Here is a 144179-nt window from a genome sequence, read left to right as displayed (position 1 = left end):
ATGCAGGAGGCACAAAAGAGGTATGTTCGATACCTGGGTGGGGAAGATCCCCTGGAAGAGGGCATGGCAACCCACTCCAGTATTCTTACCTGGAGAACATATTAAAAGATATTCTTGTCTGGATGTAAGTAATTCAAGATTTCCAAGACTGCCAGCTGGCTGAATCTGTGGATGTGAAGTAGATGATATGAAAGAACATATATCTAAGAGTATAAATTGTATTTGGATTTTTGACTATGCAGAGGGTCAGCACCTCAACCCCTGTGTTGTTAAAGGATCAGCTATGATTTACTTTAATATATTTTTATAATAAGATTTTTCTTTTTAAGGAAAATCTTCATCGATGATAGTAGATACTTAATATATTTTAATTCTCTATTCCTCACCATTCTGCCTCTTGACTTTCCTGAGGATATTGCCCAAATAATAAATGAGGGGTGATAGTCAAATGTTGTACATAGATATTAATATACTTAAAGATAATTTGATAGAAAACACTTTCAAAGAACCAGAGATTCTTCAAAGAAACTAAAATGTTTACTTAAAAAATGTTAAACATCTTCAATATCTGTATCTTATTTTATGATATTGCTATATCATAAAATAGAAAAATATATCTTTGTGACTAAATAACAATGAAACACATGTGCTATATTTTCAGATAATGTAAGTTTTATTTTATCTCTTTGATTAGTTAAGTAAGTATGTCTATGCTAAATCTGGTAGATCTAACAATAGGGCTCTAGCTCAAGTGTGTTATAAAATAAAATACAATGCTATGTGTGTTAGACTACCAGGGCTGCTGTAATATTATACCATAGACTGAGTGGCTTAAACTATAGTAATTTATTTTCTCACAGTTCTGGAGCTTAGAAGCCCAAGACCAAGGTGCTGGAAAAGTCTGTTTCCGGTGAGACCTCTCCTCCTGACTTGCAGAGCGCTGCCTTCTCTCTCTGTCCTCACATGGCCTTTTCTCTGTGCACCTGTGTGTGGGAAGAGTGAGTAATCTCCAGTGCTTCTTCCTCTTCTTATCAGTTTTCTTCTTCCTTCTTCTATCTTATCAGTTTCATGGGCCTCTGGCCCCACCTTTATGACCTCATGTAAGTTTAATTACCTCCTTGAAGGCCCTATCTCCAAAAACAGTCACATTGAGGTGTAAGGCTTCAGCATAATAGATTTGGTGTACACAATTCAATCCATAAGAGTATAGAGTTGACCCCTGAACAAGGCAGGAGTTAGGGACATCAACCCCCGCAAAGGAAAAATATCCAAGTATAAGTCTGCAGTTGAATATTGTAAAGCAATTATCCTCCAATTAAAAACAAATAAACTTTAAAAACTTTACAGTTGGTTTTTCATACCACAGCTCCACATTCTCAGATTCAACCAACTTCAGATAGATCACGCGGTACTATAGTACATTTTTATGGAAAAAAAACTCCACGAAGGAGTGGAAACTTGCAATTCAAACTGACATCGTGGGTCAACTGTATGTAATTTTCTGATAAAGATAAGTGAGGCCTGAATATTAAGTATCTCAGGCAAAAAAAAAAAAATCATAAACAAGAACAGAAAACACTGGGAACTTTAAATACATTCAAATTGCAAGAAATTTAATTATTACATGTATTAATATAATGTATATATAAACAATATCTAATGACTACATTTAAAGGAAAATGATGAGGTTAATTTAGCTTACTATATGAAGTATTTGGTTTATAATTCTGTGTCTGAATTAAGATTATACATTTTAAATTTTAAAAGGCTGAGGTTGTTAAAACTTTTAAAAAACTTGCACGTTTGTAATATACTGAGTTATATATTCTGTGAAGATCATACAAATCTTTAAACCACTTGATCCTTGAATAACTGGAATTTTGTCATTAATTTTATACTTGAGAGAGGAGTAGACTGATTTAATCAAGACATAATTATAGTACTTGGAAATATAATTTTATTCTTTTACTGAAGAAATGTGCTCACATATTTATTTTTTAAATTTGACATGAACTCTCTTCAGGACATGAAAGTTTCTCTTTTTCTTATCTTCCTCGAATTACAGGATTTTTCCCCATCCATTTCCTCTATTTCCCACTATTCTCTCTTTTTCTTTATTCATTAAATTTTCCTTTTATACATCCAACAAATTTTTTTATATCTGAATATAATTTTGATTTTTTAAGGGTGTGTTTTTGCTTCTGTAATTTATAAGATTACTAACATGTACCTTAGAGATAGATCTGCTTGGTATTTTCAGTTATCTTACTGAAAATACAATATTCATAATCTCCTGAAACTGTTGCAGTCCTTGGCAACAAAGTCTGCATGTTATCTACATGCTCACCATTATCAACTTTGAAACAGCTGTTTACCTGACTTTGATAGCTACTTTAAAAACCATTCTCAGGAAATATTTCCTAACCATGGTAACCATAATGGACAAACACCCACAGATACTCTTGTATCTCTTGTATAGAAATGTGGTATATGAAGACTGTCAGCAATATTAAGACCCACACAGTTTGGGGTGGATCTGGAGAAAATGTCATGGGTCACCCAGAAAGTTAAGGATTAATTAAAGTGAAAATGAGTGAATTAGAAAGAAAATTTGTTATTTTACCGCAGAATATAACAGGAACCATTCTGGATGGTTAACATTCTCTTTAAGCTGCAGGTGGCCACTGTTACTTATTCTGTGTGTCTGACACCTTTGGAATTTTACATTTAGCAGCACATTATTTTCTCATCATTTCATCTCTAGACTCAAAAGGGAAAAATATTCCAGTTTCTCTAGGCAACCAGCACAGCCTAAACTCTCCCTTCTGTATAAAACATGTGAAGCTGAGGTTTTTCATGCATTCACTCAACTAATGCTTACTGAGCCAGGCATTGCACTAGCTCCAAAAGCCAGTACCACATTTGCTTCCTTGTAATCTTCTCTACACGACTTCCCTGGTGGTCCAATGGCTGAGACTCCATGCTCCCAGTGTTGGCACAGGTTCTATCTCTGATCAGAGAACTAAATTGCACATGCCACAGCTAAAGATCCTGCATGCCGCAACAAATATGGAAGATCCTGCATGCATCAACCAAGTTTTTCCAGGAGTCACGTACGGATGTGAAAACTGGACTATAAAGAAAGCTGAGTGCCGAAGAATTGATGCTTTGGAACTGTGGTGGTGTAGAAGACTCTTGAGAGTCCCTTGGACTGCAAGGAGATCCAACCAGTCCATCCTAAAGGAGATCAGTCCTGATTACTCATTTTAAAGATTGATGCTGAAGCTGAAACTCCAATACTTGGACCACCTGATGTGAAGAACCAACTTATTGAAAAGACCCTGATGCTGAGAAAGATTGAAGGCAGGAGGAGAAAGAGACAACAGAGGATGAGATGGTTGGATGGTATCACCTACTCGGATATGAGTTTGAGCAAGCTCCGGGAGTTGGTGATGGACAGGGAAGCCTCATGTCCTGCAGTCCATGGGGTCGCAGAGAGCTGGACACGACTGAGCGACTGAACTGAACTGAATTGAGTCTTCGGTACTGGAGGGAACAGATTTAAATACAATAATCACAGAAAATAATGGTGAATTTCAACTTCCACAAATGTTGTAGAAGAGGTACACAGTGCTGGAAAACTGAGAAACTGACCTCACACCAAAGGTCAGTGAAGTCTTCCCTGTGGAAGTACCACCTGAACTGAGATCTGAAGGATGAGCAGCAGATTAGCAGGGGAAAGAAGGAGAGAAAAGCTATACTGGTAAAGGTTACCTTTTGGTATCTTGATGCATCATGGCAAATATAAAGGAATAAAATCTCTCATGTGGCTACAGTACAAGTTTGAAGAAGAACAGGGTGTGAAACCAGATTGAAGAGAGAGCTGGAAGCCAGTTTTCACTTTATGAAGGGAAGATACAGAGTAAGAGTTGCTGTTTGTAAAGCTAACTCTGAAAGACTGTGGCATATTTTATAATTATTTTTTCTTGAATTACATTTCTTTAGATGATTGATTAATTGGAAGGGAGGCTTCCTTTGTTATCTCATGTAAATACTTCACAATCATCCTAGTTTATCCCAGTGTGTATACTAAGCCTCAATGCCTTGAATAATCCAAAAAAGGAAATGGAAGAACGCTGGAAATCTTTGTTCCACCATTAACTTCAACTGTTTGATAATTTCAGTTTGGAGCTTTGAATATCTCTAGGCCTCTGTGAAGAGCTGGTCTGCACAGATTGACAATGTAGTAGAGTGTCACATAGTATAAGCCAGAGTTGCAGCTTGTTTTAAAAAAAGTCAACAAATATATATCTAATCTGTAATGTGAGAGAAATTAAAGATCCAAAACTTTAAATGAGCCTAATAGCTGGAAGACAGAGAGCTTTTAAAACAAAGACATCTCAAAAAAGATGTAATACAGATATACAATGGAATACTACTCAGCCCACCAGAAGAATGCGATAATGCCATTTACCAGCAAGACGGATGCAATTAGAAAATATCATACTAAGTGAAGTGAGTCAGACAGAGAAAGAGAAATATTTATTTGGATAAAAAAAAAACTGACTATTTGGAAAGAATAGAAATATTGACCAACCCATATCTTTCTATACTGAAGACGAAACTCCCCCTATACATATCTCTGCAAATATTCAGTGTATGATGCTTATTAGATAGTGCAAAAAGTTCCTCCTAAAATGTTCCAGATCAGCACATGTGCCATCATAGAGTAACCTCACGATTCATTGTCCAAACCCTGAGTATTGGGAAAGTGAAATGAAGAGACATTAGTAATTAAATACAAGAATCATAAATTGGTCTATCTTGGTCACAAATGGATATTTACTCACTCAGTTCAGTTCAGTTCAGTCACTCAGTCGTGTCCGACTCTTTGCGACCCCATGAATCACAGCACGCCAGGCCTCCCTGTCCATCACCAAATCCTGGAGTTCACTCAGACTCATGTCCATCATGTCAGTGATGCCATCCAGCCATCTCATCCTCTGTCGTCCCCTTCTTTTTCTGCCTCCAATCCGTCCCAGCATCAAAGTCTTTTCCAATGAGTCAACTCTTCGCATGAGGTGGCCAAAGTACTGGAGTTTCAGCTTTAGCATCATTCCTTCCAAAGGTATCTCAGGGTTGATCTCCTTCAGAATGGACTGGTTGGATCTCCTTGCAGTCCAAGGGACTCTCAAGAGTCCTCTCCAACACCACAGTTCAAATGCATCAATTCTTCAGTGCTCAGCCTTCTTCACAGTCCAGCTTTCACATCTATACATGACTACTGGAAAAACCATAGCCTTGACTACATGGACCTTAGTTGGCAAAGTAATGTCTCTGCTTTTGAATATGCTATCTAGGTTGGTCATAACTTTTCTTTCAAGGAGTAAGCATCTTTTAATTTCATGGCTGCAATCGCCATCGGCAGTGATTTTGGAGCCCCAAAAATAAAGTCTGATACTGTTTCCACTGTTTCCCCATCTATTTTCCATGGAGTGACGGGACCAGATGCCATGATCTTTGTTTTCTGAATGTTGAGCTTCAAGCCAACTTTTTCACTTTCCTCTTTTACTTTCATCAAGAGGCTTTTTAGCTCCTCTTCACTTTCTGCCATAAGGGTGGTGTCATCTGCACATCTGAGGTTATTGATATTTCTCCCAGTAATCTTGATTCCAGCCTGTGTTTCTTCCAGTCCAGCGTTTCTCATGATGTACTCTGCATATAAGTTAAATAAGCAGGGTGACAATATACAGCCTTGACGTACTCCTTTTCCTATTTGGAACCAGTCTGTTGTTCCATGTCCAGTTCTAATTGTTGCTTCCTGGCCTGCATACAGGTTTCTCAAGAGGCAGGTTAGGAGGTCTGGTATTCCCATCTCTTTCAGAATTTTCCACAGTTTCTTGTGATCCACACAGTCAAAGGCTTTGGCATAGTCAATAAAGCAGAAATAGATGTTTTTCTGGAACTCTCTTGCTTTTTCCATGATCCAGCGGATGTTGGCAATTTGATCTCTGGTTCCTCTGCCTTTTCTAAAACCAGCTTGAACATCAGGAAGTTCACGGTTCACATATTGCTGAAGCCTGGCTTGGAGAATTTTGAGCATTACTTTACTAGCATGTGAGATGACTGCAATTGTGCAGTAGTTTGAGCATTCTTTGGCATTGCCTTTCTTTGAGATTGGAATGAAAACTGACCTTTTCCAGTCCTGTGGCCACTGCTGAGTTTTCCAAATTTGTTGGCATATTGAGTGCAGCATTTTCACAGCATCATCTTTCAGGATTTGAACTAGCTCTACTGGAATTCCATCACCTCCACTAGCTTTGTTCATAGTGATACTTTCTAAGGCCCACTTGACTTCACATTCCAGGATGTCTGGCTCTAGATGAGTGATCTCACCATTGTGATTATCCGGGTCATGAAGATCTTTTTTGTACAGTCTTCTGTGTATTCTTGCCACCTCTTCTTAATATCTTCTGCTTCTGTTAGGTCCAGACCGTTTCTGTCCTTTATTGAGCCCATCTTTGCATGAAATATCCCCTTGCTATCTCTAATTTTCTTGAAGAGATCTCTAGTCTTTCCCAATCTGTTGTTTTCCTCTATTTCTTTGCATTGATCGCTGAAGAAGGCATTCTTATCTCTCCTTGCTATTCTTTGGAACTCTGCATTCAGATGCTTATATCTTTCCTTTTCTCCTTTGCTTTTCACTTCTCTTCTTTTCACAGCTATTTATAAGGCCTCCCCAGACAGCCATTTTGCTTATTTGCATTTGTTTTCCATGGGGATGGTCTTGATCCCTGTCTCCTGTACAATGTAACGAACCTCAGTCCATAGTTCATCAGGCACTCTATCTATCAGATCTAGGCCCTTAAATCTATTTCTCACTTCCATTGTATAATCATAAGGAATTTGATTTAGGTCATACCTGAATGGTCTAGCGGTTTTCCCTGCTTTCTTCAATTTGAGTCTGAATTTGGTAATAAGGAGTTCATGATCTGAGCCACAGTCAGCTCCTGGTCTTGTTTTTGTTGACTGTATAGAGCTTCTCCATCTTTGGCTGCAGAGAATATAATCAATCTGATTTTGGTGTTGACCATCTGGTGATGTCAACGTGTAGAGTCTTCTCTTGTGTTGTTGGAAGAGGTTGTTTGCTATGACCAGTGGATTTTCTTGGCAAAACTCTATTAGTCTTTGCCCTGCTTCATTCTGCATTCCAAGGCCAAATTTGCTTGTTACTCCAGGTGTTTCTTGACTTCCTACTTTTGCATTCTAGTCCCCTATAATGAAAAGGACATCTTTTTTGGGTGTTAGTTCTAAAAGGTCTTGTAGGTCTTCATAGAACCATTCAGCTTCAGCTTCTTCAGCGTTACTGGCTAGGGCATAGAGTTGGATTACTGTGATATTGAATGGTTTGCCTTGGAGACGAACAGAGATCATTCTGTCATTTTTGAAATTGCATCCAAGTACTGCATTTCCATTCTTTTGTTGACCATGATGGCTACTCCATTTCTTCTGAGGGATTCCTGCCTGCAGTAGTAGATATAATGGTCATCTGAGTTAAATTCACTCATTCCAGTCCATTTTAGTTCGCTAATTCCTAGAATGTTGACATTCACCCTTGCCATCTCTTGTTCGACCACTTCCAGTTTGCCTTGATTCATGAACCTGACATTCCAGGTTCCTGTGCAATATTGCTCTTACAGCATCAGATCTTGTTTCTATCACCAGTTTCATCCACAGCTGGGTATTGTTTTTGCTTTGGCTCCAACCCTTCATTCTTTCTGGAGTTATTTCTCCACTGATCTCCAGTAGCATATTGGGCACCTACTGACCTGGGGAGTACCTCTTTCAGTATCCTATCATTAATGTGGTCCACTGGAGAAGGGAATGGCAAACCACTTCAGTATTCTTGCCTTGAGAACCCCATGAACAGTCTCAACAGTATTTACTCACTAGGGCCACAGTTATTTTTGCCGATATGTTTACCCCATTACAAAATTACCTCCTACTGTCTTTAACTCCAGGAGTTATGTTAATACACTCTGTCATAGGGACTCCCATGGGTCTTTTTTGTGCGTTTATTTTATATTTTTAATCTGATTTATTATTATTGCTTAAAAGTCTTAATGTCCATATTTAAAATATATATGAGATTATTATGTTTAATATATGCTAAGGATTGATTCAAATTTATTTCACAGCAATATTATGAAATAGGCATTAGCCAAAACAGAGGCTGTGAAAAAAATTAGGTCCACTTCCTAAGGATACCCTATCAACAAGAGGATCCATATTCTAATCTGAGTTGTTGTTTGTTTATTTTTTTGACACAAAAAGACTATACATTTAGCCACTAGGCCACCTGTCTCATTCCTTCGATACATCTGGAATTGTAGATTTAGTTCTGCTGAGGGATCTTCTATATCAATAACCTTAATGTCTGTTTCTGATTTATAGTAATTGTTGTTGCTTTAATTATTAAGTCCTGTCCAGCTCTTTTGTGACCCCCTGGACTATAGCTCACCAGGATCCTCTGTCCATGGGATTTCCCGGCAAAATTACTGGATTGAGTTGCCATTTCCTTCTCAGGCAATCTTCCAAAGCCAGGGATCAAACCTGGGTTTCCTGTGTCTCCGGCATTGGCAGGTGGATTCTTTACCACTAAGCCATCTGGGAAGCCCACCTCAAATTTATATTATCTGTTAAATAATCAGGCTAGAAAACAAAACCACCTTGGAAACAGTAGAATGAAAACCATCCTCGAGAGTTGACTGGGTTATCTGAAGGAAAAAACTACCCAGCTGAAATAGTGACCATCTCATTCATTCACCTACTCAATTCATTCGAGCAACATTCCATAGCATAGAGATATATTAATTAACTCAAACTGTTAAATACTAGATTAAAACTTTACAAAAAACAAAACATACTCCCTGCCCTCAAAGAGTTCATTGTCTCTGTGGAGCAATAATTCACCATTACAAACCACCTGTTAAATGAAAGAATATTAAGGGAAGATAGAGAAGAGGTACAGTCTAAAGATCTCCAGGGGATCTTCCACAAAGAGTTGGACATGACTGAGCATGCGCAGGTACAGGTACAGCTTAAGAGGAGGAGAGAGTGTGAGCAGTGCGGCCAGTGGGAAAGAGAGGTCAGGGAATAACACCTGGAGGAATCTCAGATGCACTTATTTTAGCTTTCATATGTGTGGAACTGGCAACTCTTCACTCTGATTTGTTAAGTGATTGCCTTGAGTTCACCTGAAGGCACAACCCTATTTGCATCTCCCCAAGATTTAGTTACACAGTTAACACCAAATAATTCAGAAGTAGTTAAGTATGAATTCTTTAACTACTATTATACTTCCTTTATGTTGGATTCTCTCATTTTATCTTTATTTTTTAATTGAAGTCTAACTGATTTACAATATTGTGTTAGGTTCACATGTACAGTGAGGTGATTTAGTTATACATACATATATTTTATATATTAATATATATGTATATTTTATTTTAAAATGATTTTCTATCATGGATTATTATAAGATATTGAATATTGTTCCCTATGCTATACAGTAAAATCTTGTTGCTTTTTTATGTAGTTTGCAGCTGTTAAACCCATACTCCTAATTTATTCTTCCCATCCTCAATTTGCCCTTTAGTAATCTAAGTGTGCTTTCTATGTCTGTGAGACTGTGTCCATTTTGTATATATATATATATATATATATATATATATATATATATATATATATAAATTTGCATTAACGTTTAGATTCTATTTTTAATGACATCATATTATTTGTCTTTCTCTGGTTAACTTACTTAAGTATGATATTCTCTAGGTCCATACATGTTGCTACAAATGGCAATATTTCACTTTTTTATGGTTAAGTAATGTTCCATTACACACACACACACACACACACACATATATATATAAAACATCTTCTTAAACCATTTGCTTGTTAATGGACACTTAGTTTATTTCCATATATTGACTATTGTAAATAGTACTACTATGACTATCTCAAAGATCACAGAATGATCTCTGTTCATTTCCAAGGCAAACCATTCAATATCACCGTAATCCAAGTCTATGCCCCAACGACTAAAGTGGAAGAATTAGAAGTTCAATGGTTCTATGAAGGCCTACAGGACCTTCTGCTGCTGCTGCTGCTAAGTCACTTCAGTCGTGTCCGACTCTGTGCAACCCCTTAGACAGAAACCCACCAGGCTCCCTTGTCCCTGGGATTCTCCAGGAAAGAGCACTGGAGTGGGTTGCCATTTCCTTCTCCAATGCATGAAAGTAAAAAGTCAAAGTGAAGTCGCTCAGTCATGTCTGACTCTTTGCGACCCCATGGACTGCATGTATATGCATGCTAACTTGTTTCAGTCGTGTTCAACTCTTTGCAACCCTATGGACTGTAGCCGGCCAGGCTTCTCTGTCCAATAACACCTCTTTTTTGGATTGCCTTCCCATTTAGGTCACCACAGAGCATTGAGTAGAATTCCCTGAGGCATGCAGTTTGTTCTCATCACTTATCTATTTCATACATAGTATCAATAGTGTATATGTGTCAATCACAATCTCTCAGTTCCTTCCACTCCCCCTTCCCCTTCATAATATAGACATTATGACTATTATACAGTCATAATGTCTATATTTTTTTCTCTGCATCTATGTCTTTCTTTCTGCTTTGCTAATAAGATCATCAGTACCAGTTTCCTAGATTCTACATATATGTGTTAATCTACCATATTTGATTTTCTCTTTTTGACTTACTTCACTCTGCATGACAATTTCTAGATCAATCCATGTGGATCTCTACAAATGATCCAAGCTTTGTAGTAATGTCCAAAATCTGGAAGGGTTATACCTCCAGCTTTGTTCTTTTTCTTCAGAATTGCTTTGGCAATTCTGGGTCTTTTGTGATTCCATATAAATTTAAAGTGATGAATAAAGTATGCTCTTTGACTTTAGGATAATTCTAACTAAAAAAAGTACAAAAATGAGTTAGAAGGTAAAGAATGTATATGCAAGCTATGCAGTTCATTGTAAGTGTGTGAACTAAACATGCTGCAAAAAAATAAAGATGGTGCCATGATCCTTGAAAATTAATCTGGCACTGTCTTTGGGGAGTCATAATAGTATTTCAGGTCAATAGAAAAATAAGAACTATTTTACACATACCTGAGTTTTATATTTGTTCACAGGTTATGGGGATTGTACATGTATTCTGCACTGACCTTGAAACAGACTGTCAAAGAGGAATGGGAATGAGAATAATAAGTTCTGTGAATTGTAAAGTGCATATTCCATGTTTTGTCTACATAATGAAAAAAGAGTCATCTTCAGAAAAAAGATCGTATGTTTGCTTTCAAACAATTTTAAAAGATCAATTCAATGTATAGGGAGGGATAAGCATTGCACTAACCACTTTGAGTAAAAGTCCAAGGTACAGAGGAAATCAATACATTTCCATAACAGTGGACACTTGCCATTTAATTATAACCACTGCCCTAAGTCATCTGAGGGCAGGAAGTTTCTTCCATTTTATCGTGTTTTCTAGATGCAAAGTCAGCACCCAATCAAGACTCATTGAATGAAGTAAGTAACAATATGTTTATAAAGGGCCCCAGATTGCTTTGTGTTTTTTAAGAAAACAAGATTTTACAATGAAAGATACCACTGACAAAGTACATCTAAACTTCAGAATTTTGAATCCAGCCTAATGCAATATGTACCAGTAATTACATATTACTGTAATTACAATTACAATATGTATCAGTAATTGCCCAAAATTAAGTACCAAATACCTTACAAGTGCATAGAGATAAGAATTTTAGTAAGACTATATGAATACTTAAGAATATAAATCTTATAAATAAGAATACTGTAAGAATATAAATCTTCTATATAAAACAGCTATATCACCTTATTTTGTGAAGGAAAAAAATAATATATGAAACAGTTTGTTCAAATGTTTCTAAGATATTCTTATTTGATTTTTATAAGTTAAAATATTTATATTATTAACTATAAAATTAAGTTAGCCCCTTTTATAGGCATGTAAACAGAAAAGTAATTACTAAGAGAAGTACACAGCTGGAAGATATAGACTAAGATGTATTTATGTCTGAAAAAACATTTTTGTAAAAACAAGAATTAATATCAAGGTAAATTTTAAGTACTTTGTCTTATAATGTGTGATACTTAAACATATAATTTGCCTTTTTTTTTTAATTTAATACTATCTATTTGGAAAAGCAGAATGGTGTATATTTTCCTATTCCAAGGTAGACAGAATTTTGACAGGGGCAGGAAATGTGTTTGCACTCCCTATTGTGTAGAAATAATCCTCTCTTTAAGGAACAGTCTTGGCAGCTGTGTTCAGGTGGCCGTGTAGACTGATCTGTGCTTCCTCACCAGATCAGAACAAAAGAGAAGAAAACACATTTTAGCCATCATGCTGCAGATAACTGAAATGAAAAATTACAAAGTAAATTGTTTTTGGCCAAACTGTTTCCTCCCCAGAACTGAATATCTAAATGTGGTTTCCATTTTTCCACTGACAGGTCACAAGTTCCATTCTGGGTGACGTCTGAGATCCTGACTCAGGATGTAAACTAGGAGGGTCCAGGTCACGGTGACAGTAACCAAAGTTATTAGATTTATTAATATATTAGTCATCCTGCTAAAAAGGTTGATATGAAATGGGTGTACAGCATTGCCTTAACTTCTGTTTTATTATTCTGATTTTCGTTCAATTATATAATCTAATTTGATTTAATCCAAGAGAATAAATTATAGTTAAATAGTAGTTATAATTTACACTTAAGTATATAAAGAATATATATATATATATATATATACACACACACACACCTGAAAGGACAATGGAAACTATGTTCTATTAAAAATTCAACTTTCAAAATTTAACAATCATGTATTTAAATTTAGCTCTAAATTTAGCTGTATGAACAAAAGAAATTACTACATGATAATTAGGGCTGTCCTCAAGTTTTTAGCATCTCTGCCTCATGCACTTTGCATTAAAATTTACTTATATCCAAGCATATTTGGATGATATTTAAACATACGATTTGGTTTCTTTAAAAAATTTTAATACTGAGAAATCTGTATGCAGATCGAGAAGCAACAGAACTGGACATGGAACAACAGACTTGAAAGGAGTACATCAAGGCTGTATATTGTCACCCTGCTTATTTAACTTCTATGCAGAGTACATCATGAGAAATGCTTGACTGGATGAAGCACAAGCTGGAATCAAGAATGCCAGGAGAAATATCAATAACCTCAGATATGCAGATGACACCACCCTTATGGGAGAAAGAGAAGAACTAAAGAGCCCCTTGATGAAAGTGAAAGAGGAGAGTGAAAAAGTTGGCTTAAAGCTCAACATTGAGAAAACTAAGATCATGGCATCTGGTCCCAGCTCTTCATGGCATATAGATGGGGAAACAGTGGAAACAGTGAGAGACTTTATATTTTGGGGCTCCAAAATGACTACACCTGGTGATTACAGCCATGAAATTAAAATAGACTTACTCCTTGAAAGAAAAGTTATGACCAAACTAGTTAGTTAGTTAGTTAGTTCAGTTGCTCAGTCATGTCCGACTCTTTGCGACCCCATGAATTGCAGCAAGCCAGGGCTCCCTGTCCATCACCAACTCCCGGAGTTCACTCAGACTCACATCCATCAAGTCAGTGATGTCATCCAGCCATCTCATTCTCTGTCGTCCCCTTCTCCTCCTGTCCCCAATCCCTCCCAGCATCAGAGTCTTTGCCAATGAGTCAACTCATCACATGAGGTGGCCAAAGTACTGGAGTTTAGTTTTAGCATCATTCCTTCCAAACTAGACAGCATATTAAAAAGCAGAGACATTACTTTGCCAACAAAGGTCCATCTAGTTAAAGCTATGGTTTTTCCAGTAGTCATGTGTGGATGTGAGAGTTGGACTAAAAAGAAAGCTGAGTGCTGAGGAATTGATGCTTTTGAACTGTGGTGTTGGCAAAGACTCTTTGGAGTTCCTTGGACTGCAAGGAGATCCAGTCAATCCTAAAGTTAATCAGTCCTGAATATTCATTGGGAGGACAAATGCTGAAGCTGAAACTCCAATACTTTGGCCACCTGATGTGAAGAACTGATCCATTTGAAAAGATCCTGATGCTGGGAAAGATTGAAGGCAGGAGGAGAAGGGGGTGACAGAGAATGTAATTGTTGGATGGCATCAACTGACTCAATGGACATAAGTTTGAGTAAACTCTGGGAGTTGGTGATGGACAGGGAGGCCTGGCATGCTGTAGTCCATCGGGTCACAAAGAGTCAGACACAACTAAGTGACTGAACTGAACTGAAGCTTATTTATCTTTCAACTATCATTAGATTTAAATAGATTAGTAAAAGAGACAACTAGAGTCCAATGGGAGATTTATTTAATCATGAAATGTTACACAAAAACAAACAGCAAGAAAAAAATTATGGCTAACTTAGTCCTATATATCAAAGTTTATTTATCTTTAGACTATCAGTAGATTCAATTAAGTTCAGTCCAGTTCAGTTAAGTGGCTCAGTCATGTCCAACTCTTTGCAATCTCACGGACTGCAACACTCCAGGCCTTCCTTTCCATCACCAACTCCTAGAGTTTACTCAAACTCATGTCCATTGAGTCGGTGATGCTATCCAACCATCTCATTCTCTGTCGTCCCCTTCTCCTCGTGCCCACAATCCCTCCCAGCATCAGGGCCTTTTCAAATGAATCAGTTCTTTGCATCACGTGGCCAAATATTGGAGTTTCAGCTTCAGCATCAGTCCTTCCAATGAACACCCAGGACTGATCTCCTTTAGGATGGACTGGTTGGATCTCCTTGCTGTCCAAGAGACGCTCAAGAGTCTTCTCCAACACCATAGTTCAAAAGAATCACTTCCTAGGCACTCAGCTTTCTTTATAGTCCAACCCTCACATCCATACATGACTACTGGAAAAACCATAGCTTTGACTAGATGGACCTTTGTCGGCAAAGTAATGTCTCTGATTTTTAATATGCTGTCTAGGTTGGTCATAACTTTTCTTTCAAGGAGTAAGTGTGTTTTAATTTCATGGCTGCAGTCACCATCTGCAGTGATTTTGGAGCCCCCTCAAAATAAAATCTCTCACTGTTTCCACTGTTTCTGCATCTATTTGCCTTGAAGTGATATGACCAGATGCCATGATCTTAGTTTTCTCAGTGTTGAGCTTTAAGCCAAATTCTTCACTCCCCTCTTTCACTTTCATCAAGAAGATCTTTAGTTCTTCTTCACTTTATGCCTTAAGGGTTGTATCATCTGCATATCTGAGGTCATATCATATATTTCTCCTGGCAATCTTGATTCCACCTTGTGGTTCTTCCAGCTGAGCATTTCTCATGATGCACTCTGCATATAAGTTAAATAAGCAGGGTGGCAGTATACAGCCTTGATGTACTCCTTTCCTGATTTGGAATCAGTCTGTTGTTTCATGTCCAGTTCTAACAGTTGTTTCCTGACCAGGATACAGATTTCTCAAGAGGCAGGTCAGGTAGTCTGGTATTCCCATCTCTTTAAGAATTTTCCACAGTTTGTTGTATCCACATAGTCAAAGGCTTTGGCATAGTCAATAAAGCAGAAATACATGTTTTCATGGAACTCTCTTGCTTTTTCAGTGATTCAACCGATGTTGGCATTTTGATCTCTAGTTTCTCTAGGAGATCACCTGGAAGTTCATGGTTCACATACTCTTGAAGCCTGGCTTGGAGAATTTTGAGCATTACTGTAGCGACTTCACTTTCACTTTTCACTTTCATACATTGGAGAAGGAAATGACAACCCACTTCAGTGTTCTTGCCTGGAGAATCCCAGGGATGGGGGAGCCAGGTAGGCTGTCGTCTATGGGGTCGCACAGAGTCGGACACAACTGAAGCGACTTAGCAGCAGCAGCAGCAGCAGTGCTAACGTGTGAGATGAGTGCAACATTGTCATAGTTTGAGCATTCTTTGGCATTGCCTTTCTTTGGGATTGGAATGAAAACTTACCTTTTCTAGTCCAGGGTTAGGGTTAGGGTTTAGGGTTAGGGTTCCAGTCCTGTGGCTACTGCTGTGTTTTCCAAATTTGCTGGTATATTGAGTATAGCACTTTCACAGCATCATCTTTTAGCATTTGAAATAGATCAACTGGAAATCCATCACCTTCACCAGCTTTGTTCATAGTGAATGCATCTTGTATTCCAGGATGTCTGGCTCCAGGTGAGTGATCACACCATCATCATTATCTTGGTCATGAAGATCTTTTTTGTATAGTTCTTCTGTGTATTCTTGCCATCTCTTCTTAATATCTTCTGCTTCTGTTAGGTCCATACCATTTCTGTCCTTTATTGTGCCCATCTTTGCAAAAAATGTCCCCTTGGTATCTCTAATTTAGTTGAAGACATCTCTAGTGTTTCCCATTCTATTGTGTCCTGTTTCTTTGCATTGCTCACCGAGAAAGGCTTTCTTACCTCTCCTGGCTATTCTTTGGAACTCTGCATTCAAATGAGTATATCTTTCCATTTCTCTTTGCTTTTCACTTTTCTTTTCACAGCTATTTGTAAGGCTTCCTCAGACAGCCATTTTGCCTTTTTGCATTTCTTTTCATTGGGGATGATCTTGATCCCTGTCTCCTGTACAATGCAACAAACCTCTGTCCATAGTTAATCAGGCACTCTATTAGAGCTAATCCCTTGAATCTATTTCTCACTTTCACTGTGTAATGGTAAGGTATTTGATTTAGGTCATACCTGAATGGTCTAGTGGTTTTCCTTACTTTCTTCAATTTAAGTCTGAATTTGGCAATAAGGAGTTCATGATCTGAGCCACAGTCAGCTTCCGGTCTTGTTTTTGCTGACTGTATAGAGCTTCTCCATCTTTGGCAGCAAAGAATATAATCAATCTGATTTTCGTGTTGACCATCTGGTGATGTCCATGTGTAGAGTCTTCTCTTGTGTTGTTGGAAGAGGGTGTTTGCTATGACCAGTGCGTTTTCTTGGCAAAACTCTTTTAGCCTTTGTCCTGCTTCATTCTGTACTCCACGGCCAAATTTGCCTGTTACTCCAGGTGTTTCTTGACTTCCTACTTTTGCATTCCAGTCCCCTATAATGAAAAGGACATATTTTGGGGATGTTAGTTCTAGAAGGTCTTGTAGGTCTTCATAGAATCACTCAGCTTCAGCTTCTTCAGCGCTCTGGTCGGGACATAGACTTAGATTACTCTGATATTGAATGGTTTGCCTTGGAGACAAACAGAGATCATTCTGTCGTTTTTGAGATTGTATTCAAGTACTGCATTGAGGATTCTTTTGTGGACTATGATGGCTACTCCATTTCTTCTAAGGGATTCTTGCCCACAGTGGTAGATTAAAATAGGTTAATAAAAAGACCATCTAATGTGCCATGAAAGAAACATTATATGAAAGAAAAATGATAAGAGAAATAAGATGAACTCATGCAAAAATAAATTTGTACTAGATGAAGATATTTTTTGTGTTGTTTGTTGCAATAGCAGTCAAAGCTCATTAACAAAATAAGATAATCTTCATTTATGATGACTGAACCCTAATTCTTCTACCAAAATTATGAGTTTAAAAAATAATTAAGTTTCCAGGAAATAGTTTTCATTGCAGTTTTAGCAGTGCCAAAATTTCTTGGCTCAATGTATGTATATTACAGGAAAATTAATACAGTTGACATCCTATGGCACATTACACTATAAAAATCTGGGTGAGATCAATTTTTTATTGTACAGATATAAAACTTGCTCTAAAGCCTTGACTTGGATTTTAAAGGTATAGGACATTATAAGCCATTTTAAAGACTTCTGCTTTGGCTCTGATTAGAAGGGTGAACGGAGAAGGCAATGGCACCCCACTCCAGTACTCTTGCTGTAAAATCCCATGCACAGAGGAGCCTGGTGAGCTGCAGTCCATAGGGTCGCTGAAAGTTGGACACAACTCAGTGACTTCACTTTCACTTTTCACTTTCCACTTTCATGCACTGGAGAAGGAAATGGCAACCCACTTCAGTGTTCTTGCCTGGACAATCCCAGGGATGGGGAAGCCAGGTGGGCTGCCATCTATGGGGTCACACAGAGTCGGACACGACTGAAGCAACTTAGCAGCAGCAGCAGGAGCAGCAGCAGCAGAAGGGTGAACTATTGTAAAATTGTGAACAGAAGAGAATCTGGTTGGATATATGTTTTAACAAAATCATCCTGATTCCTGTATTGGGGAAACAGAGACACAAGCAATTTAGTAAGAAGAGGGTAGTAAGCATGCGGCTGTCAATGTCATGAAAAATTATCAGATTCTGTATTTACCTGTATTTTAAAATAAGAGTGAAGAGTTCTTCACCAATCATATATAGGGTATGACAAAAAGAAAAAAGTCAATAATGTCGTGGCTCAGCACTAGAACCATGGAGTTGCCACCGACAGAGACAAGTAAGGCCAGGGTGGAGCAGAGTAGGGGGAAAAATGAAGGGTTCATTTTTAGGCTCATGAAGGTGTGATGATTCAGCATTCAGTGTATGCACTGCTGCCTAAGAGCATGTAGCAAGTTTCTGTTGTGAGTGCTGTTTACTGAAGTTGGTTATTTCTCTGGTTCTCTTGCTTCCTGCAACATTATCTATTTCTTCATTTGCCTGATTGTTCTTTCTGGGTTCAGTATCAGTTCATTCGCTCAGTCGTGTCTGACTCTTTGCAACCCCATGGATTGCAGCAGGCCAGGCACCCCCGTCCATCACCAAATCCCAGTTTACTCAAACTCATGCCCATTGTGTCTGACCATCTCATCCTCTGTTGTCTCCTTTCCCTCCCACCTTCAACCTTTACCTGCATCAGGGTCTTTTCAAATGAGTTGGTTCTTCACATCAGGGGGCCAAATATTGGAGTTTCAGCTTCAGCATCAGTCCTTCCAATGAATATTCAGGACTGATTTCCTTTAGGATGCACTGGTTGGATTTCCTTGCAGTCCAAGGGACTCTCAAGAGTCCTCTCCAACACCACAGTTCAAAAGCATCAATTTTTCAGCAATCAGCTTTCTTTATAGTCCAACTCTCACATCCATACATGACTACTGGAAAAACCGTAGCTTTGACTAGATGGACCTTTGCTGCCAAAGTAATGTCTCTGCTTTTTAATATGCTGTCTAGTTTGGTCACAGCTTTTCTTCCAGGGCCAAGCATCTTTTAATTTCATGGCTACAGTCACCAGCCGCAGTGACCTTGGAGCCAAAAAATATAAAGTCACTAAATGTTTCCATTGTTTCCTCATCTCTTAGCCAAGAAGTGATGGGACCAGATGCCATGACTCAGTTTTCTGAATGTTGAGTTTTAAACCAACTTTTTCACTCTCCTCTTTCACTTTCATCAACAGGCTCTTTAGTTCTTCTTTGCTTTCTGCCATAAGAGTGGTGTCATCTGCATATCTGAGGTTATTGATCTCTCTCCCAGAAATGTTGATTCCAGCTTGTGCTTCATTCAGCCCAGCATTTTGCATAATATACTCTGCATATAAGTTAAATAAGCAGGGTGACAATATATATCATTGACATATTCTTTTCCCGATTTGGAACCAGTCTGTTGTTCCATGTCCAGTTCTAACTGTTGCTTCTTGAATCTGCATATAGATTTCTCAGGAGGCAGGTAAGGTAGTCTGATATTTCCATCTCTTGAAAAATTTTCCAGTTTGTTGTGATCTACACAAGCTAAGGCTTTGGGTTAGTCAATAAAGCAGAAGTAAATGTTTTTCTGGAACTTTCTTGCTTTTTCAATGATCCAACAGATGTTGGCAATTTGATCTCTGGTTCCTCTGCCTTTTCTAAATACAGCTTGAACATCTGGAAGTTCATGGTTCACGTACTGTTGAAGCCTCACTTGGAGCATTTTGAGCATTACTGTGCTAGCATGTGAGATGAGAGCAATTGTGTGGTAGTTTGAGCATTCCTTGGCATTGCCTTTCTTTGGGATTAGAATCAAAACTAACCTTTTCCAGTTCTGTGGCCCCAGATGTGTTTTCCAAATTTGCTGGCATATTGAGTGCAGCACTTTCATAGCATCATCTTTTAGCATTTAAAATAGCCTAACTGGAGTTCCATCACCTCCACTAGCTTTGTTTGTGCTAATGCTTCCCAAGGCCTACTTGACTTCAAATTCCAGGATGTCTGGCTCTAGATGAGTGATCACACCATCATATTATCTGGGTCGTGAAGATCTTTTTTGTACAGTTCTTCTATGTATTCTTGCACCTCTTTGTAATATTTTCTGCTTCTATTAGGTCCATACCATTTCTTTATATTGTTCACTGAGGAAGGCTTTCTTATCTCCCCCTTGTTATTCTTTGGCACTATGCATTCAAACGGGTATATCTTTCCTTTTCTCCTTTGCCTTTTGCCTCTCTTCTTTTCTCAGCTACTTGTAAGGCCTCCTCAGACAACCATTTTTGCCTTTTTGCATTTCTCTTTTGGGGGGATGGTCTTGATCACTGCCTCCTATAGACTGTCACAAACCTGCATCCATAGTTCTTTAGGTATTCTGTCAGATCTAATCCCTTGAATTTGTTTGTCATTTCCAGTATATATTCATAAGGGATTTGACTTAGGTCATACCTGAATGTTCCAGTGGTTTTCCCTATTTTCTTCCATTTAAGTCTGATTTTGAAGTATACAGTATACTTCATACAGTATACAGAATATGATGTATACAGTATAGGGTTCATTATACAACTAAGCAAAGAGCATTTAAGGTCTAGGAAAGTTTTTCCCCCTCACTGAAGCAGATTATCATTTGCTTAGGAAAGTAGCTGGGGTCCTCAGCAAACTAGAGTTGCCTTAATACTACCAGTGATTGAATTAGAAGTCACACTTCTTCAATCCTTGCAAGGGCCTTTCACCCTTATTTGGGAGTGTAGACCATAAGGATCTTAATCAGAATCCTGTATGATTTACCAATGTCCCTGGCAAGCCTTGAATCCAACTTGAAATTTTCTATCTGTAAATCTTTCAAAAACTCTTCTTAGCAGGTTCTTGGCCTCATAATTGCCTCTTCCAGTATTGGCAGGTCCTCTAAAGGAAATGTACAGCTAAATAGTAAGTTCTCATCTCTAGGTTTTATTTCTTTTCTTTTGGAATTTGACCCTATAATTGCCTTGTTAGTATCTCATCATGATATTTACACACACATGCATATATACACACATACAAACACATACACATACCACATTTCTTAGTACAAGGATTAAACCAAGTTTTCATTGCCATTACCCAAAGCAAGACTCCTTGATCACTATATATTTAAAGCAATTTTAAATCAATGTTTTATACCTATTAGAGACAGTAGAAAGATAAAAGTTTAGAAAGTGTAAAAGCAGAGGTGTTTCTTTCATTCAAAAATATTGTTTTCAACCCTATTCTAGGTAGCAAGATACAGCAAGGAACAGATAGCCACGATGCCCACTCTCCAAGAACTTACATTCTACCAGAGGAAGATGAAATCAGATATCACCAGGGTGGTACTGGTGGTGGTGGTTTAGTTGCTAAGTTGTGTCTGACTCTTGCAAGCCCATGGACTGCAGCCCGCCAGGCTCCTCTATCCAGGGGATTCCCCAGCCATGGATACTGGAGTGGGTTGCCATTTCCTCCTCCAGCGGGGGTCTTCCCAACCCAGGAATTGAACCTGGGTCTCCCGCACTGCAGGCAGACTCTTTACTGACTGAGCTATAAGAGAAGCATCACCAGCGCTATGATGGCTTTTAAGAAGGGGCCTGTAATATAGAGTAGGCAGCAGCTTCTTTACACTGAAAGGTCAGTGAAGTATTGGCTTTGGAGAGGACACTTAGGTTAAGAAAAGAAAGACAAGAAGAAACAACTCATGCGACAATGTTCCTTGAAGTGTTGAGCAGAGCTATATGTGCCTGAGAAATAAGAAGGGCAAGTGCATCTGTGCTGTGCTAATTACCAGAGAGATTTGTAGAGAATCTGGGGAGTCAGGTAAGAGCCAAATCATACGGAGCCTTACAGGTCAAGATAAGAAATCTAATAAATAAAACTTGGCCTATCTAGGTTTATTTAAGACATCAAACTACCAGCAAAATAATGAAGAGAACAAGAAAGGTAAACTCTTACCTGCTGGAAACTCATCAAAAAGAATGAGAAAGGGTTTTATTTTTTTTAATATATCTTTCAACTCAAACATTTCTTTTCTTATCCTAGTAACTTCTAAATTGATGTGATATCAGGTTAAACCAGTGGGCTTGTGTTGTATAGTTATGTTTTTTTTTCTCTTAGATCCAAGCTAAAATGAGAGGAAATAAAAGAAGGAGCAAACTACCATTCTGCAATCTCCAGTGTGATACCAATATAGGCGAGATCATCACTGCATTCTAAAAGTTAAAAGTTCTGCAAAGAGAAAAATGTACTTTTACATTAGCCATATCTGACACCCATCCTCCTTTGACAATCCATGATAAAGCAAGGATTGAATTTTCCATATCCAGCAACTACCACCATGTTTGTGCTGTCAGTGATGACATCATGTTCCATCAGGATCCCTGAGGACATGAGAAACTACACTCAAAGCTTCCTTATGCTCTCCTTTCTTGTCTACCACTGTAATTTAAGATTTTATTTTTGAAAAATTGAACCAGGATATTTATTTCATCTTAAAGTAGTATGTGTATGTGAGTATTGTGTGTTCACTTCCTTCCAAGCAGTCATAGATATAGAACATCTCTCAAGTAATACCATTTTTGGAATTGGTGGTTTTGGAAACAAATGCTATTTCATTGTCATGATAGCAGATGGTGCGTAAGGAAAAAAAGTACATTAATATTAATTACCACAATAATGGGATCACTCACCTAGACCTGGACATCCTAGAGTATGAGGACAAGTGGGCCTTAGGAAGTATTACTACAAACAAAGCTAGTGGAGGTGATGGAATTCCAGCTGACCTATTTAAAATCCTAAAAGATGCTGCTGCTAAGGTGTTATATTCAATATGTCAGCAAATATGGAAAACCCAGCAGTGGCCACAGGCCTGGAAAATGTGAGTTTTCAGTCCAAAGAAAAGCAATGCCAAAGAATGTTCAAGCTATCATACAATTGCAATCATTTCACATGCTAGCAAGGTTATGCTCAAAAATCCTTCAAGCTAGGCTCAGCAGTACATGATCCAAGAACTTCCAGGTTCCAAACAAGCTGGGTTTCAAAGAGGCAGAGGAACCAGAGATCAAATTGCCAGGATTCGCTGGATCATAGCTAGGGAGTTCAACAAAAAAATTTACTGCTTCTTCATTGACTACATTAAAGCCTTTGACTGTGTGAATTACAACAAACTGTGGAAAAGTTCCTAAAGAGATGGGAATACCAGACTATCTTACCTGTCTCCAGAGAAACCTGTATGTGGGCCAAAAAGCAACAGTTTGAACCAGATGTGGAACAAAAGGGACTGGCTCAAAACTGGGAAAGGAGTACGTCAAGTCTGTATATTGTCACCCTGCTTACGTAACTTCTGTGCAGAGCACATCATGAGAAATGCTTGATTGGATGAAGCACAAGCTGGAATCAAGATTGCCAGGAGAAATATCAATAACCTCAGATATGCAGATGATACCACTCTAATGGCAGAAAGTGAAGAAGAACTAAAGAGCCTCTTGATGAGGGAGATAGAGGAGAGTGAAACAGCTGACTTGAAACTCAACATTCAAAAAACTAAGATCATAGCATTTGGTCCCATCACTTCATGACAAATAGAAGGGGAAAAAGTGGAAGTAGTGACAGATTTTATTTTCTAGGGCTCCAAAACCACTGCAGATGGTGACTGCAGCCATGAAATTAAAAGATGCCTGCTCTTTGGAAGGAAACTTAGACAGTACATTAGATAGCAGAGACATCACTTAACCGACAAATGCCCAAACACTCAAATCTATAATTTTTCCAGTAGTCATGTACGTATGTGAGAGTTGGACCTTAAGGAATGCTGAGCACTGAAGAACTGATGCTTTTGAATTGTGGGGCTGGAGAAGACTCTTCAGAGTCCCTTGAACTACAAGGAGATCAAGCCAGTCAGTCCTAAATAAACTCTTGAATAGGAAATCAGCATTGGAAGGACTGATGCTAAAGCGGAAGCTCCAATACTTTGGCCACCTGATACAAAGAGCTGACTCACTGGAAACGACTTTGATGCTGGTAAAGATTGAAGGCAAAAGGAGATGGGGATACCAAAGGATGAGATGGCTAGATAGCATCACCAACTCAATGGACATGAATTTGAGTAAACTCCAAGAGATAGTGGAGGATAGAGGAGTCTGGCGTGCTGCAGCCCATGGGGTCACACAGAGTAGGACACAAGTTAGCAACTGAACAACAACAACACAGTTGTAGCATGACAAGTTTTATGAAATAACTAGAGCCAAGCTGCAGGTCTAGAAAGATGGATCATCCAGGAGTCCAGCTGAAAAACCTTGACCTGTCAGGGCCTGCTTGAGATTTGCTGCCATCTACTGACAGCTTTCTGTTATGGTCTAAATATCAATGATGATTGGTGGGTTTTTGAATATTTCCTGCAAAGTGTGAGATCACTAAGCACAAGGAGACCCAACCAGTGCATCCTAAAGGAAATCAGTCCTGAATATTTATTGGAAGAACTGATGCTGAAGCTGAAACTCCAGTACTTTGGCCACTTGATGTGAAGAACCGACTCATTGGAAAAGACCCTGATGCTGGGAAAGATTGAAGGCAGGAGGAGAAGGGGACAACAGAGGAAGAGATGGTTGGTTGGCATCACCGACTCGATGGACATGAGTTTGAGAAAGCTCTGGGATTTGGTGAGGGACAGGGAAGCCTGGCGTGCAGCAGTCCATGGGGTTGCAAAGAGTCAGACACGACTGAGCTACTGAACTGGAACTGCTTGATGTGAAACTGAGAGTCCTAGAGGGCTCTCCTCCTCCCTTAACAAAGTAGATTTGCAAATCATATTAATCATATTGAACAATAATTATGTATCTATCAGTTTCAATTCTATAAATCCCTTGTAAACAGTGCATTTTTAAGTTCTCAGTGCCTCAGTTTAGTCCACTTCAGTCGCTCAGTCGTGTCCCATTCTTTGCGACCCCATGAACTGCAGCACGCAGGGCTTCCCTGTCCATCACCAATACCTGGAGCTTGTTCAAACCCATGTCCATCGAGTTGGTGCCTAGTGGCTTTATTTACTGTCTTGTAATAAGTTGCTCACATGCCTGTCTCTCTAACTAGACACCTCTGAGTGGTTGAACGAGTCTTCTGTTATAGTAATATAAAGAATAATAGAAGACATCTATTGAATGTTTTCTATGTAACAGACTGTTATAAACTCTTCATATACTTTTTCTCATTTAATATCATCACAAACTTACAAAGCAGGCATAATTCTAGTCTTTTACTTTAAAAAGCAGACACAAATATAGCAGGCAATGCTCTTGCTCTCAGAAGAGCCCAGAACTTGGTTTAAAGCTCTGCTGTCTCTACAGTGAAATTTGTATTTATATCTTGGAACACGAACTGAGATGAGGGTGCATGACAGTGAGCAGTGGGGACAGGTCTGGGGACACAAGTGCAAGTACAAGTTAGCTTAGGATCGTGGGCCTGACAGGCCTGGTCGCCCATCTCATAGGATCCAGACCCATGACACTTGGGGTACATAGGATCTAATGAATTGTGAGCCCCTTAAAACAGAATATTCCTTGAAAGAAGATACTTGAAACAGCAGAAATGATGACCTGCTGGCCTCGAAGAAGCAACAAGCACTTTTTGAGCCTCCAGTGGAGAGGACAGCATATAGAGGCTAAGGGCCTCAGTCGTAAAAACTGAATTCTGCCAATTACTTGAATGAACTTAGAAGAGGATACTGAGCTTCAGATGAGAATGCAATACTGGGCAAAATCTTCATTGCAGCCTTGCAATCATCTAAGAATTGCACACCCCTATCCCATGTGAACCATAAGATAATACATATGTGCTATTTTAAGCACAATTCAAGATAATTTGTTACATAGCAATAGGAAACTAATACTATAGTCGGGAAATATGCTAAAACATGACTATAGTGAGATCATTATAAAAATGTCATTGCCCACAGTTTTTATATAGAACCTAAAATCTAAATGTTTAAATATTTATTTTCAGTTACTTATGATGTTTACACAAATATAAACATACACTTATATACATATATTTGTATACCTGAGAAATCCTAAAGTGAAAGTTTGTTACCTTCAAATAACAGCTGTTAAGTCACAACATCCAACATAGCTTGGCTCCAGCTCAGGATTATCCCAGAATTCCTAAGTATCACAACTTGTAGGCGCTTGCCTATTTTAAAACCATGCCTGTAGCAGTATACCCCCTGTTCTATCTTAGGTCACATGGCAAGAATTCAAGATGAGATGTAACACCATGATTCTGTGTAAATAGCAGGTGAGCTGTTGAAGATTTTTGAATTTAGATGGATGAAAAGATTTCTGAAGTCTAGATGGATGAGAACAATAAAACTCAGGAATAATTTGATGCAGTATGCATGAGTAGAGAATAATTTACCATGACAGAAAGAATATAATTACTCACAGAAATTTTAAAAAATCATCAAGCAGGATGGATCAGAAAGTTTAATCTGTTATCTTAGGCTCCTCATCTGCTCTGAAGTGAGACGCCAGGTTCTGACAGTCACTGACTCAACAGAGAAGCCGGTGCATTGGAGCCAGAGTTCTCTCCACGTGGAGTGGGTCTAGTCAGGAGTCCTATGAAAATATGATACTCCTTTATGATGCTGCAAGCTGACTCACGGTGCTGTTACCATGTGGGGCCTTCACGAAGCATAAATACCACAGAAATCCCTGCATATACTCACAAGATATAACTGGATAAGGGATAATTTGGTTTTATGGAATGCCAAGCTCAGAAGAAATATAAATATATATTCAATAACAATAATGCTAACTATAGCTAACATTTATTAGACATAGAGTCTAATAAATGTCCTAGGTGATGTTCTTAATTGATCTCAATTCTTGTAGTACTCTTATACAATAGAGACATAGTATCTCCATTTTGCAGATGAGGAACTAAGGAGAGGTTAAATAACTTGCCGAATTAAGTCTCAGAGTTAGGATTTATCCCCCAAAAGATACTCTCTAGTCGCCCAAGATCTTACTTTTCAAGAATATATCTAAATATGATCAGAAATAACCAGGGCAAGTAGGACAACACCTAGCATAACCAATTGCAGTTCCCTGACTTTCAATCACATGTAGTTATTGACTCTTTTAAAAAATAAACTTTTAATACTGTAACAACTTTAGACTTATACATTATGTATAATAATTTTAGATTTATAGAAAAGTTGCAAACATAATACATGGAATTCACCAAGGCCCTTTACCCATTTCCCCTGATATTAACCTTGTTACCCTGCTTATTTAACTTATATGCAGAGTACATCATGAGAAACGCTGGGCTGGATAAAGCACAAACTGGAATCAAGATTTCTGGGAGAAATATCAATAACCTCAGAGATGTAGATGACACCACCCTCATGGCAGAAAGCAAAGAGGAACTAAGAGACTCTTGATGAAGGTGAAACAGAAGAGTGAAATAACTCAATATTAGAAATATTAGAAATTATTTGGCTTATAACTCAATATTAGAAAAAACTAAGATCATGGCATCCGGTCCCATCACGTCATGACAAATAGATGGGAAAATGATGGATACAGTGACAGATATTTTCTTGGGCTCCAAAATCACTGTAGATGGTGACTGCAGCCAAGAAATTAGAAGATGCTTGCTCTCTGGAAGAGAAGCTATGATAAACCTGGACAGCGTATTAAAAAGCAGAGACATTGCCGACAAAGGTCCATATAGTCAGAGCTATGGTTTTTCCAGCAGTCATGTAGAAATGTAAGTTCAACCATAAAGAAGGCTGAGTGACAAAGAATTGATGCTTTTGAACTGTGGTGTTGGAGAATACCCTTAAGAGTCCATTGAACGGCAATGAGATCAAGCCTGTCCATCCTAAAGTAAACCAGTCCAGAATATTCATTGGAAGTACTGATGCTGAAGCTGAAGCTCCAATACTTTGGCCACCTGAGGCGAAGAGCTGACTCATTAGAAAAGACCTTGATGCTGGGAAAGATTGAAGGCAGAAAGAGAAGGGGATGACAGAGGATGAGATGGTTGAATGGCATCACTGACTCAATGGACATGAGTTTGAGCAAGTTCAGGGATATGGTGAAGGACAGGGAAGTTTGGCATGCTGCAGTCCAGGGGGTCACAAAAAGTCTGACTCAACTGAGTGACTGAACAACCATCTAATATTAACATCTTGCCTTCCCTTGGTACAGGAAATGACCATTGAAACATCATTATTAACTAAATAGGCTGTATCAGATTTTTTTTAAACACTTTATATTTCAGAGAAGTTTTAGATTCACAGAAAAATGAAGCAGAAGGTATGAAGACTTCCCATATCCCCTGCACCTAAATAGGCACAGTCTTCCTGGCTATCAAGTGGCTTATTTGTAATAATTGATTAACCTACAATGACACTTCATTATCACTCCAAGTCCATAGTGTACACTGGGATCCACTTGGGGTGTCCATTCAATGGGTTTTGCAAATGTATGATAGCATGTATCTACCATACAGAGCATCCTACAGAGTTTCACTGTCCTAAACATCCTCTGTGCTCTGCCTCCCTCCCTCATCTTTCCCTCCTCAGTCTCACCTGGCAACCACAGATCTTTACCCTCTTCCCATAGTTTCTTCTTTTCCAGAATGCCATATAGCTGGAGTCATACAGTATATAGTATTTATAAATTGGCTTCTTTATCTTAGTAATAGGTATTTAAATTTTCTATGGGTCTTTTCTTGACTTCATAGCTCATTTCTTTTTACCACTAAGTACTATTCTATTATCTGGATGCACCTAGCATGCACCACAGTTAATTTTATTGAAGGGCATCTTGGTTACTTGCAAGTTTTGGCAATTATGAATGAAGCTGCTGGAAACATCTGTGTGAAGGTTTTTATGTCGACACATCTTTTCATATGCTTATTTGTCATCTGTATATCTTCTTTGGTGAAGTGTCTGTTCAGATCTCTTGCCCATTTTTAACTGGGTTATTTGTTCTCTTATAATTGAGTTTTAAGATTTCTTTGTACCCCGGTGGCTCAGATGGTAAAGCGTCTGCCTACAATGCGGGAGACCTGGGTTCAGTCCCTGGGTTGGGAAGATCTCCTGGAGAAGGAAATGGCACCCCACTCCAGTATTCTTGCCTGGAAAATCCCATGGACGGGGAGCCTGGTAGGCTACAGTCCATGGGATCGCAAAGAGTCAGACATGACTGAGCGACTTCACTCGCCCATTTGTATAGTTTGGATAACAGACATTTATCAGATATGTCTTTTTAAAATAATTTCTGTCTGTGGCATGTCTTCTGATTCTATTGACAGTGTCTTTCACAGAGAAAAAGTTTTTCCTTTTAATGAAGTCTGGCTTACTAATTCTTTTATATGTGATGCCTTTGGTGTTGTTTCTAAAGAATCCTTACCAAATTCAAAGTCATCTAGATTTTTCCCTGTTATCTTCTAAACATTTTACAGTTTTAAGATCCACTTTGACTTAATTTTTCTGAAGGCTGTAAAGTCTGTGTCTAAGTTCATTGTTTTTGCATGTGGATGTCCAGTTGTTCCAGCATCATTTGTTGAAAGGACAGTCTTATCCATTGTGTTGTCTCTGCTCCTTTATTAATTGGCTATATTTATATGAGTCTATTTCTAAGCTCTCTATTAAAGACAAAAGTATATACACACACACACACACACACACACACACACACACACACATGCCATTGGGCATTCTTCTATAAGAAAGATTTGTCCTTATCCCCATTCATGCATTTAATATTTCATTTATATAAATGTATATTCATATCTATTTATTTATCTAACACTGTTTGGCTGATTTTGTTGCTAAAACCAGCCTAGTTTTTGTGTTTTTTTCACATGTCACATCCTTTATTTATTTTTTTTTTATTTTTATTTTTACTTTATTTTACTTTACAATACTGTATTGGTTTTGCCATACATTGACATGAATCCACCACGGGTAACCAGCCTAGTTTTGATCACCCAGAGCATTTTTAATTTGGCTCCTGTGTTACATTATATACCTCACCCTTTTTTTATTTTTTAAGCTTTTCCTCACTCTCTGGCTCTGCATACATGATGTGCTTTAGTGCTACAAGCAGCCATTTCTTCAAGGAGCGCTGGTTTCTTTCACTGGAAAATGGTATTTATTGTCCTGTGGACATCGATAACTTATTTTTTCAGAGGTCATTCAAGCTCAACAACTCTGCAGCCAATTTAACTCCCAAACCCTGCCCCTGTAACATGGCTAGTAAAATCTGTTCCTTTCTATTCTGTCACAGTAAACAATATGCAGACCTTTCTGTTGCTCAAATTAAAAAAAAAATTTTTTTCCAGAGTGAAAAATACAGTAGTGCTCTTATGGCCCACCAACAGAAAACAATTTCTTGAGGACATGGGCTTGGAGCATGAGAGGACTGTATATGTGTGAGTGTGTGAATATGAGAGAGTGTGTATGTATGTGTATAAAACCTGTCACCAAAATGAAAGGTTAATAGCAGTAGATGAAATGGTTGGTCAACTCACCATGCTTAAGACAGTTTATGTCAGTAAATAAGTGATGGATGTAGTATTTTATCTTCAAGGTATCCAAACAGAACAACCAAAGACCAATATAAAATTGAGCATCTAAACATATATTATGCATCAAATTACGGAGAAACAATACTATGAACATATGTTTCCTTTTCTCAAATTACAATACAGTTTAAAGGTAAGAAAAATATACTTAAATTGACAGTAAATAACAGTATGCAATATAATTAGGTGCAAGCATAATGACTCTAAAAGCTCTAGGACGTGAGTGGAAAGATATTTCCAAGCTTTGCTCAAAAAATTTTATAGTGATCTTGCAACTTATGTGTGTCTGGAAGAAATATAGAGTGAAAGGGGGAAGGGAATATGTTTTATATGAAAAAAAAGCACACTGAAAGGTAGAGAGGGAAAGGTTTAAACACAGCAGGTTTATAAAATCATAAAATTTATCTGAAACAAACTTTATAAAGCTTGCTGAGATCAAAGTAACACTAATATCTGTATAAGTATAAATTTTAGTGTACTTTAAAGACATTGCTTACTTGCTTGGGATTCCAGTATCAAACTCTTCTAATTACTAACTCTACATGATCATTTAATATAGCTAAGCATGACATTTTACATCTGCAAGACTGCAATAAATTTTTTTCCTGTTATTCTTGCAAGGCCACCTGTAAGAGTTATATAAGACTTCATATAAAACTGTACTGTATGCCATAATTATAATTTGTTTAAGTATAAGCATAATTATAATTACACTACTAAGGTAAGCTATTGCTTACTAATTCTGACTTGTCTTTCCATATACACACATTCAATGCTTCAAATAGGGGAATCAAAGTAATGTACAAAGGTACAATTAAAAAGTAATAGAATATTTTATGAAAGTGCAAGTGCAGTAGTAATCAGTGTTCCTGGCTTCATATTTCTTGCTCATGGGATATTTTCCATCTCTAATTCTAAAGCTGGACTCACTGCAGCCTACAAAAGTGCTCTTGCAAGTGAATTTTAATAATAAAGATTAAATAATGCTCAGGTAAAAACTCTTTTGAGTTGCTCTAAAATCATCACAGAAAAATTTGTGAAAACATGTTTGAAATTAATATGCCTTTAAAAAGTAATTCAACATAATTATGAGTTATATTCACTGGATTTTAGTTCCCTGAAATGCAGAGATTTTCATTTGATAATTTAAAACTGTGACAGCAGCTTTAATTTGTCTGCGAAAAATTATGATTATATCATTCCAACTGCTCTTCCTCTTTCATCTCAAAAAACAGTTTATCCAGAATATGAATATGTTTGCTGCTGCTGCTGCTAAATCCCTTCAGTTGTGTTCAACTCTGTGCGACCCCATAGATGGCAGCCCACCAGGCTCTGCTGTCCCTGGGATTCTCCAGGCAAGAACACTGGAGTGGGTTGCCATTTCCTTCTCCAATGCATGAAAGTGAAAAGTGAAAGTAAAGTCGCCCAGGCGTGCTCGACTCTTAGCGACCCCATGGACTGTAGCCTACCAGGCTCCTCCGCCCATGGGATTTTCCAGGCAAGAGTACTGGAGTGGGTTGCCATTGCCTTCTCCGAATATGTTTAGCGGTAGTTTTTGTGTAGAGTTTTTAAATTAATGAATTAAAATTGTCTATCATGTTAGACAATTTCTCTTATCTTCATAAAACTTTGCTGCCGTTTACTCCAAGTAATCTTAAGTGCTCAACATGATTGTGTAATTTTCTTGTCTGATCCGGAGTAGAACAATCAATCTGCATGTATCAAAAATGGTCTATTCCATCATATATAACTTAAATTTCCTCTGAAGTGAGTTCATAGACTATTTTTTTTCCTCTGAAAAAGTGGTTTTGAGAGCTACTGTCTCCAACTTCCAATCATTTTTTCCTTATTCTTTGCAGTTATTCTTTCAAACATTCATTTCTCTGTTATCTTCATTATTCCCTCATTTTTTGTACATATATCATCTAACTTTATCTACCTGAAGGTAAATTTTTATACAGAAAGAAAAAATTCTCAAAAATTATTTTATTAAAGCACATGTCAGAATTTCATATGGTATGAGATTGGGGTATTGGAGGGAGGGATTCATGTCAATGTATGGCAAAACCAATACAGTATTGTAAAGTAAAATAAAGTAAAAATAAAAATTTAAAAAAAAGTGTCAAAAAAAAAAGAAGGGGATATATGTACTTGTATAGCTGATCCACTTAATCGTGCAGCAGAAACTAATACAGCATTGTAAGGCAATATGGTACATTCTAGTGTCTTAAGTAAACCTTATAGAGTTGGTATATCTTATATTCACTAAGCTCACTCTATTTAATGACAAACTATGTCCCATAAATATTCCATAGGTCCTTGACAACTGATTTGATAATGATATTAAATAAATGAGGCAAAAAATATAAGTAAATACATTATGGGTATTATCATAATTTAGGACATTTTAAGTCATAGTTGCCAGCCAGAAAAAATTTCATCCCTCAAGGGATGGATATTGGAGACATTTTTTCTTGTTACAACTGAAGCAGTATTACCAGCATCTAGGGAAGCTGCTAAACAGTCTGCAATGCAGAGGAGAATATTCTACCATGAAGAATTATCAGATCTAAAATATTGATAATAATATCAAAATTCCAAACCTTGATGTAAAAGGAAGATATGATTCTTATAATTTGCCAATTTGCTATTTTTCTCTTGATGGCAAGAGAGTCCTATAATTGAGTTTTAATTCCAATAGCTCATTTACACGTTAGCCCAAGTTGAGGCGTGAAGTTTTCCACTTAGTCACATCATCCACTCTGTGAAGCATATGTAACAAGAAAGCTGCCTATTACCAATGGCATGGATCACTCTAAAAGTGTCTACAGAGCAAAGAGGATGAGGAACAATTACACTCATCACAACTCTAATAACTGATGGTCATTATTGCTTTAAAAATCATGCTAGTGGACAGAAAATGGAGCTGAGAATAGTCTATATAATTTACACATAAATGTAGTACTTAGCACCCAATACATTCTGTTTCAATTTTAGTGGCCAAATATAAGAGGGATGATTATTTTCCTCTTACTATCTTTAAATAAACTTTCTTTTTTCTATTCCCATGGGAAAATGTTAGTGAAAACTGATCTGCCATACTAATCCAAGAGAATATCATTATTACAGATACTATATCATTATGTCATATACTTACTACCCTTACTTTATTAACTATAGACTTTGAATTAGATGTGCTCACAAATAGTATAAATAACCATCACCACTCATAGTTTGGATTGATAAAGTCTATTAGATGTATTAGCTAATTTGGACAAATTCATGGATAGTGTATGAAAGTATCCACAGCACAATAAGATTTCATCAAATCTAAATTGATAATATTTTGGTAGATTTACAACTATTCTACTCTTTGCTTCACTTACTAGAAATGCTTAAAAGTCTTGATAATCTGTATCACCATGAGCAAAACAATTAGAAAAATTGCTTTCCTGAAGTGAGAAGATCTTGCCTGACTTTTCTCCCCTAAATTATTTCCTTTAGCCTAGAAGGAAACAGTTTCTCATATTATGCTTGTTTGAATCAACATAATGATTAAGAGTGTTACTTCTGGAAACAAATATGATGCTTAAATCAAATCTTTGTCATTTATTTCTAAAGTCAATATTTTTGGTAAGTTACATAATGTATGTATCTTCGTTGTTGTTTGGTTTGCTAAGACCTGTCCTACTCTTTGCAGCTCCATGAATTGCAGCATGCCAGAGTTCCCTGTCCTTCACTATCTCCCAGAGTTTGCTCCAACTCATTGCACTGAGTCAGTGATGCCATTCAACCATCTTATCCTCTGTCAATCCCTTCACCTTCTGCCCTCAATCTTTCCTAGCATCAGGGTTTTTCCCAGTCTTTAGTATGTCACTAACAATGTAGCAACAACAGTAGTAACAGTAGTAATAATAGCAATACCACGGGGGTTTTGTGAAGATTAAAAAGCACACATTTTATTCCTGATACATATTATCTGTTTGATAAATGTAATTATAATTAATTTTGAAAATTCTGTGTCATACAGCAAATTTTGCCCAGATTTCTCTTCTAGTATAGCCAGTGAACTTACTTATTATCTTTAAGTGTAAGTCTAAAAGCAAACTAGACTCAGTATGTTAAATCAAACTCTTTCCCCTTCAAAACTTGCTTTTCTTCCTCTCGTGTTCCCTATGTAGTGAAGATGCCCATACAACTTGTTCCACTCAGAAATGTTGGAGTCATACTAGCCTCTATTTTCACACCTATTTTCCATATCCAGTGAATCACTAGGGGTTTTATAATCTATTGGGTTGATCAAAAAGATCTTGAACCACAATTTTGGCCAACTCAATACTTCTTTGTCCATTTCTTTATATTTCAACTGGAACATCTTTATTTTAGGCCATTATCATCTCTTTAAAGGAGAGTGATAGCAACAATCCCTAAGTCATATCTTGCTCCTCTTCATCTACTAATTTTCTCACTAATCTGTTTTTCCACGTGGAAACCAGAGTGGTTTCCCAAAATTAATATCACATCATATATTTTACCTGCTTAAAGGCTTTCAATGGCTCCCATTGATCTGAAGTTGAAATTCATAGTGAGTTCAGTTCAGTCGCTCAGTCATGTCTTGCTCTTTGTGACCCCATGGACTGCAGTACGCCAGGCTTCCCTGTCCATCCCAGAGCCTACTCAAAATCATGTCCATCGTATCGGTGATGTCATCCAACCGTCTCATCCTCTGTCGTCCCCTTTCCCTCCTGCCTTCAATCTTTCCCAGCATCAGGGTCTTTTCCAATGAGTCGGTTCTTTGCATCAGGTGGTGAAAGTATTGGAACTTCAGTTTCAGCATCAGTTCTTCCAGTGAACATTCAGAACTGATTTCCTTTATGACTGACTGGTTGGATCTCCTTGCAGTCCAAGGGACTCTCAAGAGTCTTCTCCAACACCACAGTTCAAAAGTATCCATTCTTTGGTGCTCAGCTTTCTTTATGGTCCAACTCTCACATCCATACATGACTTTTGGAAAAACCATAGCTCTTGTCTCTGCTTTTTAATATACTCTCTAGGTTGGTCATAGCTTTTCTTTCAAAGAGCAAGCATCTTTTAATTTCATGGCTGTAGTCACCATCTGTAGTGATTTTGGATCCCCCCAAAGTAAAATCTGTCACTGTTTCCATTGCTTCCCCATCTATTTGCCATGAAGTGATGGGACTGAATGCCATGATCTTAATTTTTTGGATGTTGAATTTTAAGCCAACTTTTTCACTCTTCTCTTTCACTTTCATCAAGAGGCTCTTTAGTTCTTCTTCAGAATACCAGATCACCTGACCTGTCTCCTGAGAAATCTGTATGCAGGTCAAGAAGCAACAGTTAGAACTGGACATGGAACAATAGACTGGATCCAAATCATGAAAGGAGTACGTCAAGGCTGTATATTGTCACCGTGAATATTTAACTTATATGCAGAGTACGTCATGAGAAATTTTGGGCTGGATGAAGCACAAGCTGGAATCAGGATTGCCAGGAGAAATTTCAGTAACCTCAGGTACACAGATGACACCACCTTTATGGCAGAAAGTGAAATCCATAATACTTAAATTACAAGTTGGTCTAAATTAAAATTTTAGAGGCACTAAAAATGTCTTATGTTCTTTCACATAACACTCTAAAATAAATAGAATACAAAGTGAAAATGTAAAAATGTTAGGAAATATAACAATATTCCTTTAATAGGTACTTTCAAAAGTATTCTTTCCCTACCCTTTGTTATGGAATTGCCTCTCCTTGCTGGTGCAATAAGCACATGAGTGTGCCTAAGGTAACTAAGCACCAAGGACATTCTTGAGACTCTAGTTCAACATTATAGTTTCAACTCTCTGTCTTTCCTATGGGCATTTATCATGGCTATTCCCTCTGATTTGGAAACTCTGTTATCGCCTCTTTTTTTGGCTTACTCCTGCCCTACTCTTAAGGAAGAGCTTAATGCAATTTCTCCAGAAAGGTTCCCCAATCCTTTCTTCCTTCATATACTGAGTTTGGGCCATACCTCTACAACTCCATTCTACCTTGTAAGTACTTCTAAGACAGCCCTCCTTACCCAACTTTTACTACTTAATTATATTGTGCTATGCTGTTCTTAGTTGCTCAGTTGTGTCCAACTCTTTGTGACCCCATGGACTGTAGCCCAACAGGCTCCTCTGTCTATGGGATTCTCCAGGCAAGAATACTGGAGTGGGTTGCCATGCCCTCCTTCAGGGGATCTTCCCAACCCAAGGATCGAACCCAGGTCTCCCACATTGCAGGCAGATTCTTTACCAGCTGAGCTACTGCTTATAAGTAAATGTCTTCTTTGCTGTCTATCTCAAGGATCAGCAAAATCTGGTCTGCTGCCTATTTTTCTATGGCTCAAAAGCTACTGTGTTTTTTAACTTTTTTTAATAGTTGGAAAAAAAAAACAAAAGAAAATTACTACCTCAAGATCTATAAAAATGTTATGAAACATACATTTCATTGTTTTTAAAGAAAGCTTTATTGTAATATATGCATTCTATTCATTTACACATTTCCTGCAGAATAGTTGCAACATTGATAATACAGCACACAAAGCCTAAAATATTTACTATCTGATACGTTACAAAAAGCTTTGCCAACTGCTGATCTATCTTATCAGATGTCAAATTCCTTAAGGGAGTCAGTATGCTGTCCCAATTGCATTTTGGACATCAGCTGCTCAACATATATTTATGAATTAATTAATTAATGAAAGAATGGTGAATGGGGTAGTAATAAATGAATGCAAGGAAGATGAAAGTGCTATTTCTCTAGTTGAAGGCAAAGGAAATTAAGCAAAAAGGGAATTTATTGCGAGGAAATAACTTATGTCACAAAATAAAAGAAACAGTTGAAGATTTAGGCCTTGGACAGGGTAAGAATTAGAATGATTCTTGAGATCCTAGTAGCAGGAAATACTGGAAAGTCTCACTGAAACAAAATGGTTGATCCTGAATCTACAATGATTGTAATTCCAGGAGACAGAATCTGACCACACCTTGGTTAGAGAAAGTGATCTTTGTTTGGCAGTGCCATTCAGCTACACAGTCTTGGAAAATATGTTCCATCAATACTGCATGTAAAGAAAAATCAGTCTTCTATTACTAGAATCAGGAGTAGTGTTAATACTAGGTAAAAAACAAAACGACAGGATATACCTTACAATAAAAAAAAGGGGGGGGGGGAGTCAGAAAGTCATTTTAAATGGAAAACTAATACCTAAAAATAGACTATAGCTACCTACAGAACATCTTTTTTTTTTTTAATCATATTGAAAAACAACTTAGCCATGATTGTCTTACTCAACTCTCCTGAGTTAATTAGCTTGGTTTCAATTTTATTTTTGAACATTAAATATAGATGGCATCTTTCATAGAGTATACTGAGTATAATATGCCCATCTCTCAGTTTAATAAGAAAAGTGAAAACTATTATATAATTTACCGGAGTTTTCTCAAAAACTAAAGAAGACAAGGACTGGATTGTTACTTATGTAATGATAAATACTAGCTAGACATGAAAAGTGAAATTATCCAAACCCCAAACATTTCTGTGATAAAGAGGTTAACATGGCACATTAGTGGCACAATGATAGATGAGGTGTCTCTAATGGTGAAAAAACACAAAGGAAAAGCACAAAGAAATGGGCATTAATAATCCCAATATTATGCATCATCTAGTATTTCTCTCTTTATTCACTAACTGAGCACTACTTGTGCTCCAAGCTATGACGCATCTCACATTAAGTGACTGTCCTATAAGCAGTTAAGCTTGAACTTTCTGCAAAATGTATATTCATCTCTGAGTGAGGATATGAGGCCACATTCTCAGATCACTTAGGCATTATCACAATTATCTGACCCCGTTGCCAATAGGGTATTACATATTTCAATCTTTGATTTAATTCATGTGTGCCCAGTTCCTGAAGCATCCCCAGAGAACTCACATGAAGCTCCAGCTGGGGTTTTCACTATTGTTGACCTTTCCCAGACAAATTACCCTATATTTTGTATTGTCTTATCACAATGATTTCACAAGAATGTCTTCTGTGCAAAAGTTTCCCTCCTTGGAGAAAAAGACAATCATTTAAAATATTTAGGTAAAAATCAAACATTTTGTAATGTTTCAAATCACCAAAATCACACTTATTAAAAAAAAAAAAAAACTAACAATATTGAATGACTTTCAGTTTCTAAGACTGAAAGAGTCAACTTACCTTTATATGTTTATTTAGCTCTGTTTTAAGGAAAATTAAATCATCTTTACAAAGCATAACACTGACACCTGTAGATTGTATACATACTATATTCACCCAATAAAAGATAAGAAACTGGTCATTTCACTGTGACTACCTCTTACCTGGTATTCACTGTCTACTTCTACAGCTTATAGTTCAGCTTACTTACTTCCAGTTAATTTACAGTTCAAATTCAGTAAATCACTGAACAATTGCTAACCATTTAAAGCAAACTAATCGGAGAAGGCGATGGCACCCCACTCCAGCACTCTTGCCTGGAAAATCCCACGGATGGAGGAGCCTGGTGGGCTGCAGTCCATGGGGTCGCGAAGAGTCGGACACGACTGAGCGACTTCACTTTCACTTTCATGCATTGGAGAAGGAAATGGCAACCCACTCCAATGTTCTTGCCTGGAGAATCTCAGGGACGGGGGAGCCTGGTGGGCTGCCGTCTATGGAGTTGCACAGAGTTGGACACGACTGAAGCGACTTAGCAGCAACATTATTATAATTTTCTATGTAGATTAGGATATACTTCAAACCACACTATATAAAATCACACTGTGTCTCCTAATGTCTTTGCCATCTATGTTGACTTTTCTGGTCCTTTATTTTTATTAGCATCTGCCAATAAAATCCAATCCAGTTTGATTTTTAGATTTTCACCCCAAAAATCAATATCTTATCCCAGTTATAAACATCATATACTTCTAAAAGTATTCTTTGAGGCTGTTTTTCTTTCCCTTGACTTAAGTACAATTATACTTTTGCTCAATAATTTTGATGACTTAAGTGTTATGGTGCAGAAATACCTCAATTGATGAAGGATCTTTCCTAAGTGTTATATTTGGGTAATTCCTTTATAATCCTTTGAATTTTATGTACCAGGTAGAATTTTCATATTTACTTCTGATGTGTTATTAATCATTCCTTGATATTTTTATATGACTCCAATACTCATTATGTATCTTACAAAGCCAAAAGTGAAAGAATGTCACTATGATCTTTCTTTAAATACTTTTCAGAATGCTTAAGGACATAGGGGATATATTACTATGGAACTTTGCTTATTTGGGGTCTTTCCTCAAAAGAAGTTTACATTCCACAAAAACCAAACATAAATTGTTTTCTCATGGAATTATTTTAATTAGTGACTTACAGTTATTTTATTTTCACAAACAGAAAATTATTCTTAAAATTAAAGAAAAATACTATGTCTCAAAATGTAAAATTAAATACTTATACTCACTAATGGGAATAATTTTTCTGGTTGCATATTTCATATGAAAAAATATTTATAATGAATATTGTTTCATGGTATATAAGAACAGCCTTTACTATAACACAACAGTTTCTGCTTCAGGATATTTTAAGATTACTTTCTCTGAGCTGTTTCCAAGGTTATTAGGAAAACTTTGATTATTCCAAATTGTTTTCATCTTATTCCAAAACATGTTTTAATTTCCTGACTTTCAGAGACCAATGCAAGAGATGTAAGAGACATGGGTTTGATCCCTGGGTTGGGAAGATTCCCTAGGGAAGAACACGGCAACTGACTCTAGTATTCTTGCCTGGAGAATCCCATGGATAGAGGAGGCTGGTAAGCTACAGTCCATAGGATCTCAAAGAGTCAGACACAACTGAAGCAACTAAATAAGAGCATATTAGAGAAGAAAGTCAATCAATCAAGTCTTCCATTTTCAATGAAATAATCAAACCTATTTAGAACTCAGTTTCCTTATTTCAAAAAATCAGGGGATTAAACTAGGTAACTCTGGTCACTTGCAGTTTTTAAACTATATAAAAGCTTAAAACCATAGCCCACAAAAATAAGAAAAAGGGGAAAAGGCAACATGTCTCAAAACTTCTTGGTATAGAATATATCTTGTGTATTTTTAAATGATAGCCTTGTCTTTCACATAATAGAGTTCTCTGTAAGAACAAAGATAAGTTATAACAAGAAATATTAATTATTTTGCCAAGTTATGCCTTGGCACGGGTCAAGACAGAAGAAACAGTAAAGCCAAGTTACAGAAAAGATATATTAAAAGAAGAGCCAGTTGTCAATCAAAGCTTATAAGTTATTTTCATTCTCTAATACATATAATCATGTGATGAAGTATTTTTTAAAACTTGTAATAAAGATGTTTCTAAAAATTTTTTGAGACATTAAAAAATTTGTGAGGTACAAGGTCTCAAAATTTCCAACTATAGATACTTTATTGCTTTACTCATTTAAAGTAAACACTTTTATGAATTTCAATATTTATTGATAATGCAATAAAGTGTATGTCCTCAAGATTTTAAAGTAATAAAATTAGGCTTGTAAAACATGGTATAATACCTTAGCGATCAATAATATGAAATGTGAAAGATATTTGAAAGTATCATGTAAGTATGCTTACCTACCATTTTTCAAGCCTGACTTACTACTTTGTATTAAACTGGGCATACACACCAAGGAAACCAGAATTGAAAGAGACACATGTACCCCAATGTTCATCGCAGCACTGTTTATAATAGCCAGGACATGGAAACAACCTAGATGTCCATCAGCAGAAGAATGGATAAGAAAGCTGTGGTACATATACACAATGGAGTATTACTCAGCCGTTAAAAAGAATACATTTGAATCAGTTCTGATGAGATGGATGAAACTGGAGCCGATTATACAGAGTGAAGTAAGCCAGAAAGAAAAACACCAGTACAGTATACTAACACATATATATGGAATTTAGAAAGATGGCAATGACGACCCTGCATGCAAGACAGGAAAAAAGACACAGATGTGTATAATGGACTTTTGGACTCAGAGGGAGAGGGAGAGGATGGGATGATTTGGGAGAATGGGATTCTATCATGTATACTATCATGTAAGAATTGAATCGCCAGTCTATGTCTGACGCAGGATACAGCATGCTTGGGGCTGGTGCATGGGGATGACCCACAGAGATGTTATGGGGAGGGAGGTGGGAGGGGGGTTCATGTTTGGGAACACATGTAAGAATTAAAGATTTTAAAATTAAAAAAAATAATAAAAAAATAAAAAATAAATACAATGATTACCAGACTGGATGTCTGTGTTTATGATGTTAGGAAGGGTAGCAGCTTTATACATGTACTTTCAACCAAGTGCTCCCATGTCAGCTCCCAAAGCTGGCCTTTGGGGCAACCACTTCAAAAGCTAGTTTTTGTATTGCTAGTTGCATCTTTGTTGTTGATACTGATAATAGTTTTATTTGACTTGGTAAGCACTGTGTTTCAACACCATTATCCTTTATTTCCTAAAAGTGAATAGAGAAAAAAATATGCAGAGAAATTCACAAAACTTAATTTACTATCTCTGCACTCTCTCTCCTTTCCTGTTTCTTTCATCCCCTACCTTCTCCCTTTCTTTTCCTCTCCTTCCCTTCCTTCCTTTCTTTTCTCTTTGTCTCTCTCCTCCCTCCAGTGCATGAAAGGTGGGAGAGACAGTAGACTCTGATGGTTAGAAGCATAGCTCTAATGCTGAACTGCCTAAATTAAAAATACCAGGTCCACTGTTTTCTCTATGATTTTGAACAAGTTAATTAACGTGGTCATTGGCACAATTTTTTCATGAGTAAAACTGGAATAATAATGGATATTTTAAAAGGTTTCTGTGGAGATGAACATAATTTAATATATGTGAAATATGTAAATATAGCAACTGGCACATTTACTATGATTGTATAGTTTTCATAACATTTATTCATGGGGAAGCTGAAGAAGCCATGGGAGAAGCTATCAGGTGACATTCCTGAAAATCCTGATGTAAGGTCTAAGTGCTAAGAATAAGGCATCCATGATGCCAAATTAAGAGAGTCAGTTTATTAGCATAAACTTGGCAACATAGGCCATTCTGTCTGATTTCCTAAGTTCCCTTGCTATCCCAAGTAATAAGCTTTAATATGTAGAAGGGGAACCTTTGTTAAAGACAATACAATTTTAATGATATTTTTATTTAATACAATTAAGAAGGTAATAGTGTTCCCACTTGATAAGAAATGCAATATACCAGTTGTTAATTACATACTATATGATGGAGAAAGGAGGATAAATTTCTTAATTATGTTTCCTAGAAACCAATGTTGGAATAAGTCAAGAAGTATTTAGCTCTGTGTGTGTGTGTGTGTGTGTGTGCTCAAACTTTTAGTCTGGTCTGACTCTCTGTGACCCTATGGACCATAGCCCACCGGGCTCCTCTGTCCATGGAATTTCGAGGCAAGAATACTGGAGTGGGTTGTAAGTTCCTTCTCCAAGGGATCCTCTCCACTCAGGGATCAAACCCATATTTCTTGCATCTTCTACACTGGCAGGTAGATTTTTACCACTTGTGCCACTTGGGAAGCCCACGTAGCTGTATAGCATTATTTAGCCTTTAAAACCATCTATTGCTAATCTATTAAGTTTACATCCAAACTTGGAGAAGCAGGAAACTGAGGGAAGGGACAAAAGCAAATGAAAATGGAAGAGTGGAGTTCAGCAGCCTACTGAACCCCAGGAGCTACAATCTCAACAACAGCTTTATTCACACTAGTTGTTTGTGTTTTAACTGTAAATTTATTTAACAAGTATATATTTAACAATATTTTCATTATAGGGGACTGGAATGCAAAAGTAGGAAGTCAAGAAACTCCCAGAGTAATCGGCAAATTTGGTCTTGGAGTACAGAATGAAACAGGACAATGGCTTACAGAGTTTTGCCAAGAGAATGCACTGGTCATAGCAAACACCCTCTTCCAACAACACAAAAGAAGACTCTACACATGGACATCATCAGATGGTCAACACCGAATTCAGATTGATTATATTCTTTGCTGCCAAAGATGGAGAAGCTCTATACAGTCAACAAAAACAAGACCAGGAGCTGACTGTGGCTCAGGTCATGAACTCCTTATTACCAAATTCAGACTTAAATTGAAGCAAGCAGGGAAAACCGCTAGACCATTCAGGTATTACCTAAATCAAATTCCTTAAAATTATACAGCAAAAGTGAGAAATAGATTCAGGGATTAGACCTGATAGAGTACCTGATGAACTATGGACAGAGGTTCATGACATTGTACAGGAGACAGGGATCAAGACCATCCCCATGGAAAAGAAATGCAAAAAAGCAAAATGGCTGTCTGGGGAGGCCTTGCAAATAGCTGAGGAAAGCAAAGGAGAAAAGGAAAGAAATACCCATTTGAATGCAAAGTTCCAAAGCATAAAAAGGAGAGATCAGAAAGCCTTCCTCAGTTATCAGTGAAAAGAAATAGAGGAAAACAATTGAATGGGAAAGACTAGAGACCTCTTCATGAAAATTACAGATAGCAAGGCAACATTTCATGCAAAGATGGACTTGATAAAGGACAGAAATGGTACGGACCTAACAGAAGCAGAAGATATTAAGAAGAGGTAGCAAGAATACACAGAAGCACTGTACAAAAAAGATCTTAATGACCCAGATAATGACGATGGCGTGATCATCCACCTAGAGCCAGACATCTTGGAATGCGAAGTCAAGTGGGACTTAGAAAGCATCACTATGAACAAAGCTAGTGGAGGTGATAGAATTCCAGTTGAGCTATTTCAAATCCTAAAAGATGATGCTGTGAAAGTGCTGCACTCAACATGCCAGCAAATTTGGAAAACTCAGCAGTGGCCACAGGACTGGGAAAGGTCAGTTTTCATTCCAATTCCAAAGAAAGGCAATGCCAAAGAATGCTCAGAATACCACACAGTCGCACTAATCTCACACACTAGTAAAGTAATGCTGAAAGTTCTCCAAGACAGGCTTCAACAGTACATGAAATGTGAACTTCCAGAAGGTCAAGCTGGTTTTAGAAAAGGCAGAGGAACCAGAGATCAAATTGCCAACATCTGCTGGATTATAGGAAAAGCAAGAGAATTCCAGAAAAACATCTATTTCTGCTTTATTGACTATGCCAAATCCTTCGACTGTGTGGATCACAATAAACTGTGGAAAATTCTGGAAAAGATGGGAATACCAGACCACCTGACCTGCCTCTTGAGAAATCTGTATGCTGGTCAAGAAGCAACATTTAGAACCAGACATGGAACAACAGACTGGTTTCAAATAGTGCGTCAAGGCTGTATATTGTCACCCTGCTTATTTAACTTATATGCAGAATATGTCATGAGAAATGCTGGGCTGGAAGAAGCACAGGCTGGGATAAAGATTGCCGGGAGAAATATCAATAACCTCAGATACGCAGATGACACCACCCTTACAGCAGAAAGTGAAGAGGAACTAAAAAGCCTCTTGATAAAAGTTGAAGTGGAGAGTGAAAATGCTGGCTTAAAGCTCAACATTCAGAAAACTAACATCATGGCATCCAATCCCATCACTCCATGGGAAATAGATGGGGAAACAGTAGAGACAGGGTCAGACTTTATTTTGCGGGGTTCCAAAATCACTGTAGATGGTGACTGCAGCCATGAAATTAAAAGATGCTTGCTTCTTGGAAGAAAAGTCATGACCCATCTATATAGCATATTATAAAGCCAAGACGTTACTTTGCCAACAAAGATCCATCTAGTCAAGGCTATGGCTTTTCCAGTGGTCATGTATGGATGTGAGAGTTGGACTATAAAGAAAGCTGAGTGCTGAAGAATTGATGCTTTTGAACTGTGGTGTTGGAGAAGACTCTTGAGAGTCCCTTGGACTGCAAGAAGATCCAACCAGTCCATCCTAAAGGAAGTCAGTCCTGAATACTCATTGGAAGGACTGATGTTGAAGCTACAACTCTAATAATTTGGCCACCTGATGCAAAGAACTGACTCATTTGAAAAGACCCTGATGCTGGGAAAGATTGATGGTGGGAGGAGAAGGAGACGACAGAGGATGAGATGGTTGGATGACATCACCAACTCAATAGACATGAGTTTAAGTAAACTCCAGGAGTTGGTGATGGACAGAGAGGCCTGGCAAGCTGCAGTCCATGGGGTTGCAAAGAGTTGGACATGACTGAGCGACCGAACTAAGCTGAATATAGAAAACATTGTTTTAAGTACTCTACAAAACTCATTTAATTCTCAAATCAACTTTATATGGGATGTGTTAACCTCCTTTCACACATGAAGAAACTGAGACATGAAGTGGCTGAGTAACATGCCCAGAGTCACATAGCCTTCCTGGCAGAACTAGGATTGAACCCTGGCAGTCTGGTCCCCATGCCCTTGCTTTTTGCCTTCATGTTATTCTTAATATGAGATTTGAATCTCATTATTTATGCACAGTTATTTAAATTATTTTTAATATAGATAATTAAGCAATTGGTCAAGGGAAAGTCTGCAATTCAGTTTATCTTCAATTTGGTCTGGATATCCAATTATCAATTCAGTTAAAACTTTCAAGTCATCATTATCATCACCATCATCAACATTTTTCATTACATCTTAACTGTATTTCACTTGGTCACATTAAAGTAAGTTTTGAAGTGTTCACTTGCTTTTAGGCACCGTGGAAATTACTTTGACATATATCACCACCACTTTGGACTATTTCTAAAATCACAGAGGAAAACTAAAGAGGGAAACAACTCTACTCTGCAATTTGTCCCAAAGAGCTGATGGTTCCAAAGTTAATTTATGTTACACGCTCAGCTGCATCAGGTATATGCCCTAAATATAACACTAAATTTGCTTTTCCGGTACTCTGTATGATAGGCTTAAAATATAAATTACACCACCACCCACTTCAACAACAGGTAGTAAGAAGAGAAAATGATTTTCCATGATGTGGACATTGGCTTAACACAGAGAAGTTGATATGGATAAAGAAGTCCTAAGTGACAATAACCAAGAGTATAAACCAGCTACTTAAAATTATCTGTTTGATTTCATTATTTATTAATTTCTGGGAAGGTTTAAATCACTGAATTTTGATAACTGATTATATAATATTTATCAAACTTAATATAATTAGTAATATGTAAGAACCACTGATAAATATAAATGAGACTAATTACGAAAGCATAATATCAGAAAAACCTAAAGATTATAATTAATATATTCACTGGGGGAAATATTTCATTTTGTCCTAGAGATGCTTACATGTCTTGCTTATTTCATTAGTTTTCAGAATATCAATAATGTAACCCACAAATTAAGAATAAATTAATTTTACAAGTGAAGATACTTTTTGATAATGTTGACTGGATATGACAACATAGAGAAAAATTATTGAATGTATAATGATAGTATTTTATTTATTATCTTCAAATAACTTTATAGAATCAAATATGATTTTTTGCCTGTTCCCCCACCACTTTTTCTCCATCTTCCTTAAGATATTAAGCATTGCCAGTTTTATCAGGTAAACAAGCAATTTCTACTGAATGGGGCTAATTATTAATATGGTAAAGTCAGTGAATTTTAAGTTTATATATACTGTTGATAATGCTCTACTGACAACTAACTTCAAGTTAAGTTCTGTGCAAAGCATTGTTTAGGAAGACCATAGAAACAGCAGGAAATCCAGTGGCAATAAAGGAAATCTGAACAGTAACCTCTAAAAGGCATCTTTATTGCCTGTCTTTTTCTCCTATCACTCCCACTAAATCCATTCTGTATAACAGGTTCATCTTTTATTTTTAAAGCATCATTTTCATTATGGCATTGTTACTTTTGGAATTATAAACTAAGTAACATACAAACATAGATACAGTGTTTTAAAAAATCGTTATCTACTACCTGACAGAAGAAAAAATAGTTGCTGACAAAATGTAAACCTCTATATACACTTGCTTCCAGGTTCAATTTCCATCAAGAGCAGAGGTCATTAATTACTCTTCTGAATTTGGCATATGCCATTCTTTGCAGGCTTAAACTCTGACTATACATATATATTAGAGGAGGAACACTCCAGTATTCTTGCCTGGAAAATCCCATGGTCAGCGGGGCCTGGTGGGCTACAGTCCGTGGGATCACAAAGAGTTGAACACAACTGAGCAACTGAGCATACATATGTATGTTAATACATAGAATTTATTAATGTATTTCCATGTTATAAGAAGTCAACGTATTATATGTGTTCTTTAACATGTTTTTGAAGTTTACTCATGCTAGTATATACCTACATATATATATATGAAATACACACATATATTTGAACCTAGTTCTAAGAGAAAGAAAGGGGACAAAAACACTGGCTCTGTGTTTGAACTGCTTATAGAATTTATCCTTTAGAGAAGCTCCTTGAAATTTTATTTTTAAATGATTATTTTTTTTATTGTATAAGCATTTTAGATTACAATCTAATGAGTTTTGTGTACTATCTTAATATGCAACATATTTTAGTTGTTTCATATAGGTCAAATCTATTTCTCTCAAATAGCTTGTAAACTATCGAAAAGTAAAATTTGGGCCTTCACTTACTCTACTATCTCCCCAAAAGGCTTTGTACAAGACTGAGTCCAACAGTTGTTTATAAGTTTGCCTTGATATCTTGTGAAGGAAGAAAGATGGAATTACATTAAAATTTCCTTTGATACAGTTGAAGACTGAAGGTACATTTCTTTCCATTGATTTGATAAATTTAGGCTGTTTTACCCACATTGAAAATAAGGCAATGATGCAATTTTGTAACCATTATCTGACATTATGAACAATAATTTGACTCACACAAACTTTTTTTCTCAGTATCTTTTTGTATTGAAACAAGAAAAAATAATGTTGCTTGTTTTTTGTTTTTCGTTTTGTTTTTTTTTTTTTTTGCATCAGACCCTTTTGCAGAATTTCCACTACATGAGAGATAACAATTTTCTCCAAATCTCATACTGTTATAGTTTCTCCATCAGTACCTGTTGATTGTCTATGATTACAAATTGTAAGATTATCAATACTGTTTCTTGACTACTTAGCTAGTTCTAAACTCCCACTTTAAGTTGCAAAAGTGACAGCTGAAAAAAATGTATAATGTCTTATGATTAACATAATGCTTTTTACTTTGAATCAGTATTTTGTCTTATCTATTGTTATACCCATTAATCTGATCCATAGAGTGAATTGGTCCTTGATAAATGTTTGCTGAATGGCTCACTGAACAGACAAATGACATAATTTCTTTTACTCCTCATACTAACGCAATTTGCATCTTATTTTGCAGAGAAGAGTACAGAAGCTTTAAAAAGCTAGGAAGCTTAGAGCAAAAGCACACAAAAAGCAGGTTCTCAGTCTTCTGATTCTAAACATCCTGTTTGTACTCCTGCTGGCTTACTCTCTCCTGTGTAGCTTAGATGAGAGGTTAAAAATGAGACAGTGGTGAGTTAAAAGAAACTGTATCTGTAGTATTCCTTTGAAAGCTGAGATTTGGTTTCTGGCTTAGTGTTTAAATGTGATACAGCTTTATTCAACGCATAGGAATGATACTTGGTTCTTCTGTGAATGGTCAGGAATATCAGGACATTCACAATCAGAAAAGTAGAAATGCTAAATCGTAGTCTAGCCTTCTAAGTGGGTTTCTGAAAATGATTTTCAGCAAGAAAATGGAAAAGAAGGAGATAAACTCTTAACTCTGCGGCACACAGAAGGAGCAGTCGTGTTCATTCAGACATGCGGCAGGGTTGTTACACCTGCTGGCCTCACAAGATTGTAGGAAATGTGGCACCCCACAGTGCCAAGCTTGGATCTGCAAATTTGAATTTTCTCCACTAAAGAAGTGAATCCCTGCTGCTCTTCAAACATTAAAAGCTTCACTGTTCCTTTGCAACAGCATGTTTGAAGCCTGCAAAACATTCAGTGAGCGGCTACAAATCAGGGAGTGAACTTTAAAAGTCTTGATCTGTGGTTGCAAAGGTTTGTTTGAAACAGTGACAGGAAAGGAGATTTCATAGCATCGTGTCTTGCTGAAGAGATGCACAGAGAGTGCAATATAGCACATTTCAGCAGAAGTGGAGTCAGCAGGGTACCTGTTTTCCAGGTGATATAATGTGCTTTCAGGGTGATAAAAACAGCCCTTGAACCAAAGCACTCAAAAGGAAAGGAAACAATGAAATAACTGAGTTGAGGGGTAAGCAGTGGGAGAGCGAAGCAGCTTGGGGTGTGAGTGCTTCTTTAAAAGGGCTGCTGTTCAGGTTTCTATGGTGCATGAAATGTGATGCCAAAATAAGAGTGGAACCAGACCTGCATAGTAAATCAAGTACAGGGAAGGGAAAGATTTATTAGAGAAGTCTTATGTGCTTACTCTTTCATGTGTCAAGAACTCCCCAGACCAATATTTTATCCTGTAAAATCATCACTATCATTCCACAGTGGCCCATAGAAAAACACTGTGATCATTACAACAAGATTTTACTACCAGAGATGTTTTTCTTCTTTTTAAAATCTAGTTTAAATTATGATTAAATGACAAGGATAATAGTTGCCAAGATCACTACCTGCAATGTACACCATAGTTAATTGTGAGATGACTTGTTTTATTCATATAATTGATACTCAGAGTCATCTGTTGCTACAGGTAATAGAGAAGCTTTAAGGAGGATACAAAAAATTTATTTGACACGATGCTTTGTTCTTTGTGTTGTCTTTAGTTCTCTGTTATAGGCTTGGAAAGGACCTCTAGACATGAGATCATTACTTCTGATGCAGGCAGGACAGATTTTCACTAGGCCAGACTGGAAGGCGTCTATCAACAATTTCCTGGAAAGGAGATTTACAAGTCTCCCTGGGAAACCTGTTACAGTGCCAGTGCCTCTAATCCCACAGCAGTACATTTTCCTACATCTTTTATCCACCAATCCATACGCCAGGAATGTTCCATCAATATCAGCCACCATCAGGAGCATCCTAAATCCCATCCACTAAAATTTAAGCTCATCTCATCACTGCCAGATGGCTGGCAACTTAATAGCATCCTTGGTATAATAACCCCTCATATACTTAAGACTTTGAATTGTCTTTGGCATAGATTGTCCTAGAAGGTAATACACAAGTCTGCATACAAAGATGATACAGATTGTCTAACAGCAATATGAATGTATTAGAGTTGGTTTTTCTTTAATGATTGTGGATGTGCTTTCATCCATTCATAATCTCTTACTCCATCTGTGTTGTGACCAACAGTATAAAGTTTAGAGGTAGCTAGCTTGGGTTAAAGTACAGTCATTCTCTTTGGAAGTAACTTTATCTTAATTACCATGGTGATCATTCAAGCTACTTAAGGTAAATGGACAAATAGATTTAGGAGTAAAGGGACTCAACATTTTATTTTTAGCAGATATTGTTAATTGGGATGGGAATTTAGGCAGAAAGACGTAGAAGGAAAAAAGCTAATGGTTTGAAGCTCTGTAGCTTCTGCTCCTGACTAGCTATGCAACAATCTTATTTGTGATACTTCTAAGAGAATTAAGCTGCATAGGAATGTTACTGTGTAAGATGAAATACTTCCTTATGCACGCCCACACCGAGCGCCAAAACTTCAACTCCAATAAGATGTATTCACACAGTCTGTCCACGTTGTTTATCTTTTAATACCTAGAGACTTTTTTTTTTAACTTGGGTGTTTATGAATGAGACTAAAGTGTTTTTTGAGAAGAGACTGAACTTGATATTTTTAATTAAAACATATGTGTGTATGTATATGAATGACAGTCTATAATGAATAAATGATATGTGGAAGGATTACAATGTTAATCTTGCTTCCATCAGATGAAAAACTATGGAAAATTTTTTGGCATGAACTTCACTCTTTCTTATTATTTAACATAAAAAGATTCTTTTTTGGAGAGTCCCATATTATCTTGCTCCAAACTATCATGGTTAGTACTTCAGGGCCCTTTTCAGTTAACTGCGGGGTTTTTATGCATTTACCTCACACGGAGTCTGTTTCTCAATTTGTATCAGCTGATCTCCACTGAAGGTTTTACTCTCACTCGCTGTTCAAAATATCAGTCTTGCTGGTTTTAATAGAAATGCTTAAGTTCTGTAGTGGCTCACTGTGTCTCATTTTAAAATGAGCTGGAACTTTCTATAAAGTATCTATATTTCACTTTCCATTGTATTGTATTGCATTGAAACAGTGATTAGAAATCCTTGTGGAAAGGGTCACGTTTTTTTGAAATACAAGCTGAAAACAGCTCCATGAATTGTATAACTATTAACATGTATTATGTACTCATTAAGAGTCTTTCATCACAGCAGGGGTAAATTTAATGTCCTGTGCACCTAGTAAATGTTAAATAGATGCCAGTTTATTTCATTTGGTAAATGTAGCTAATGTTTCAAAAGCTAGGTTTTTAAAACCTGCTTCTGATAGCCATCTTTAAGATTTTCTCATAACTTGAGAGAGTAAGGTACTCAAAATCAATGTTAAATGAGTCCAAGAATTCTTACTAGAATAATTCACATTTCCTGAAATTGGTAACCAAATCTTGCACATTGTGGTAGAATGATATTAACCAGTAAATTTAATTATACCTCTTCTTGCCATGTGACTATACTCATTTATAGAACATTGTGCCCACAGCAGGTAGAGTTTGGGAATACCCATTGACAAGACAACTACCAAATCAAGTACAACATATAAATCCAACTGCATATTATACAACAAAAAAGAATAGAGTAGTAAGAAATACTGTCTTATTCTAGATGGTAATTAGATAAGATATACTATCTTATTCTAGAAATACAATAAGAAATACTATTGATCAATCTTAGACACAAATTTTTTCAAGCATCCAAAGACTATGTCCAGTATGATATCATTTTCATGAGTCAGAAAAACAGTAGAATGGGGCAGGGGGAACACTTAGATAAAATGTTCTATTATATGCAGTGGGAACAGGAAGTCTAGTCATCCATTATAGTGTTACGCATCCATAATACATCCGTATTAAGTATTCTTTCTATATGGATACAATATTATATTAAGAAAATAAAGTATACAAGTAGAAAAAATATTAAAAATATTTCTCCAATAATTCATGGAAGACAAGTCTGTATTGGGGCAATGATTTTTTAGTATTTAGCATCCCATCTTCTGAATTAAAGTCAGTTCTTAAGAGTAGACACCAGAATAGTACTGGATAATGACCACAGAAATCAGCCAGGCTCTCTCAGTTTCAGATAGTTCTATCTTTCCATTTATCTGAAGTACTATTAAAAGTCAGAATTTTTAACGGGTTGAACATGGAATGAGCACCATGCATACTATATTGGTCAGCTGTACAGAACTGCTGTGTAACAAACCACTGCAAAATTCAGTGTCTTTAAGAAGTAATAATTTATTTTCACACTTACAAGCCAACTGGAAAAGTGTTGCTTCAGACTGCAGGTCTGTGGGTTGGTCGGGGGACTCTGCTCCATGGGTCATTTTTTGAGAGGGTGGCAGAGGACCCAAGCGAAAGTGTTACTGGAGTATAGTGTCCTGGCAACAGCAATAGTACAAGAGGGCAAGCGAAACTGTGCAAGAATGTTTAAGCCTCTGTACCACAGTTGCTAACACTGGCCAAGCTCAAAGTGAAAAAGTGGAAAGGTGAACTTGAAATGCATTTATAAGTCTAACATGGGACCAATGATTTAGTCCATCACACAAATTTACCAAAGAGTCAAATCGGGTTCATATTTTACTAGGTGTTTCCTCTACTCACACCCATTATTGAGATTCTCTGAAGTGTTCCATGCCTCAATACGCTTACACTAGGTTTATCCATTGACCAGCTTGAGGAAGGAACTGACCGAGAGGAGACACCGACAGAAACTAGAGGGTAGGAAATAACGAACATTGGGGTATTTCTTCCCTCTTTTGATCTCACATCTCTGGCACTATCTTTGTCCCTCCTTGACTGGCTCTCTTCACAGGACTGTGCCTGCATTGTTTTAGGTGCCTCTGGGGGTGGGAGCAGCTGCCCACTGTTGCTAGTCTCCGAGCCTCTCATCACCCTTTGTTTTTTTCCTTAGGCAACAACCACATCAATTTACATAGTCCTCTTCCAAGGTAGTTTCAGTTTAACTATCTGAATTGAATTTTGTATCCTTCTGACCAATACACACATATAGTTAATTTCAATATGTGTAACAAAGATATGTCCTTACTTATCACTAATCCCTTTTCAAAATGCTAAGATAAAGCATCAGGCATGCTTAAGTTTTTTAAATCATGCTTCATGCTGACCCTTTTATAATTGTTTGGATACAGCATAGGTTTTGGCTATTTGACAGGAACTTCCCAATTCTATACCATTTGCTCAATATAATACAAGACACACTTTTTTTAAGTATGGGAAAGTATTTTGGTTACATTGCATTCTATGTATTTACTCTGGGTTCACTTTCCTAACCTCTCTCTTTTGGGAGGCCATGTTTCTGTTAGAAAGAGAAGTTTCCTGAAAGCATAATTAAAATAATCTTCCTCTAGGAAAAAAAGAAAATAAAAATTGATTTCCCCTTGCAAACATTCATCTTTCCCACTATCATAATTAGAATATGTAGGCTGAAGAGGTGAGCCTAGCAAAGCTAGTGATAATCCTCAGTAGGTTGGGGAGAGCATTAATGAAGATGAGCAATCAAATTTCAAAGGGACAATTAAGCCAAGGCACAAGTCATATGGGAATGATGGAGATAAAGAAGGTACCAAAGCAAGAATATGAAATCATTCAGTTATTAAACAGAGCACATCAGCCTAGGACAAATTTAAAAAGTACCCTGTTCAAAACATGTCCATGATCAGAAGTCAGGGCCATATGGCTAAAGTGGATTTGCATGGCGTTAAGATGGTATACAGCAAACTAAAATCAGGAATGAATTCCAAGGCTTGCAAACAAAACAGGATTCTATATCTGTACTAACCAAGAGAATTAAGAAAATAAACCAGCATTTAACACGTTTGGAAAAGTAAGGAGACCTACAAAGAAGGCTGGCTTAAACTATACTATAAGAGGATCTTTTTCACTGAGAGGTTAAAAATGACTGGGAAAAGAACAGTACTTATGCTAATAGGGGGTATTTGAGAGCTATTCTTCATAGGCAATCTAGGCTGTAAATAATTTACATTTCAATTTGCATTCAAAATATTGCTTTCTTTAAAATAGCTGCCAACAAGTATTGTGATGCAATAGTTAGCATTGTCATCACAAATTATCAAACAAGTCATCATTATCAATATCTTACTAACAATGCTTTTTTAAGAACATGCCCCAGGAGTTCTGAGTTCATGGTCACTGATCTTTTAGTTAATAACAGCAAAAACTTACCTTCAGATATGTGTTTTCAACATTGGTATTGAGAGAAAAGTTGTTTTCAGTCCAACCTGATAGGACCCATTGAACCACAGCTTATTATAATTTCCACTGAACAATAAAAGGTTTCTAGATATTATTTGGAATTTAGAATACTTAAAATTGTTTCATCTGGTTGCTATAATTTGTTTATTCAAGCTCAACTTCTGATTCTTTCACATTCAATCCAATCTCCAGGGTTGTAGTAAAAATTCAGTGTTGTCAATTTATCGAATCACAGTCTATCTCCTGATTCTATTCTACTTTAAAAGCTTGTTTATGTTCAAACTACTTGGTTTCATAATGCCTTCTTATTCTTTTTTGCTTTTACACATTAATTATTTTTGCCATGCTGAGGTTCTTTCTTCTTCAGAGTGTGATTGGTGAAAAATCCCATAAAAATAACTCTTCTTTCCAGCTGTTTTGTTGACTTCTTGTTAAATCATTATTCTTTACATCTCAGGCTTATTCTTAAGTTTATAAGGTTATGTAGGTATTGCAGAAAGGGGGACCCCTTCCAGGGCCTGAAATTGGACTCTTGTCTAACACTCCGAGGAGACACATGTGCTGACAAAGCAAGAGATTTTACTGGGAAAGGACACCCAGGTGGAGAGCAGTACGGTAAGGGAACCCAGGAGAACAGCTCTGCCACGTGGCTTGGGTTTTATGGTGATGGGATTAGTTTCCGGATTGTCTTTAGCCAATCATTCGTCTCAGAGTCCTTCCTGGTGGTGCAGCCCAGATGCATGCCAGCGAGAAGGATTCTGGGAGGTGGTCAGACATGTGTTGTCTCCTTTTGACCTTTCCTGAACTCTTCCAGTTGGTGGTGGCTTATTAGTTCCGTGTTCCTTACCAGGACTTCCTGTCATAAAACAACTCATGCAAATGGTCACTATGGTGCCTGGCCAGGGTGGGTGGTTTTAGTCAGTGTGCTTCCCATAACATAGGGGCTTCCCGGATGGCTCAGATAGAGCAATTTCTTTTAAATGGAATTTTTCTGAGTCTTTATTTTCTTCTAGATTAGAAATCTGAACAATTTTCTACTGATCTCAGTGTTTCCCAACACCAGGGAGAGTATTCCTGCTTATATAACAGTCTTTCCCAGGAATTTTCTCACCATATTGATAGGAGTTCATGAACTTTGCTTTACTTCTTTTTTAGCATGACAGAAAACTAAATACTGAGTTAAGTAATTTTTCCTTAAAATGCATACATGAGGTTTATGGGAGCCAAAGTCTTAGTATCAGCCCATCAAGGAAGATCACTCTACTGAAACAATTAATTTTCCAGAGTTATCTAGTTATCCTTTAAAAAACAAATAAATGGATTTAGAACTTATGTGATTAATGGAATCCTGTCATCTTTGAGAGATGGAGAGGAATAGGTTTTGTTCTTCTGTCACTTTCACAGAAAATTTCTGATATTTAATTCTATGTTTTATCTTCAGATCAAGGCAGTAAAAGGGGTTGTTGTTGTTCAGTTGCTAAGTTTGTGTCTAACTCTTTGTGATCCCATGGACTGCAATACACTGGGCTCCTGTCCTTCAGTATTTTCCAGAATGTGCTCAGATTCATGTCCATTGTCATCCTCTGCCACCCCTTTCTCCTTTTGCCTTCAATCTTTCCCAGCATCAGGGTCTTTTCCAGTGAGTGAGCTCTTCACATCAGGTAGTCAAGCTATTGGAGGTTCAGCTTTAGCATCAGTCCTTCCAATAAATATTCAGGGTTGATTTCCTTTAGGATTGACTTGTTTGATCTCTTTGCAGTCCAAGGGGCTCTCAAAAGTCTTCTCCAGCACAATTTGAAAGTATCAATTCTTTGGTGCGGGGGAATCATAAAGATGAGGTATGTGTGTGTGTGTATATATAATGTAATATTACTCAGCCACAAAAAAAAGAATGAAATCTTGCCATTTGCAAAAACATGGATGGGCATAGAGGGTTATGCTAAGTGAAATTAAGTCAGACAAAGAAAGACAAATACAATATAATTTCATTTATATGTAGGTTCTAAAAAACAAAACAAATGAACAAACATAAGAAAGCAGAAACAAACATAGATACAGAGGTTACCAGAGGGACGGAGCAAGCAGGGATGCGAAAAATCAGTTCAGTTCAGTCGCTCAGTAGTGTCTGACTCCTTGCGACCTCATGGACTGCAGCATGCCAGGCATCCCTGTCCATCACCAACTCCGAGAGCTTACTCAAACTCATGTCCACAGAGTCAGTGATGCCATCCAACCATCTCATCCTCTGTCATCCCCTTCTCCTCCTGCCTTCAATCTTTCCCAGCATCAGGGTCTTTTCAAATGAAGGTGAGGGTTTCAAGAGGTACAAAATTTTACCTACAAAATTAATAAGTCACGGGAATGTACAGTGTGGAAAATATGGTCAATAATAATACAATAATCTAAAATAAACAAAAAAAAACACACTAAAATGGTGTGTGTCTGTCAGCAGATATTTTATAGCTTTCTGTGAAGGATCTCCCTGAAGGAAAGGTAAATGCCAGAAGGGTCAGTTCAAACTTTCTAGGGAAGAAAGTGTCATTTATTTAAAGTTACATGGATTTTGATGCTTTAAGATAAATGAAATTATTCTTTCATAATCCAACCTATAAAAAAACAAATAAAATGCAATTAGACATTTGACTGGTCACATTTATAATTTAGTCCATTAAGCAAAAATAACTGCAGTAAAATATTCCTTTATTCAATTCCTAACAAGTAGACCAAATATAGGACATTTTTATTTGATTAAATATAAAGCTAGTTTACACTAGTGAAATGTGATTGCTAGAGAGTTGTATATTAATCTTTAAGTTGTTTTATCTTAGCTGTTTCTTATGGAAACAATAAAAAATACATCATATACATAAACACATCATATACATGAGCACCACTGAGAATTTGTCATAAAAAATGTAACTTTCAATGATTTTTCAAGGAATGATATCTGTCTGCATAGTAAGTCCTGTACTCTCCAGAGAATTAAAGCAACACAGATAACAGGTTCCAGCAATCATTTTGGAACTATCTCTATAATATCATTGCCTCTTAATTTATAACTGCTGCTAAGTCGCTTCAGTCGTGTCCGACTCTGTGTGACCCCATAGACGGCAGCCCACCAGACTCCACCATCCCTGGGATTCTCCAGGCAAGAACCCTGGAGTGGGTTGCCATTGCCTTCTCCAATGCATGAAAGTGAAAAGTGAAAGTGAAGTAGTTCAGTCGTGTCCGACCCTTAGCGACCCCATGGACTGCAGCATACTAGGTTCCTCCGTCCATGGGATTTTCCAGGCAAGAGTGCTGGACTGGGGTGCCATTGCCTCCTCCGTAATTTATAACTAGATTATAGAATTTTTCTGTAGCTTGGAAAATGCCTCATCGGGTTGTTCATGTAAGGAAAACTAAGTGACAAGCTGCATCTTTGACATTTGTTGAGAATTCTCAGCTCAAATTTATGATGTGGGAGTTAGTAAAAGAAAAGAGCCTGTCAAACTCTACTGCAATTTGATGAAGTCAGGAGAAAGTGGAAATTTATCTCTAACTCTTTGATCTTTTTCATCTATCCAAGTCAAAATACCATGTCTGTTAAACTAAGGAAACCTTTTCTTTTTTCTATTCAGTTTGAAATTTAACAGAAAATCTTGACATAACATACTTTAGTTTTACTTCTATAATTCTCTCCTGGGAACAATTTATTTAATCAGAATTAATCCATAAGTTTTCCTCAGAATTAGAAAGATTGATTAACAATTGGTAACACACAGAAAATGTTAAGACTGCTGTTTTTATGAAGTAACTGATGTGGATCAGCAATATAAAGTAATCAAGAATCTGTTTTTTTTTTTTTAATTTTAAATATACTACTACCTTGGACAATTAAAAATCTCTTATACTGTCCTTGTTTGGCCCACTTGAAAATAGAGAAGCTAATTATATAAGCTCATACATGCTTTCCATGTCTCTTATTTATGATGCTAGGGGTTTCCTCACCATAGTAGTTCCAAAACAAAGGAACAACTCCACAAGCATCATTAATACTGACTTCTATGTGATTTTCCTCTTCAAGAAAGATGTAATTTTCTTCCATTCAGCAAATCTTCATTAATCAATGGATTTGTCTTTAGATCTTGTGTTTTATTTATTTAATAATTTATAAAACAGTTCTTAGTTCACAGAACATAATATTCTGTTCTTGACAATGACATCAATTATGGTTTAGAAGGAAATGTGACAGCTTGTCTCTATGGAAACATAATAGCCTACATATAATTATCTGAAAATATATAAATATCAAAATTAGTTTAATTGGCTAAATGTATTTAAGGAGATAGGTATTTATGTATTCTGCAAGGAATATATAACATAGAGAAAATGACCAAAAATAAAAACATTAGAGAAAAAAGAAAAATGTGATGAGAAAGAAATTATTTCTCTTTCCTATATCCACAAAGGTCTAGCAAATGCCAAGTAGCAGAAGGCTTTCCAGGGTAGAGTTCATTTACAGTTAAAGTAAACTGTTGTCTCAGCATTGTATAAAACTGTCCGACAGCAATTAAGAAGAGAAACAAGGGTCCAATAAGAAAAAGAATAGCAAAACTCTTGGAGGAGTATTGCTAGAAGACTGAGAAAGTTTGCATTATTGCTGGAACAAGTGACCAGTGGGCCATATGTTAATTCTTTAACAAATGTTTTGATTTTTTACAATTTGTCAGTTAACTATATTAATTGCTATACTTGTAATAATGAGCAGAATCTATGTAGTTACTTTCTTATTTGATTAAGAATTCAGAGAAGCTAGACACTGGGGCAAACAACAACAACAACAACCAGAAACAGACAAATATTGTCATTCAAATGAATATAATTCTTTAAGAAAACATGATCAAGGACGACGACTAGGACCAGTGTGGCAGAGCTGGTCTTTTTAGCTGAGATCTGAAGGATGATTAAGATTGAACAGGGTGAAGGTGGGTCGCCGTAAGGGTAGTTACACAAGGCAGCAAAGAGAATATAGGCAAAGGTTCTGTGAATAGATGGATTATGTGAGTTTTACAAAGTTAAAGTCTTGGGATTAACAGGTACACACTCCATATATAAAATAGATTAAAAAACAAGGACCTACAGTGCAACTCAGGGAACTATATTCAATATCTTTTAATAATCAATAATGGAAAAGAATCTGAAAAAGAATATACATATACATGTATAATTGAATCACTTTCTGTACAACCGAAACTAACAAAACTTTGTAAATCAACTATATTTCAAGTCTTTAAAAGACTCAAAAAGAAATAAAAGCAAAATAAGCAATAAAAGTACTAAAAAGCTAAAGTGGATGAGAGCACTGAGAGTGAAATACATGGTATAAGATGGTATTATAGCTTCACACTGCAGAGCCTCTTAGATCATGTAAGGAGAAGGAGCTGTTCTGTACAGCTGTTCTGTAAGAGCAACTGGAAGTCATCAGTGTGCTCTAACCAAGAATATGAAGCACAGTCACATCTGAGGCTTGAAAAGGTCACTCAAGTTCTGATGAGAGAACTCGGAGTAGATTTAGGGAGCACCATTAAGAAGCGACTTCAGTACTGCAGCAAAGAACAGAGCATAAAGGGAGCCAAGAAGAAAAAGGCAAATCTATATATTCTGGGGTTAGTCAAGAGATCAGTACTGGTAGACTCAGTGAGAAATGGGGCAAGAACAAGGAGGGAGAGGGAAGTGTCCAGGATGATCAGATAGATGGAATCATGCCACTAACTGACAGAAGACACAGTGAAAGAAGATGGAGACTGTGAATTCATTGTTGGATATTTTCCCTCTTGAGATACATTTGAGCCACCCAGATAGAGATGTCAAGTGGACAGTTAGATCAAAACAACACTTACACAGGTTATCAAGTAATTCAGAAGAGCTTATGGTGAAAAGTAGTGGTTTTGAATTTTGTTCTTTCCCTCCCCTCAAATAACCTTTTCTAACCATTTACCATAGTGGTTGTTGTTGTTTTTAATTAATTCTGGTGTTTTAACCCATAACTCCAGAAACTTAGCTCTTCTTTTCCTTGATGTATTAACTTCAGTTACTATTAATATCTACTTGCAACTTAGGTAAGAGAAAACACTCTTCTCATCTCAGACTGATACTTTTATTTTTTATTTCCCCAGTCTTACTAGAGGCTTATTGGTAATTAAAGGTGACAATTTTCTGATTTACTCTATTTGTATTTTTACCTCTGTCCAAATTGCTGCTGAGTCTAATCTATTTAATTCTGAGTTTAGCTTTCCTAAGTTACTTTTCTTACTACCTTTTACAATTTATATATGATAAGAACTATTTCAGGAGTAATGAAAGCATATTACCTGAATGGACAAGCTACAAATGCATTTTCAGTTTTCACTGATAAGAATTTCTGGGTATGATTCTATAGCTAGATAAAGATATGAAGAATATGTAAAATCAAGGAAGATATCTTTTTAATCTGGTGAAGGAAATGGCAACCCACTCCAGTATTCTTGCCTGGAGAACCCCATGGATGGAGGAGTATTTACAAAAGGTATGGCCTTGATATTAGAGAAAAAATTTAAATACAGAATTTCACTAACAGAAACACACACATTAAGTTGAAAGTGAGGATAAAAGAATAACATTTTGGTATGGATTATCAAAGTCACTCATTCATATATTCAATAAATGTATATAGACCAGAGATTATTCCAAATGCTAGAGTTACAGTTTTAATGAATTGTCAAGAGAGTAAACAAATGTATATGCTTCCTTTCTGATACTTCTGTTTTCTATATTCTCTTAAGTGTCAGTAATTTTACATACAATTACTCTCTCAAAACACTGAGAGGGCTTCCCTGGTAGCTCAGAGGGTAGAGAATCTGCCTGCAATGCAGGAAACTCAGGTTCGATCCCTGGGTCAGGAAGATCCCCTGGAGAAGGAAACAGCAAACCACTCCAATATTCTTGTCTGGAAAATCCCGTGAACAAAGGAATCTGCTGGGCTACAGTCCATGAGGTTGTAAAGACTCAGACATGACTAAGCTAATATTTTCAAAACACTGAAGCTTTCTTCCTATAAATTATGATTTTATAATAATTATATCAACCATTATTGGAAAAGACTCAGCACCAAATATGAAAGAGAATACACCACTCTCCCCTATTACAATCTAATACTGAGGAATAGAATCAATCCTCAGTATTTAGGTTTTATGTGTTCTAACTGGTTATAGTGTTTACATTTCACTTGATTTTTGTTTGTCTTATATGAAACGTTCATAGTAATATTACTAATAATACCTGTGCTGAAGAGTATGGCCTCTACTTTGTGTGCATTTTCTCAGACTTTGACTAAATTATACTATATTAATCTGTAATCCACAAATCTTAGTGGTTTAAATCAGCAAAATTTATTTCTTGCTCTTTCTTCATAGATGCTATTGTTTGGTTAGGTGCTCTGTTGACATTGTCCTGACACTTAAAACCAGGCTGACAGAGGATACACTACCAGGAACATTGAGTGTGGCAATTTATACACAGGCTCTTAGAGCTTTTAAGTGGAAGTATCAAACATCACTTCTACTTGTTGACCAAAATAAGATATAAGTCCCAACTAGATTCCAGGGGACTAGGAAGAACAATCCCATGACGTGTAATGGAAAAGATTTGGAATTGTTTGGTTGTTGGCATTACGAAAAATTCTAAACCACATCTTTACTAGTTCCATTTTGCAGATGAAAAGCTATGATTGAGATGATTTGGTAATTTTTTTGTCAAGGTCACACAATATTCATAAAAGAGTGAACTATCTTATAGCAAGATTATTTTAATAAAAAACTGTTACTTTACAGTAAAATAATAAAAGCTGGAAAAAAATCAGCTTTTAAGGGAAATTATTCTGAAATAAGTTTTATTTTCACATGTAAATAATTCTGTTGTCTGCATTTTACAGGGTTTTTTGTAATTACTACTAGATATTTTAACCTTGGAGCAATATAACTTGTCATTCTACCATCATGGCCACAAAATTAAAACCATTAATGTTGACTCTTTTGAGCAATGTATAAGAATTTCCATTTGAATAGGAAAAAACTGTACTATATTTTGTTAGTTATAAAGAATTATACAATTATATAAATACATATAAATATGTTTTCAAATGATATCTATTAGTGTGTAACTATTTGGAGAGTCTTAGATAAAATCCATTTGAATGCAAAGGGAAACATAAAATTGTTAAGGTCCTTTGTAGCATTATGATTCCATGAAAACATGTACTTTTCAACTAATTTTAGCATTTAAAAGAAAAATAAAACAGATAAGGGTGATTTGATGAAACTGAACAACATTCAATATTTACTTTTAAATGTTAATACCAGGAATCATCATCAATATTCATGCAGTTGTCTATCTTATCTGTCCATTCCTGCATCAGAGAGCATTGATCATTCTGTAAATTGATCATTACTATAAATAAAAATATATAAGTCTAATAGGTAATTGGAATAAGTAATAACATAAATAATAATATGGGCATGTTACAGTAATAATTTTTTTAGGATGCTTTACCATTTCAATATAAGTGCAGAGAAGGGGAGAGATTATGGATGTACAAAAATTCATGTCACTGTGTGGCAAAAAACCACCACAATATTGTAAAGTAATTAGCCTCCAATTAAAATAAATAATTTTAAAAATGAGTATAAGAAATGGCTTTTGTCTTCAAGAGGCTAAAATTCCATAAGCAGAGAAACATTTACAAGTCATTTACAAATGCATTTACTTGCAAATCTTTTACAGGAATGAACTAGATAATAATGAACTGATAAAATGTGTGGTTCAGAGAATGCAGGAAGATGTGTATAGTTAACAACAGCTACTTATTTGTCTTGGGGCTTAGTGACTTCTATCTTTTGTGACAAGTGGCTGATTCAGCACTCTAGAAGGGATCTTCATGTCCTTGTTTCAAAACAGAAAATCTTTACATTTCTTACTGAAGCCTTTAAACTATTTAAAAACCATTCTAAATATGAAAAATTTGGAAATAAGTTCTAGAAAAGATAAAATTGTACATTTTAGTACTGAAAACTGTCAAGGGGATGTATGACCATCAACATGATCTCATTCACCTTCCTAGGAGAATACTAGCTGAACTTGAAAGTATCACCTAATCCCCAGGCACCTGACATCCGTGCCACTCAGGTAACTCACAAACAAGAGCTGAACATTTGCAATGATATGGCTGATGACTCTGATCCAGAGCATCAATTTTTGAAATGGTAATTTCTGATAATTACCCATTGACACAAGTTTTGAATACATAATGTATTAGAAAGAGACACTTGAGGATAATTATCCATCTGCTAAGCTATAAAACCCCATCAAGCTTAATTCATAAATATAGAGTGTGATTCTGAATCAGTGATAAGCTATTATATTCAATCATTCTATTAATCAATTTTAGCAATTTTTGCAACAATTTATATGATTAGTCAAAATGGCATTAATATTTATATTCTAGTTACACGGAATTTGTTACCTTTAAGATATAAGAACAAAAAAAAAAAAAGAAACCAGACATGGAATTCTTTAAAAACACATTTGATTAGCATGCTCTATTGTGTATCCCTTCCAAGATAAGCATATCCTCTCTTTCATTTCATAAAAATAAAATTAAATGCACTAGGGAGGTATCAAAAAAGTTTTCACTATAAAAAGTCATCAGTCTTTTTGTTTCTAGTGATGTTCTCCTCACCCTGTAGGTCATAAATTGATTCAATCTTGAATTGAGTCACAGAGTCTAAACTATTTCTGCATTAAGTATAGCAGAGAATCGTGTTTCATCAACTCCAGAACCAGGGTGTCCACAAGGGAAATGGAAACATTAGACACCCAAGATGGAGAAGCTGTGCAAGACACCCAAGGTAGAGAAGGACTTACCTGAAGGAGATCTGTGAGAGGGGCTTCCCACTGTCTAGTGTAGTGGATTACCAATGGATGAATATTAGAACGCCCAGAAACTACAAAGGATTAACATATTAGCTTGCACTGGAAAGGTTAGGAACAGTACAAAATGAAAAGAGGGTCTTTGGACTCCTCAACTTCTACAGGTAGGAACCAACCGAGAAAACTACATGGCTAAAAATAAAGGCTAAGGAGAAATGACTTAGAAGGAAGAAGATTCAAAGAGGTATAGTCAAGACCCGTGAGGAATCAGTCCTAAGAACATCACTGGGCTATGATTAAGGAAATAACATGCACCTCACTGGATTTCAGAAGTGCTAGGAATCTATGTTTGCTGAATGCCCTTCTTTTTAAATGGAAGTATCTAAATACTGGGGGCTTGCCTGGCAGCTCAGTGGTAAAGAATACACCTGCCAAGACAGGAGACACGAGTTTGATCCTGGATCGGGAAGATCCCTTGGAGAAGGAAATGGTAACCCACTCCAGTATTCTACCTGGGAAATCCTATGGACATAGGAGCCTGGCGGGCTACAGTCCATGGAGTCAGAAGAGAGCTGGACATGACTTAGCGACTAAAGAATAACAACGGCAATGATCTAAACATTACAGCTATAGTGTGCCTATTTAACCACGTTTACTGGGTGCTTGTGGAGTAGCTAACAGGTCTTCCAATTGACAAAAAAAAAGAAAAATGTTCCCAAGGAATTGGCCCTGAGGTGTTTCATCTACTCCTCAATCTAGTTTAAATGATAAAATTTGAGGTCTCTATTTTAGTCTGATGCTAAAATAAAATGTAGCTTTGGGTGTGTCTTTGGAGATAATGAATATATTTTACACTTAAGATTATACATACTTTGTAGCCAGCGTACAGATTGTGGAACTTCAAAAAAGTGTGCAAATTAGTTGTTATTCCTCCTTTAAGAGGTGCTGTCTCTGACCCTTCCCCTTAAATAGAGGCATCTTTTTATTTGACCAATAAGCTATGAAGGAAATAAATCCCTATTACTTCCAAGTTAGGTCACGAACCATGCAGCTTCCTAATGGACCATTTGGTATACTCACTCTCCAGATGCTTCCTTTTGAGATGTCCACTCTTGGAAACTATGGAGCCTAGGCCATATGGACGGCCCACATATAGAGGCTCTGGCTGACAATTCAAGCTGAACATAGCTTTCAAGTCATAGTATCCTAGGCACTAGAAATGTGATTCTAATGCTTCTAAATGATTCTGGAAATCTCTAGTGCCTCCAGCTATTCAATCTTCCTGCCTAAAATTCAAAACATTGGAAAACAGAAACGTCACTCCAACATTGCCCTGACAGAATTTCTGACTCAAAGAATATGCGGGTTTTATTGTTTTACATCTCCTGACTTTGCATTAATGAATATATCAAATATATTGAACAATGCTACATGATCTCGCTTAATATTTTTAAAGACCTAAATTTATTTTTAGAAAATTGACTGGATGCTATCAGTGTTATATTATATTTTGCCAATGCTACAAATAGTATGTATTTATAGAATATAAATCTATATTCCATAGCTTAGTCTTGGGTCAAACTAAAATGCAAAATTTTAAAAATGAGTAAGAAAATGAGAAGAACTTAATTTTGAACATTAGAAAGATCAGGTCACTGAATTATATAGCACTCAACAACCCTTTGCTTTGGAAAAGAAATACCTGTGTAGATACAGCAAATCCCTGGCTTCAATCAGAGGATTTGGTGAAGATGTCCCATTTGAGGCATCAGTAGAGCTACCAGGAGGGAGGAGAGCTGGGGGAGTCAAGGAAAGCAACCTCAACTTACTTTGGTCTCTTACCATATGCAGTACAGTTTTTGGAGACTCCTGAGTTTTGTAAAAATAGGCCTGTGGGGCTGTGTAGGCCACCATAGGTATGAGAGGATAGGCCTTGGATTACAACCACATGGGTCACCATGAGCAAGGTTGGTATGGGGCTGGCAAAATGGGTACAGGACTTTCATGGGTTCACCAGGGACAGCAAATCATCCCTCTCAACTCCATGGACAATAAAGTAAGAGGATGACATGTATAACAAGTAAGCAAAATATTAGAAGTGATTATTGAGAAAGGAACTCAGTATATCTTAGACAAAAATTTAAGGCATTAGACTGCCAATTGATCTTTCTTCAAAGGTAATGGCATGAGAAATAAGAAGATAACACGAGGGCAAGCTAGCTGTAATGCAATATCAAACTTTGAAATACTAGACACTGAATGATTTCATATACTTTTACTACTTTTAATGAAGCCTTAGAAGGGAGAAATGCACCACCAAAGTGTTTTCACTTAAAGGAAGCTTCAAACTTCAGCAATCAATTCCCCATATGAAAAGCTAAGTAAAATACAATTTAGTTTTCTTATTCCTGGAAACTGAAAGATGCTTTTGTTTCATCGCAATTTTCAGAGTTTAATAGCATTGAATTGCTTTTCCTTCTTTATCGTGTACTAATTCAGGATTGAATATCACTTCTCAGTGACCCCGTCAGAAGGAAAATGAACACAACCCTACAGTAGACAGCAGCCCAGTGCTTCTTACATATTCGAAAATCATGTGTCAGTTCTCTTTCTCAACTGTATTTGCTTCTTCAGAAATAATCCTCAAAGAAGACATTTCATTATTCAGCCTTCATTACACCCCAAATCTTCCAGGCTTGTTTGTAATATTACTAGCATGTATGTATAGAGCCTAACTACATGTCAAGAGAACACTAACTGAATAATTCCCTTAAGTGAGTAATGTTACTGTCTTTATTTTAATAGATGAGGAGAGAGAGCACAGAGAGGTTAAAAAATTTCCCTAGGCATCTGAAACAGAAAGTTCATCACCAGGGCATATCCTCTTATTACTACCCTACAGAGTTGACAGTTACCTGTGCTTAGGTATACATGTTCTTATGTTATAGATGCATACATTATTCATATGCACATAATTTACATGCCACTGAAAGTTTTTATTTATTCAAATCATTCAGTGAGAATAAAGACCTAACTCCAGTGTTACACACCTAATAAAAATTATTAGAATACATGAATAAATCACTTCAATGATGGTAGAGAAATTTTAGGCAAAGGGACGAGAACATATGATATTTCTATTATATATATGTCATATTAGAATTTGTTCTCTTCTGTGTTAGCTGTAATCTTACGGCTGGCACAAGCAGCTGTGACAGCTGGCACACTCAGCGCAGCCGAGAGGAGCTACCCCACGTCCAAGGTCAGGGGCAGCAGCCGAGAGTGCCAGGCTGCGATGGCGCAGGGACGGCCGAGAGGAGCCACCCCGCATCCGAGGTCAGGGGTTGTGGCCGGGAGGAGCCACCCAGAGTCCGAGGTCAGGGGCAACGGTCTGGAGGAGCTACCCTGCGTATGAGGCCAGGGGCGGCAGCCAGGAAGATCAACCAACGTCCAAGGATCGGTGGCTATGTTGGCACAGGAGGGCCTAGAGGAGCTATCCCACGTTGAAGGTCAGGAAGGGCAGTGGTGAGGAGATACCCCTCATCCAAGGTAAGGAGCAGTGGCTGTGCTTTGCTGGAGCAGCCATGAAGAGATACCCACGCCCAAGGTAAGAGAAACCCAAGTAAGATGGTAGGTGTTACAAGAGGGCATCAGAGGGCAGACACACTGAAACCATACTTACAGAAAACTAGTCAATCTAATCACACTAGGACCACAGCCTTGTCTAACTCAATGAAACCAAGCCATGCCCGCGGGGCAACCTAAGACGGGCGGGTCATGGTGGAGAGGTCTGACAGAATGTGGTCCACTGGAGAAGGGAATGGCAAACCACTTCAGTATTCTTGCCTTGAGAACCCCATGAACAGTATGAAAAGGCAAAATAATAGGATACTGAATGAGGAACTCCCTAGGTCAGTAGGTGTCCAATATTCTACTGGAGTTCAGTGGAGAAATAACTCCAGAAGAAAGAAGGGATGGAGCCAAAGCAAAAACAATACCCAGCTGTGGATGTGACTGGTGATAGAAGCAAGGTCCAATGCTGTAAAAGCAATATTGCATATGAACCTGGAATGTCAGGTCCATGAATCAAGGCAAATTGGAAGTGGTCAAACAGGAGATGGCAAGAGTGAATGTCGACATTCTAGGAATCAGTGAACTAAAACGGACTGGAATGGGTGAATTTAACTCAGGTGACCATTATATTTACTACTGTGGGCAGGAATCCCTCAGAAGAAATGCAGTAGTATCATGGTCATCAAAAGAGTCCGAAATGCAGTACTTGGATGAAATCTCAAAAATGACTGAATGATCTCTGTTCTTTTCCAAGGCAAACCATTCAATATCACTGTAATCCAAGTCTATGCCCCAACAAGTAATGCTGAAGAAGCTGAAGTTGAATGGTTCTATGAAGACCTACAGGACCTTGTAGAACTAACACCCAAAAAAGATGTCTTTTTCATTATAGGGGACTGGAATGCAAAAGTAGAAAGTCAAGAAACACCTGGAGTAACAGGCAAATTTGGCCTTGGAATGCAGAATGAAGCAGGGCAAAACTAATAGAGTTTTGCCAAGAAAATGCACTGGTCATAGCAAACACTCCCTTCCAACAACACAAGAGAAGACTCTACACATGGACATCACCAGATGGTCAACACCGAAATCAGATTGATTATATTCTTTGCAGCCAAAGATGGAGAAGCTCTATACAGTCAGCAAAAACAAGACCAGGAGCTGACTGTGGCTCAGATCATGAACTCCTTATTGCCAAATTCAGACTTAAATTGAAGAAAGTAGGGAAAACCGCTAGACCATTTAAATATGACCTAAGTCAAATCCCTTATGATTATACAGTGGAAGTGAGAAATAGATTTAAGGGCCTAGATCTGATAGATAGAGTACCTGATGAACTATGGAATGAGGTTCATGACATTGTACAGGAGACAGGGATCAAGACCATCCCCATGGAAAAGAAATGCAAAAAAGCAAAATGGCTGTCTGGGGAGGCCTTACAAATAGCTGTGAAATGAAGAGAAGCGAAAGGCAAAGGAGAAAGGAAAAATATAAGCATCTGAATGCAGAGTTCCAAAGAATAGCAAGAAGAGATAAGATAGCCTCCTTCAGTGATCAATGTAAAGAAATAGAGGCAAACAACAGAATGGGAAAGACTAGAGATCTCTTCAAGAAAATTAGAGATACCAAGGGAAAATTTCATGTAAAGATGGGCTCGATAAAGGACAGAAATGGTCTGGACCTAACAGAAGCAGAAGATATTAAGAAGAGGTGGCAAGAATACATGGAAGAACTGTACAAAAAAGATCTTCATGACCAGGATAATCATGATGGTGTGATCACTTATCTAGAGCCAGACATCCTGGAATGTGAAGTCAAGTGGGCCTTAGAAAGTATCACTATGAACAAAGCTAGTGGAGGTGATGGAATTCCAGTAGAGCTAGTTCAAATCCTGAAAGATGATGCAGTGAAAGTGCTGCACTCAATATGCCAGCAAATTTGGAAACTCAGCAGTGGCCACAGGATTGGAAAAGGTCAGTTTTCATTCCAATCCCAAAGAAAGGCAATGCCAAAGAATGCTCAAACTACTGCACAATTGCACTCATCTCACATGCTAGTAAAGTAATGCTCAAAATTCTCCAAGCCAGGCTTCAGCAATATGTGAACCGTGAACTTCCTGATGTTCAAGCTGGTTTTAGAAAAGGCAGAGGAACCAGAGATCAAACTGCTGACATCTGCTGGATCATGGAAAAAGCAAGAGAGTTCCAGAAAAACATCTATTTTTGCTTTATTGACTATGCCAAAGACTTTGACTGTGTGGATCACAATAAACTGTGGAAAATTCTGAGAGATGGGAATACCAGACCACCTGACCCGCCTCTTGAGAAATCTGTATGCAGGTCAGGAAGCAACAGGTAGAACTGGACATGGGACAACAGACTGGTTCCAAATAGGAAAATGAGTGGGTCATGGCTGTATATTGTCACCCTGCTTATTTAACTTATATGCAGAGTACATCATGAGAAACGCTGGACTGGAAGAAACACAAGCTGCAAACAAGATTGCCAGGAGAAATATCAATAACCTCAGATATGCAGATGACACCACCCTTATGGCAGAAAGTGAAGAGGAACTAAAAAGCCTCTTGATGAAAGTGAAAGAGGAGACTGAAAAAGTTGGCTTAAAGCTCAACATTCAGAAAACGAAGATCATGGCATCCAGTCCCATCACTTCATGGGAAATAGATGGGGAAACAGTGGAAACAGTGTCAGACTTTAATTTTTTGGGCTCCAAAATCACTGCAGATGGTGACTGCACCCACGAAATTAAAAGACGCTTACTCCTTGGAAGAATAGTTATGACCAACCTAGATAGCATATTCCAAAGCAGCGACATTACTTTGCCGACTAAGGTCTGTCTAGTCAAGGCTATGGTTTTTCCTGTGGTCATGTATGGATGTGAGAGTTGGACTCTGAAGAAGGCTGAGCGCTGAAGAATTGATGTTTTGAACTGTGGTGTTGGAGAAGACTCTTGAGAGTCCCTTGGACTGCAAGGAGATCCAACCAGTCCATTCTGAAGGAGATCAGCCCTGGGTGTTCTTTGGAAGGACTGATGCTAAAACTGAAACTCCAGTACTTTGGCCACCTCATGCAAAGAGTTGACTCATTGGAAAAGACTCTGATGCTGGGAGGGATTGGGGGCAGGAGGAGAAGGGGACGACCGAGGATGAGATGGCTAGATGGCATCACTGACTCGATGGACGTGAGTCTGAGTGAACTCCGGGAGTTGATGATGGACAGGGAGGCCTGGCGTGCTGCAGTTCATGGGGTCGCAAAGAGTCGGACATTACTGAGCGACTGAACTGAACTGAACTGAAACTTTGCTCTCATAAAAGAATATTTCCTGGAGAAGGAGTGTGGATTCCATGTATGTGTCTGAAATAAATTTTGAGGAAACTGGAAAATAACTAGAAAAAGGCAAAAGAACGTATCAACTGCTTCCGATACTATGCCACTCAGAGTACTTGGGCTCCTTAAGGGTGAGGCTGGGGTTGCAATTAGGGAGCTGGTCAGCTTTCTGAATAGATTGAGATGGACTCTGAGCTTGCCTCTACCCTTTCAACCAGCACAGGACTCTTTCACCTACTTTATATTTTCAGGGCATGTAGCCCTGTGACGAGGGAAAAAGATGAGCTGTGAGTATGAAGGTATAAGTCCACTACCTACTCTGAAAGCAGAATATCTAGCAGGTCAAGGATTTAAGTTTATAAAAGTGTATGTTGTTGTTGTTGTGTCTAGCATCCCTTAATCTACAAAGATACTCCCAACATACAAACTCATTTAGGAGCTCTGAGAAGGGATCCATAGGTCATAATCATTTATAATTTAACAAGAGATCAGAGACTCTGGGAATGTATCTCTCTCTCTCTCCTTTTTTTTTTTTTAGTTGTGAAATTGTTTTTAATTAATTAATTTATTTTGACTGGAGGCTAATTACTTTACTATGTTGTGGTGATTTTTGCATACACTGACATGAATCAGCCATGAATGTACATGTGTCCCCCATCTCGCACCCCCCTTCCTCCTCCCTCCCCATCTCATCCCTCTGGGTTGTCCCAGTGCACCCACCGGCTTTGAGTGCCCTATTTCTTGGGGGCCCTCTAGGGAAAAGCCCTCAGGACCCACCAACTCCTCTTTCTGGAAAGGAAAAAAAGGTGGTTAAATGATCTCTGGTCTCATCCCTCATTGAAAAACTTACTTTTAGCGTCCGACAATTTCTCCGGATCCAAGTCCACAACTGAATTATCTTTCGGAAAGCTAAGCAATAAAAGGCTTGAACCTTTCACAGAAAATATTTTTAAAAATATAATTGTAGTCCTGGTGACAGCAAAAACAAAAAAAGGAAGAAAGAAAAAAAAAACTTCCTCTTTATTATTGTACTGATGTCAAATCATCAACAAAATGATTTTATTATACCCACTGCCAGTCTCACACTGTTCTCAGTTCACTTGGATGGAAATGCACAATTAAGGTCTTTTCCGGAGTCATTTAAAGGAAAACCTGAGGGTGATGTTGAACTAATTAGTCATATTTGAAGATGAGCAGTTTAACGATGCTCCTAAATACTTTTGATTCTTTTTTGAAAGGTAAGTGGGTGTTAAATTATACACAGAAATTGCTTCTCATGAAAAAAATATTTTATAATTTTTTTTAAAGTTGGATACATTCTCATAGTCAAATTTCATAAAAGAAAAATCTGATAAAGAATGATTTAAAATTTCTAGTTGTTGGAAAGAATAATATTTTATCAATTAATTTTTACCAGGTACAAAATCCAAACAATACATTTGAGGTCATCTGGGGGGAAGTAATTTTATTCATTTGGGGAAAAAAATTATATTTTGTAAAATAATTACAAAGAAATTGCAATTATAAAGAAAGTTGGTATTTTTCACACAAATCTTCAAATAGCTAAAGGGAAAAATGAAATTTCAAGGCTAAAATTTCTTGGCATTGACAGGATCAGGGGAAAAATCTGGACATATTTTCAAGCCAAATCTTGTCCAAAAGGATTATGGTAAAATTCTACTGTCTCAGAATCTGCAAGTCAGTTTTCTCCTTTAATCTAATCACATTCATTTCTAAACCCCTAAACTTAAAAAAAAAAAAAAAAAACTGAACTAATAAGCACTAAAATTACAAGGGCTATTTTCTGAAATACTTTTCTATTTAATAAAGAGAGGCCCCTTCTCCAGGTTTTACTTGGAGATGGGGTTTTAGTGGGGTAATAAATTATTGAAATTAATGAAACAAATATGTTTTAGGAAGGGCAATAGTAGGGATCAGATCTTTATCCTATTTTACCTGTTTTGCATAAATTCACTTCTGCATAACAGATACTTATTTGCCACAATTGCAGGCTACAGTCCATGGGGTTGCGAAGAGTCGCACAAAACTGAAGCGACAGCACGCACGAGGTTTAAGAGAGAAAAAGGTAGAATGCCTTTTAATAAGTGGAGGCAGGAGGAGAAGGGGACGACAGAGGAGAAGATGGCTGGATGGCATTATCGACTCAATGGATACAAGTTGAGTAAACTCTGGGAGATAGTGAAGGACAGGGAAAAGCCTGGGGTTGCAAAGAGTTGGACATGACTGAATGAATGAACAACAACAAGTATTATCAATGGAGTAAACTGACTAAAGAAAAACAAAAAGGGAGAGTTTTTTGTTCCCCTGTTAAATAGGGATTTAAGGAGAAAAATATTTTGTTATGTGATCAAAGGTGGGTGCTAGGTGCCATACCCCTGTTATTACAAACTTCACAAAAATTCTGACTAGAGTACATGACTAGATGAGATTATATTAGATTTTGTAATGGATAAAACTGATTATTTAAGACAGATTAAGTAACTTGCTTAAAAGCACACAATTATGATGGGAACACTTAGACTTTACTCAAGGTAGATCCCATACCACTCAAGTTGCCATGCTGTGATCAAATCCCTGTGAACCCTGCTTCAGAAGCAGATAAATCTGAACCTCTCAGGGCATTTAGGGGTGGGGCCTTCCAAGTGTCAGAACTGAGGCTTCCCTGCAATTTATAATGCTTATTTTGCTCAGTGATTGTTAATCTCTCAGTCATGCCCAAATCTTTGCGAGCCCATGGACTGTAGCCTGCTAGGCTCCTCTGTCCATGGAATTCTCCTGGCAAAGATACTGCATTGGGTTGCCATTTCCTTCTCCAGTATTTGGCTTGTTTAAATTTTTTAAAAATTGGGAATAAAATGACCACAGAACTTTATTGTCCCAATAGTCTGATGAATGCTAAAGAACTATGAGTTTGATTTTTTTATATATGTGTGGCAAAACCAAAAATTTCCTAGGAACATATTTAAAAATCACAATTATTACAGTCACTGTGCTCAGTCGTGTCTGACCCTTTGCGACCCCATGGACTATACAGTCCCCTTGTAGCTCAGCTGGTAAAAAAATTCACCTGCAATGCGGTAGGATTGGAATGGGTTGGGAAGATCCCCTGGAGAAGGGAAAGGCTACCCACTCCAGTATTCTGGCCTGGAGAATACCATGGACTGTATAGTCCAGGGAGTTGCAAAGAGTCGGACACAACTGAGCGACTTTCACTTTCACATTTTTTTTTAATGTAAAGATGCCTTTTAATGCAGATTGCAACTAAGGATGAATGAACTTTGGTTCTCTGAGTTGATATGAACATCACAGCTTCACACTGGCAGGACTTGGAGAAGGCAATGGCAGCCCACTCCAGTACTCCTGTCTGGAAAATCCCATGGACAGAGGAGCCTGGAAGGCTGCAGTCCATGGGGTTGCTAAGAGTTGGACACAACTGAGCGACTTCACTTTCCCTTTTCACTTTCATGCATTAGAGAAGGAAATGGCAACCCACTCCAGCGTTCTTTGCCTGGAGAATCCCAGGGACGGCAGAACCTGGTGGGCTGCCATCTATGGGGTCGCACAGAGTCGGACACGACTGAAGTGACTTAGCAGCAGCAGCAATTAAGGATGAATGAACTTTGGTTCTCTGAGTTGATATGAACATCACACCTTCACACTGGCAGGACTTATTCAGTAGAAGAATGACATAAAGCTTATTTTTAATATTGCCTTTTTAAATTAAAGATCAGCACAAATTTAGGTTGTCATGAGGTATCATGACTAAGAGCTCATGATAAAAGACTAAGAACTAAGGCAAACCAGAGTTCAAATCTGTTCTTAAATGATTAGTGATCATTAACAGTAGCTTCCTTGTACTATACCTGTTTTCTCATTTGTATAATTGGGGCAGGATTAGTTATTCTACAGCTGGTCTCCATACCTTTGAGAGAATAGAGTTGTGTTCATTTAAGCCATTCAGCTCATAATAATTTGTTGCGGCAGCCCTCAGAAACTAGTACAGAGAGAAACTAGATTTTCAGCTATTTCAAGAAAAGATGAATTCATGGAAAGGTCAAGGATGTGAATCATAGCTAACACAGACATGGAAGGTGATAGACTTGGCCTGAAAAGTGAGGAATCGATTTGTCTGAGTGATCGTGACAGAGAGGAGGTAGTATCAAGGAAGATCCCTTGACCCAGATCAGCAATTTTCCATCACAGGACATTCAGTTTTAAGAGTCATAAGGAACATGCAAATTAGTCTTGGAGGAGCTAATAGAGCCTGGAGGCTCAGCTGGTAAAGAATCTGCCTGTAGTGCCAGAGACTGAAATTTGATTCCTGGGTCGGGAAGGAAATGACCAACCACGCCAGTGTTCTTGCCTGGGAAATCCCATGGACAGAGGAGCTTGGTTGTCTAGAATCCATGTGGTTGCAGGAGTCAGACACGACTAAAGTGACTGAGCATCAACATTCACTTAGAATTGAAATTTTAAATACTTTGTCTAAACTCTTTTAGACAAAGATCCTCAGGATCTCACAGAATTCAGTGTTAAGAGTTGAATTACAATCTTGGATTTTCCATAAGCGTGTTACATGTCTAAATTCTTTACCATCCTTGAACCTCATTTTCCTTACTTATAAAATGAGAATGATATTAACTCTTGCACAAAGTCCTGAAGATTTATACAGTATGGCATATGTTCAGTCCCTCATATATTACATTCCACATAATGAAGATAGAGTAATTATCGGTTTGCTGTGAGATTGAAAATATGTAAAGTACATACTAAGCTCTCTCTATATGAAAACAGTTATGTAAAATTTGCTTTCCTTCTCCCTTCCCAGGTTTAATGATTAATTACAGGTTCCAGGAGAGAAGGGTGGGAAGCTATCAGCTACACCAGATATGCCTGTCCAGGCAGTTCATTTGAGTTTCGTGACCCACCACTTGGAAAACACTAGTTTAACGTATTGTCACAGGAAACTCTGAAGGCAAAGTGTTAGAACATTATAACATCCACCTTTCTTGAGGTGTGGCTAGTTCAGTGAAAATGTGCTGACATAAAAGTATATTATTAATAACATATTCTTGGAACATTACTGTATTTTGAGTCACATTTTATCATTGCACAAGTGTGTACATACAAGTAATACCAGATTACTCATCCTGAGAAATATTCAAATCATAAACACTCATGCACTATCTCTGATTTTTTACTACTCCCAGGTGTTCACAAACATTAATTTAAAAAATGACTTTAGGTAAAATAAATAAAACTTTCCTGATAATCTTGGATAAATGACTGATAGCAGATTTACTATTGCTTAACTATATTCTCTATAGATAAACATTATGTCTATATTAAACAGTTCATATCTATACTCTATGCCCTTATTTTTCTCTTAAGTTTTGGACCAAATGCACAATGCTATGGCACTTTTGTTGGAGCAAATAGGCAGATGGTAAAGAATCTGTCCACAATGCAGGAGACCCAGGTTGAGTCCCTGGGTTGGAAAGATCTGGAGGAAGAAATGGCAACCCACTCCAATATTCTTGCCTGGAAAATTCTATGGACAGAGGAGCCTGATAGGCCAGACACAACTGATGACTAGCACACATTGGAGCAAATATTCGCAAGTACATTGGGCACTGAACGATATCAGATTTGTTTTTCCCATTTCCAGGACTTCTAATGCCTTTCATTTTTTTGTTCAAGAATCAATTGTGGGCAATGACCGTATTCCCCACCCTGGTCGAGGTGCAGGGCTACAACCGCACACCAGCCATCGACATCCTCACCCTCACGGAGATGACACTGATGGAGTGAGGTTGGGGAGTGCTGGCTGAGAAGACAGATGAAAATCAAAGAACCAAATGTACAAATGAAAGAAATGCAGTAGATCGCTACCAAAAACTTAGGTGACGCCTCTCACTAAGCATCTACTAATGCATATGTATGGAATTTAGAAAGATGGTAACGATAACCCTGTATGCGAGACAGCAAAAGAGACACAGATGTACAGAACAGTCTTTTGGACTCTGTGGGAGAGGGCGAGGGTGGGATCATTTGGGAGAATGGCATCGAAACATGTATATTATCATATAAGAAATGAAAAAAAAGGAGTTGAATTATTTTACAAAGTCTTAGAGGAGGAAGAGAGTTGGAGGAAAGGTTTTCAACCGAAGATCTGAAACCACAGAGACCTGGGGAAAGAGTGGCTTGTGAGAAGAGCGTAAAGAGTTCTGCAGAGTTCAGCAGAGAGGTGGGCCAGTTAGACTGGAGCCATATAATGGAGGTTCTCTAGAGCATAAGGATTTTATTGTAAAATTTTGGCAGGTGAAAAATAAAGAGTTTTATGTAGGGGAGTACATGATTGATTTATAGCTTAAAAGATTAATTTGCCTGCCCCGTAGAGAAGAAATTGTATGGGAACAAGCAGGATCAGTTACATAATTTGCAAGGTGTAACGCAACATGAAAATCAGTATCCCTTTTACAAAACAGGAATAATTTCAAATGAGTGACAGCAGAGCATTAAACCAAGGGCAGGGCCCTTCTGTATGGGGGGGTCCCATGTGATTAAACAGATTCCACTTCCAGGAAGCCAGCTTTGGGTTCTTTCTCTTGTTTTTGTTTCCTTTCTCTCTCCCCATTTGCCTTACCCTCTCTTGATTGCTGGTCTCCTCTATTTACTGATAGTTTCTACTTCCCAAAATTAAGTTCACCGTCAGTATAAATTCATCTGATTTTGCATTGTTTCAATTTTAGAAGTCACAAGCATCAACTTACTCCTGAAATTCCCAAAGAGAAAATACAGTACATTCCTCATCTTCTAATTGATAGTCCTATCATGCATTGATCCTCTCCTGTTAAGGTTAAGAGGGAGTATTAAATAAGGCAAAAATGACTACCTGGACCTGCCTTTGGAGAATAAATTTCTTCTCTGGGGGCAGTTTTTATTGAAGATGTGGTTCCAATAGGAGTTCCAAAATATACCTTGACCCACATCTGTTTTCCAGAGAAAAGTACAAATTTTAATGCAATAAACCTAAGTGTTTGACTTGCTCTTTAAAAACTTCATTGTTATCTCCAACCTAAAGTAAATAATTACTCTGGAAATGTTTTTATCTCCATGATATACAACCAATAAAATGGTTAAATATTTTCAAGAAAGAATAAGTAATAACTGTTGTTTCTGTGCTATTTATCATTGTTGAGTGATATTGGGAGAAAGCAGTAGCGATCCACTCCAGTACTCTTGCCTGGAGAACCCCACAGACGGAGGAGCCCGGTGGGCTGCAGTCCATGAGTGATATTGATGCATTTACTTTAAAATTGCTTGTATGCAACTGAAGACACAAGGCAATCAATAATTACTAGCTGTCATATATTAACAGAAAAGTACATTTAAAACTAATTGCTAGGCAAACTGAAGACTGTCAATGTATATTATATAGTAGGACTATTAGATTTTATTTTTGAGCCAGAATGTGAATTGTGTAAATGTACAAAATGAGAAGTCTGTGGACATCCTTCTTCACTCTGTGCACCCTGATACCACTTAATCATTCCTGAATTGGTCATCAAGAGACTGGTGTCACTTTCCATACCTCAAGTACAACCAAGGGCAATGAATTTCACTTCAGCATATTCTGATTCCCACAGGCCAAGTTGATAACAAAGATCCCAGATGACTTTGAGAAAGGAGCTCATCACATCAGCCACATTTATAAAACAGTATGGCAGCTATTTCAAATAGAAGAGTGCAGCCATAATTTTTTGATTGGATAGAGCTTTAACAAATTTTTAACATACAGTGTTGGCATGGGAAACTAGTTCTGCATTTTTGAACGTGACAAAATGGTGTATTTTTAAAAGCCATTTTTATTGACCAATTACGTGTTTGATTTTATATGCTAAATTTTCTAAAGTTTATTATTACTTAAAGTATAGTACACAAGCTATCTTCATCAGAATCATGGGGTGATGGGTGGTGGGGAAAGCTTGATACTGACATAGATTCTGAGCCTCACTTGAAGTATATTTACAGAATTAGAACATTTATGTTAACTTCCACCCCTACATCCCTCCATAACTACCACCAGAGATGAGCCAAGCATGATTCATAGTTAAGAAATGGCTCATTCTCCCAGATCCCATCACCTAACATCAGTTTAAAGTCTGTTCTCTGTAACCCTCTTTTTTTTTTTTTTTCCCCGAGGGTTTGCATTCTCCAAGATGATTGAGAATGGAAATGCTCCATGCCTGCAGGGAAACCACAGGATTGGGATCTTTGGTTCTGGCCTCATCAAAACAATTAATATCAGAACATAATACACAACCTATAGCATTCGAGATACTCAGAGTCATATAACCGGAGACTTGGTCTGCTGCTGCTGCTGCTAAGTCGCTCCAGTCATGTCCGACTCTGTCTGACCCCATAGACGGCAACCCACCAGGCTCCCCCGTCCCTGGGATTCTCCAGGAAAGAACACTGGAGTGGATTGCCATTTCCTTCTCCAATGCATGAAAGTGAAAAGTGAAAGTGAAGTCACTCAGTCGTGTCCAACTCTTAGTGACCCCATGGTCAGTTCAGTTCAGTACAGTTCAGTCGCTCAGTCATGTCCAACTCTTTGTGACCCCATGAATCGCAGCACGCCAGGCCTCCCTGTCCATCACCAACTCCTGGAGGTCACTCAGACTCACGTCCATCGAGTCAGTGATGCCATACAGCCATCTCATCCTCGGTCGACCCCTTCTCCTCCTGCCCCCAATCCCTCCCAGCATCAGAGTCTTTTCCAATGAGTCAACTCTTTGCATGAGGTGGCCAAAGTACTGGAGTTTCAGCTTTAGCATCAGTCCTTCCAAAGAACACCCAGGGCTGATCTCCTTCAGAATGGACTGATTGGATCTCCTTGCAGTTCAAGGGACTCTCAAAAGTCTTCTCCAATACCACAGTTCAAAAGCATCAATTCTTCGGCGCTCAGCCGTCTTCACAGTCCAACTCTCACATCCATACATGACCACCGGAAAAACCATAGCCTTGACTAGACAGACCTTAGTCGGCAAAGTAATGTTGCTGCTTTTGAATATACTATCTAGGTTGGTCATAACTTTTCTACCAAGGAGTAAGCGTCTTTTAATTTCATGGCTTTAGTCACCATCTGCAGTGATTTGGGAGCCCCCAAAAATAAAGTCTGACACTGTTTCCACTGTTTCCCCATCTATTTCCCATGAAGTGATGGGCCAGACGCCATGATCTTCGTTTTCTGAATGTTGAGCTTTAAGCCAACTTTTTCAGTCTCTTCTTTCACTTTCATCAAGAGGCTTTTTAGTTCCTCTTCACTTTCTGCCATAAGGGTGGTGTCATCTGCATATCTGAGGTTATTGATATTTCTCCTAGCAGTCTTGATTCCAGCTGTGTTTCTTCCAGTCCAGCATTTCTCATGATGCACTCTGCATATAAGTTAAATAAGCAGGGTGACAATATACAGCCTTGACGTTGGTCAGGTGCTGGGAGCCAGTGTGAGGAATCCCGCCCATGACAAGGTCATGAGGAAGGAAGCTGACATATGCAAGGCGTGCTCAGACTTCAGGGACCCCTCTGGAAATTCCTAAGCATGTACCCCAACAAAAATCTGCCGGCTTTTGTGTTCTGCTTTTCCACTTTTCTGATATTCTCTGGGAAAAAGTCAATTCAGGGTTTTAGTCTTCTGCATTTGAAAGGGATGTTTCCGTTAAACCCCTCTGATAGCTCTCTAGCCTGCCTAACAGGTTCCCCAGACCTCTTACAGCTTGTGAATTGCTTACAGCCCCCCAACCGCGGGAGGCACAAAGCTTAAAATCATCTTAAAGATACAGAGCCTTTTCTAAAGAGTTAAAAATTATATTGGTAGAGGGTTTTCACTGTTGACTCAAGGATTGCTGCCAGACCTCCATATTCTTTATCTTTTAGGCACCTGAAAAGATGTTAATGTAAGCAGGATGTAGAAAAAGATACATAGTAGTTTTGATGTGAGCAACACTAGACTTTTGAGTTAATCGCTTCTCTTTTGCTGTAAATCACTGTACTCCCTCTACTTGTTATAAGTTGCTGTATCCTTGCTGTGTAAGAATGTAACTTTATTTAGTGCTTTCTGAGTGGCACCAGACCTTGGGAAGATCAACACAAATAAGTCTTGTGGTTGACAAACCCTTATCAGAAAAAAGGCTGTAAAATGTTAATTGGCCCTTTTGGTTGGAAGATGATGTAAATTACCTAAGACTTGTGTATACAATTAGGTATGCAGAGAGAAAAGCCTGGTTTTGATGAGTCTGGACTGCTAACGCTGCATAACTTTGTGTTACCCATTGATCTCCATGTTTTATCAAAAGTATAAAAGGCCTTCTGAACAATAAAGGACGGGACCAGATTCTCGGACCAGTTTCTCGGACTAGTCTCGGCCTGGTTTCTTGGGAATCTGGCTCCCCCCGTGTCTCTCTCTCTCTCTCTTTTTCTCTCCCTTTTCTTCCCTCTGCTCTTTACTTTAATTTCAGGCTGAATTTCCATCTGGGGCACGGAGGCTCGCCAGGTCTACTTATTTGCCCCGGTTATTAAGATCCGCGCGAAAGGGAGCTTAAGGCGAGGCACCCTTAGATATTCAAGCGGGCACCGGTGGCCCAACGTAGATGGTGCCAATTCCTTGTCTGGAATTTTATTGGTCTTCCGCGTAAACCAAGCTATTCAGCCCTCTTTCTCCACTTAATCTTCCTACTGCACTATAGTTTCTTAATCTAATCTTATATTAATAAATAAACAAGTCTTTCCACGCCAACGCCGTCCACCCTTCGAATTCCCTGGATCCACCGGGGCTGGACCCCAGCAGTCAGGGACCCTCAATTCCAGGTTGAGCAAAACAGAAAGCCAGGTCAAGGTTTCCTGGGTCCCCAAAACTACTATGTGTACATCCTGTATTTCAAACTCTAGCTAATTTCCTTCACTCTGCATGAGTGAAACCAAGTATATTTCAGAGCCACAGTGTTGCGTTAATACATTAAAATAAAAAATCTTCCTCATTTCACAAAAACCAACAGCCTGCAGAGTCTCATCCCAGATACACTACATGCAATTAACACAATCAAAAAGACACAAAAATAGGATCTTGCCATTTTCACTATGTGTAATGCATAGTACTTGTTTTATATTTCTGAAAATAAAGAAAAAAAAATTTTCCCCCTGAAATTTTTTCCCAAAGGTAATTCGCATCTTCACTTCTTGGAAGAGAGTAAGCTTATAGCTTAGAAGGGAGAGTTTTTGCACATTGCTCTCCTGAGGGTTAAAAATAAATAAAAAGTTTGGCTTAATTTCCACTGAGAGCATTCATATTGTACTATATATATATTATATATATATTTAAATAGATATCTTTCTAGAATCAAAGTTATGTTAAATTATAGGTGTGTACTCAACTTTTCTTGGTCCTTCCTTCACAAACATTTCTAATGTTATTAAATATCAATACTAAATATAATTCCAGGCTTCCCTAGTGGCTCAGACAGTAAAGAATCTGCCTGCAGTGTGGGAGACCAGGGTTCAATTCTTGGGTTGGGAAGATCTCCTGGAGAAGGAAATGGCTACCCACTCCACTAATCTTGCCTGGAGAATTCGATAGACAGAGGAGCCTGGTGAGTCCCAGTTTATAGGGTCGCAAAGAGTCGAACACAACTGAGCAACTAACACTTTCACTTTTTAAACATAATTCTAACAGTTTCACACTTATTTATTATTTGGTTCAGTATTCATTTAAAAATGTTTAATGGGCATCCTCTATATCCAAAATGCTAAGTCGCTTCAGTCATGTCTAACTCTTTGTGACCACATGGATGGTAGCCCACCAGGCTCTTCTGTCTATGGGATTCTCCAGGCAAGAATACTGGAATGGGTTGCCATGCCCTCCTCCAGGAATCTTCCCAGCCCAGGGATTGAACATGCACCTCCTGAGGCTCCTGCATTGCAGGCAAATTCTTTAGCTCTGAGCCAACCTGGAAGCCCCTATATGCCTTACAGTGCTAGGTTAATAGATCTTTGATTTCAAAGACCTAGCAATCCATATCTCTCATGTTCTTGGAGTAGTTTGGTCTACAGAAGATGATTCAGAGGCTATACTTTGAATATTCAAAGAAACTATTTATAAGCTAATATTAAAATTTAGTCTTTTAGCATTTCAATTGTCTAGCAAGTATTCCATCATTTAGACTTTGTTAAAACTTTTATGTCTTCCAAACTAAAATTAAAATTCAGAATCATTCACTAAATTATAAATGCAAGACAAATGTGTTAGTATAATATGTAAAATTCTCTCAAACATTAATTACACTTAAAATATGAACTATGTACAGATTACTCCCATAAGTAAAAAACACAGTTCCATGGATATGATTTAATATATAATTTTTATTCTTATTCTTGCCTGGTGGCTCAGATGGTAAAGAATCTGCCTACAATGCAGGAGGACCCAAGTTTGATCCCTGGGTTGAGAAGATCCCCTGTAGAAGAAAATGACAACCCACTCCAGTTTTCTTGTCTGGAAAATTCCATGGACAGAGGAGCCTGGCAGGCTATATAGTCCATGGGATCACAGAGTTGAACATGAATGAGCGACTAACACTTTCACTTTTCATACTTTTTCTAAATATTTCTAAAAATATTCCAATCCATGAAAATTAGAAATTCTATGCTAATGCTCTGAGCCTCCATATAAATCATTAAAAATTCTGTTCACATCACAGGATTGTCTATGACCTTAAAGTCACATGCTGAGCCCATTATTGGTCACACAAATTACGTCTCTAAAACTTAAAAAATAAAGTCCATGTCCTAATGCAAGCCGAATTGTTACCTGATTCTTTTAGCTTTTACTCAGAGAAGTCTGAGGTCCCACTGTTTTTCCCATTTCCATTGCCTGCTTCATTTGCATTTCTTTGCTTCTCTTAAAACATTCATGCCTCTCTTATGTCTATAAAGATCTATAATGGCATTTGGTAGAGTTATTTGTGTCATTCTTTTGTAATTTATTGATTCCATCCTATCACTGGAGGGTGCACACTTCTACAATTTGTTGCTGTTGTTTTGCTTTTGTTGAGGTTTTTATCGTTTTGTTTTTCTATGTCTACCACATTCTACTTACATAGTAGAGACACAACTCACAAAGCTATTAAAATGAAATCAGGCCGAATTACTTTTACTTTACGTAGCTTTGTATATTTCTGTTGTCATAATATTCATTATGCTATTTCTTTCTTTGTCTGTCCTGACACCTCCAGCCAAAACCATATTCTTCATAGACTTCCACATTTCAGTAAATGCCAGCTTCATCCTTCCATGTGCCTAAGTCCGAAAACTCAGAGATTTAGCTTAACTCTTTCTCTCATGCTTCCTCTCATATATCCAATTTATTAGTAAGTTTCTTTAGATTATGTCTTTGAAATGCATTTGGAATCTATTTCTTATCATCTCCACCACTAGTCACCACATCCAAGCCACTAAATTTTCCATCTGGGAGGCTATTACTGTTTTAGGCCTCCACCATCACCATTACTACCTGATAAAAAGGAATAAAAATGTTTTAAATGCACCAAACATGATACAGGTCACATCATTCTTTAGACAAAACCTTCCACTGGTTTCCCATCTCACTCAAAGTGTTTACAGTGGCTTCCAAAGTTCATGATGATGATCTGGCTACCAGCTGCTTCTCTAATTCTGTCTCCTTCTGTTTACCCTTTAGTTCATTCATTCTTCTCCAGCCATAAGTTCTTCTTGCTTTTTCTCTAGCTTGGCAAGCTCATGTCTGCGTCAATTCTCTGCCGTTTCTCTTCCCTCTGTCTGAGCAGGTGTCTCTCTAGATACCTTCATAGCTCATCTTCCCACTTATTTCAGACACAGTTCAAGTCTCTTGAAGATTTCTATAGTCACCTGAATGATACAGCTCTGCTCTGCATTCCCCTTTATTGATTCCCTCACTTAGCCACCTAGCTTTATTTTTCTCTGTAAAATGTATTTAGAGCTCTGTGGTAGCTCTGATGGTAAAGAATCTGCCTGCAATGCAGGAGACCCAAGTTTAATCCCTGGGTTGAGAAGATCCCCTGAAGAAGGTAATGGCAACCCACTCCACTATTCTTGCCTGGGAAATCCCTTCGAGAGAGGAATCTGGTGGGCTACAGTTCTTGAGGTTGCAAAGAGTCAGACACGACTGATAAAATGCATTTAGTTTTTGAGAAATTCTACATGTACTTTTAAAAAGTAGTTTAAGGTTCTTCCCTCCACACCAGAATGTTAGGTCCGTAAGGATAGGGGCATTTTATTCACTACTTCCTCTATACCCCAATAACTGTGTGGTATACAGTTGAGACATGTGAATGAATGAATGAATTCTTAAAGATGACGTTCAAACCAAGTAAATGATTCAAAAATTTCTACTATTACCTTCATGTAACTGATGCCAATTAAACTGTTCTACTGATCTTTCCCTTAGAACACTGAACTCTCTAGCACTGCAACATGTCCCCATCCCCGGCTACTTGAGCAGTTCCTCAGGAATGTTGCTATGTTTAACAAGTGCAGTGTATTTTAGGAGTAGAGAACTGATATTCTTCCAGAGTCAGATTCATCTTTAAACTGAGCACAGCTTTCTCTGTTTCCCAAGGTTGTGATATGCTTCAAATGGGATGACATAGGCAAAACCTAAATTCCATAAAAACTGAAGTCATCAATTTTTAGTCTGGTGATATTTTATAAAGCATTATACTTGGCAATGGATGAGAAAAGGGTAAAACAATAACAAATCAAATTTAATGATACATGTTTTGCTATATACAGTGACATTCAGTATCTAACAAAGGAATTTTCTTAACTTTTCTTCTATCTTCTTTATTTCTCATAAACTGAAAATAATACCCAAGCCTTGATCAGAATCAGACTAAACATTTTTTGATAATAATACTCCACGTAATATTGTGTGCCATATTTTGTACCACGATAGTAAGTGCATAATGCCTGCCTGTGTCACCACTGGCAATGCTATGATTTATTACAGAAAATCTACTGTCAGCCAGATTTTCCCATTGTTCTGTGCCAAAAGAACAATGGTTACAAAAAGGTGAAAAGGTTTTTCTTCTCTGAATTTTTTTGAGCTTTAACTGATTAAACAATTATTGCAATTTGCTTTTCATCCACTGCTGAGCCACAACAAGGGAAAAAGAAAAAAAGAAACATTTATGATTCTCTCAGGTATAATCATTATGCAAATAATTACTTATATTAACTTAAAAGCCTCTGTGAATATTAAATGGTTTGCAATTGAATTTTTGGGAAAACATTTTATTAAATAAAATAAAATAGAAGCAGAAAATTATGTAAGAGTCATATTCTTCAAAATGTTAAAAATTATATTTCTGAAGGCAATGGTTTTTACCAAAAGTTCAGATTATGTATGTAATTTAATGGATGTCATTTTGTCTGTTTCAATCACATAATAAATTCAACTAGGTACACAGTTTATCGGTTTCTCATTGAGTCACAGTCATGCATATATTTACACTTACTTTATATATAACTGGCAATTCAAAGAAGTAAATATCCTTAGTTTTGTTTCTTTTTCTCACTCATCAACATATAAGTGAAAATGTAAGTCAAATTTCAAAAGAGAACTGGTGGCTTAATAATTTGACTGAAGTAAAAAAAATAAACATAAACAGAGTATCTCAAGAAAAATATAATTCTATCACCTAATATACACTTACACTTCAATGACTTTATTTCCAATTTCCATCTTATTAAAGCATTAGTTTAAAAGTCAGTATTCAGAGAATGAGCATACAGAAATAATCTTTTGGCTTAGTAATGATTCAATGAGTAGCCTGAAAATATTTATTATTGACTGCCAATTAATTTTAAAGAAGAGGTCAAATATTTTTCTTCCCACAAATCATCTTACCTACACCTGCTATTATCTTCAGTTAATCATTTGAGTGAAGAGTCAACATTTAATTTGAAATTAGTCTTATAATAAAGTTGTAGTAAAGCAATGATGTATCTATTACTAATTTCAACAGAAACTAAGTGCTTTTTCCTTCCAAACTCCACAACCCCTCTCCACACTCTAAGTATACAAATATTAAACAAACATTGCGAAAACTTAGCTATTCATCTTAGAAATTTTTTAAAAATCACAAATTAAACAAAATTTGACCATTTAGACCTACTTAATTAATAATTTAAAAGAATTCTTGTGGGGCTGCACTAAAACAGAAACTCCGCTGCTGCTTAGGTGGCACTATCAATTATGTGCAGGCATTTGGCCAAATTGAAAACTATATAGCTCTTATGTTTGATCTAGTTATTTCAATCAAAAGAATTTCTAGAAGATGCAAAAATGTATATATTAAAGATATTGACTGTCATTATATGGCACACAAGTAGAATTTAAATTCCTAGGAATTTAAATTTCTAGGCATATGGTCAGTAAACTTTTTGTTATCCCAGACCAACTAAATTACTATGAAGTAAATCTCAAAAACTTTGTATATACCTAAAAACTTTTTTTTATTTTATATTACATACTGTAAAAGAACAAAAATGCCAACATACCATGCTTAAATTCTTATACATTGCATATGCATTTGACATGGAAAAATGAATACATGAAGTTAAAGAGTTATAAACAGAGTAATTTTTTGGATTTTGTTTGCATAATAAATAGTTTTTTTAAGAAAGGAAGGAAAGCTATTTGCCATAGCGAATTTTACTTCTTTGATGGCTAATATTACTTTTTCATGATACTTATTTTGTGAACACACATATCACCATTGTATAAAATATCTTATATCTCCCAGAGTTTTGTAACAGTTGAATCAGAAAACCAGAATTGAGTACAGTTATAAAAAGGCAACCATAGCAAAATTATAAGTCATATAACTAACCAAAATCTATATTTTCACAACATTTTAATTCTTTCTAATAGCCTTATAAAAATTTTAAAATAAAAAAAAATTAAAAAATTAAAAAAATAATAAATTTTAAAAATAAATAAATAAATAAATACAAAATTAATGAAATAAACTACAAAAATTTATTCATTGGTAATAAGTAGGGTTTGACATTATCCAGTGTTATCCCCTATCAGATAAAGGAAGATACTAGCATAAACATGAAACTGTGGGCTCCTTTCTTTTTAAAGTATGGTGGTCCCATTAGGATCTAATATATCATGCCTAGAAATTCTGCAAAGATTTCAAGAACATCACTACAAACCTATTTAATTTCTCTCTTTGTGAAAAATGCTTATTTTATGGGTAATATTTTTAGGTATTTTCAATTAAAATATAGAATTATATAACATACTGAACATTTCATTTCTAAAATGGAATAGCTTTTTTTTTTTAGGACACTTACTACTCCAACTGCTGTCTGTTTTACACATCTGGATACCAGTGTTCTCTTCATACCATTTATCTTTGTGTTCACAACCATAAGTATAGTTTAATAGAGCCTGGAATTAAAACTTTACATTCTATTTCTTATTCTGTCACTGAATCAGTAAGTATTTCTATTCTGGTAAAGAAATGTTGCAAATTAATGTTGCTGCTCAAACAATGGGCTTTACTTGGCTGACGGCCATTATCAACACAATTTTCTCCACTTGTCATTTAGCCAAATTTTCAACAAAGAATATTTCAGTCACTGGTGATATAGGCTTAGTCAAATGGAATTAGACCTAAAAAAAATCATGTGTGGCAGTATGGACTAATGACTTGTTGATTATACCCTTTATGTAAGTAAAGCCTGTTCTGTTTACTATCTTTTTTCATTCTACTGTTCTCCTTCCTGTCCCTTGCACAGTTATAGTCTCATCTTTCAACTGTCAATGTGTTGATTTTAGCTGACAAGAAATGGCTAACCTGTGCCTTATAACTGACATATAATTTATGGCCTAAACTAAGACACTTTGAAAGTGAAAGACAGAGTTACTAATAACTTGAGGACAAGTGGTCTGAACTGGACTGACTGAGACTCAGACAAACTGAGATCCATGTGGTTGCCCTGCCTTTGTGGTTTCTACACACTTTGCTCCATGAACTTCAAACTCTCTGGTCCATAATAATGTTTCAACATCAAAAAACACTATCTACAATACCTCCAAAGTTAGATATCAATCCCACAAAAGGATACCCAGGCTAGAATTACTGCTTATATTGATTTAAACAGAAAAAAGACACAAATAGTGTGTCTAAAGTTTTCTAATTAATTAGGTGATACAAATCTTTATAATTCAATAGGTGCTATGCTTCACCCCAGATGGTACCAAAATGCCACTAGAAACTCAATGTTGCTTTTCACCTAGTTATTCATTAAGAGAAGACAGTCATTTTGTTTAAATGATCCTTTAAGAGTACTACATTTGAGGAATTTGATCTCACAGGCTTTTTGTTAAACTTTATTCCATACAGTAAGATGAAAAGGCTTGCTGTTGCTGCTGCTGCTAGGTCACTTCAGTCGTGTCCGACTCTGTGCAACCCCATAGACGGCAGCCCACCAGGCTCCCCTGTCCCTGGGATTCTCCAGGCAAGAACACTGGAGTGGGTTGCCATTTCCTTCTCCAATGCATGAAAGTGAAAAGTGAAAGTGAGGTCGCTCAGTTGTATCTGACTCTTAGCGACCCCATGGACTGCAGCCCACCAGGCTCCTCCATCCATGGGATTTTTCAGGCAAGAGTACTGGAGTGGGGTGCCATTGCCTTTCCCGGAAAAGGCTTGCTAGTATTCTATAATTTAATAACCTCATTTGGATTTTTTTTTTCTTATTCAATTTCAGAACTCAGGGAATCCATTGGAGAAATGTGGCTAATTATAAAAGACCAAGAGCCTATGGCCTTGTGTTGAAATTGGTAAGACTATGCCTCAGGGGAAATAAAGAATGTTCTCATGTCTAAGAAAGAAGTGTTTAGCTTTCACTAACCTGGGAAGAGTGTAAATTGAGATGACCTAGAGAATTACTGGTATTTCAGTGACTTCATGGAGTACCTTGGCAGGAATGTCTCCCATTGTTTTGCTATGATAGCTCTACAGAAGACTCAGAAAGCTACTTTAACTTTACAAAAAAAATGATGGAAAAAAAATACCTGAAAAGACTGGGAAAATGAGGATCCCAAAAGAAAGAAAGGTACATTCTTAGCTCCTAAGCAAAATTTTCCAGTATTTTCTCTATATTGGAAGTTTTAAAGTGAATAAAGTATTACAAGTTAAAACTTAAGGTGAGCATAAGTCATATACAAAGTCTGGAAGGGTAGCACAGAGAAGAGAAACATATGACCCCATATGCTTCTTTTTAAGAAGAAGGAAGCATACCATCCTGGGAGGTAGTATTCTTGAAGAAACTCACCTTAAGCTTAGCCACTATAAATAATACCATTTACAAAAACAAAATTTGATAGATTGGAAATTGGAGGCTTAACAGAAAGAGAACTACCTGTCCCTTTCATATTATATTGCTCAATGTTACCAAATACATCTTTGATAATCATTAAAATTCCTAATAAGTCACAAATAAGTGTACTTGCAAAATACAGTAGAATATGGGGACAGATATTCTCTTTTGATAGTCCCAGGTTTAATATTTATTTTATATATATGAAACATAAAATGAAAATACTGATAAACATTTCAATCTAGATTTTTTACAAAAGCAATGGTTAGCCCCCAAAATGAATCTTATATTCCACTACCTTTTTTTAGGGTTTAACAAAAAATGGGACAGATAGGATGTGTGTAAGCGCTTCCTCTTTGGAAAAATTGGTGAACTGATCAAAATCAGCATGGGGATCGTAGTCCAGAACTAGTTTACAAGCTTACCCTCATCTAAGTCCTAGAGATTCCTAACTTTGTCTCCTCAAAAGTGAAAGTGTTAGTTGCACAGTCATGCTGACTCTATGCATCCCTCTGGACTGCAGTCCACCAGGCTCCTCTATCCATGGAATTCTCCAGGTAAGAATATTGGAGTGGGTAGCCACTCTCTTCTCCAGGAGATCTTCCCGACTCAGGGACTGTACCTGGGTCTCCTGCACTACAGCAGAGTCTTTACCATCTGAGCCACCAGGGAAGCCCCTTTTCTCTTTAAATATGCTGTCAAGTCCCAGAGCCATTATTCAATCTCGGCAATGCCTGGTAACTCTCTGACCAATTTTAGACACTCACTACCTACTCTCCTGCTTCATGTTACATTCATTCCATCACAACAACTAATCCTGGTTATACAAATCACACAAAAGCAGAGTTCTTACAATTTCATGCCCATCATTAGAAACATTTAATGATTCTGTTTATTAATAAATTAAATATCATTTTTTTTGGAAGGGGATGGAAGACTGGGTTAGCAACACTGAAACCTTTCTTCTAATCTTCTTTGCCAAACAACTCCAGCCAAATCCAATTCTCCAATGTATTCAATAGCATCCAGCACCTCTTGCCTTTTTGCATGTTCCACTTCATTTTTACTTATAAATTACTTACACATCCTAGGATATTTTCAAAAATCATTTAGTTACCTTTCCCCTTGTTAAAAATAAGACAATAGGCTCCAGATGGAGTCACTTATGCTAAGCTGCACATGACCAAACCAAGATGTACTTACAATTTCAGCTCTCCTAGAAACGGAATGTTATACCAGTTAATTAGGAATCTCTTGATTAGAAGTGAGGAAATCTGCCCAAAAGATCCCAGTCAACCCCTGAAGGAAAGTTACCTTGCAATAACCACTCAATTTGCCTAGTATAACTTTCTGGCTTCTGCTCCCTTCTGCCTACAAAATTCTTTAATTTTGTATAGCTTCTCAGAGCTCCTTTCTATATATTAGATTGGATGCTGCTTGATTCAAATTTATCTCTGAATGAAGAGACAGAGCCAAAGTAAAAACAACATCCAGTTCTAGGTGTAAGTCCAATGCTGTAAAGAGCAATATTGTGTAGGCACCTGGAATGTTAGGTCCATGAATCATGGCAAATTGGAAGTAGTCAAACATGAGATGGCAAGAGTGAACATCGATATTTTAGGAATCAGTGAGCTAAAATGGGCTAGAATGGGTGAATTTAATTCAGATGATCATTATAAATATATTATAGTGGGCAAGAATTCTTTAGAAGAAATGGAGTAGCCATCATAGTCCACAAAAGAGTCAATGCAGTACTTGGACACAATCACAAAAATGACAGAATGATCTCTGTTCGTTTCCAAGGCAAACTATTCAACATCACAGTAATCCAAGTCTATGCCCTGACCAGTAATGCTGAAGAAGCTGAAGCTGAATGGTTCTATGAAGACTTACAAGATCTTCTAGAACACACACCCAAAAAGAGATGTCCTCTTCATTATAGGAGACTGGAATGCAAAAGTAGGAAGTCAAGAAACACCTGGAATACAGGCAAATTTAGCCTTGGAGTACAGAATGAAACAGGGCAAAGGTTCATGAATTTTGTCAAGAGAATCCACAAGTCATAGCAAACACCCTCTTCCAACAACACAAGAAAAAACTCTACACATGGACGTCACCAGATGGTCAATACCGAAATCAGACTGATTATATTCTTTGCAGCCAAACATGGAGAAGTTCTATACTGTGAGCAAACACAAGACCAGGAGCTGACTGTGGCTCAGATCATGAACTCTTTATTGCAAAATTCAGGCTTAAATTGAAGAAAGTAGGGAAAACAACTAGATCATTCAGTTCAGTTCAGTTCAGTGGCTCAGTCGTATCTGACACTTTGCGACCCCATGAATCGCAGCACGCCAGGCCTCCCTGCCCATCACCAACTCCCAGAGTTCACTCAGATTCACATTCATAGAGTCAGTGATATCCATCCAGCCATCTCATCCTCTGTCATCCCCTTCTCCTCCTGCCCCTAATCCCTCCCAGCATCAGAGTCTTTTTCAATGAGACAACTCTTCGCATGAGGTGGCCAAAGTACTGGAGCTTCAGCTTCAGCATCATTCCTTCCAAAGAAATCCCAGGGCTGATCTCCTTCAGAATGGACTGGTTGGATCTCCTTGCAGTCCAAGGGACTCTCAAGAGTCTTCTCCAACACCATAGTTCAAAAGCATCAATTCTTCGGTGCTCAGCCTTCTTCACAGTCCAACTCTCACATCCATACATGACCACAGGAAAAGCCATAGCCTTGACTAGACGGACCTTAGTCTGCAAAGTAATGTCTCTGCTTTTCAATATACTATCTAAGTTGGTCATAACTTTTCTACCAAGGAGTAAGCGTCTTTTAATTTCATGGCTGCAATCACCATCTGCAGTGATTTTGGAGCCCCCCAAAATAAAGTCTGACACTGTTTCCACTGTTTCCCCATCTATTTGCCATGAAGTGATGGGACCAGATGCCATGATCTTCGTTTTCTGAATGTTGAGCTTTAAGCCAACTTTTTCACTCTCCTCTTTCACTTTCATCAAGAGGCTTTTTAGTTCCTCTTCACTTTCTGCCATAAGGGTGGTGTCATCTGCATATCTGAGGTGATTGATATTTCTCTTGGCAATCTTGATTCCAGCTTGTGTTTCTTCCAGCCCAGCGTTTCTCATGGTGTACTCTGCATAGAAGTTAAATAAGCAGGGTGACAATATATAGCCTTGACATACTCCTTTACCTATTTGAAACCAGTCAGTCTGTTGTTCCATGTCCACTTCTACCTGTTGCTTCCTGACCTGCATACAGATTTCTCAAGAGGCAGGTCGGGTGGTCTGGTATTCCCATCTCTCTCAGAATTTTCCACAGTTTATTGTGATCCACACAGTCAAAGGCTTTGGCATAGTCAATAAAGAAGAAATAGATGTTTTTCTGGAACTCTCTTGCTTTTTCCATGATCCAGCAGATGTTGGCAATTTGATCTCTGGTTCCTCTGCCTTTTCTAAAACCAGCTTGAACATCAGGAAGTTCACGGTTCATATATTGCTGAAGCTTGGCTTGGAGAATTTTGAGCATTACTTTACTAGCATGTGATGACCTAAATCAAATCCCTTCCGATTATGCAGTGGAAGTGACAAATAGATTCAAGGGATTAGATCTGATAGACAGAGTGCCATAAAAACTATGGACAGAGGTTCATAACAGTGTACAGGAGGCTGTGATCAAGACCAAGCCCAAGAAAAAGAAATACTAGAAGGCAAAATGGATGCCTAAGGAGGCATTACCAATAGCTGTGAATAGAAGAGAAGCAAAAAGCAAAGGAGAAAATATACCCATTTGAAATGCAGAGTCCCAAAGAACAGCAAGGAAAGATAAGGAAGTCTTTCTTAGTGATCAGTGCAAAGAAATAGAGGGAAACAATAGAATGGGAAAGTCTAGAGATCTCTTCAAGAAAATGAGAGATACCAAGGGAACATTTCATGCAAACATGATCTCAATAAAGGACAGAAATGGTAGGGACCTAACAGAAGCAGAAGATATTAAGAAGAGGGGCAAGAATACACAGAAGAACTATCCAAAAAAAAGATCTTCATTACCCAGATAATCACAGTGGTGTGATCATCAACCTAGAGCCAGACATCCTGGAATGCAAAGTCAAGTGGGCCTTAGGAAGCATCACTACGAATAAAGCTAGTGCAGGTGATAGAACTCCAGTTGAGCTATTTCAGTCCTAAAGATGATGCTGTGAAAGTGCTGCCCTCAATATGCCAGCAAATTTGGAAAACTCAGCAGTGGCCACAGGACTGGAAAAGATCAGTTTTCATTCCAGTCCCAAAGAAAGGCAATGCCAAAGAATGCTCAAACTATGGTACAACTGCACTCTTCTAACAGGATAGTAAAATAATGCTCAAAATTCCCCAAGCCAGGCTTCAACAGTACATGAACCGTGAACTTCCAGATGTTCAAGCTGGATTTAGAAAAGGCAGAGGAACCAGAGATCAAATTGCCAAGATCTGTTGGATCATCAAAAAAGCTAGAGAGTTCCAGAAAAAACATCTATTTCTGCTTCATTGACCATATTAAAGCCTTTATGTTGATCACAACAAATTGTGGAAAATTCTTAAAGAGGTGGGAATACTGACTTGCCTCTTGATAAAACTGTATGCAGGTCAGGAAGCAACAGTAAGAACTGGACATGGAACCACTGACTGGTTTCAAATAGGGAAAGGAGTACGTCAAGGCTGTATATTGTCACCCTGCTTATTTTACTTGTATGCAGAGTACATCATGAGAAACGCTGGGCTGGATGAAGCACAAGCCAGAATCAAGATTGCCAGGAGAAATATCAATAACCTGAGATATGCAGATGACACCACCCTTATGGCAGAAAGCGAAGAAGTAATAAAGAGTCTCTTGATGAAAGTGAAAGTGGAGAGTGAAAAAGTTGGCTTAAAACTCAACATTTAGAAAACTAAGATAATGGCATCTGGTCCCATCACTTCAAGGCAAAAAGATGGAGAATCAAAGGAAATAGTGAGAGGTTTTATTTTTGTGGGCTCCAAAATCACTGCAGATGGTGACTGCAGCCATGAAATTAAAAGTTGCTTGCTTCTTGGAAGAAAAGTTATGACCAACCTAGACAGCATATTAAAAAGTGGAGACATTAATTTGCCAACAAATGTCCATCTAGTCAAGGTTATGGTTTTTCCTGCGGTCATGTATGGATGTGAGAGTTGGACTGTGAAGAAGGCTGAGTGCTGAAGAATTGATGCTTTTGAACTGTGGTGTTGGAGAAGACTCTTGAGAGTCCCTTGGACTGCAAGGAGATCCAAACAGTTCATCCTAAAGGAAATCAGGCCTGAATATTCATTGGAAGGACTGATGTTGAAGCTGAAACTCCAGTATGTTGGCCACCTGATGCGAAGAAGTGACTCATTTGAAAAAACCCTGATGCCAGGAAAGACTGAGGGCAGGAGGAGAAGGGGACAACAGAGGATGAGATGCTTGGATGGCATCACCAACTCAATGGACATGAGTTTGATTAAACTCTGGGAGTTGGCAGAGTTTACTCATGCCTGGGAAGTCTGGAGTGCTGTAGTCCATGGGGTCACATAGATTTGGACAAGACTGAGCAACTGAACTGAACTGAACTGAAATAAACATAAAAATTTTAATATGCCACCTAAAAGCAATTCATAGCTTCCGATTTGAATATGCACTCTGCTTTTTCTTAACTTCTTAGTTTTCTTTGATTAAAAACAAAACTGTGCTTTTATTTTAGTAATATATTCTTGAAATAAGGTCTGGTTCTTATTCTAACCATGCTGAGCTGAAATTTTAGAAATTGTTTTTAATTAAATTAATATGTTTCCATTTAACTTAAAAATGATTGGAACATGGACAGATGTTACTCATAGGTAGATTAAAAATCTGATTTGGTATATTCATAGTTTAGTCAGCAAGGGGAATACATTGTCTGTGCTGTGTCCATGCTTAGTCACCCAGTCATGTCCAACTCTTTGGGACCCTACTGAATGTAGCCCAGCCGGCTCCTCTGTCCATAGGATTCTGTAGGCAGACATATTGGAGTGGGTTGCCGTGCCCTCGTTCAGGGCATCTTCCTGATGCAGAACTTGAACCCATGTCTCCTGCATTGCAGGTGGACTCTTTATGCACTGGGTCAGCCCTTTTTTTATGCACTGGGAAGCCCTTTTTAAAAAAAAATTATTAATAAAATGTTCCTATACTTTTTTTGAAGAGAGCTATTAGATGTTGCGATTAAACATAGCTTTAAATCTAGCATTCAGTGACAGAATATGTCAAGTGACTATTTATTAAAAGTCCATGATTTGACAAGCACTGTTCTAGAAAGTGACAATACAGCATGAAACAAGACAGAATTTCCCTTTGCTTACAGATGCTACAGTGAGGAAGAGAGACAAAAAGCCAGTAAACAAACAAGGTAGTTTCAGAGTGTAACAAGTGCAATAAAGGAACTAAAGCAGAAATTAGAAAAATAGATAATATGAAATTAATTGTAAATCAATATATATATATACCCGCTTTGAGGTAGTCTGTCTTGATTAAGAGTGTTTACTTATTTTTTTTTAGAATAATTAAGATATGCTAGTTGAGAGATAATTTTATCTTTCCATTATACCTGTGTGATACACAGCTAAAAAGATAGTTGTGTTACATGTCGATGACAATTAACCAGCCAAACTGGAATAGCAGGTGGTGCAATTAAGTATGATATTAAGTTAAGAGACCACAAAATTGTAAAAAAAAAAAAAATCTCCATGCAATTATGGATTATGAGTTTGGAGTACACACTGAAACATCAGTTTAAAGGTCTTTCATATAATAATCTGGAAACCCATACAATTCATTACATTTCATTAGTGAAAATTAGCAATGTGTTATAAACTTTCTAATATACAGGGAGAAAAATTATGGAGGAGCAGATGATTCAAAAGATCATTAGTGAACGCCTCCACACTGAGTCAACTCCAGTGCTTTGGGGAACAAATGATATTACAAGACAACAACTGTTTAGAAGTAATACAGAGAAGTGTTCTTGATTTAGTAACTAATAAAACCACAATTTATATTTTGAAACCAACTCTAAAACTTGCTTGTGCTTTGTTTAAAGACCCTCAATGATAAAACATCCTCAAATATATATATATATTAAAAAGTGTAGAGATTGTAAAAAGTGGTTTTCTTTCTTTCTAGTAAACTCAAGGGTATTAGTGTATAAAGCAACAATAATAGCAATTTATCCCTAAATATTTTAGCAGATTCACATTTACAGATCAGGGATAAAATGTTACTCAAGAAAATCAGTGGAGGTACCTGGAGCTTATTTCCAATCCAGTAATTATTTCATTGAAAAAATATCATATTCTCAAAGGAAATGTTGGTTTTAAATCATTTATAAATTGTACAACATCGGAGAAGGCAATGGCACCCCACTCCAGTACTCTTGCCTGGAAAATCCCATGGACGGAGGAGCCTGGTGGGCTGCAGTCCATGGGGTCGCTAAGAGTCAGACACGACTGAGTGACTTCACTTTCATGCATTGGAGAAGGAAATGGCAACCCACTCCAGTGTTCTTGCCTGGAGAATCCCAGGGATGGGGGAGCCTGGTGGGCTGCTGTCTATGGGGTCGCACAGAGTTGGACACGACTGAAGCAACTTAGCAGCAGCAGCAGCACAACATAATTTTTATTTAAATCATTCATCAAAGGAAAATGCAAAAAAAAAAAAAAAGGTACACTAAATTTAGGGTCCCTGTGTTCACTTATATAAGTTACATTAACTTTTTTTCCCCATGAACAAACACTGAAAATCCTTAGCACATTGAGAGAGACACAAACCGGGCTTTCAATAGCTATGTATACAGTTCTAATTATTGCTTAGTAGCTTTCTAAATATGTTATAAACCTATTTATTATATATAATAATCTTAAAACTCTTCTCCCATCTTGCCTACCACTGCCTTCCAAAAATAGTTGACTGAAATAACCTTGTTCAGTTGGTCCTAATCAATTTAAACTCTGTGCCCTTACTTCATTTTAGATGCTGTGATATATTTGTTAGTAAAATTTTAACACCTTACTATCCTTACTTGTATTCTATAGCAGAAAACCACAGAAAGCTCTGCATAGTTCTTACATTGGCCCTTTTTTATAAGGTGAGCAGACACTGAACTAAACAGTACTTTTCAACAGACATTATTATTGGCGAGCAGGACCTTTAAAAGTCAAGTATTAAAGAAATCCTAATCTCTACTCTATACATGTAGCAAGCACCTTTGAGATACTCAAGGCTGTGTACATTGTTTCAAGAAGTTCTCATGGTTTTCCTTGGCTTTCTGGCCCTAGTTCACTGTAAGGCCCACTGTTCACTGTAAGGCCCACTTACATCCTGGATGTGACTAACCATATCAAATGACAGGACGATAACAGAGCTTTATGGTGAGCCATTGACATAGCACATAGCAAGGATTGGAGAAGGGAGCAGTTCCTGGGTGGGAGTTAAGAGGGAACTGTTAAGAGAACATTTCATAACACACAGAGCTTGGTGAAGACAAGGGACATTCCAAACAAAGAAATGGGAGATGGGAATAGCAAATCCGAAAGACATTTAAAATGGACTCATAATAGGCTCTGGAGACTGGATGGACATGGGTAATAATTGCCCAATTTGCTTTACTCCCTGCCAGTCATATTATGACTCACAGTATGAACCCATCACTGCAAGTGGGTTTGTAGCCTAACTCTCTCTGCTCACCTTACCAATTACCACGCTCACCTTACCAATTACCACTCCCATGATGATGCATATTTACTTCTAATGTGCCTCCCTTTCCCTGCTTTCTACTTATTTTATTTTAATTTTTTTTCAGCACTATGAAAATCATTCTTCCTCCACAAGCATGCCAAATAGCTTCACTGATCTCTCCCTTTTTTAATTCAAAAATCAAATAGAATCTGTATTGGAATACATACTGACTTGTCAGGGGTATTGCCGTTCTCCTTGATATAACACTCTCTCCTCTACTTTATTCCCTCTCTCCCCAAACTTCTGCCATTTCCTTCCCAAAACAGCATCTCCATTTATACTTTTTTCACTTCTATCACTCTGCTCTCCCTGTCTGGGGTCTAGTTTCCTCACACCTGAGTGACTATACGAGCTACCTAGCAGAACTCCCTGGGCCTAAAATAAACAGAGCTTTCAGAATTTCAGATTTGCTGCAAGTCACTATGCATCAGGCTCTGAACACTGCCACTAAAAATCCTCATAACAAGCCCACAATCCCATCTTAAGTGTGAATAAGATGGCTGAATTCTTCCATTACAGTATGAAGGAAGCATGGTTTAAGTCAAAAGGCCTAACCATAAATCTATACTATTCATCCTATACATAGAACCATCATCCTTTCAAAGTATCTTGCACATCACTTAAGACTAAATTTGAAAAAATTCTTTCACTATAAGAGGAATAAAAAACAGAACAAAACAAAAGCAAACCAAGCATAGCAGAATATGCCTTCTAGAAGAGTGATGCAATTCCACTTATGAGTTGATGGGCCTATTTTTTGAATAAAAGAAAGAAACTGTTTATCAGATAGACAAGGGTGAAACAAAGAGAGCCTGTCTTTGTTCTGCATAACAGAAAGGGAAAATATGTTGGTTTCAACCAACCAAGGGAGAAAAGAAGGAGGAGAAGGATCTATAACATAGAGACAGGTAAAAGAAAAATCTGTAAGAAAATGTTGTGCCTAAACCAGGACCTATGAAAGGAAAGAAAGTGTAAGTGTTAGTTGCGCAGTCATGTCCGACTCTGAGACCCCGTGGACTGTAGCCTGCCAGTCTCCTCTGTCCATGGAATTCTCCAGGCAAGAATACTGAAGTGGGTAGCCATTCCCTTCAGGGACTGAACCCAGGTCTCCCATATTGCAGGCAGTTTCTTTACCATCTGAGCTAGCAGAGGATCACCTATAGGAAACTTTGTGTAGAGAGTTCATGAATTTGTATAAAATGGCACGCCTAGAATTAACTTTTGAAATTACTTCTTGTTTGTTTTATAATTCTACGTTTTCCCCAAATTTTTCCATAAAAGACAAAATATATATGGCAGTGTTGAGTTGGTGGTGATTTGCAGAAATAATCATAGATCTCAAATTGCTATAAAGAGAGAAAAGCCTCAGATTCAAGAGTGCTCTAAGGAGACCAGTGAACTGATGGCTAGCTTTCCTCCAAATACCAGTAGAAGAAAGCATCCCTTGGAAAAGTGTGTGTGTTTAGACCTTCTCACTGCAGAGGAGTGTGAACATTATAAAGTTTTCCAAGAGTTGCAGGAACTGAGTTTATCCAAAAAATTATTACTATACAAACATATTTCTCTGCTCAAAATTTCACAAAATTCCCTTTTTGTCCCACTGAATCTAATTTATTGGGTGCATTTTTAAACCTCTACATAATATATTTAACTATTTGTTTATATGTTCATTCATTCATTTGCATTTCAATCAATAACCATTTTTTTACACAGATTGCCTATGAAGATATCTGCCAGTATAAAAAGAACATCTCCATAAACTTCATAAACTAGACATCTTCATAAACTGTTTCCACAGTCCAAGTATTCATTCTAATTCAGAAATTCAGTTCTATAAACTGTCTTCTCATGATGCGCCTGTGTTAATTTTCCTGTCTTTGCTATGCATTTTTTCAAGTTTTGTCCAAATTACTTTTTTTTTTTTGCATTAAGCTTAAGTGAACTAAATGTTCCAAGTAAAAGGATGAGTGTCAGACTGAATTTTAAAAAGCAAGACTTTACTACTCAGCCATGAATAAAGATGAAATCTTGCCTTTTGAGACAATAGGGATGAACCTGAAGAGAATTATGCTTAGTGAATGTCAAAGAAAGATGAATATTTTATATTAATACTTATATATAGAATCTAAAAAATAAAACACACTAATCAATACAAGAAAAAAGAAACAAACTCACAGATATACAAAACAAACCCGTATTTTCAGTGGGGAGAGGAAATGGGGAGGAAGAAGATTTGGGTAGGGGATTAAGTTATACATTTGTTGTTACTGTTGTTCAGTCTCAATAGTGTCCAACTCTTTCAACTCCATGCACTGCAGCACGCCAGGCTTTCTTGTCCTTCACTATCTCCTGGAGTTTGCTCAAACTCATGTCAATTGAAATAATGAGGCCATCCAACCATCTCTTCCTCTGACATCCCCTTCTCTTCCTGCCTTCAATCTTTCCCAGCAATCAGGGTCTTTTCCAATGAGTTTTCTTTCTGCCATTAGGGTGGTGTCATCTGCATATCTGAGGTTACTGATATTTCTCCCAGCAATCTTGATTTCAGCTTGAGCTTCATCCAGCCCAGCATTTTGTATCACATGCTCTGCATAGAAGTTTAATAAGAAGGGTGACAATATTCAGCCTTGATGTACTCCTTTACCAATTTTGGACCACTTAGTTTGTTCTATGTCCAGTTCTAACTGTTGCTTCCTGACCAGTGTACAGGTTTCTCAGGAGGCAGGTAAGATGGTCTGGTATTCCCATCCCTTGAAGAATTTTCCACAGTTTGTTGTGTTCCACACAGTCAAAGGCTTTAATGTAGTCAATGAAGCAGAAGCAGATGTTTTTCTGGAGCTCTCTTGCTTTTTCTATGATCCAACAGGTGTTGGCAATTTGATCTCTGGCTCCTCTGCCTTTTCTAAATCCAGCTTGTACATCTGGAAGTTCTTGTTCCACATATTGTTGAAACCTAGTCTGAAGGATTTTGAGCATTATCTTGCTAGCATATGAAATGAGTGCAATTGTGCAGTAGTTTGAGCATTCTTTGGCACTACCTTTCTTTGGGATTGGAATGAAAAACTGACCTGTTCCAGTACTGTGGCCACTGCTGAGTTTTCCAAATTTGCTGGCATATTGAGTACAGCACTTTCACAGCGTCATCTTTCAGCTTAGCTGGAATTCCATCACCTCCACTAGCCTTGTTTGTAGTAATGCTTCCTAAGGCCCCCTTGACGTCACACTCCAGGATGTCTGGCTCTAGGTGAGTGATCACACCATTATAGTTATCCGGGTCATTAGGATCTTTCTTGTATAGTTCTTCTGTGTATTCTTGCTGCTGCTTCTTAATATCTTCTGCTTCTGTTAGGTCCATACCACTTCTGTCCTTTACTGTGGCTATTTCTTCATGAAATATTCCCTTGGTATCTCTAACTTTCTTGAAGAGATGTCTAGTCTTTCCCATTCTATTGTTTTCTTCTATTTCTTTATATTGTTCACTGAGAAAGGCTTCATTATCTCTCCTCTCTCTTCTTTGGAACTCTACATTCAGATGGGTACATCTTTCCTTTTCCCCTTTGCTTTACACTTTTCTTTTCTCATCTATTTGTGAGGCCTCCTCAGACAACAGTTTTGCCTTCTAGCATATCTTTCTCTTTGGGTTGGTCTTGATCACTGCCTCCTGAACAATGTTATCAACCTCTGTCCATAGTTTTCCTGGCACTCTGTCTATCAGATCTAATCCCTTGAATCTATTGTCACTTTCACTGTATAATCAAAAAGGATTTGATTTAGGTCATACCTGAATGGCCTAGTGGTTTTCCCTACTGTTTTCAATTTATGTCTGAATTTGTGTGTGTGTGTGTGTGTGTGTGTCTCTTTTATTTTCAATGAGAAGTTCATGATCTGAGCCACAGTCAGCTCCCAGTCTTGTTTTTGCTGACTGTACAGAGCTTCTCCATCTTTGGCTGCAAAGAATATAATTCTGATTTTGGTATTGACCATCTGGTGATGTCCATGTGTAGAGTCATCTCTTGTGTTATTGGTTTGCCATGACCAGTACATTGTCTTGGCAAAACTCTGTTAGCCTTCACCCTGCTCCATTCTGTACTCCAAGGCCAAACTTTCCTGTTACTCCTAGTATCTCTTGACTTCCTACTTTTTTATTCCAGTCCACTGTGATGAAAAGGACATCTTTTTTTGGTGTTTATTCTTATAAGTCTTCATAGAACCATTGAACTTCAGCTTCTTTGGCATTAGTGGTCGGGGGCATAGACTTGGATTACTATGATATTGAATGGTTTGCCTTGGAAATGAACCAATATCATTCTGTCATTTTTGAGATTTCACCCAAGTACTGCATTTTGGACTCTTTAATTGGTCATGAGAGCTACTTGATTTCTTCTAAGGGATTCTTGCCCACAGTAGAAGATATAATAGTCACCTGAACCAAATTTGCCCGTTCTGGTCCGTTTTAGTTCACTGATTCCTAAAATGTCGATGTTCACTATTGCCTTCTCTTGTTTGACCACGTCCAATTTACCTTAGTCATGGGCCTGACATTCCTGTGCAATAGTATTCTTTACAGCATTGGACTTTACTTTCGCCACTGGACACAACCACAGCTGGGCATCATTTCCACTTTGGCTCAGGCTCTTCATTCCTTCTGGAGTTATTTCTTCACTCTTCTCCATATTGGACACCTACTGACCTGGGCGGGGGGTGAGGTTAGGGTTTCATCTTTCAGTGTCATATCTTTCTGCCTTTTCATACTGTTCATGGGGTTAGTTTTCTGGGATTGTGGTTTTCATTCTGACTGCCCTCTAATGGATGAGGATAGAGGGTTGTGCGAGCTTCCCGATCAGAGGGACTGGCTGTGTTGGAAAACTGGGTCTTGTTCTGGTGGGCAAGGCCATGCTTCCCAGGTGGCGTGAGTGGTAAAGAACCTGGCTGCCAATGCAGGAGACATAAGAAATGTGGGTTCAATCCCTGGGTTGGGAAGATCTCCTGGAGAAGGGAATGGCACCCCCACTCCAGTATTCTTGCCTGGAGGATCCAGTGGATGGAGAAGCCTTGTGAGCTACAGTTCATAGCGTCACAAAAAGTCAGACATTACATAGGTCAAGAAATGAAAAGCAGGAATGGTTGCTTTCTTGGTTAAACTTCATTAATTCAAGGATGAAAATGAATGAGACCCAAAGGCACCATGAATAGGGAGATTTTACAAACAACCTTGTATAACATATATAAGGTACATGACATAATGTACAGCACAAGGATAATAGCCAATATCTCAGAATAACTACAAATGGAGCATAACCTAAAATTGTCAATCACTGTATTGTGCACACAAAAGTAATATAATATTATAAATCAACTATATGGTCAATAAAAAATGTTTTAATATAAAACCAAAGTTTCCACTGGCTAATTACAGAAGTGTAAGTGAGAGGTTTGAAGCCCCAGTGTTAACTTGAAGAAGGAGGTGGTCATATGGAGAGAACCTGAGGATGGCCTGAAGAAATTCTTTAGGAGGAAAAACTTCAGGATCAAAGACTATAAACTGCACAGAGCTAGACTCTGCCAACTGTCTAGATGTGCTTCTAGAAGATTCCTCCCCAGCTCCTCCTAATTAGAAATCGGCCCTGAAGAATACTTGATTTCAGCCTCATAACTGAGCAGAGAACCTAGCCCCATCTTCTTGTAATTTTGATACAGAAAAATTATGCACTAATAAATGAGTGTTGTTTTAAATTTCTAAATTTGTGAAAATTTATTATCCAGAATTGGAGAAGGAAATGGCAACCCACTCCAATGTTCTTGCCTAGAGAATCCCAGGGACAGCAGAGCCTGGTGGGCTGCCGTCTATGGGGTCGCACAGAGTAGAACATGACTGAAGCGACTTAGCAACAGCAGCAGCAGCATTATCCAGAATTAGAAAACAAATACAAGGACTATTTAAGCAGTGGCAATAGTACATTCAGGCTTCTATAGATTCAAAATTAATTCCAAATTACAAAAATGGGTAATGTTCTTATATATGTTCAACACCTTCTAACCTTCGGTCTTAAGGATTTTTAAATATTCATTAAAATATCTTGTTATTCTATATTAGCATTCCTTTGAAAGCAATTTAATTTCTGTATCATGTGTTATTAGTGTAGAAAAAGTGATTAATGTGCAATTACAACTCACCAAGGAACCCCTCTCTAAATTACATACAACCTCTAGAAAACAATTTTGCCAATAATAAATCAATGATCACTGCTGTTTGAAAAGTGAGTCCATGTACATAGAAAAATGTAACCACAAAATAGATATACAGTATATGGGAGAGGAATAATAAACATGCATGTTAATGGATGGGTAACTGTTTCAACTTTCAACTGAGCTGAACACTGGGTTCCTTGGAAATAATTCCTTTGAAATGGGGAGACTGGCACAATAATTAGGAAACAACCACATTGGAAAAAGAAATTTTGAACAATGTGGAAGATCTGTATGGAAGACTTCCTTCCCCCTATTTAGAACTGCAAAGATCTAAAATATCCACTAGTCTAATTATCATGAAAGCCATATTTACATCTGAAAAAAAGACCACATTTCCTGCAATTATACTATCAACAAATTTGAGCAATTTGTGTGCACAATACAGTGATTCACAATTAGGAACAGAAACTGAAATAAAATTGTAATATAGGCTCTAAAATCTGGGTACTTGTAACCAAGATTCTATTCTTTAAGGAGCAGTTTGAGGGAAAAGCATACACAGTAATAGAGAAAGAACACTTTTCAGAGAGCACATTACCTGCACCAGCAAAGGAGAGCCAAGCATATAACACAGGTTGGAGACACTGAACCAGCATAAAGGGAAATTACCAGCACAGGATAAAGGCTTTACCAGGTAAGATTATGGAATTACCTAAAGCTATTACAATCTTCCTGGTTTACCCACTTTAGTAGATTACTATGTTTGATTTTATAGTCTAGGTTTTTAATCTTAGTTCACTTTTAAGAGCAGCATCCAACTCAGCTATAAAACAGAATGTGAAAGTCACTCAGTCTTGTCTCTTTGTGACCCCACAGACTATACAGTCCATGGAATTCTCCAGGCCAGAATACTTGAATACGCAGCCTTTCCCTTCTCCAGGGGATCGTCCCAACCCAGGGATTGAACCCAGGTCTCTCGCATTGCACGTGAATCCTTTACCAGCTGAGCCACAGGGAAGCCCAAGAATACTGGAGGGGGTAGCCTATCCCTGCTCCCTGGATCTTCCAGACCGAGGAATCGAACCGGGGTCTCCTGCATTGCAGGCAGATTCTTTACCAGCTGAGCTACCAGGGAAGCCCAAAAGAGAATGAAATAATGCCACTTGCAGCAATGTGGATGAACCCAGAGATTACCAAACCAAGCGAAGTAAGTCAGAAGGAGAAAGACAAAATACCACTGTTGTTGTTCAATCACTAAATCATGTCTGACTTTCTGTGACCCCATGGGCAGCAGCACACCAGGCTTCTCTGTCCTCCACTATCTGCCAGAGTTCGCTCAAATTCATGTCCACTGAGGCAATGCTGCTATGTAACCATCTCATCCCCTGCTGCCTCCTCCTCCTGCCCTCAATCTTTCCCAGCATCAGGGTCTTTTCCAATGAGTCAGCTCTTCACATCAGGTGGCCAAACTATTGAAACTTCAGCTTCACCAACAGTCCTTCCAATGAATATTCTAGGTTTATTTCCTTTAGGATTGAAGTGATCCACCTACAGTCCAAGGGACTCTCAGCATCACAATTAGAAAGCATCAATTGTTCAGCACTTAGCCTTCCTTATGGTCCAACTCTCACATCCGTACATGACTACTGGAAAAACCACACCTTTGACTATATGAACCTTTGTTGGCAAGGTGATGCCTCTGCTGTCTAATACATTGTTTACATTTGTCATAGCTTTCTTTCTAAGGAGCAAGCATCTTTTAATTTCATGGTTGCACTCACTGTCTGCATTGGTTTTAGAGCTCCAGAAAATGAAATCTCTCACTGTTTCCACTTTTTCCCCTTCTATTTGCCATGAAGCAATGGGACTGGATACCGTGATCTTAGTTTTTTGAATGCTGAGTTTCAAGTTTAAAATACCATATCACTTATATGTGGAATCTAAAATACAACACAAATGAACTTATCTATGAAACAGAAACAGACCCACAGACATAGAGAACAGGCTTGTGATTGCCAAATGGCAGGGGCAGGAGAAGGATGCATTGGGAGTTTGGGGTTAGCAGATGCAAACTATTACACACAGGATGGATTAACAACATGGTCCTACTGTGTAGCGCATGGAACTATATTCAATATCCTGTGATAAACCATAAGGAAAAGAATACAAAAATGAATGTGTGTATATACATAAGTGAATCATTGTGCTGTACAGCAGAAATTAACACAACGTTGTAAGTCAACTATATTTCAACAAAGCAAATTTTAAAACAAAAATAATTTTTTTTTAAAGTTCAGCATTCACGATAGATAACTAGCCCTATAGCCTTGGTCAAATTGACTTACCTATCTCTGCCTCTGTTTTCTCACCTATAAAACATTACCTGCAGTTTGCAACGAGAGAAGCTAGCTCATAGGATGTGGTGAAGGTCTGATGAACTAATATTTGTGAAATATTTAGAACAGTATAGTGTTAGTTGCTCAGTCATGTCCAACTCTTTGTGACCCCATGGACTGCAACCTGCCAGGCTCCTCTGTCCATGGGATTTCCCAGGCAAGAATACTGGAGTGAGTTGCCATTTCCTTCTCCAAGGGATCTTCCCTACGCAGGGATTGAACCTGGGTCTCCCACATTGTAGGCAGATTCTTTACCATCTGAGCTATCAGGGAAGTCCCTAGAACAGTATAAGCACTGCGTAAATGTGTGCTACAACAATGTATGAATGCATTAACACATGCAGTAACAGATGTTTTAATTATCTGTTACCTGGTAGACACATCAGATGTTATGAGTGAAACAGTGTCACATACAGTCTATTTTTCAAAAAGCTTATAGTCTAGAATGGGTAGGTTGATAAATAACAAAGAAATATCAATATTCTGTGAGAAGGGATCATAGGAAATTATAAAATTGACATAATAATAACAACAGGCTTCCCAGGTTTATTCCCTCATAACTCAGTTGGTAAAGAATCTGCCTGCAATGCAGGAGACCCTGGTTCAATTCTTGGGTTGGGAAGATCCCCTAAAGAAGGGATAGGCTACCCATTCCAGTATTCTTGGGCTTCCCTTGTGGCTCAACTGGTAAAGAATCTGCCTGCAATGTGGGAGACCTGGGTTCGATCCTTGGGTTAGGAAGATCCCCTGGAGAAGGGAAAGGCTGCCCACTCCAGTAGACTGGCCTAGAGAATTCCATGGACTGTATAGTCCATGGGGTTGCAGAGTCTGACATGACTGAGGCACTTTCACTTTCTTTCACTTTCCCAGGTGATGCTAGTGGTAAAGATCCCACCTGCCAATGCAGGAGACATAAGAGATGCCAGTTCAATCCCTGGGCCAAGAAGATCCCCTGGAGGAGGGTATGACACCCATTCCAGTATTCTTGCCTGGAAATCCTGTGGACAGAGGAGCCTAGCAGGCTACAGTCCATAGGGTCACATAGAGTTGGACATGACTGAAGCGACTTAATACACACAATAATAACAACTATTTCTAAGGTTACCACAAAGTATCTTTGTGATAATTCCTGAAAATATTTTAATACAATTCTTGGTATACAGTAATGACTTAATTAAAGTTAGCTCTTATTGTTGTGTTACAGTTTATTTGTTTCATTCCACCCTTGTCTTTCCATGGGAGCATGAGTTCTTCTGGGTGTGGAGGATACTCATCCTGCCTGCCAATGCAGGAGATGTAAGAGACTCGGCTTCAACCCCTGGGTTGGGATGATCCCCTGGAGGAGGCAATGGCAACCCACTCCAGTATTCTTTGCAGAGTTGGACTGCAGCACTCAAGCACTGTCCATCACCAACTCCCAGAGTTTACTCAGACTCATGTCCATTGAGTTGGTGATGCCATCCAACCATCTCATCCTCTGTCATTCTCTTCTCCTCCTGCCTTCAATCTTTCCCAGCATCAGGGTCTTTTCAGATGAGTCAGTTCTTCACATCAGGTGGCCAAAGTATTGGAGTTTCAGCTTCAGCATCAGTCCTTCCAATGAATATTCAGGACTGGTTTCCTTTAGAATGGACTGGTTGGATCTCCTTGTAGCCCAAGGGAGTCTCAAGAGTCTTCTCCAACACCACAGTTCAAAAGCATTAATTGTTCAGTGCTCATCTTTCTTTATAGTCCAACTCTCACATCCATACATGACTACTGGAAAAACCATAGCCTTGACTAGACAGAATTTTGTTGACAAAGTAATGTCTCTGTTTTTTAATATGCTGTCTAAGTAAGTAAAGTCACTCAATCGTGTCCGACTCTTTGCGACCCCATGGACTGCAGCCCACCAGGCTCCTCAGTCCATGGGATTCTCCAGGCAAGAATACTGGAGTGGGTTTGCCATTTCCTTCTCCAGGGGATCTTCCTGACCCAGGGATCGAACCCAGGTCTCCCGCATTGGAGGCAGATGCTTTAACCTCTGAGCCACCAGGGAAGCCCAAATATGCTGTCTAGGTGGGTCATAACTTTTCTTCCAAGGAGTAAGTGTCTTTTAATTTCATGGCTGCAGTCACCATCTGCAGTGGATAATTGGGGTACCAGATTTTAGAGTAACTTACACTTGAAGATAAAAAATTTTAGATTGTATACAAAGACCAGTATGGATCCATGTCTCTGACTTTGCAAGTTGGAGTTCCCTTTGTTCTTAAATTTCCGTGTACTGTGACCTTCATAAAGTAAGCTTCAACTTAAGGAGAATCTTCACTATGAAAGATCACAGGGTCTCTTAAGTTTGTGCCTGGACCTGACTTTAATCTCCAGTACTGTGCTTAAGCAGTATTTGTGGAATTATTTGGAAAGAATGAGCTTAGTTCAAAATTGTTTCTTACTGAAATCACAGTGTTGTTGTTGTTTAGTCTCTAAGTCATGTCTGACTCTTTGTGACCCCATGGACTATAGCCCACCAGATTCCTCTGTCCATGAGATTTCCCAGCAAGAATACTGGAGTGGGTTTCCATTTTCTTCTCCTGGGGGTCTTCCCTACCCACATCTCCTTCATTGGCAGGCAGATTCTTTACTGCTGAATTGCCAGGGAATCCCAGTAAAAAATCATATGTGTTAAAACAGTCCAGTGTTAAATATATTTAAATCTGTATTCTAACATGTTCATGTGGGCTCAGTTGCTCAGTCATGTCCAGCTCTTTGCAACTCATGGACAGTAGCCCAGGGAAGTAGTATGCTCCTCTGGCCATGGGATTTCCCAAGCAGGAATACTAGAGTGGGTTACCAAATCCTTCCCTAGGGAATCTTCCCAATGCAGGGATCAAACCTGTGTCTCTTGAGTCTCCCTTATTGTCAGGCAGATTCTTTACCACTGAGCCACCTGGGAATTCCATTCTAACACAAGAGTTCTATTATCCCACAGGCTTGATTGTTCTAACTAGGAAAGTGAGTTTCAAACCATTTACTGTCTTGAGAAGAACTGAGATGGGATCTTGAAAATTGGGGGCAGATTTTTCCCCCATGGCAGATGAGCTCTTCCCACCATAAAGTTCTTTGTTTAAAGTATTGAGAAGTAAAAATATTTTGATCCATTCCTTCTTAACTTTATGTCATAGAAGAAGATATTAGATATGTAACTGTTAAACATGTGACAGTCAGGATACGTTGCCACGAGTTTCTATTTGTATTCGGAAAGTCAACTGTGCAATTGGTTTTGAACTGATTGATCATCAAACTAGGAAAATGAGTCTAGAAAATAATCTAAACTTGAAAAAAAAATAGATTTCTTTTCTTCACCATAACTTCCCTAAGAATCTTTCCTAAAATATTTTCTTGAACATTGAATAAATGAATTTGTTATCCAGTCTTATAAGATCACACTGTATTTGTAATCTATTATTTGGTCAATACAGTCTTAATTATGTAATGGGTATGTTTTGGTATATAGTAATTAAATTATGATTAAGTCATTTTAGATGAGTATCTCCTAGTGTTTATGTTTAATTTGAATGTAATCATAGTGTTAGTCACAGTACTTGTTAGGCACACCAAATTGCCTAATGAGATGTTTTTATTAATAAATGATCACTGAAAACTATAATAAAATTCATTCCTAGCAAAATATATAAGTCAAGTCATGAGCTCTACAAATGAAGACAATTATTTTGAACTACATGTAAAGAAGCTTTTCCCCTAAAAATTATGTGCTTCAGGTGCCATTGTATATTTCTTGTACTTTCTATGACTTAAATTACTATAGACAAAAGTTCAATTCTCTGTACCCTGAGTTCATTTCTGTCCATGGGTGAGGCAGGCAGGTGAGAAGGAAAAGTCTACTTCCTAACACTGTCCATTTAATTAGTTGATTTTAAATAGAGGGTATCTCCCCAGTATGGATCTCCACTCTTGTTGTGGTGAAGGGCTCAATTAACCCAGTGAAGGTAGAAGCCACGCTGTGCTTTTGACTACGTGGCTCACAACTAACTGGAAAATTCTTAAAGAGATGGGAGCACCAGACTACCTTACTTGTCTCAAGAAGCAACAGTTAGAACCAGACACAGAACAACTGACTGCATCGAAACTGGGAAAGGAGATCAACAAGGCTGTATTTTGTCACCCTGCTTATTTAACTTCTATGCAGAGTACATCATGTGAAATGCTGCGCAGGGTGAATTACAAGCTGAACTGAACATTGCCAGGAAAAATAACAGCCTCAGATATGCAAATGACAACACTCTAATGGCAGAGAGTGAAGAGGAATTAAAGAGCCTTTTGATGAAGGTGAAAGAGGAGAGTGAAAAAGCTGGTTTACAGCTCAGCATTCAAAAAACTAAGATCATGGCATCCAGTCCCATCACTTCATGGCAAATAGAAGGTGAAAAAGTGGAAGCAGTGACAGATTTTATTTTGGGGGGTTTCCAAAATCACTGTAGATGGTTACTGTAGCCAAGAAACTAAAAGGCGCTTGCTCCTTGGAAGTAAAGTTATGACAAATCTAGACAGTGTATTAAAAAGCAGAGACATCACTTTGCCGACAAACGTCCATATAGTCAGAGCTATGGTTTTTCCAGTAGTCATGTATGGATATGAGAGTTGGACCATGAAGAAGGGTGAGTGGTGAAGAACTGACGCTTTTGAACTGTGACATTGGAGAAGACTCTTCAGAGTCCCTTGGACTGCAAGGAGATCCAACCAGGCCATCCTAAAGGAAATCAGTCCTGAATATTCACTGGAAGGACTGATGCTGAAGCTCCAATACTTTGGCCACCTGATGTAAAGAATAGACTCATTGGAAAAGACGCAGATGTTGGGAAAGATAGAAGGCAAAGGGAGAAGGGGGTAGCAGAGGATGAGATGGTTGGATAGCATCACTGACTCAATGGACATGAATTTGAGCAAACTCTAGGAGATGCTGGACAGGGGAAACTGGCATGCCACAGTCCATGGAGTGACGAACAGCTGGAAACAACTTGGCAACTTAACAACAACAAAAGAGGGTATCTCACTGTCTATTTTCTAAATTGATGGTTTCTCATCTTGTATCCACTGTCTGTAGAGTCCAGAGGGGTTTTGTTGCACATACCCATACTCAACTGGGGGATTCTTATAATTTTGCCTCCATGTCCACTTAGCCACTATAATGCAAACATCTTCGTAAGCGATAGTTATTATTTATCTATGTATTTACATAGTTTATAATTTTTTTAAAGGCTTAGCATTTAGGAATGGAAATCTCCTAATAATAAAATGTGCTTTTCATCAGTTTTATCCTCTGGGTTTTCAGTGCAATCTTTGTTTGACGATGTCCATTTAGATTTGGAAACTTCATTACATAAAGTTTTCACCAATCTGGAGTAAAATGAAATAAAGGCAGCTATTGTCTCTTTTTTTCCCCTTCTATTTGGCCAAAAAAAGCTATTTCATACCGTGATTTATAGTTCATGTCATCTAATGGCCAGTTATATAAACTAAACAATATATAGGATATACTTAGGCTTACAGGAGAATAAACTGTGCAGGGAGCTGGGAAAAAGAATCATTTTGTAAACTCTAAAAAAATAAAATTTGATCTTATGTCATATTCTGAAAGTGATAATAGACTCATGTCCAGTAATTTGTCTCCTTGGGGATGTTTTGAAGACTTTTGTAGGAAAAAAAAAAAACCATTTCTCTTGGTTTAAAGCTCTTTATAAAATTTATGTTCAGATATTCCCTTGATAGCCACATTGAATTGCAGTGACTGGAGCTCTTCAGTGAGTCTTCTGTCATTTGTATTTTGGTTATTACAACTGAGAAATGGAAGAACTTTTGTTTAAAGAGAATTATTTACATAATGGCAGCTTGATTTGTAGTCCAGACTTTTTAGACTGTCAAGACCAACAATTCATGTGAACAGTGAAAGAAAAAAAATGAATTTCCTTACATAGACAATCCTACAAAGAATGTCTGGGTGTTTGTATTCTAAATGAAATGATGCTATAAATAAGATGACCATTTCCTGAGGAACTGAAGTTTTCCTAACAGAATCTTTTATCAATCTGAACAAGTATATAATGTTTGCATAGGCTAATTTGAGATGCTACATTTACCAGCCTTGATTTCATTTTTATTTATTTTCACATTTTTAACCTTTTAGGTATGGATTCTGTGTGATTTACTGTCCTAAGGAGGAAACTACTAAAGACATTTGGGACACTGGAAACAGGAATAAACTGGGACTGTCCTGGGAAAACCAGTTATATGGCCACACTTTCATGGGACCAGTCAATATTCTGAAATAGTCTAAACACTGTTTTTGTACTTGTGTGTGCATTGAGGGATCAAGGGAGAACATCCAGAGCTTCATACAACTTTTAAACATGTCTATTTCCAAAGAAGTGGACTTCCATGTGGGTAAAGAACCCACATGCCAATGCAGGAAACACAAGAGACGAAGGTTTGATCCCTGTGTTGGGAAGATACCCTGGAGTAGGAAATGGCAACCCACTCTAGAATTCTTACCTGGGAAATCCCACAGACAGAGGAGCCTGACGGGCTATAGTCCATGGGGTGGCAAAAGAGTTGGACACAATTTAGTAACTAAACAATAACAAACTTCAAAAAAAAAAAAAGGCTAGAAACTCCTGGTTTGAGCTTTTCTGTGACTAAGAAATGGAGGAATATTGTAACACCAGGGAAAATAACTCGGGAAATATGAATGACTTGGACAGAGAAGCTGTGCAAATCATTGATTTATGAACACATTTATAGGAACTATAGAGATACTCTCAATACTTTATCAGTTCTATCTAGGTAACCAATTGATCAGTTACTGAAATTTCATCAATGCATTTATGTGTGGATATTTAAAAATCTCAGATTTACCAGCTTTGATTTTAAATCTCTCAAACATGGAGCACTGACTTCTCAGGGCTTTCATAGGTTAGAAATAAAAGAGATGCTCTATATTTTATTTACAGAGTCTACTTTTCTTCCTTTGAGCTCAAAAACAAGTGCGACAATGGAGGTGATACAAGGTGCATAGAAATATATTCTCTCATCCTCGAAAGTTATCTCACAGAAGCAGGGCAGATCGCAGAACATAATCAATGGCTCAGAAATTACTGGCAAAACATCTCTTTCCTGTGTTTCAACAAGAATCTGGCCCTAGGATAAATTATTATAGGTTACATTCTCAAGGAAACATATGCCCCAGACATTCCAATTCTCCTCAGGTCCCATATAAGAAAAAAGGAGAGGGATTCTAATCCCCTGCTAAGGCCAAACAAGGACACTGAGGCAGAAGCTGACTGACAAAAAATGGCCCATTTTTCCTTCATGACAGGAAAATTATTCTTTCCGTTCTGGTTTCTTAGTCTGCTTGGAATCTGTAACATGTTCTTACTGTTCCTTATGCTACAGTGACCTTTATCTTTTGAAGTCTCCACTTTTCAAAATTTGTTGTACAGTTTTAAGAAATAGCACACAGTTAAATTTCTACAATATGCCAACATTACCTATTAATGTTTTCTCACATGCCTCATTCATTTGCCTAAATCCTAGGCAAAAAACCCAAAAGAAAATGTCAACTGCTTATAATGTTTCCTCTTTAGTAATTTTCCAATACTGAGAATGTCAATAACCTGATAAAGAATTCTCTTCAAAGTACAGCACGACACGAGGGAGACTCAGTCAAGACTGAACTTTTTCTAGAGGGTTATATTATTATTTTGGTTATTATATTATTATTACCTTTGAAAGTAATCACTGGATTTACAATTAGATTTTGTGACAATGACTGAAGTTTCCCAACCCAAAATTTGCCAGAAATCTCCCTCTCAAAAAACAAAAAAGAAGAGGAAGCAAAAGAGAAAAGTTATTTTAGACTTTTATATAGATTAAGAAAGGCTGAAATATTTTTCATCTACTATTCTCACCTCTCATAGATATTACACACACAGAATTGGAGGGAAAGAATTAAAAGTTTTAGCAAGTAAAAGCGAGCTATAATACAACCGTCCCTAAGAATTCTATTAAGATCACAATAAGAGAAGCTTTCTTTGAGCTTTCAAAATTCTTCTGGACCAACAACCTTGCAAAGCTTTGGAGAGACATGGAAAGATAGGAGAGAGGGTCCTCATTCTTTCTAAAAATGTTGGCTTTCCAGGAAGAAAGGTGAAGAAAATGAATGGGTTACACCCATCCTCTTCCCTATCATTGCCATTTTCTCAGAGAGGAAGTGGCTTGAGCGGCATCAGAGATCACAGAACTAAAACAACTGGAGAATGTTCAACTCCAGCTATCTCTGGATCCAGCATCTAGTCAGAAAGCGTCCCTGCAGGGTGGAGGGATGTGCAGTGTACGCTGACTATAACTCTCAAATGTTTCTGAGATTCTTTTTGGGGCCTAATGAAAGCACTGGTTGAAGAGCAAGACTTTGACACTTCTGGGCTTTCTTTTCACTGTGGATTCTTTTCCTGATTTCTGATCCTTATTCATACTTGAACATTTCTCATTGCACCTCTCCTCAAAGTAATACATACATCATTTGAAAAGAGTTCATATCATAGACCGAAAATCATTCCTTTGAGGTGGTGGCAGTGGGTACCAGGGAGAAAGGTACCTACTGTCTAGGTCCGTGGCATTGAGATGATCATTTCCCCAGCTTATCTCATCTCTAGCAACAATCGTTTTCTCCCCTGCCCCGGGGGTATTGTCCAACCGTTGACTTCCGGGGTTTGCAGATTTCACAATGCGGTACTACCTTTTCTTTTTGTCTGTGGGTTATTTCTTCAGAGAAAAGGCAATAATTTCCTAGAATTCATACAAATGTGAAGAGGAGCAGTATGTTACAGTTGTTGCTGTTGTTTTATATAGTGCAAAATGAAAAGAGCAAAAAAAAAAAAAAAAGAAAGAAAGAAAAAAAGGTGTTTTTTGAGGCCTCAGCAGGAATGAATGGATCATTCTAGGAAAACTTGTGTAGAGTTAACTTTCCTGGTAGCTCAGATGGTAAAGAATCTGCCTGAAATACAGGAGACCTGGGTTTAGTCCCTGGATTGGGAAGTTGCCCTGGAGAATGCAAAGGCTACCCACTCTGGCATTCTTGCCTGGGAAATCCCATGGACAGAGGAGCCTGGAAGGCTGTAGTCAATGGAATTGCAAAGAGTCAAACATGACTGAGTGACTAACACATTAATGCTATTTTAAGAGTTTTTGTATGGGATTTTGGATTCATGGGCTTCTATAATGCCTCTTAAATTAAGATGTGTCTTATTTTAAGATATTCTTTGAAGACTAGGAGATGCCCATGTAAGGTTAGAGGATATGTCATAAAGAGTTATCTGCTTGGGTCTGACTCTCCCAGGTACTTTCAATGTAAAGAGGTTAAAAAAAAAAAAAAACTGTAGGGCTTTGAGGTTTAAGCAATAAGAATTTTATGCCAGAATTAAGAACCAACAAAGAGTACAAGAGAGTTGGAGATGAAACTGGATGCTTATTACAGATAAAATCTGGACTGGACTACATTGCTTAAGTATGTGGTCAAATAGGCTTGCTAACACTCAGTCCAGAACTTGGAACACCACCCAGCCTCCCATCTGTGGAGAAAACACATGCTTCCCTGTGAAAAGGAATGACTAAGAAGCTGAGCAAGGAAGAGGAGTATACTCTAATGGAAATTGATTCCCAGGGAACAAGAGGTTGGGAAATATTTGTAAGCATTGCTCAAGAACAAAGAGGTATCTTTGAGTTCTCCTTATTACCCAAATCATGTTAATAGGGAAGAAAGTTGCACGAAGCACAGACATACCGCCAAGGAAGAGAGAGTGTGCACTTTACTTCTATCTTACCTTTGTTGTAGCTCTTAGAAACCTAAAAATTAGAGAAGGAATTGACATAAATTTGGACTTGGTTTCAATAAATTCCAAATGCATCCATATTTTCTATGAGCTCCAATACCATCATGTGTCCTATGAAAATAAAGATATTATGATATCCTGTAATAGAATTTAATGCTGTTTCATTTATAATTTCCCAAATTTCTTTGAGCGTGGGATATTTTGTTTTCTATGCAGTTGATGTTTCTCAGATACACAAACTCAAATTCTGCATAGCTACTTGTTTCATAGAATACTCCAGAGAAGATGCTGGCTTTGTGAACTACACAAATATACTCAGCCTTTGTGTCACTCATGAGAGAGAAAGAAACCATGATTCTGTTTTTTCCACATTAAAGAGGAACATTTCTCCTAAAATACAGCATGCTTTAAAAACTTCAGATTGGCATAGTTTAACTAGCAGCACTTTCTCTTTCCTAACTCTGCATACAATGATATGTCCTAAAACAATGGCATTTTATTGAATGAAATATAAATGGAAAGATGGGACATAGAAAGTCTCAGTTCAATTCAGTTCAGTTCAGTCTCTCAGACATGTCCAACCCTTTGTGACCACATGGATTGCAGCATACCAGGCTTTCAATACATCACCAAGTCCCAGAGCTTACTCACACTCATGTCCATAGAGTTAGTGATACCATCCAACCATCTCGTCCTCTGTCATCCCCTTCTACTGCCTCCAATCTTTCCCAGCATCAGGGGCTTTTCCAATCAGGTGGCCAAAGTATTAGAGTTTCAGCTTCAACATCAGTACTTCCAATGAATATTCAGGACTGATTTCCTTTATGATTGACTGGCTAGATCTCCTTGCAGTCCAAGAGACTCTCAAGAGTCTTCTCCAAAACCACAGTTCAAAAGCATCAATTCCTCAGTGATCAGCTTTCTTTATAGTCCAACTCTCACATCCATACATCTCACATCCAAAGCATCATGTATGGATACTTTGAGTAGATGGACCTTTGTTGGCAAAGTAATGTCTCTGCTTTTTAATATGCTATCCAGATGGGTCATAACTTTTCTTCCAAGGAGCAAGTGTCTTTTAATTTCATGGCTGCAGTCACCAGCTTCAGTGATTTTCAAGCCCCCAAAAGTAAAGTCTCTCACTGTTTCCATTGTGTCCCTATCTATTTGCCATTAAGTGATGGGACCAGATGCCATGATCTTAGTTTTCTGAATGTTGAGTTTTAAGCCAAATTTTTCACTCTCCTCTTTCACTTTCATCAAGGGGCTCTTTATTTCTTCTTCGCTTTTTGCCATAATGGTGGTATCATTTACATATCTGAAGTTATTGATATGTCCTTCACCATCTCCCGCAGTTTGCTCAAACTCATGTCCGTTGAATTGGTGATGCCTTTCAACCATCTCATCCTCTGCCGCCCCCTTCTCCTCCTGCCTTCAATCTTTCCCAGCATCAGGGTCTTTTCCAGTGAGTTGGCTCTTTCCCTTAGGTGGCCAAAGTATTAGAGCTTCAGCCTCCAATGAATAATCAGGATTGATTTCCTTTAGGATTGACTGGTTTGATCTCTCGGCTTTCCAAGGAACTCTCAAGAGTCTTCTCCTAGAGCCCAAACCAAACCCAATGACTGCTTTCCTGGTGACTATCTTCCCATACTCCTCAAAATTCTTCCCAAATGGAGAAAAGCTATATGATGGGCTTATGTGGACATGAATGGTGGTCCCAAAGAATTTTTCAAAATTTTATTTTTTTTATTTTATATCTTCCTATCTTATCATTAGATATATCATGAATTTGTAAGAATAAAAGACTCAGACATCTATGGTTTTCTGAGAAAAGCACCTCAGATTTAGAGGCTACAGCCTCAAACCCTTGTGAAGAACAAGTTCTAGGTTAAAGAGAGGCAACCCGGAGTTCTCCCACCCTAGAATTCTCACCAGCGAGTCTTCTACATAGTTATATCCAGGCTAGGATCTCATAAAGATGACATGATAAGTAAGTCACACATTTTAACTTTCATACCTTACTTTATTAAATCTCACTTATCTCTTTACCTATATGCAATTCAATGCAATATAATTTATTTTCTTCTTTTTCAGTAACACCTTTATCACTAATATCTCTAAATATGCTTCCAAAGCCTGTTCAAATATCCCCTTCTTGACAAACCATTTTACTACCAATCTGGGCACCTTTTATCAACCCCTTCTCTATTTCATCAGAATCATATTTCCAGTGTAGAATTTATAGTGAATAGTGTTTGTCATCTTCATTAACTATTAATAGCATGGTGCTCTCCACACAATAGGCCCTCAATGATACCATGGCTGGGCTGGGTGAAGAGATAAACAGATGGTGAGCTGATGAGGACTATTTTCTAATGGGCTGAAAACTCATTATAGGCTTGGATTCACTCCTTGACTGAGCAGGTGAGGGTTAAGTCTATGATCACAGGCATTTTCTGAATTAGGGCAGTCTTGCTCAGCACCAACATCTTGACCTCAAAGCCCACCTTACCTCATTACTCCCTTCTATTGAAGGTTATATTTTGATGATATCTCTTGGTCACAGGATAATTGCAGCAACATATGCAAAGTACTAGAACAAAGATCAATGTGTATCTCTCTACCAGACTTCTCAGTTCTTGAGAACATAGTGCCCTATTGCTCATAATTGTGCTGATTACCTGCTTATGCTTTTAACTGCAGTCTTCCTGAAACGTCCTCACCCATCTCCTTACAGTCTGTTATTATAATCTGTAATTTTTTACAGGGTATTTTTATAAGAATGGAACATATACAATCTGGATACGCATGACAGTATTATTATCTATGAATTGGTGAGAGATGTTCTGTAGGGCCCAAAATTTCAAGATGAGTTTTCTGAGGGTTGAGTTACATTTTTCATTAAAGGATAATAGGAAATTTTCTGAAATGTGTTAGTGTTCAAATGCTTACGTGTAATCTCACTCCCAGATAGGTTAGTCACCTTTAGGAAAATTTTATTAAACATTTAGTTTACATTTTAAAGTTTAATATGTTTTCATATTTCTAAAGGAATATATAATGAATAAACAATATATTATTTTTTTCCTTCAAGTAGTTCCTTTGAAGAGATGGGTGACTTTCTAATATGGAGCACCATCTAGTGGTACAACTAACAATGTATCAAAGGCAAGCACTTTCTGGAAGAAAAGATACATTATTGCCAAATACCCTCTGTTTTCTCTTATATATTTGAAATATCCTCCAGTGTTTCTGTATGTGTTCATTAAAGCAAAAAGTTAGGAAGTAAAATTCAACTTCCCATATGATAACAGTATTTTTGCTATATTTTATAAAAATGGCTGCACCAAATATTGACACACTGGTGATACTAGTGGTAAAGAATCCACCTGCCAATGCAGAAAATGCCGGAGATGTGCATTCAGTCCCCGGGGTGGGAAGATCCCCTGGAGGAGGAAATGGCAACCCACTCCAGTATTCCTGCCTAGAAAACTATGAACAAGAGGAGTTGGCGGACTACGGCCCATGGGGTCACAAAGAGGCCGACCTGACTGAACACGAGTGCACATCTGAACAAATTTCAGACTTCTTAATGCGTGTGCTCAGTTGCACATTTACTCACTTACTTGATTTTTGACTTATTTCTTATGAATACTTGTATATATTGTACATATCAATACCAACAATAAGGGAGCCAAATTAATGAAGAGTATTTTTTAAATCCCCAAAGCACCACATTTTCTTTTTAAGTTGAATCAGATGAAATAATTCTTAACAATGAGTTTTGACCTTCTAAATTGGGTCCAGATAAGTGTTTTAAATCCTGTGGCCCTATTTTCTTTTATTTTTTATTTTTTCTGGCCAAGCAGAATTCAAGTCCATAACACAGAACATCAAAAGAAAGGCAAGTGAACTGGACCAAGGAATATAAGGAAAATAAACATCGGCCACTTCTCAACGTTTGTCACAACAAAGCTAAAGGATATACTTTATAGTGGTGGCTGAAAATGTCTTATGAGTCGAATCACACATGGGTATATAAACCTTACCTTTTCAGAGCTAAGAAAGATGGCATTTTTGTAGTTCACATATGATCCACATAGAGAGGGAAGTCTTCGTTTCATGTTGGTTTCAATGGGTAGATCCGTTCCCCTCATCAATTAGACTGTGACTAAATTGAAGATAAGGATCATATTACAAATATTTTGGGAACATATAGTTCTGTGCTTAGTCACGCAGTCATGTCCAACTCTTTGCAACCCCATGGACTGTAGCCCGCCAGACTCCTCTGTCCATGGGATTCTCTGGGCAAGAATACTGGAGTGGGTTGCCATGCCCTCCTCCAGGGGATCTTCCCAACCCAGGGATCAAACCGAGGTCTCTCACATTGCTGGCAGATTCTTTACCATCTGAGCCATCAGGGAAACCCAATATATGGTGAGACTTCAATAATACTGTCAAGATGAGTAAGTATATCCAATAGACCTGGTGATATACTTTAAGGACATGCAATAAGAGGTCACTTTACAGGGCCTCTTCAGAAGGAAACAGGGATTTATGAACAGCAACTTTTCTAGAAACAAGTATATACTGTAGACCATTTTCATGTGAATTTAAGCTCCTATTTTTATACCAATCCCAATTTTATCTCTTGGATATTTCGTGAAATGCTGGTTTTTGTTGAAATTCAAAAATAAATAGGTATCTAATATTCCACTAAGAACAAAGCTATGATTTCTAGTATATTTCCAATTAAGTTCCCCATGAGCTTATTCAACATGAAATTCTTTCAGAATTCAAGCAAACAGTAAAACTAAATTTGCCACTTAAAACTAGCCAGCTGAAAATTTCAAGCCTCTCAGGAACCTGTCACATCTAAATCACTGCTCTGGCTTGGGAGTGAGCGTGAGACACGGTGACTGTGAGTTTCGAGGTGAGATATAGAATCATACTTCATTTTTATTTAAAGGTCTTAAATTTCTAACTATACCCACTGGAGTGAATCATTAGTTCCAAGCATCAAAGTAAAATTCAACTAAAAGACCTCAGGGTTTATTCATTGTAAGTCATCACAGTGTGATATTCTAACACTTAAAAGCATGGGTTTCTAAGAAGGCTTTTTGACAGTCTAAAATTTCCTGATAACTTTAATAGGAATTATTTTGTACTGTGATCCATAAGAAATTTGTACACTGCTGCGACAATTTTCCCTTGAAGATCATATTACTTGGCAATTTCACTTTTCAGTTCTGGAAAAAAAAAAAAAAAGGCCTTTGTATAAACTACCTCAAACTGTTTTCATTTCTGTGAGTTGATGCTTTTTCATTTTTAATGAATTTTAGTAACTAAAGGAATTTTATGGTTAGTCTTCATATGAATGATACAAAATGCAAAAAGAAAAATTGGAAAAGCAGTAGAAAGTATGCCTATGCAAGTAAATTAGACGTAAAAATCCAGTCATATCTGATTCTAAACAGAGTGTACTTGGCACTGAATGTTACCTCCTTGTAGAAAGTTTAATAATCTTATCACTGGATTCCCAGCACTTATCACAGAAACTAATCTAAAGTAGAAATTTAAGAAAATTTTTAGATAAATGAGTTAATGAATCAACAAGGGTTACCTTCCTAGTAAGCCCAAACTGTATTTGGGAGTAGGATTAACTATTATTGTTAAGGTAGAATTAATTTTTGATTTATGTAATTTTTTCTAAATGCAAGTTGAAATTTCAGTATGTTTATTTTTATAATATCATGAGATTTTAATCTTCTCTTTCTAGAAAATAACTTTTTTTTAGCATCAGGGTCAATTATAAATTGTGAAATTTAAGATTAACTAGATATTGTAAAATGTTTCCACATCCATAGTAATGCCAGTCTAACAAAAAAGTGTTCTCACATATCATTACTCTTTTTAGACCCATTATTTTATTTTATTTTTATTTTTTTCCTTTTTTTATTATTATTATTATTTTTTTTTTATTCTTACATGTGTTCCCAAACATGAACCCCCCTCCCACCTCCCTCCCCATAACATCTCTGTGGGTCATCCCCGTGCACCAGCCCCAAGCATGCTGTATCCTGCGTCAGACATAGACTGGCGATTCAAAGGCCCATTATTTAAAAAGGGACCTACAGTAGGAAATGGCAACCCACTCCAGTATTCTTGCCTGGAAAACTCCATAGACAGAGTGGCCTGGTGAGCTACATTTCATGGCGTCAAGAGTCAGACCCTGGTGAGTGACTTGGGCACATTTAGAAAGGGAGGGGCAATATACATCAAATTTAAATAGTAAGTAATGAGAACAATGACCTTTCTCTTGTCCCCTTCATATAATCAATGGTTTTAGTTACTGCTTGCCTCAACAAATTTAAAAAAAAATCTTAATTCTGAAAGTGGAGTTCGGTCTTCAATTTATCACGTCTTTGTCAATTTGATAAGGTTACCCTGGTAGCTCAGCTGGTAAAGAATCCGCTTGCGATGCAGGAGACCCTGGTTCGATTCCTGGGTCAGGAAGTTCCCCTGGAGAACCGATAGGCTACCTACTCTAGTATTCTCAGCTAGTGGCTCAGACGGTAAGGAATCCTTTACCCCTTGCAATGTGGGAGACCTGGGTTTAATCCTGGGTTGGGAAGATCCCCTAGAGGGGGATTTAATTTGATACTCTTCCTTTCTTTCTTCTCTCCCGAGAAAATTGACTTTTCCTTTTAATTCTGTTTCCCATCATCATGTCCTCTTAGTTGTCGTTTTTTGTGTGTTTTTTTTTTTTTTTTTTTTCTATTTCTGTTCCTGGGATATTTTATAAGAGAACAGAATGAATGAAGAAGGTTAGAGTCCACTAGTTAGGTTTTGTTTAATCCTCAAGACAGCCCCATGAAGTACACACAGGAAACTTCAGAGTGACTTAGCACTGTATCAAACATTCAGTGATTTTCAAAGTTGAGATTTGAAAACAGACTTATCTGACTCTAAGCTACTATAACAACCCATCTCTCTATTGGTGATGTTTTGGGGTCTAGCAATAACCTCCATTCCATTCTCTAAGGAATTTTTACTTTAGGCAGCCTACTAATATTTAAGTAGTATATATACAGCTCCGAGGAAGTACAAATAATGTTCACGAAAGACTTGCTTTGGCCAAGGAGCTTGTTGAAAGGGGCCAACCTGTGATACCACAGGGGAGCAAGTTTGGACTTGAGAGAGCCGTGATGATGAGAAACCTGGAGCTGGCTACCCTTTACAGTGGCTGTCTTCCAATACTTTGGCCACCTGATGTGAAGAGCCAACTTACTGGGAAAGACCCTGATGCTGGGAAAGATTGAGGGCAGGAGGAGAAGGGGACGACAGGATGAGATGACTGGATGGCATCACCGACTCGATGGACATGAGTTTGAGCAAACTGTAGGAGATAGTGTAGAACAGAGAAGCCTGGCGTGCTGCAGTCCATGGGGTCACAGAGAGCTGGACACAATTGAGCAACTGAACAACAATAATCTTCAAATTACATTTGTTAATGAGATATATTATGTATGAATTGTTCTTAGGATATTTATTATGTTTAAAAGGAAACAACTCTGAAAGGGTTCAGAATTTCTGTTGGTTCACGCTCTTCTTAATGTGAAAACTTTCTTTTGAAAAATTGAGCTGAAGAGAAAAATATTTAGAAGCTGTCCAACAGTGTAATTTGGCTACTATTCAAGAATACAGGAATATCTTCTACAGTGCTCCTAGACAGCAGTTTCTTCCACAGTAATACTAGGGGTACAGAGAAGCATGGTTATCCTTTCAATCAATCTCTTCTCCAAGAGAATTCCCTATATAATCCAAAGTATATTTTATGCAAGGAGATCAAATCAGTCAATCCTAAAGGAAATCAACCCTGAATATTCATTGGAAGACTGATGCTGAAGCTGAAGTTTGCCCACATGATGTGAAGAGCCGACTCACTGGGAAAAATGCTGGGGAAGACTGATGCTGAAGCTGAAGTTTGCCCACATGATGTGAAGAGCCAACTCACTGGGGAAAATGCTGGGAAAGATTGACGGCAATGGGAGAGGAAGGTGGCAGAGGATGAAATGGTCAGATAGCATCACCGACTCAAGGAAAATGAATTTGAGCAAATTCTGGGAGATACCGGAGGACACAGATAGGGTCCTCTGTGGAGGACAGGGGAGCCTGGTGTGCTGCATTCCATGGGGTCTCAAAGAGTCAGACACAACTTAGCGACTGAACAACGAATCAACAGAAGTTATGTGTTTATGGTTTTTTTTTTTCCATAATTTACCTCTTTTGGTATTGCATATCTATTAATAAATTATTTTTAATTCATTTTTAATTGGAGGCTAATTGCATCATAATATTGTGTTGGTTTCTGCTGTACAACAATGTGAATCAGCTCTAAGTATACACATATCCCCTCCCTCTTGAGCCTCCCTCCTAGCCCCTATCCCACCCCTCTAGTTCATCACAGAACACAGGGCTGAGCTCCCTGTGTTATACAGCAGTTTCCCACTAGTTATCTGCTTGTTTCTTTATTTGTTTTAAACAGTTTGTCTTTTAACTTTTTATTTTTTATTTATTTTTTTAATCCCAACAGAAGTTTATTTCTCATCAGCACAAAATTTGATGCAACCCAGGCCACTCTCCAAGGCAGCCCTTTCCAGGTGGTGACTCAGGGACCCAGGCTGTCTCCTTCCTGTGTCTCCACCATCTCAACACTAGCTGAATCCAGAATTCCAGAACAGAGGACAAGAGAATATAGAGACTTATACATGGGCTTTTCCAGGCCTCAGGCCAGATCTGCCACATGTCATTTTCATTCATGATCAGCTGTCTAGAACTTACCCTCTGACCATGCCCAACCGGCGGGCAGCTAGAAAGACCACAAGGATGTTCAGTGAGCACTCAATGTCTCAGCTACAGTCTTGTCACCAAATATTCCTTTTCTCCCTTTTCCCACACACACACACAAAAACACTTCCAGCATGCTTAAGATTCACCTATGCAACACTCACGTGAATCATGTTACATAAATAGGCCTCACGTTGAAGAGCTTGCTACTGTGTTAGATAAGTGAGCTGACAGTTGATTGACATGTCCAATTTGAACCAAAGGTCTCTTTCTATACTCACATACCAAGAGATGAGAGAGAAGGAACATGTGAAAATAACAGATCAACATTCCTTTCCTCTCCCTTCCCCCCTTTCTCCTTTTTTCCTTTCATGCTTCTCTTTTATACTGTTATTTCCTTCCCTCCTTCCTTGCTACTCCCTACCCTCCTTTCTCTACATCTAAGCAGATGGCCATGGAAAATTAATAAAATAAGGACTACACACACATGCTACCTTGAAGTTTAATGTGATCGAGCTAGACATAAGTATAAAGCCCTAAAAGTTTTTAGATTAAAAATAAATATTCAATCAGCCTTATTAAATTTAGCATTTAATTTAGGATTGAAATGTAAAAAACGGAGGCACATTAGAAGACACTTTTAAAATGAATATGGAGAAAGATATCAAATGTTTGTAATTGTTCGTGTTTCTCTAAAAGTTTTATTTACACTATGGCTTACATGTAAATGTGGTGCTCATTAATATTTATACTTTTTATTTTTAATGTTATCTCTAAAACTGAAAAGAAAATTGGAGAACTGTCTCCACTATTAATCATTTTTGTAAGTAGTCCAGCCTTTAAGACCCAAACTATAAGGAATGTGCAATTACTGGCAGTTACTGGCAAAGTTTCCAGGAGAAAAGAAACATCAATACTAATTTTGCACTCAGCAAAAATTACAGCCTTCTCTTGGATAAACTAGAAAGGTTCTTTCTAGTTTTACTATCTACATTCTCTCATTTGCTTTAAATCTGACATTTTAAAGGTTTAAACCATAACAGTAAAACATTTCTCATATTTTTTCATAGCTCTGCAAAAACTCATTCAAGACAACTAAAGTTTAGGGAATTTCTTTTTTCCTTGTACTTTCTCCATTTCTGCTGACTTCTGGCCTCCATAAAATTTACAGATTAGAACTCTGAATACATTTAGCTTCAGTGCTCATTTATCTTGATTCCAGTAGATGATTTTTAAAATTTATTCAGCAAATTAATAAACTAGATGAAAAGAATTTTGCTTCCATAAATTGCCATTAATTACACTGTCAACATGGAGGGCATGTTCATGGAGGACTCATTTGAGTGCTCAAGCCTGTATTTTAGAGTTACCATTTCTTGTTGAAGGCATATACACTATCAAGTTGCCTGGTTTTAGGGTTGGTGGGAATTCAGAATCCCATAAAATGGCCAGAAATAAAGAAAAGGAAACAAGCTCCATCTTTATGGCAAGAGGCACTCTGCTCTTTCTCGCTGTTTGGTCCGCTGCAGCAAAGAGCTGGGGAGCCCAATGGAAGCATTCACCAGCTTATTATGGTTGGCCTACATTTTAATGTGCCCCCTCCAATATATTACTGTGTAATTATCTCAGATTATCTCAGATTCAATATTACAATGCACAGCTCAATTTCCAAAACAAGGTGAAATATCTTAGTCCTTGTAATCAGCCAAATAAATCACAAAACATAAATCATGGCCCTGTTCTCCTAGCAAGGTGAAACTCAATCCACCGCCTCCTAGGAAAGGGAAAACAAAATTAGCCTAAGAGTGCCATCTAGTGGAGAGATCTAGTATGACCACAACAGGCTACTAAATTTTTCTACATGTGTGCTGTGCTCAGTCCTGCCTGACTCTTCGAGACCCCATGGTTTGCAGACTGCCAGGCTCCTCTGCCCATGGAATTTTCCAGGCAAGAACACCTGAGTGGGTTGCCATTTCCTTCTCCAGAGGATCGTCCCGACCCAGGGATCGAATTTGGCCTCTTGCACCTCCTGGATTGGCAGGTGAATTTTTTCCTGCTGCACCACCTGGGAAGCCCCAACTTTACCCAGGCTTTACACAAAACAAGAGAATAATTCGAAGAGAGCCTGGTGTCCAGGAAAGTCCTAGCTGATACCTGGCAACTAAGGAGAGAAATTGAAACCTAGAGACTGAGATAATGGTTAGCATTTCCTATCTCTCCTCTCTTAAAAAAAAAAAAAAAAAAAAAAACCTACTCCCTGGCTTAGAGGGAATAAGGAGCAGGAAGAGGCCTGCTGTTTGTCAAAAGAGTTGTACATACTTGTGCTCAGATTCCCGGGAGGGAGGGAATGGTCTCACTGGGGTGACTACTGTGAGACAGAAGAAATGACAGAAAATAACCAGGGGTTGGAAAAAAAATGCAACTCCCTCAAGAAAAATTGACAATAGTGAAGATATGGCATCAGTAAAGTGAATTTTAATCATGGCTGTTAGGGACTGTACAAGAGAAAGGCAGCCTAATGGGAGCCTGGAAGTCTAAAGATTGCCCTGAGGGTGGGAAACGAGAGGAGTGCGGAGACAAAGATCATTGGAATTCCAGTTCTACCGCTAAGATTCCTGCTAGGGGAAGGAGTTTGGCAAGCCCCCTGTGTATAACTATAACTTGGTTCTTTATTAACATGAAAGCCAAAGTGTTCATGCCTCCCACATAGTCCTGAGTCTCCCACATTGCAAGCAGATTCTTTACTGTCTGAGCCACCAGGGAAGCCGATCTTTATTGGCATAAATGCCTATATTTCCTAAATAAAGATGAGTACGCTAAAAAAGAAGTGAAAGGCTTTTGCTGAACACTGTCTTTACCTAAACTTGGTAGAAAAGGGGGCTGTCTTGAGCGACTCTATAAATAGACTCCATAAAGGAATAGAGCCCGAATCTCAGTACATCTAAATCTTACGGGTACTTTTTAGAAAAGAGGGATTCCAGGCCTCATCTACTGAGATTTGGGGATTGATCTGAAATAGGACTTACGGATTTGCAGTACCATTCCCATTCTGCTACAGGCGGTCTGGGACCATATTTAAGAACTTAAATGAGCCGAGACTTCCTGCCTCCAAGGAAGCAAAAGTAACACTGAGAGACGGTGAAGTGCAGTCTATGCTGCTGCTGTTAGCTGGCTGTCCTAGGAGACCATCAGGTTCTAAGTGGACCGCCTCACCCATACGCCCAGGATTTCCATTTTATTATCTATTTACTATTTGGGTCTGTGCTGGTCTTCATTGCTAGGAGGAGTCTTTTCTCTAGTTGTAGTGAGTGGGCGCCGTTCTCTAGTTGCATACGCGGGCTTCTCATTGCGGTGGCTTCTCCTGTTGCAGCCTAATTGCAGCTCCCAGGCTCCAGAGCACTGGCTCAGTAGTTGGGGCACCCCGGCTTCAGTTGCTCTGCAGCATGTGGGATTCTTTCCAGACCAGGGATGAACCTGTGTCTCCTGCTTTGGCAGGCAGATTCTTTACCATTGAGCCACCAGGGAAGGCTTGAGATTTCCCAGTTTTAGGACTGAAATTGCCACACCTCGGGAGAACCTGCAGCTCCTAGCAAACTGGGATGGCTGGTCTCCTCACTGAATACACCATCTTAAAAGAGTTGTACACAAGGGTAGCTACCAGAAGCAAGCTCGGGAAAGAGCACAATGGCCTCTTGAAGTCTTATACACTGAGAACCTCACCACTGGGGGATACCTGAGAAGTCACACCGATATGAGGAGTAAAAGTCCACCAGGAGCAGCTGCCTTTGCTAACAACAGGAAAGAGCTGCTATGCAGAGTGCTCACTGGAGCCATCTCAGGAGCAGTAGATGGCCTGTCCTGCTAGAACCAACATTTTTTTAAGCTTTAGTATTCCCCACCCCATTTTTTTTTTTTTTTTTTTTTTTGCAAATCAGTATAATCAACTGACAATAAAAGGTTGAGAGGAAATGAATTTGGCATAAACTTCTATTAGGAAAGCCACCCATTTTGATTTGAATAAGGTAAGCCTGAACTTGGTATGAAGTCTTCTGAAACGTCCAGTTCCATTAACATGTCATCCCTCTGCATCCCAGAAACAGATTAACTCTTCCTCCCGGTTTTTCAGTATGGCCCATGTATCCTCAGTCATGTTCAACCCTCTGTGACCCCGTGGGCTGTAGCCTGCCAGGCTCCTCTGTCCATGGTTTTATTCTGTCAAGAATACTGAAGTGGGTTGCCGTTTCCTTCTCCGAGGGAATCGTCCCAAGCCAGGGATCAAACCTCGATCTCCTGCAGCTCCTACATGGGCAGATGGTGGATGCTTTACCGCTTAAGCCACGTGGAAAGCCCAAAAATCTCATTAGGAACTATGGCAAGTTTTGAGACCTAACAGTTCAAGTCAGTTTTATAGACCTTGACTTTTTTACCTAGACCTAAAATTGTCAATAAAGAATATGACAGAAGACAAGGATAGAAGTGCTTGACTTTTTCCAAGCACAAAAAGTGCAGTTATAAATTTTATAAGTTCTCTGTTGCAAATTATATCTATTTGAAGATACATGTGTTTGATAGCAATAGCCTCAATTTCGCTGAGAAAATGCATGTCTACCTTTTGAATTAAATCCTAGGAAACTGCCTAACTAGACTTCCCCTTGGAAGATCAAAGGTTTCTTAAGAGCTGAGGGTAAGATACTCCTTTCTTGTGCCAGTGGGAATTGAATGAGTGTGGTGAAAATAACCAGCTGCTCACCAAATCTAGGAGCACCTCTTCTTCTTGGACACAGAGCCAGACCATGCTTCCCTGCCTTCCTTGTACTTAAGTTTAGCCATGTGATGGAGTTTTAACCAATAGAAGGGAAGCAGAAATGATATGCACTGCTTCCAAGACTACTCCATGAACATGTGTCACACAATCAATGTACATTTCCCTTCAAGTTGATAGGGATGGTGCCCCCGTAGCGTATCCTCAGAAATATTTGTTGAAGATGAAAGAAACTCTGTGAACCTGGAAGCCTGGATGACCACTGAGGAGAACCTCCTATCCCATCACTCCTCTGGCAGGTAATCTATGTTAGTATTGTGCAAGAGCAATTATATTCTTTGGGGAGTACTAATAGCAAACTTATTCTACTTTCACTAATTTAAACAATTCCCTAGGACAGGCTGCATTATAGAACTTTAGAACTTTCTGTAAAAGAAAATATCCAAGGACTTCCCAGGTGGTCCAATGGTTACCTGTCCACCTGCCAAAGCAGGGGACACAGGTTTGATCCTTGGTTCATTGAGATACCACACGCTGCAGGGAATCGAAGTTTGTGCGCCACAACTAATGAGCCCCTGCTCTGCAGTTCCCGAGCCACAACTCGAGAAGCCCACACACCTCAAGCCGGTGCTCTGAAACAAACGAAGCCACTGCAATAAGGGGCCCACACACCTCAACTAGAGAGAGCAGCCCCCCTCGCCGCAACTAGAGAAAGCCCACAAGCAGCAAGAAAGATTCTATGCAGCCAAAAATAAGTTTTCTAAATTAAAAGAAGATATCCAAGGATGAGCATGCATCTCAGTGCAAAAGGACTTCTTCTAAGCCAGTACATTTCCCAGCAGAGTGCAGTGAAGGGATATGGTAGCAGGCAAGCAAGAGTTCCCTTTAATTCACTTTTGCTAAAGTAATAAACATTATAGTCTCATAATAAATGAAAAAAAATTAAATTACAGTTGAAAAGGAATATCATGCTGCTATTTAACATTTATTTCCCCAAATTGAAATTCTCACTGAACATAAGTTTTTAAGTCGTAAGTTATTTGAAGGCTTCTGAATATCGTCTCCATATTTAAAGAAGTACATATGTCTCCCAAGGCCCCATAAATTGGAGAGTGGGTCAAATGTGCCAACAGCTTAAGAAAAGGAAACCCCTTAAGTGAGGGAAGTGCTGCTAATAGGTGGAAAGGTTACATTTTATTGAGTATACACATTTCCAGTCACAGTTTTAAGTTTCATTCAAGCAGCATTGCCAAGACTCAAGTTTATAATTAAATCCCCATTTTACAAAGATGTCAGTTAGTTTATTCAGTGGTTTTATGATTTAATTAATGACTAAGACAACTTATTTTAAGCCTGAGTAGTTTTAATAGTAAAGTATAGTTTAGATTACTAACTTGATGTTCCAGAGGGACTGCTCCCTTGTGAAAGAGCAATTCACTGGAAGACTTCCTTACGTCCAAACCTCTTCTCTCTTCATGTAGTCCATTTTATGATTCAGTCATGTGGTTTACACACAACTATCTTGACAGTAGCTACTGCCCCATCCAACCTCCACCACACACACACACACAAACACACACACACACACAGATGCACACAGATGCACACACACACACAGATGCACACACACACAGATGCACACACACACAGATGCACACGTTCTGTCTTACAGACTTAGTTTTGTATTTGTGGTGAGACTGTAAGAAGAGTGACTAAACTCCTACACACGGATGGATAAAGATGCACCTTGTCTAATGAATACCGTGAGTACTGCTTGTCACAATTTTGCAGCATGCACACACCAAAAAAACCCCTAAACTAACGAGATGTAATGGATTAGGAAAAAAAGGAAGGTAGATCCTAAAAACATGCGAAACGCTTTGTTACACTGGCCTCTCAAAGAGATTTATCTTGATGTAGGAGATGTGAGAACTTGTCCCATACATATGACTGCCTTTCCTACTACCAAGGAAAGCAAAAAGAAGAAAGGTGATGGGTCTGACTCATAAGAATTCAGGTGGCAGAGGAGAGTCAGAAAATCATGCAATATGTTATTAAGATCTAACATTTAAACACTTATAAAGGCTTCCCCCAGGCTCAGTGGGTAAAGAATCCGCCTGCAATGAAGGAGACACAGGAGATGCAGGTTCGATCCCTGGGTCAGGAAGATCCCCTGGAGGAACAGTATGGCAATCCACTCCAGTATTCTGATGAAGAATCCCATAGACAGAGGAGCCTGGTGGGCTACAGTCCACGGGGTTGCAAAGAGTTGGACACGACTGAGCAACTAAGCACAGAAGCCAGCACTTGTAAGGATGCATAAAATTCCTTAGCAGAATTTATATTGGGTATACAAAAACTTCATGATAAAAGCTCTTAAAAAGAGAGATTTCCTCAAGAGTGAACCCTGATGTCCTACTGTAAACTATGGACTTTGGGTAATTATCATGCATCAATATAAATTCACCAATTGTAACAAATGTACTGCTGTAGTGGGGGTATAATGGGCAAGGCTAGGCATGGGTGGGGGAAGGTCAATGGGAAATTTCTACCTCCATTTTTTATTGAAGTATAGTTGATTAACAATGTTGTGCTTGTTTCTGCTGTACAGATTTAGTTTATATATATATATATATATATATATACACACATATATATACACGTATATATTCTTTTACATTATTATTTATTACAGGCTATTGAAAATACTTCCCTGTACCATAAGTAGGACCTTGTTGTCTATCTATTTTATATATAGTGGTTTGTGTCTGCTCATCCCCAACTCCTAATTTACCCCTCCCCTCCCCTCTCCTCCGTTCAGTAAGCACTACGCTTGTTTTCTATGTCTATAGGTCTTTTTCTCTTTCATAAATATGTCCAGTGTGTCCTATTTTAGATTCCACATAAGCAGTATCATATGGCATTTGTCTTTCTCTTCTGATTTACTTAGTATTTACCGCCTCAATTTTACTGTGAAACTAAAACTACTCTTAAAAATACAGTCTTCAATAAAAAATAAACAAATCATCTACTAAGTAAAAACTTGAAAGCAGGGTACCATACACACAGAGATCAAGAAAGAATAAAGAAAGTGGGGGTAGAAAAGATGATGAAGAGAGAGAACACACACATAATAGCTCAGATTGGGCTACACATTTGCAAGATACGCAAGTACGGGCCTAATTTTCAAGACGTTTCTACCAAACTGGAAAGCAAGACTCATGCAATGAGATAATAAAATGCTACCAAAAAGCAGTATGTGATTAAATATCAAGACAAAACGGCATGCTACTGAGGAAAGAGCACTGTCCTGTGTTATAAAACCTGGAGACGCAAATTCTCATCACGCCTCTGCAGTCATCAGCTGACAATGACAATTTCACTTAAACTCTTCAGACCTCACTATAAACATGAACCACGTGATCTCTTAAAAGTTCTTTCACTTCTACATTCTAAGATTTTAAAGATAATTAGAGTGGGATGAGAACAAATGTGTTTTCAGGGGATATTGAGAGAAAACAGAACTTGAAATGCGCCTTAAAGCAAAGGCAGTTTCCAGACAGTGTCCAAGAAACACAAGGAAGATATCCAAAAATTGAAGAAAATAAATAACACAAAATAAAAATGGAATACAGTGACTGGTGTGGCATATCCATCCAACCAAGAGACTTCATCTGAGTGGATAGAGAGCCATGTCAGAGACACCAGACACCAGATCATGAGGAGTTTTGAAAGTCAAGGTAACAATTCTGATAAAGCAACTTTAAAAGACAGTAGGAGAGACACAATTAGAGGGTATCAGAAAGAATCAAGTGTTAAAGAAGTAGCTGTGGAAAAGAAATGAACAGAATTACACAGGGAATCAAAAGGGTATCTTAATGATGAAGGCTACTGTGCAAAGGGCTAGTTGGCCAAAGGATATGTTTTGAAAAAATTTATACACATAGTTCCATAAAATCAGGTTGAAATATGCTGGTTCTAAGCTGCTCCCAAGACCAAAAAAAAAAAAAAAAAAAATTGAAATGTAAGATTGTTCTGTGTTTGCTTATCTCATAAATAAAAAGTAGATTCTTATAATCAGTTGTTTACTTCTGGTCCTCATATACTCTGTTCAGGGAAAAAGCAAGCACTGGTATTGCCAATATTATGGGAAAAGAATAAAACAGAATAACTATTTGCATTGTCTTAATGTTTATAATTAATGAACATTTTGTAACAAAAAATAAAAGTAACTTTAAAAAGTGAGTGTTTAGCATAAGTATTCATTAAAATGTTGAAGTACATGAGGCCACTGGTAACCATACTGTTATTAGTAAGAGATTTTGTCCTACAGACTATGAAAATGAACGTGTTAGTCGCTCAGCCATGTCCGACTCTTTCCCACCCCATGAACTACAGTCCACCAGGCTCCTCTGTCCATGGACTTCTCCAGGCAAGAATACTAGCGTGGATAGCCATTCCCTTCTACAGGGGATCTTCCCAACCCAGGGATCAAACCCACGTCTCCTGCATTTCAGGCAGATTCTTTACCATCTGAGCCACCAGGGAAGTCTTCCTATGGACTATAGTCTCATTTTTAACATTTTCAAATTGCCCGTAGCTTCAAGTATAAAAGGATCACTTTGTGTGTATTTGAAAAAGGAAGAGGGAAAGATTCTCATCACTACGCCACAGAAATTTATTAAGTTTGGCCCAGTCAGAGACAGTTCAGTGAAAAATGGCATGTTCATGTACAGCTTATGGAAACAAAAAGAAACAAGCCTAGAGAAACACGAGTAATCTTACACAGAGGAGCTAAGAGGAAATTTAAGCATTTAGCACTTCCTCTTTGTGAAAAACTGGTAGGCCAAAATTGGCTAGCAGTGGTTGTGTTAGGTAGACAGGAAGCAACCATGCACCTAAATAGCACCGTGCTATTAAGTTAAATGTAAGGAAAGGTTCATTTGCTCTATGAGTTGTTTCAGAATACAGGAAAGAAATACAAAACATGGAGAAGTTAAGTGATGAGTTTTCATAGTTGTATTTAGAGAGGGCAAAGTTATCTCAGATGTGTGCCTGTCAAAATGTAAAAGGACAGATAAGAGTGCTCAGAGATTTAGATGAGAAATATTATATCAGTAGCCTGAGAGTGACAAATTGTGAAGAATTAAATCAATATTGAATACATGGTTATAATTAAAATGCTGCCCTCTAAGAAATTATGAGAAACACTTTGTGTTAATTCTTATATCCTCATTTAAAAAAATCTAAACCATGCAGAAAACAAGAGTTTAATTAAGTTTAATTGCACTTTAAGATGCAAATAAGCCATATAGATTACCACTATCTAGAAATAACCACTTTTATCATTATGTGAACATCATTATAAATATGCTTTTACTTATTTAATATACATAAATTTTTCATCGTTATTGAAGTATGCACGTCAAGAAGCAACAGTTAGAACTGGACATGGAAAAACAGACTGGTTCCAAATTGGGAAAGGAGTACGTCAAGGCTGTATATTGTCACTCTGCTTATTTAATTTATATGTAGAGTACATCATGCTAAATGCCGGGCTGGATGAAGCACAAGCTGGAATCAAGATTGCTGGGAGAAATATCAATAACCTCAGATGCACAGATGACATCACCCTTATGGCAAAAAGCAAAGAGGAACTAAAGAGCCTCTTTAGTTGAGGCTCTCAAACAAAAGTTAATGAAAGTGAAAGAGGATAGTGAAAAAGTTGGCTTAGAACTCAACTAAGATCATGGCATCCGGTCCCAACACTTTATGGCAAATACATGGGGAAACAATGGAAATAGTGAGAGACTTTATTTTGGGTGACTCAAAAATCACTGCAGATGGTGACTGCAGCCATGAAATTAAAAGACGCTTACTCCTTGGAAGAAAAGGTATGACCAAACTAGACAGAATGCTAAAAATCAGAGACATTACTTTGTCAACAAAAGTCCGTCTAGTCAAGGCTATGTTTTTTTCAGTAATCACGTATGGATGTGAGAGTTGGACAATAAAGAAAGCTGAGTGGTGGAAAAAATTGATGCTGTTGAATTGTGGTGTTGGAGAAGACTCTTGAGAGTCCATTGGACTGCAAGGAGATCAAACTGCTGCTGCTAAGTCACTTCAGTCGTGTCCAACTCTGTGCGACCCCATAGACGGAAGTCCACTAGGCTTCCCCGTCCCTGGGATTCTCCAGGCAAGAACACTGAAGTGGGTTAGGAGATCAAACTAGTCAATCCGAAATCAGTCCTTAATATTCATTGGAAGGACTGATGCTGAAGCTGAAACTCCAATACTTTGGCCACCTGATGCAAAAAACTGACTCATTTGAAAAGACCCTGATATTGGGAAAGATTGAGGGTAGGAGGAGAAGGGGACAACAGAGAATGAGATGGTTGGATGGCATCACTGACTCGATGGACATGAGTCTGAGAAAACTCCAGGAGTTGGTGATGGACAAGGAAGCCTGGTTTGCTGTAGTCCATGGGGTCACAAGAGTTGCATACAACTGAGCGACTGAACTGAACTGAAATACAATTATTACACAATAAACTGAAATTATTTAAAATATACCAAGTAATGAATTTGCTATGTGAAGACACCCCATAAAACTGTTACCACAATCATTACCTAATGACAGATAAAGAAAACTTTGAAGATAATATGTATGTTCATTATTTTGATTGTATATTTAAAAACACAAAAATTTTAAATAGACATTAACTCTTGTAGTTATCTTCAAAATCCTAACAAATTGATATTATTTTTATCCCCATTTAAAAATAAGAAAATTAAGGTATAAAAGGATTAAGTAAATTCCCAAGATCATACAACTAGTAAGCATCAATCTGAATTTTACCCTTGGTATTCTGGAATATAAATTATACATTTAAGTATGATATCTATATGTACATACTGGTAGAAAGATAAAATTTCTTTTGCAAAATAATGTAACCACATTAAAGTCACATTTCAAAAGTAGTCAATTTTATTTTACTTGGATTTAAAAATATATAAACAGAAGTAGGCATGAAGGAATCATTGAACATTAAATAAATTTTCCTTCACTAGAGATGTTATTTCTGCCAGATCCCTGAAGTTTATAAAAATAAATTATTATAAACATTAGTAGAATAAAGGGAAATTGTGACTCTAACTTAGTTTATTTAGCATCCCTTAAGAGCTTGAATGAAGATATTACTTAACTTTAATGGAAAGACTATGTAGCATATTGGTTGGGTATATGTCACCTTCTGGGAAGTTATTTCTTTGGAAGTGAGTTTAACGTGAGACAGTAACGAGAGACAAAGGGAGAAAAAGGGGGAGACAGAGAGAGAATGTGACACAGAGCACATAGGGAAAAATTCTCAAGTCTAAGTCAGTGGTTGAAACAAGCGATGATTTTGTGTCTCAGGGAACATTTCTCAATGTTTGGAGACATTTTTGGTTGCCACAGTTTGAGTATTTCTGGCTCTAGTGGGCAGAGGCAGGGATGCTGCTAAACATTCTACAAAGCATGGCATCAGCCTCCTTCTCAAAGCAAAGCATCATTTGGCCCCAAAAGTCAATGCTACTGTAGCTGAACGTGTGTGAGAGAGAAGTCATGAGTGAGTCAAAGCTAGGGACAGAACAAAAGGCGGCAGGGGCTCCTGGGCAGTAGAAGCTGTAACAGTAAAAGCCAAGCCAAGAGGGGAGCTAAGCACTTGCCCACAGTAGCGGACCTCTTACAGGGGATAACAGAAACTAGAAACCTACTTCTGAGACCACAACACGAACTGTCATGGAAGAACCCAGCCTCCACAATGATCCTGAACCTTGACTCACATTTGAGTTTTCCCTAAGACCTGCTGAGACATGTTTCCTGCTTTATTTATAGGTAAAACTGAGAAATAAACTTCTATCTCCTGCTAAGTATTTAAACATTCCTTTTTATTTCTTGAAAGCTGCAAGAGACCTAAAAGAATCTCCCAGTTTGATGAATTACATATTATAGCCCTATGAGCTTTAGTATTGAAATATATATAGCTTCAAATCAGGAATTTCCCCCAAATCATTCATTCATTTCACCAAAATGAGTTCACACTGTTTCTCACATATATTGCTGTTCCCCTCTACATGACAAAATCAAACTTATGTTACTGGTATGGTCTGATCCTTTAACAGAATCTTTAATAACTATTGAGTTAAAATAATTAAGATTATTTAATATTAAAACAAAGAAAGATTTTCATCTCCTACTATTAATATTATTAAAGAATAAAACAAAATCATATAATAAAACTTCACAATTGCAAACAAAATTATGACTGTCTTGATAAAATTGTTATAATTCCTAATAAGAATTTATAACAAAAATCCATACTTTTAATATAGTACCACTTTTCTGATTTTTTTAAGCCTGTAATGAAATTACAGAACTTTGGTAAATTAAATGTTTGAACAATCTCAGTTCTCCTTTTGAGATATGTCTGCCTAATTCTTCCATATTTGTTTATGGAACAATTGACACATTTACTGTGACACAGTAAGTTTGAATACATTTGAAATTATAATTTAGCATTATTATGAATGTTATTGATAAATATAAAAATTTATGGAATGGGATGAGATATTATAATTATAATTTCAATTATAATCTACTATTTATTAAATGTATTATTAAATAAATAATACATTTATTATTAAATGTATGAACAGAGAAAATTATAAAATTATAAAATCTCTATAAATGTTAAGATTTTCTAAAAAATGGCAATCATAGGGGCTATGTCATAGTTGTTATATTGAAATAAGGGACATAGAATGTGCAACATGCATGCATGCATGCTAAGTCATTTCAGTCGTGTCTGACTCTCTGCGACCCTATGGACTGTAGCCTGCCAGGCTCCTCTGTCCTTGGGATTCTCCAGGCAAGAATACTGGAGTGAGCTGCCATGCCTCCTCCAGGGCATATCTTTTCCATCTCCTGCATTTGCAGGCGGGTTCTTTACCACTAGTGCCGCCTGGGAAGCCCCCAAATATGTAACATAGTTACTAACAAATGGGAAGTGCTCCTAAGTGTTAATTGCTCAGTGGTATCTGACTCTTTCCGGCCCCATAGACTATAACCAGCCAGGCTTCTCTGTCTACAGAATTCTCCAGGAAAGAATACAGGAGTGGGTTGCCATGCCCTCCTCCAGGGAATCTTCCCAACCCAGGGATTGAACCTGGGTCTCCTACATTAGTGGCAGATTCTTTACTCTCTGAGCCACCAGGTAAGTCTAAGGGCTCATAAATGTCAATGATTATTGTTGGCATTTTCATTATCATGATATCAGAAAAATAATTTTTATTAAGTCTAAAGTTCACTCAGTGCAATGAAAATAGCCACAAAACTACGTATTTAGGGCTCCAACTAATTTAATGCTGTTTTCTAAACCTACAGCTTATTTTAGATTTGACTCATCAATTGGGTAGGAAAAAAAAAAAAAACACTTCCAAAATTGAAAATAAGTGTCTTACTTTTAAATATCACTCCATTTACCTACTGAAAGCTTGGGAAATGAAGGACCAAATAAGAATCAATTCTGACAACCTTTCTTTTCAGTTTGACAGCAGAGAAGAAATTAAGCCACAAAAGTGCAACCGTTAATGATGGTGGAATTCAAATTTAATTTCCATATGACAGAGAGAAGTGAAAAAGTGCTTGTCTCTAACATTAAAATTTTCACAATAAAGTGCGTGTGAAGGTAATTGCTCCAAACACTATGACAAATTAAGGCACTACCACCGATTACTACACTGGAGACGGAGAATAAGCTCTAATTACTACCAAGAGAAGACTTGAAAAACATTGAAGTCAACTGACATAGAAATGCCAACCCACAGGCTGAGCTGGACTTCCAGTTTTAGAAAGCAAGTACAATTTTGAGTCATACTAGGATGTCAGTGGGGACCACAGATACTGCTCTAAAAATTTCCAATAGAAATATTGGGGATCTGAGCTTAAGCCTATGAGTTAAACAATAAAGTTATAGAAGACTTTTCATTTCTTTATGACTCCATTCCTTTAGGGTCTATTTTGTGATCTACAGAACCATAAAGAAAATTAAGGTTTTTCTATGATTTTAGCCAGATGAAAATTGTGGTTTGTTCAGATTATTTGGCAAGTCAGAGAAAAAAAAAATGAATTCGGGCAATTATGTTTTTGTACTGTTATTTCAGTATGTTACAGCTTAGTGATTTTTTTTTCCCTCAAGTACTGGGTTTCTTCTCAGTGGAAGTAAATTGTTCAGTGTGTTCAATGTAATGATCAGGTAATTATGCTATTTTAAATCTTTCAGAAGGTGCTCTCCTGACCAATTTAACAATTTAGGAGAAAAGCTTAATTTCAAGCTCCAGATGAAACTGTTATAACTCTAAAAAATTTCAATCAGACCCAAAAAGACAGTATAATTCTTCTTGTTGGCAATGGAGATCTTTTAAGGAAGGTAGATCTCCCTATATCCTGAAGAATGGATTAACTGGACAGGTCAAGCTAGGGACAAGCCCAGCTGCCCAGCACCCCTTTGTATTTCTGTTTAACACTGTAAGTATATGTGCCCTAAAAGTGATATTGATTAACCAGAGAGAAAGAAACAAATATTTTTAATATTTCAAAGAAAGAAAATATTTATTTTTTTTTATATGTACTGCTTGCATGTGAAGTTGCTTCAGTTGTGTCCAGCTCTTTGCAGCGCGACAGACTGTAGCCCACCAGGCTCCCCCATCCATAGGATGCCCCAGGCATGACTACTGTAGGTTGCTATATCTTCCTTTGGGGGATCTTCCCCACCCAAGGACTGAACCCATGACTCTTGTGTTACCTGCACTGGCAAGCGGGCTCTGTACCACTAGCCCCACCTAGGACGCCCTTATGTGTACTACTTGTTTTTAATTCTCACTCCATTCAATAATTGATCTAATCAGTCAAGTATTTTTGAATCCCCAGTACGTGGCCTCTAATATTTTACATTCTAGTCAGCAATGGGAAAAATTCAATATAACAAACATCTATAAACAATGTGTTGAAATAGTTATTTACAAAGTACAACAGTAACTTTGAAGATGGAGTCATTAGATATTTCTAGTAAAATAAATGATGTTTTAATGAAAATGAATTTGAATTTTGCCTGATAAGAAAACAAGTTATTCAGACATATAAGATGGAAGAAGACATTCAGTTTATTGAAATGAAGGTAATCCATGGATTCATTCCAAATGTGTTTTGAACACTTACCACAAAGACAAACTGTTTGTGGTGCAGGGATGAAACACAAAGTAAAGTCCCTGTTCTCAGGGAGCTTAAATTCTAGTAGAGGAAAAGAAACAAAATAATAAGCAAAACACAAAATGTTAGCTGGTAAGAAAAGCCCTGAAGTCCTAGGAAGTAAAAGAAAACAGTAAGGGAATAAAGAGTGTCTTAGGGAGGATTGCTGTTTTAGAGAGTGCAGCCGGGGAGGGCCTCTCTAATAAGGCAGCATTTGAGAAGATGCCTGAAGTGAGAGCACTCTAGGCAGACAGTGTATGTGGGACAAACGCATTCAAGAAAGAGAGAAAGGTAAGTGTGAAGACCCAGAGTAGGGAACGTGGGT

Source organism: Capricornis sumatraensis, chromosome 4, assembly GCF_032405125.1.
Source record: "Capricornis sumatraensis isolate serow.1 chromosome 4, serow.2, whole genome shotgun sequence".
In the NCBI taxonomy this organism is placed as follows: Eukaryota; Metazoa; Chordata; class Mammalia; order Artiodactyla; family Bovidae; genus Capricornis; species Capricornis sumatraensis.
Note: the sequence above shows the minus strand (reverse complement) of the source record.